Source organism: Mycena indigotica (assembly GCF_014461135.1).
Source record: "Mycena indigotica strain 171206Taipei chromosome Unknown Mind.scaff0002, whole genome shotgun sequence".
Lineage (NCBI taxonomy): Eukaryota > Fungi > Basidiomycota > Agaricomycetes > Agaricales > Mycenaceae > Mycena > Mycena indigotica.
In genome coordinates, this window is record NW_023503001.1 from 14,013 (window position 1) to 127,514 (window position 113,502).

At 52.9% G+C, this 113,502-nt stretch overlaps 13 protein-coding genes across 13 annotated transcripts; 6 read left to right on the forward strand and 7 right to left on the reverse strand.

Moving 5' to 3' along the window:
* Positions 1 to 30,864: 30,864 nt before the first annotated feature.
* On the forward strand, positions 30,865 to 31,884 carry MIND_00178500 (uncharacterized protein; the record flags this gene model as incomplete). The annotated part of the gene is made up of 3 exons (XM_037358700.1): positions 30,865 to 30,986; positions 31,037 to 31,776; positions 31,841 to 31,884. 3 exons carry the CDS (start codon positions 30,865 to 30,867, stop codon positions 31,882 to 31,884), a joined length of 906 nt encoding a protein of 301 aa, XP_037223795.1.
* Positions 31,885 to 33,530: 1,646 nt separating this feature from the next.
* MIND_00178600 (uncharacterized protein) lies at positions 33,531 to 34,647 on the forward strand (the record flags this gene model as incomplete). Its single annotated transcript, XM_037358701.1, has 3 exons — positions 33,531 to 33,925; positions 33,974 to 34,109; positions 34,162 to 34,647. 3 exons carry the CDS (start codon positions 33,531 to 33,533, stop codon positions 34,645 to 34,647), a joined length of 1,017 nt encoding a protein of 338 aa, XP_037223796.1.
* Positions 33,596 to 34,035, reverse strand: MIND_00178700 (uncharacterized protein; the record flags this gene model as incomplete). Its single annotated transcript, XM_037358702.1, has 2 exons — positions 33,596 to 33,799; positions 33,859 to 34,035. 2 exons carry the CDS (start codon positions 34,033 to 34,035, stop codon positions 33,596 to 33,598), a joined length of 381 nt encoding a protein of 126 aa, XP_037223797.1.
* Positions 34,648 to 35,155: 508 nt separating the features above from the next.
* Positions 35,156 to 36,961, reverse strand: MIND_00178800 (F-box domain-containing protein; the record flags this gene model as incomplete). The annotated part of the gene is made up of 1 exon (XM_037358703.1): positions 35,156 to 36,961. The coding sequence occupies exon 1, from the start codon at positions 36,908 to 36,910 to the stop codon at positions 35,156 to 35,158; it is 1,755 nt and encodes a 584-aa protein (XP_037223798.1). The 5' UTR covers positions 36,911 to 36,961.
* Positions 36,962 to 38,465: 1,504 nt separating this feature from the next.
* On the reverse strand, positions 38,466 to 39,895 carry MIND_00178900 (uncharacterized protein; the record flags this gene model as incomplete). The annotated part of the gene is made up of 2 exons (XM_037358704.1): positions 38,466 to 39,616; positions 39,661 to 39,895. The coding sequence occupies 2 exons, from the start codon at positions 39,893 to 39,895 to the stop codon at positions 38,466 to 38,468; spliced, it is 1,386 nt and encodes a 461-aa protein (XP_037223799.1).
* A 9,545-nt stretch (positions 39,896 to 49,440) lies between these two features.
* On the reverse strand, positions 49,441 to 51,964 carry MIND_00179000 (GH16 domain-containing protein; the record flags this gene model as incomplete). Its single annotated transcript, XM_037358705.1, has 14 exons — positions 49,441 to 49,534; positions 49,590 to 49,759; positions 49,808 to 49,918; positions 49,970 to 50,046; positions 50,098 to 50,227; positions 50,278 to 50,574; positions 50,625 to 50,646; positions 50,699 to 50,741; positions 50,789 to 50,845; positions 50,906 to 51,087; positions 51,132 to 51,244; positions 51,337 to 51,412; positions 51,458 to 51,639; positions 51,689 to 51,964. 14 exons carry the CDS (start codon positions 51,962 to 51,964, stop codon positions 49,441 to 49,443), a joined length of 1,830 nt encoding a protein of 609 aa, XP_037223800.1.
* Positions 51,965 to 53,225: 1,261 nt separating this feature from the next.
* On the reverse strand, positions 53,226 to 55,872 carry MIND_00179100 (Zinc finger/binuclear cluster transcriptional regulator; the record flags this gene model as incomplete). Its single annotated transcript, XM_037358706.1, has 6 exons — positions 53,226 to 54,659; positions 54,712 to 54,872; positions 54,935 to 55,222; positions 55,278 to 55,450; positions 55,503 to 55,672; positions 55,735 to 55,872. The coding sequence occupies 6 exons, from the start codon at positions 55,870 to 55,872 to the stop codon at positions 53,226 to 53,228; spliced, it is 2,364 nt and encodes a 787-aa protein (XP_037223801.1).
* Positions 55,873 to 57,592: 1,720 nt separating this feature from the next.
* MIND_00179200 (uncharacterized protein) lies at positions 57,593 to 58,459 on the reverse strand (the record flags this gene model as incomplete). Its single annotated transcript, XM_037358707.1, has 1 exon — positions 57,593 to 58,459. The coding sequence occupies one exon, from the start codon at positions 58,457 to 58,459 to the stop codon at positions 57,593 to 57,595; it is 867 nt and encodes a 288-aa protein (XP_037223802.1).
* Positions 58,460 to 65,051: 6,592 nt separating this feature from the next.
* Positions 65,052 to 66,878, reverse strand: MIND_00179300 (putative MYND domain protein; the record flags this gene model as incomplete). The annotated part of the gene is made up of 6 exons (XM_037358708.1): positions 66,327 to 66,878; positions 66,071 to 66,268; positions 65,768 to 66,021; positions 65,508 to 65,712; positions 65,390 to 65,459; positions 65,052 to 65,341 (listed from the first exon to the last, which is right to left on the reverse strand). The coding sequence occupies exons 1-6, from the start codon at positions 66,849 to 66,851 to the stop codon at positions 65,052 to 65,054; spliced, it is 1,542 nt and encodes a 513-aa protein (XP_037223803.1). The 5' UTR covers positions 66,852 to 66,878.
* A 75-nt stretch (positions 66,879 to 66,953) lies between these two features.
* On the forward strand, positions 66,954 to 67,326 carry MIND_00179400 (uncharacterized protein; the record flags this gene model as incomplete). The annotated part of the gene is made up of 4 exons (XM_037358709.1): positions 66,954 to 67,016; positions 67,065 to 67,078; positions 67,123 to 67,210; positions 67,262 to 67,326. 4 exons carry the CDS (start codon positions 66,954 to 66,956, stop codon positions 67,319 to 67,321), a joined length of 225 nt encoding a protein of 74 aa, XP_037223804.1. The 3' UTR covers positions 67,322 to 67,326.
* A 6,046-nt stretch (positions 67,327 to 73,372) lies between these two features.
* Positions 73,373 to 75,144, forward strand: MIND_00179500 (uncharacterized protein; the record flags this gene model as incomplete). Its single annotated transcript, XM_037358710.1, has 10 exons — positions 73,373 to 73,415; positions 73,466 to 73,718; positions 73,763 to 73,803; positions 73,857 to 73,999; positions 74,048 to 74,226; positions 74,267 to 74,301; positions 74,353 to 74,387; positions 74,434 to 74,490; positions 74,539 to 74,773; positions 74,837 to 75,144. The coding sequence occupies 10 exons, from the start codon at positions 73,373 to 73,375 to the stop codon at positions 75,142 to 75,144; spliced, it is 1,329 nt and encodes a 442-aa protein (XP_037223805.1).
* Positions 75,145 to 75,875: 731 nt separating this feature from the next.
* MIND_00179600 (uncharacterized protein) lies at positions 75,876 to 81,351 on the forward strand (the record flags this gene model as incomplete). Its single annotated transcript, XM_037358711.1, has 9 exons — positions 75,876 to 75,891; positions 75,937 to 76,081; positions 76,139 to 76,227; positions 76,293 to 76,392; positions 76,440 to 76,465; positions 76,494 to 76,572; positions 76,636 to 77,969; positions 78,469 to 80,375; positions 80,428 to 81,351. The coding sequence occupies 9 exons, from the start codon at positions 75,876 to 75,878 to the stop codon at positions 81,349 to 81,351; spliced, it is 4,620 nt and encodes a 1,539-aa protein (XP_037223806.1).
* Positions 81,352 to 105,338: 23,987 nt separating this feature from the next.
* MIND_00179700 (Fatty acid synthase subunit alpha) lies at positions 105,339 to 108,236 on the forward strand (the record flags this gene model as incomplete). The annotated part of the gene is made up of 8 exons (XM_037358712.1): positions 105,339 to 105,827; positions 105,877 to 105,933; positions 105,975 to 106,521; positions 106,770 to 107,010; positions 107,080 to 107,394; positions 107,442 to 107,464; positions 107,516 to 108,003; positions 108,054 to 108,236. 8 exons carry the CDS (start codon positions 105,339 to 105,341, stop codon positions 108,234 to 108,236), a joined length of 2,343 nt encoding a protein of 780 aa, XP_037223807.1.
* Positions 108,237 to 113,502: the final 5,266 nt, after the last annotated feature.

The window sequence follows — 113,502 nt, forward strand, 5'->3', positions numbered from 1 at the left end:
GCGCGTGCCGAGACGGCCGAGATCGGCCGCTTTCATGCACCCGGCCACCTCTTTGCATAGAATTCCACTCGGGGTCGCTCTCAGGACCCCCTTTGTGGCTGTATGGGACGGGTACCATGCCTAGGACGTACGCGTCACGTTCGCGTGACAGCGAACGACGCGCCGACGCGAGGGGGGGGGCGCGCCTGTCACACGTGTGACAACGCGGAATCGGACCTAACGCGACAACCGCTGCACGTGTCGGCGAGCGTGGGATATCACCAGAAAGGGAATTTGAAGGGGAATCCGAGCGCGCAAACCGCGTGACGAACGAGCCAAGAATGGCCGAGAACGCTCGAGATTACCCCGAAACGAATATGCGGCGTTCTCGGCGACGGACGCGTCATTTCACGCGTTCGAACGCGCGTTTGGGAGGGCGCGTGACCCCCGAGCACGTTGCAAAAAACCGCGAGGCAAAACACGCGCCCGCTGCGAAGGGGTGCCGGTTTTGGTCTTTGCCCCCCAAAACCGGATGGCCCCTGGCTTAGGCGCCAAGTCGGCCCGGGAATTTGATCCCGCGGGTGGAGACGATCAATTTGGAACGTTCCGCGGCGGAATTTGAGCTCCGGGCGGCCCCCTTGTGACCCGGTAGGCCGATTGGCCCGAAACGCGTTCTACCACTTGTAGGCGTCCGTTCGGCGGGTTCTTGGGCTCTACAGGACCGGACGGACGAGCGCGTTCCAGCGCAAAAAACCGCGTGGCGGCGGACGCGTTCGCTCCCGAGATTCGCTCAAATCAGCGAAAGCAGGCTACCAATCTTTGATTGTGGAGCAGAGGAAGGCGGAAATAATGATGGGGGACGTATGGGACGCGTCATGGGAGCGAGATGACGCGTCAGACGCGCTCAAACGAGGCTGAACTTGCCTCCTTTTCCCCCACTTGCCCCGGGGAGTTGGGGTGAATCTTGACGAGTTTTGAACGTATTTCTACGAGAGTGGGCGCGTTGGAAAGCCCTCGACGGCGCGATTCCAACGACCCCTCACGCGACCCGACCGGGCCGGGCCCTGCCGAGATCGGACTTGATTTTGTGTGGCACTTGGCGCCTCGAGTTGTCCACTTGGCGCCTCGAGTGGGGGTCGTTTAAAAGGGCTCGTCGAGAGCTTTCGAACGCTATCCTCCGCTCAGCGACACCCCCTCCGTTCGCGTTTTACGGCGATTTTACTCGAACTTTGCTCTTGCTCCTCCTCCTGCCCCTCTGTCCCTCTGCACAATGGCTGTTTTGGAAAACACCAGAGTCAGAGCTGTCCATTCCTGCATTGCTACCCACTCCCCCACCTGTTCCTGCCCCTGCCATGGCCATTATGTTGGGAGGCTCAACCTTATCCAACCCTACTGGTGCTGCACCTTGCACCTGTTGAGGCTGGTGTGTGGGGAGGCCTTTCCAGACGAATTTGAGCTGTTTGAGCACATGAGGCTCTTTACTATCCGAAATTCCATGCTTGCATCGTATGTTTTCCTTTATTTTTCGCTTTTTTACCCTTTTATTGACTGGTTTAAGGCGCTTTGGCTCCCTGCTTTATGCAAAGTTCCTCTATAGGGCCCAAATCGACAAGCACAAGCGCTGGACCAAGCTCTTGCAAGACTCAGAGTCCCTTGCTGCCATTATTCAACACTACAACAACTATGGTGTTTTGAAGGATATGAAGAAGTTTGTTGAGGATAATCGCGCTGTTATCGTCGCTCTTGACCCTGTTATTGACTGGTACCTTGAAGCTGACTTGCTATGTAATTTTCCGAATTTTTTTGTATGCTTTTATGCCCAAAACCGATTTTTCTATGAATTTATGCGAATTTTGACCCTAACGCGTGATCGCATCACCTCCGAAAAATCAGGATAAATAGTGTCAACTTGGATGAGCCTTTACGAAAAGAGATCACGTGAAACGACCGACTCGTTATTTTTTAACAAGTCGAACAATTCTGAGAACTATTGGCTTGTTGCACTGCAGAGCGGCGGGTTTGGGCAAAGCGGTATACACGGCGCAACTCGGACAGAGTTCTGTGATTTTTGGGTGCATTTTGGTCCGCTTACGACGACTGGTTGCTGCGCCGTGGCGATAATAGCCTGCAGTACTATTCTCAACAAGAAAACTATTTACGGTCAGGCCCGTGTATACCGTATGGCTGCGTGACACATGTCTATGTTCCTCGGACACATATCCCCTAATTTGTAAAATGGGCGGAACCGCAATCGTCGACTGGATTCTGCGTAGTAAGCCAAACAAGAGCTGTAGTGGCGACGCAAGTTGAGTGTGAGCGAGGTGACGTGCGACGTCACCTGTATTGGTGGGTATGTTCTCAGATGCCATATGAACGCCCAGACAGTTTTCTGTCACACTGCGACGCAGTTTGGTCACCAGCAAAGCCTTGTGAGTGGAGCGCACACGATAGAGCAGGCAGGGTTACACTGACACAACGGTGCGCAGTGTCGCCGAATAAAAAATGGAGGGTATCTAGGGATGATATCCGAGGTCTCTTACCCAAAAAGGAAAGAAAAGTGCGCTTGATGCCGGTGAATAAATTGCTGAAATATATTGAAGCGAGGTGGAGAGAGGCGAGCGACGTGACAAGTGGCGTGACATTTGTGGGCGGGAGGGTAGGAATATGTCGGACGAGTATTCCGACCGAATTTTGTCACATTCCGTCAACCCATGGGTCGTACTAGACCCTATCTAAAAGTTTTCTTGTGGCGAAGAGATCAGAGCTTACGGGGCACAAACCGGGTACCGTATGACCTAACCGAAAATGGAGGATGTTCTGGGATGGTATCCGAGTTCACTGACCCAAAAAGGAAAGAAAAGTGCTGGCTTAACGTCACTGAATAAATTGCTGAAATATATTTGAAGCGAGGTGGAGACAGGCGAGCGACGTGACAAGTGACGTGACATTTGTGGGCGGGAGAGCAGGAATATGTCAGACGAGTATTTCTACCAAATCTGGTCACGCTACGTCGACCACTGGTCATACTAGAGCACATATAGTGGTTTTATTTCGGGCGAATGAACTAGGGCTTATAGTGTGAACACGGTGCACAGTAAAACCAAGTAAAAAAATGGAGGGTGTTCTGGGATGGTATCCGAGGTCACCTACCCGAAAAGGAAAGAAAAGTGCGGGCTTGACACCTCTGAATAAATTGCTGAAATATATTCAAGCGAGGTGGAAAGAGGCGAAGAGGGGTAACAACTAATATGAGATTTGTAGGAGGAAAAGTCAGAATATAACGGATGAGAATTCTGACCGAATTTTGTGACGCTTACGTCGACGAATGGCCACGCCTACACCCTATCTAGCTAACCTCGTCAAAGTGGAAGCGACGTCACCGATATTGAGGATTATCTGGCAATTCCGGCTTGAAAGCCATTCCCAACATTGTGTCGATACAGAGGTGAGTATAGATGAAGAAGAGGGTAAGGAAGAAGCGACATGATTTTAGAAGAGGTGGTCGGCTTTCCCAATACTGTGCCAATGTAGAGGTTGGTCAAGGTAAAAGCGACATTCCGATATTGAGGATTGTCTAGCAATCTCGGGTTGAAAGCGATTCCCAACATTGTGTCGATATAGAGGTGTGTATAGATGAAGAATAGGGTAAGGAAGAAGCGGACATGATTTTAGACGAGCTGGAAGAATCTGTTGAGGTGAATGCAACGTTAGGTGGACTGGAGTAGTGGTGACCTTTGGCGAGATGAAGGAGTGACCTCATGGAGAATGTGGAGGGAATCGGACGAGGAAACAGAGTTGGGGTGCAATACTAGTGGAAAGAAGCGCTAGGGTTTTGATATTCAACTTGAAAAGGGAATATCGGCTTGAGTTTGAGGTACCTTTTATCGTAAGAGCGAGTAAATTGACAAAGAATTTGGCTGGAGTACACTGATACTTGCATTGGTAGGAAAGAAGGGAGCATAGGACGCTGGCAACCCTAACAAAGACAAAACACGACATTTCCATAAAAAAGGCCACCCTAAGTAGCAAGACGGACGAAAGATGGGGACGAGTCTGGCTTAATATTGGCTCTGAAAACCTTTCCCAATATTGTAACGATATAGAGGTCTGTGTAGTGGCAAGTCGAGCTCGCTGAATACTAGGTGAGGAGAGAGAAAGGCAGGACTGGCTTTTCCAATTCAGTTTCGATACAGCCAGTGACACTAGGGACTTGAAACCTGAGAACATTCTTCCAAGACCCACCACATCCCGCAATAGGAAAACATGTCGAATCATAGGTCACCAAGAGTAAGTGTTGGATGGAATCGTAGAGAGGTAAGACGTACAATCTGAAACCACTGACAGAACAGCCTGATCCCCCAAGACTACGTCGAACGTCCCTTCAGAATATATTCAGAAAATGTTGTGGTCATACATCGTGCTTACTGTTATAGGTATGTCTTGCGCATATTGATAACCGCTATGATGGGCTTTTACATTGTAAGGAGAAGAACTGAGTTGCCTTTCCTAAAGCCTTTCCCAACATTTTGCCGATACAGAGGAGGTAGGAGGAGCGAGATGAAGGCGTGACCTGATGGAGATGATCTTGGGGTTGATTTTGAGTTCGGTTTGTGCAGAGACGCTTTGGCTGAAGGGTCTTGAAGCCTTTCCCAACGCTGTGTCGATATAGAGGTTTGAGATAACCTTGAGCTAAGCACCTTGTAGCTTGCTGGAATCAAGAGTCTTGTCGCAGGTATCGTGACAAGTATTTGGCATCCAAGGGGTATTCCATTATACGATGCTGAAAGCTGAAGGAAAATGCTTGGTTTGAAAACCTGGGCTTCTTGCCCACTTTGATAATCTGGGTTGATTTTAAGCTCGGTTTAAGCAGAGACACTTGGGTTGATAAGGTGAAGAGTTGGGGATTCAATATTCAGCTTGAAAAGGGAATATCGGCTATGGAAGCCTATCTCTTCAATAGCCGATATTAAAGTCTATATAGCAATCCCGGCTTGAAACCTGAGAACATTCTTCTAAGGGCTACTCTCGCAAAGAGTAAGTAGTATATAGTATCATAGGGAGGTAAGACAGCGAGGTAAGATACGTGTACAATCCGAATCCACTGGGCGAACATGTGCCGATATAGCGCTTTGTGCAGATGGAGACGAGGACGAGTCTGGCTTCTTTGTACTGATTGCCGCTACAGAGGTCTGTGGAGGGATAACACCGAGACTCTACTCAAGGCTAAGCCCTGTGGAGCAAGGGCTAATGGCAACAGATGACCAAATTGACTGGAGCACCGGAATGTTGGAATGAGCGTTGAGGCGACCCTAGTCCTGGCTCAATCCGAATCCACACATTGTGCCGATATAGAGGTTTGTGTGGCAAACCCGGGTTGGCAGAGGAGCGAGATGAAGGCGTGACCTGATGGAGATAATCTTTGGGTTGATGTTTAGCAGAGGTATGCTTGCTGACTTTGGAGCATACTTGGACTTGCGGGATAAGAGGTAAGACAGCGAGGTAAATACGTGTACAATCCGAATCCACTGAATATCCGCAAACACCTTTCCCAACATTGTGTCGATATAGAGGTTTGTATGGTGGCGAGATAAACGCGTGACCCAATGGAGAAGAGTTGAGGTTCGATATTCAACTTGAACAGGGAATATCGGCTTTGAAGCAATATAGGACACCTGAGAACATTCTTCTAATGATTTGGTTAACGGCTACAGATGATCAAATTGACGAAAAATTTGGCTGGAGTACTGAATTGCGCACCCTAGTCTTACGCATATTGATAAAGGAGAGGGAAAGAACTTTCCGAATCCACTGGCAGAACAGATTATATGCAATCTGGAGCGGATGGCGTATATAGGCAGAGATGATGGTAAAGCCTTTGTGGACACTGTGCCGGTATAGAAGTTTAGCCCTATAGGTATCGTGACTAGTATTTGGCGATACTTGACTTGGGAGCATACTTCGACTTGCGAGATTGGGTGTTGGATTGCTGGAAGCTAAAGGGATAATCCTTGGTTTGAAACCCCCAATCTTTGGTGCGAAGAGCAGATGGAGCGGTGTAACCTCAGAGAACATGCTGATATTGAGGTCTGCAAGGCAATAACGCCTTGAAACCTGAGAACATTCTTCTCACAGGTAGACTAGCTCCCGATATTGAGCTGAGCAGTTCAATACCGGATGACATTAATGCCGATATTCTCCGGTCAAGGCGAATATTGGCTATAGTGGTTTCAGTTGAGATTTGGCTGGGACACGGCCATATTTGATGATGCAGCCATTACCATCACTGATCCCAGTGTTGCCATCATGATGCAGCCCTATTCGACCCAATCCCTTCCTAATAAGGAAATTTGCACTGTGATGCAGCCCTTTACATCAGTGATGCGATCGAATGTGGAGCCATATTTGAGATTTAGAAAACTAGGCAGGTGCTGTTTCCACTGACAGCCAATATCATATGAAAAAGCAATAGCCTCGACGTCTTCGTCTTGAACGGTTGCGAGCGCTATAAAGTCCATGTTGGCATACCTTCGGAGTGTGAGTGAACTTCATTTTCGATATGACTACATACGCACCGCTCGCCCTTCTGCAAGTCTCCCATCCCCTGACTCCCGAACAAGCCCATGTCGAGCGCATACACATCCCCCAACGCCGGACACGCGAAGTCCTGTACTGATGCGCGAATCCTTCTGCAATAGGGCCGCGAATGCAACACAAGTACTAATCTGTGCCAATGATAAGTATGGCTAGCAACGCGGAGAAGGAACGGACAACTGACATCCTTCTCGTTCACATACTCCTTGAGATGGGCCTTATACGGCTGCGATTCGACAAAGTATCCCTGCCCATCGATGAGAGACGGGTCGGAATGCGCATTCGCGCGTATTCGATTTTTGAGTCGAAAATTGGCGTCCATGGCGAGAATGAGTTTATACAGGTAGCTGTAAGGATATTGTGTTGTAAATTCGTGCGTGAGGGGAAGTACAAAGCACATACGCATTCTTGGATTTGACATTCCGCCAACCGGTGGGGAGATTACGTCGAGCATCAGGACAGGCCCAACACCGAACCGCAAAGCAGCCGACTTTCCGCTGGACCAAACCATCCTTCTCGTGTGCGCGACACCCATGCGCTTGGCCGTCGTGATGAAGCTGTGCTGACGACTGATCCGCAAAAAGGCCTTGTAGCGATCCTGTTCTAATGTTAGAAACACTTGGCTTGAGTATTGTGACGCACAGGGATTTTGCCGACCTGGGCGGCATCGGTTAATCGCTTCCACAGTCCCGACAAAATCATGTGCATTGATATTGCCGACAACATTGAGGAGGCGAAAGAGCTCGAGAGCCTCTAGCGTCGCACAAGTCTCTGGGTTAACCGTCGTTGCGGGGTACCAGCCGTTTGCCAACAGTTGCTGCACCGGGTCACTGCGGCGTTGGCCATAGTCGCACGCACACAATCGTATCCGTAGGGAAAACACGCCACGGACATCAATGACAACAAGGGTCTTGAGTTGCCCTGGATTATCGCATTCGAAACCGAAGTGTCCCAGCTGGAAGATGAAACCAAGACCTCCAGTTTCGGTGGGGGAGTGCAGAGAGACGTCCATCCAGAAGCTCCCATTCCACTCCTAAGGAGACTGAGCGAAGAACGGGGCCGCAATGACGAGCTCACCTGTACGGTATGCAGAGGCTGACGGGCATGCTGATCAAGCAGACAATGCTCGCATTGAGGAAAGCCGCCACACTGTTTGCAGCGGAAGATACGGCGATTCGGACCGTGCACGCTCTTGCAAAACACACAAGCAAGTTGATTGAGGTAGTCCCCAAGCCCCTCGCGACGAATGAGTTCGTCTAGGAAGAGTGGAGCCCTGTGGAAGCCATGTCGACATTGGATCATCCTAAGTGTTAGTGAGGCAACGTCCAAACCGGATTGTGGAGACCATACCGAGCTTGCGTAGCGGCGCCGCTTCGCCGTTGCCTCTTGCCCAACATCGTCCGGGTCGGGCTCCACGTCGTACGAGGAAATTGTGTCAGCGATGGTCCGAACTTCCTCCAGGCCAGCTGCAGGCACCGGTGTCCACCCATTCAGCCGCTCATCCTGCTCTGTGACTTCTTCCACACGAGGTCGCTTGGAATGTTCGGAATGGCGTATTTGGGTGAGCAAACGATTGCCATCGACAGAAACATGAGTGTGGTGGGTCGCCTTGACGCTGGCGCTCTTCAGTATGAAAGTCTCCAAGGCTATCAAGTCGTGAGCGTCGACCCATGCTATTTTCACGGTAAGGCTGAAAGTTGCGGTGTTGTCTCGTGCTCATGTACTTGGCAGCGATCGAGCGAGGCCACGTCATCGTGTCACAAATTGATCGTCACCGCACCGCCTTCTCGGCACGTGCCCTTCGAGCGAATCACGACAGACAGAATGCGTGAATTGAAGCAGTATGTAGGACAGACAGATTTTAGGTAGGACAGAAAGAAAACGCTCGACGGCGACTTTGAACACTGTTCTTTTTTTAGTTGGTGGGCGCGGATCGCCAGGGTTAGGCAAGATCCTGTCCATCGAGCGCACGGATGTTGACGAATTCGATGTTGACTTTGCTGTTGTCGCGCCAGCCGGGATACCGCTGCTCGACCGCGGTTGCGTGCAAACGATTGAAGGCGGGGCAAGAGACAGGAGCAACAGTTTGTGGGGTGCGACAGATGGGACAAGCCATGCTGACCTCCATGTTCGCGCGGATGCAGACGAAGCAGAAGACGTGATGACACATCGTCCTGAGAAGAAGCGTTAGATGATGTCGACGTTGGAAAGAATGCAGACGTACCTGACAGGATGCGACAAGACCTCGCAGCATATCGAGCATGCCATATCTGCTTGGACCATGCCGTCGGTCGCCGCAGTTTCAGGAGCGCGTTCGGCAGTAACGTATGCATGCTCTTCGATCCAATTCAACGCAAATGACTGGCGTTTTGCGCGGAGGCGTTCAAACTTCGGCGGCGATGCGTGCAAGGATCCGGTCGCGCCGCATAGCACGGCCTTGTGCCTCTTCAGTGGCGTTTTGTGCTGCCGCTGCGTCCTCGGCCGCCAGGCGAGCAATCACATTGGCGCGAGCGGTAAGCGCTGCAGCACGAGCACTCGTTCGTGTTTCGGGACCTTGGTCGGCGGGGACGGCGATCAAGACGGCCAGAGAGGCGCAGAAGCTGCAGACGCTCGCGCAAAGTGGGCCGTCCTACAAGGGAAGATCAGTTATTGTCATACTAGTAAAAACAACAAGGCACTAACTGGTAGTAGTTGACTCCGCCTCGGGCGGGTCGTCGTGCAAATCTCCGTCGATGAGAGTATTCCGCCCAAGTGGCGATGGCCAACTTGCACAGGTGTTGTTCGAAGCGCCTGGAGGTGCGGGAGAAGGACTTCCGTGGGCCAACGCAGGACCCAGCGCCGGCACTGTAAAAAAATGGTCAGTAACAGCACGCAAGACTCAAGAGCCTAGGATAACACACTCGGAGGAGTCGATGGCCGAGTTTTCTCTGTGTCATTGGGCAAGCGAGGAGGCGGAGTCGGAAAGCCGTCAGCATAGATTGGGTTAGCTGCGTTGCGGCCAGGGGTGGTGACCCAGCTCCGAGCAAGGGCCGCAGGAGGGGGCGTTGGGAAGTCGTCTGCGAGAATCGGATTGAGCAGGTTGCGCCCGGGCGTGACGGGTAGCGTGCTGGTGGCAGTAGACATGAGGGAGAGTTGAGGCCTGAGGTTTTTTTTTTCGTCTTGCTTCTTTGGACCGACAGGCTTTTGAGAGCGTTCAGCGTAGAGTTAAAACATGGAGTGAAACATTTCTACCCTGTTGAATACATGGACCATACGCCGCATGGTGTTTTCGCTCCAGCATCCCTAGCCCATGATTGTCAAGAAGATGCCACGTCACAGCACAAGTCACATCACTCCCATGCCTGTTCCCGACCGAACCGACGGCCCACCAAATTTCCCCACAACTCAAATGGCAGATATTCCACGTCGTCAGGCGACACGGCCGCTAGAAAACCACGGTGACACTTGAATTGCATTCAAGTCTGAGACTGAACATTGCTAGATAGTCACAGTATCCAACGCGGCGAGCGCTATTTTAACCACGATTATGTGATATTGAGGGCGTTGAGCGCTCAGGACCATCCCAACCACCCCCCAATCACCATTAGCTACGATGTTTCGTGTAACTTTGCTCACGATAAGAGTGGTTGATCAATTGCGTTGCATAAAAAGACAGCAGATTGAGAACAGGCATCGCACGAGTTGGTAATTTACACATATGTATTAAGCGGAAGTCTCCTCGGACACCTCAGGCCCAGCTCCACCACCAGATGTCTCGACCCCTTCTGCTACCTCAACGCCAACTGGATCGGGGGCTAGGTAAAGCTCTCCGCCATCAAGAGCATGGAGCAGGCTGATATATGCGATGATGATATTGTCGACAAACTCGCGCTCTCCTCGAGTTCGATGTTGCAAAGCGTATACGCCGTTGGATTATCAAGAGGAGGGCCGCGGCGGTTTTGTTTGACGACAGCCAGGCCGCCAAGAACAGGATGTAGGTGGAATTGTCCCCGACGGCGGAGTAGGGTCGGAATGGATTTGTTGGGCTCCGCATGGTTGGTCGAAGGAGGAGAAGGGGAGTCGCGGGGCGAAGAGCTTTCGGCGGGGTCGTTAAACACTTGGTGGGGGCACTCGAGTAAGACGACATATGCTGACCCATATGCCTCATAGACATGATAGCCGCGGAAGCAGAGGGGGCAAATGCCTGGCGGAGTTACAAGTGTGCGGAACTGGAGCCAAGGGAAGGACGGCGGCGCCATATTGGCCATATTCGGCCCAGAAGTACATGGGGCGCTCGTCGGATGGACCGTATTCCACAATGATGACGGTCGGGCTGTCCCGGCCATCCTCGAAGCGAACTGCGACAGGTCCACCAGAGTCAACCACTGCCTCGTTCTGCACAAGCACTATTCAGTCGACATCAATGCGAATTCAAGGCAACGTACGGGGTTTGGATCGCCAGCAAACTCAGCGGCGAAGACGACATTTGGCGAGTCTACGGCCTGGTGGAAAGCAGAAGAGGCAGACATGAGATGACGCGGGGATGTTAGAGGCAAACGATACATACCTTGGCCCCCTTGTCGTATATTTAGGTCGCAGGAGAGAGAGGCGAGCGTGACGTCACTTCAATGACAAATCATGCTTCTTTTTTCCCGTCGTCACCACCACACCCTCCCCTGCCTACCTTAGGCTTAATTTCGAGACGCGCTCGTGCGTGTACATGGGCAGTACATGGGCCTGGCCCGAGAGCCCTTCTAACCAAGCACAGGTCTGCTGACTCACCTGCCATAAGACGTCCTTCCGTCGCCTTTCTTTTCCTTCACCCTCATGTCGCAGCCTTCCATCCGGGTCACCCCTCCGAGGTCCCCTGGTCATGACAAGGACCATTCTATCGACGTCGACGCGCTACGAACTCCTCCTCCACGCCATGGCCACACTGCTTTGGCTCCAATTGATGCTGACGACTTCCCTACACCACCTCGTCGTTCGACTTCCCCAAGTTTGCGCCCGGCGTTCGAGCAAGTAGCTGTGTTTGGAGGAAACGGTAACATCTATTCTCCGCACAGCAGCACTTCCCTTACTCAACGAATTATTAGTGGATTTGCGACGCTCAGCGCAATCGACCACTCTGGCCGAACCCATTCCTCTCAGGTTGACAGCGGGTAGAGCACGGGAACGAGGTGAGTCCAAACCATCTCATTTAATTGGTGAAGTTGTCGACGACCACTTAGCTTTTGCTCCCTCGGGAAGAGATGAAGCGCTTGTCATGTTACGCCACTACCGTCGCCAGATAGACGGCCAGCCACCTTCGCAAGCCAACCGTAGCTCTGGTTCGCAGCGCAGTTCACGCGCAAATGCCCGCGCCGCTGTAGTCACTCCCACAAGCAACGAACTCTCTTCAGAGGCACGCCAATGGGCCTTTGAGCGCGCACAGTACCGCAATGCTGCGGAACGCATGTTCAACAACCGAAACAACCGCTCAACGGGTACTTCTTCGGCTCTCCTTTGGATGCAGCGGCATGGGTATGCCTCCAGCCGGCCAGCGCTGCAGATTTCGGACATCAACCCTGACCTCGCTTGCTCAATTTGCTGCGACATTCTCTCGCATCCTGTTCAGTACGTCCACACTCTCATTTTCAAGGCAAATTGACAGGCGTCCATTCTAGAACGTCGTGCGACCATGTCTTCTGCTATGTCTGTCTTCGCGCAAACATGGAAGTGACGGTCTTGTGTCCCATCTGCCGCACCGAGCAGAAAAAAGCGCCAATTTCCTCGCCTGCCTTCAACCGCCTTCATGCGGGCTGCCGTGGCAGCTCTGCATCCCGAATGGCGCGACAAAAGCAGAGTCAAGATTGACTTCACCAATGTCAAATCTATCGGTGGGCGAGATCTCCCGGTCGCGTAGCATAGTTTCATGTACCTGTGTGCAATTTATGCTTGTTATTGTGCTTCTCTACGCTTGTGTTGCTTGTGCTCGAGAGCCCACCAAAATCACACAACAGTTAGACCCGCGAACGCTGTATTACGAACGTGAGCCCGGAAGTATCACGCGTGACGCTGGTCGACATGATCGCAAAATAGGACGAATATTGGTACTCCTCTGGCCTTGTGACATGGCATTTGCTGCAATTCGGAAATACATCAATCGTACTGCTCTCTCCAATTTTCCTGGATTTTCTTAGATTTTTTCAACGGTCCAAATTGTCGCCTTGCTAGATGATCATTCAACTGCGAAAAACAGGTTGAAACCAAGTATTCATGTAGATGCTAATTGTTATCTTTTTCTATATTTTGGCTGAGTATCATTCGAGAAGCTGTATACTGGCCGTTTGGATCATTTTAACCCTCAGGTTGACCCCAAGACTTATAGAATTGTCCAATAATGTTGAACCGGTTGCCGAATCAGACGCCGATACTCGTAGCCAATGCCCAACATGGTAGATATTAACTGTCCATGGACTGTGAGGGACTTTTGCTTCTGCTTTGCACATGAGATTAATCTTTCGACAGCGGGATTCCAAGGCACAGTATGGTCGGCGCTGAGTTTCATTCGCTAATTGATATAATCACTGCTGACACATCCGAGGTATGTCATCCAGGGTATGTCATCCACGTGACCACGTCCCTTCGTGCGAATTCTCACTATCACCCCTTCTCGCCCTTCGCTTGGACGTTACAATGACTCCACGTCGAGGCACAACGATTGTTGCTCGCCGAAATGCGTCCGCCAAGTATCGTGCTAAGTAGGCTGTTAGCTTCAATGTTGCCACACCTAATTCCTTGGCCAGTCACAAGGAAGAGCTGAATGTCAGCGCATCAGAGCGCATGGCGCGGTGCGTTTTCACTAAAACTCAGATGGTCTGTTGACACAGGGTGTTCCTTGTACAGCCTTCGAGCATACCGACGCGAATGTGGTGGGGTCGATGACCTGGAGGAGGTGAAGGCTGCCAACCGCGAACGCAGTCGGCGATACCGTGAGAGGTAACACAGCCCTTGATGACTGAGCAGTGCTGATGTTCGTCTAGGCATTCTCATGTCATTGCGGAGCGAAAAAGAGAAGCGCGCAACCGGTAAGATGGCGATATATTTTGAAGTCCGCATGGCCAATGAACCTCAACAGAGTCTATATTGCGCAGAAGGGCATGGAGGCATTTGCTGAGCGTGAATACCAGCGTAAACTCCGGCGTATGCAAGTCGAAGAGGATTCGGACCTTCGGGCGGCTGATGCCGAATACTGGGCTTGGCGCCAAGAACGCGATCGGGCCCGCGCGGGCCGCACCGCCGCCTCTTCGAAATCATGAATGCATAAATTTCAGCAAAGTGCACTTTTATTGAGTCGGTATAGCTTATAGCTTATGAGGCATTGTGCACGATAAGGGGAGCTAGTTTACCCTGCGCTGGAACTCGCCGGACTTCAATCTCGTTCTTAGCGCTCGCCAAACGAAAATATGCCACGGCGTCGGCGAACGTCGTTGCCTTGTGATAGCCGTTGACGCTTACTCGGTTGGTGTGAATCCAGGCTTCGAAACTGCATAGTGATGGTTAGCATAGGCATTTAAGCAAGAGATAACACCGACAATGTTGGATAAATGCCAGGTTGCACACCATGAGTAACCACATACCACCAATCCTCAGTGTCACGTCCATCGAGTCGACCAGGTGGGATAAGCTCGTACTCGAGGGGAAGAGACTGGGGCATTTTGTCAAGTGGTAGGGCAAGGCCATGAGACGGGACAGTTGACGTATAGCCTAGGCGTGAATAATAGTTCCACGCGCGCGTGGCTGCTCCGGTGGAGGTATAACCCTGTTGGATAGCACCAGAGAACTTCGTGATCAGTCGCTCGACGCGTTTCCTGGCTCCACCAGTCAGGTTAACAGCACTAAATGCACAAGGGTCAACGCACCATTCACCTGGCGCCTTGATGAAGACTCCAGTCATGTGGCCTCGGAACACAACCCAAGCGGTGATTTTCTTCTTTTCGGTCGGCGCCTGACCAACCTTCATTGTTGCTCCGCCAGGGATACCCTGTGTATGGTGGAGTGCCTCCGACCTGCCATCAACAGATATTGCGTCAAACAAAATCAGCGGAGTTGATACTTACCAACGTGAGGTCATCGTTGGTGGCTTAGAGGGAGAAGAATACGTGTAGATCGCACGTGGCACAGGGGACGTGCAGCTCGGAGGCCCCCGCAGCAGTAGACAGCTCCAGCGCCTCGACCTTGAGGCCTAAACCGGTTAGACATTGATCTTATCTCGAGCAATTAGACTGACTTTCCTCCTTCCGGGTCGTTTCTTGCTGAAGCACCGAATTGGAGGTTACGGCTGCCGGCGACTCCTGCTCCTTCACGGTGATGCCTAAGATGATTAGATCTTGATCTTATCTTAGGTAAATGGACCGACCTTCTTCCTTGACGACGGCAGCCGGAGGCTCATCTTCATCAAGGACAATGCCAAGACGTGCCATGGCCATCTCAATTTTCTCCATACGACGCTCAAGCTGGGCTCGGGACATGGAGGAGAGCGAGCTGGCAGCTGTTGATTGACGATCCATGACGAGTAGTATGCGGTATCGACTCGCAGAAGACCACACTGTTTTATAGTCGGCAGCTGACACATTGTAGATTAGATAGGTATTATCTATTTCGTGTTCTTCTCCGCGTCGCTCAAGTAAGCAGCCCAGCTGATATCCCTTCTCAGCACCGAGAGAAGAAGAAAAAAAGGGACAAACCGGGCGACCATGTGGAACACGCTCGAAACCTCCCCAGCTTCAATGCTGAGCATCTCGACGTTAGAATCCATGACCTGTTGTGCAAGTAAACAGTGCTTGACGACGATCAGCGGTCCCTGGATCGTTCGTGTGCCCTCGGGAAGGAGCCCAGCCACTGCGAGATTAGGGTCGAAGTCGCAGCTGTGGGGTTCGACGACGTCGCGGTCGTGGAAGCAGGCAGTGAGCAGTGTATAAGCTACATTGTCCCGGCCTTCGATCCGAATGCATGGCTTGGGGCACAAGGGACAAGTTAGAGAAGACTTGTCAAAGATTTTGGCCAATGTGGCAACGTTGGAGAGGATAGTGTAGGGATGCGCGCTGTTGCTGATCACGATGCGATGTCCAGTGGCTTCCGTCGGAGGGAAGAACATGGCGGTGTGCTGGCGCATCTAAAAGGTGAGCTATCGTCAACAACTGCTACGGCGGCAACTGGGAGTACAAGTACCTCAGTCGTTGGCTCGGACATTGAGGATGGAGAGTCGTTCAGAGGGTTATGGTACGACAAGGGTCGGGTGGGGCAGAGTGATTCAAAGACCCTGATAAGAAAGTGGTTTCATACAGTTGCACGAAAAATTGGCTTCACGCACCAACACGATTTGCCAAAGCCAGCCACGTCCCGACACTCTTCTTCTGAAGCTCTGCACCAGCACGCCTAATTAGCACGGTCAGTTAACTCGTTAGTGCCTACTGCATACACTCACGTCGTATTGAGATGCCGACTCCACGCTTTATCAAACGCCAGCAGCATGCCGCCCGTCGAAGCAACAAGTGCTGGGCAAAAGGCAAGCGCGAAGACGAAATCCTGCGACCCAGACTCGCGGAGTACATGACCGCGCTCGCTCGGGGATGGCGGGCGGAAAGAGCTTGCCGACAGAGTATTTGCAACGAATATCATGCACGGGTACCGTGGCGTTACGCGGACGACGAGGAACCGGAGACTCTCGGAACGTACGACCCTCATGCCCCGATTGTGGACGAGGTCCTGACACCAGAGGAGAAAAAGAAGAAATGGCTGCGCATCGACCAGCTCAATGCGGTGAGTCACGTCGCCTACGCTGTCACCTGTCACTTCTGACTCGCTTATCTTCCTTCTCTCGCTCACTCTCGCCGGCTTCTCCCTCCCATTGCTCATGTCCCTCGAAAACCTCTCCATCCGACTGCCACTCCTCAGCAAATCAAGAACTGGTTGAAGTACCACGGCAAAAAAATGAGCACAGCATGCACCAAACGCCTCGTCGACCACAAAGCCCCCTTTACTCGCCTTTTCTATCACATGAAGTCCATGCGTCCACCCCCCAAAAAACTCACCGGCTCCCAGCAGTTCTCGCATGAGCACTATGAAGAGCTCGTTAAGCCGGAGCTCGAGCGACATCGCGCAGAACCTCGAGCAAAAACGCGGAGGACCTCTTCCCCCAGCCAAGATCTGCGACCGGTCCGCTGCAGCCACCCGCCTCTTCAATGCTCTTCCAAAAGAGAAGCAAAAGGAGTACACAAGCCGAGCCGAAGCGACTGCCGCACGCGAAAAGGCTGCTTTCAAGCATATGACGGAACTAGCGTATCCTACCGACCCGGCATTCCGTGCACGGTGTGTCTCTCAGGCTTACAGATAGTCATTCAGCGGTACTCAATGTTTTATAGCGCAATCTCCGAATTGCGACAACTTCTTTCGCCCCTTGTCCACGAACTCCATCTTCTGTCTGGCTGGCAAATCCTGTTGGCGGTGGGTGGGCCAGAGCATGGGCGAAACGACATCACGAATGACCCGTTTTCCCTTCAAATGTGCGTTTTAATTGCGCTTTGCATCGTTGTCATGCACTAACCTTATCGTTCCTTTGTATAGCTATACGGCTGGCGGCAACAAGGCGCCGCAGCCTGTATCTTTCGTCGACTTCGACCCTCAAAAGTTCGACCAGTTTAGAGCCCATTTGAAGCAATATTTTCATACATGCTATGGTACGTCAAGAGAACTATGACCAGCGAGCGACCTTTCTTAATTCTACCAGATGCCGAAGATGTTGCATCGTACCAAATTCCCGATGGGCACACCTTCGACGCCCTCACCGAGGAGGCGCTCCAAGTTCTCGAATCTGCGCAGCAGCGAATCGAGCAAGAAGAAACGGGCGGCGATGACGACGACGATGCGTCAATTTCGACAGTGTCGGACATGGAGATGGCCAACGAGGAAGACGATGATCAGCTACCGGCCTCTCTTCCCCTTCCCAAAACCAGTACCCAACAAGCCATCCATCGTCTGCGGAACAAACGCGTTGTCGCCAAGCCTGGTGACCGAGCGCGCATTGAAAGAGAGGAATATCGTCAACGCGAAGAGGTTCGGCGCAAGGAGGCTGCAGCAAAACAAGTGGAGGCAGAAGCAAGACGCGAGAGAGAAGAGCGGGAGCGTGTAGCTTCTGAAGGGGCGGCTATCCTTGCGGCCGCAAAGGACCCTGCTTTCCTGGCTCAAGCATCACGCGATCGACTGCGTAAACGAGCGCTGGCGGAACAAGAAGAAGCACGTCGACGAGCCCGTCTGGAGCTTCACGGTGTTTCGCCAGAAGTCCTTGGCTCGTTGCCCCCGGCTCCGGCCCCGGCCCCGGCCCCGGCCCCCAACACCGACAGCGACACCGACCCCAGCGACGCGATGCCCATTCATCAGGACGATCCACCCTCCGATGTCGATAGTACATCGGCACCTGCGACAACCGACAGCGATACAGATTTCAGCCAGCATACCGATTCGGCCCTTCATTCCGACAGCGACATGGCCTCCAATGACGACGACACCGACAATCGAATGATCATTGACACCCCCCCGGATGTCCTTATGGGTATTGATGATGCCGGGGAGCCTCCATCGCCTACGACCTTACCACTCTTGCACGAGCAAATACCCCTTCCCAATATCGCCGCTCCCACTTCCCCAGTCCCTGCCGTCCCTGAAAATGACGCCGCAGCCACTTCTCCTGTCTCGAATGACACTACTGCCTCCGCCGTTGCCGCCCCATCTCCGGTTGTTGTCACCACATCCGCCTCCTCTGCTGTCGCCGCCCCATCGCCTGTCGTTGGCACTACATCCGTCAATGCTACTCCCCCCTCCTGGCGTCACTGCCAAACCTAAAAACAAGGGCAAAGGCCGGTCGACAGCAACGCAGAAGGCTAAGAGACAGGTCACTGGCAAGGCTCCAGTGGTTAACAGTGTCCCCACTGCCTCCAAACCCCCTCGTCGAAAATCATCTAGGGCGGTCGCGACCGCAAGCGGCTCTGGTACCGCGAGTGGCCCGGTCCCGCCAGTTGATGCCGCAGAGTCTTCTGCAGGCCGGGGTAATGCTGCAGTGGATGCATTTAACATACGCCTCCGTCCGAAGCCCAAGGCAACATTCAAGTCCGAGTTCATATCGAAAAAGAAATAGTTTGCCCACTTTGTATTCGAATACTTCCCATGTCTACATAGTTTTGTTCTACATTCTAAGAACTTTTGAATCTAGCGGCATCGAGTCCAAAGTGCGAGCGGAAAATCCACCAACTCAAAGTTTGAAAGTGAGTTTAGGGCCGGCCAAAGGAAGCAGTTTGAAAATATGAATGGACACTTACGCCACCTTAGGGCCGGCTCGAGAAAACCTTGTCGAAACACGGACAAATAGGTTAGGATTTGGACCCTTGACTAATCGATACTAGGCGGGCAGCCGCCGGGAAAGGTGGGCAGAATGCGGGCAGCAGCGGGCACCACGAAAGTGGCAATCACGACGCGCCGCCGTGCTGAGGCGAAAATGAGGGGCCATGCCTCCTGGTGTTCAGAGTTGGCATGGAAGGCAGCGCTGCGTGGGCGGGGCACCACCTTAGGGCCGGCTCAAGAAAACCTGGTGCGTAGTCAGATAGGCCAGGGTTTGGGCCCTTGACGAACGCGACACCCTTGCTCATGGACATGCAGGCGGGCATACGCCGGGAAAGGCGGGCAGAAGGCGGGCAGAAGGCGGGCAGAAGGCGGGGGCGCTGGGAAAGGCCACGGTGGTAATCTCATGCGTCTTGGTGGGCTCATGCGTCTTGGTGTTCAGAGTGGTACGGAAAGCCGCACTGCGTGGGCAGCGAGCCCCAGCGTCATGCACATTGCTGCAGTGGCGGGCAGGGCGGGATGGCGGGATGGCGGGCGGTGGCGGGATGGCGGGATGGCGGGAGCCTGAGGTGGCGGCAGAAAGTAATGATATAGGCCGGGTAGGTGGGAGGCGACAACGAGCAGGGTAGCTAATATAGGGCAGCGCCCGGGCACTGGCAAGCTGAAACACACAGTGCCCAGGCATTGCTCACTGCCGGACAGACCATTGATGGCAGCGACGTCGGAGATCATCTTTGATCCCATTCATCGCGCTGATGGTCGCAGCCCCCGTGCCGCGGTGCCGATGGCGTAATCTGGGTTGCAAAGCGGGTCTGTGGCACCACCCCAGGCGTGGGTAGACCCATGTCTGATTCAATGCGATTCCATGGCTACAGCCCTGTATCGATTGAATTATATTACAGCTTGGGCTCGGTGGTCCGGAACAGAATAAGAAGCGCGTGACTGATCACAGTCACATTTTTTACGGCTTGCTCTGGACATCAACATGCTCCTCGGCGGACCGCCTCTGCGTCCTCCGCATGCCCGCAATGGCGCTGGAGGCTTTTCCGCCCCTGGCCGGCCATCGTTCCCCCCACTGCCAACACGCGCTTCTCCGCCTCCCGACTCGGATGTCCTTGGCACCGCCGGGTCGGGGGACGCGCGTCGGGCACTTAAGCTTCCCATCATCATGGATACGGCTAGGGAGGATGGTCAATTGGATCGTCACACATGCAAGTGCGTGCCAACGCTGTTCCTCCCGTCGGACATGTCCGCTCAATGCTGACTCCAAGTTTTAAGTAAATCGCAGCCCCGAAACTTCATGTCTTCGCTGACCGCAGATGATGACTAGCACCCCCAGGCCTCTGCATGACAAGAGTCGCGATGGGATGCGCGGGTGCGCTTATGAACTGCTCTCCGTCGAGCTTCTTGCCAACATATTCTAGCTTTAGTCATTCGTTCTGGCTCTGTACATACCGCCTCACTCCGACTTCGCACTTGAGCATGCCTGGAGACTTCCTTCATAGACTGCCAAAACGGATACGAGGACGGCATTGAGCGGCGGACACGGCATTCACGGGGAGATACAGACTCGCGTGCGTTATGCTTCTTGTCTGCAAGCCTTCATTGACTCTTTGACACAGCATACTGTCTACCTACCAGCCCCAGCCCCTGCTATACACGACCCGCTGCATTCCCAGTGTAGCTGTGGCTCGTCCCGACCGCTTCCCCAAGTCAGCCTCGCCGAGACCTCTCCATTTTCACTGCCTCCCGGGCACCAGCGCCGACCCTCCCGTTTTCGCTGTCGGCGCCACATCGTGCTTTCGGGCACATCCCTCGGTGGAGACCACCAAACGGCAGAGTCGGCAGCATGTCTTCTGCTCCATCCAACACATGTGAGCTGGGGCTGCGACAGGGAAGGCAACAATGAGCATGACAAGTTATCTTCAAATTGTAAATTTTTTGTCGGTCTAACTACTACTACAATTGCTGGTCATTAGGGTGCTGTGAGTTATAGGTGTTTCGAAACCGGTTTCGAAACGGTTTCGAAACACCTGTAAGTTTTGAAATCAACCGCTGGGTAGACCTGTTTCGAAACCAGCACGTGATGTCTCCGAAATGCCCGAACGGACCGAGCGCCATGAGTCACCAGGGCAGCCGGTGACAGCTGTCAAAATTTTTACCTTTGCTTCTTCCCATGACGCCGAAGGTCCCATCCCCGCCGAAAATCGGGGCACTTCACTATGCAGAGCCAATACGTCGGCTCGAGAAGCTGCTTCGATCACTTCCCACGTCCATCCCGCTGGGGTCTGACCACACCTTCACCGACTTTACACTTCGCACAGACGCTGTGGTGGAGCTAGGCTGCACACAGAGTGTCGTCAATCAAGACCTTGAGCGCTCATTTGGCGCACACGCGCTGGTGGGAAGGTTATCGAATTCAAGAGCAGAGGACCAGGCTTGGAAGCGGTTGCTGTCGTCCTACGGGAGTATATCACCGGTCCAGCTGGACAGAACCTCATCCTCACGACCTGGGTTGACGACTTGATCACCGCTGCTGAGGCAGCTATCGAAAAGGAGGGGAAAGTGGTGTGTTACAAAGTGTCTCTTTCGTTCTCATACCTGATATTGCTGTCCAGCAACGCGAGCGCAGGGAAACCGGTAAAAAGCGCCAGCGACAGGAGGAGCAGGATGTCGAGGACGCTGAGAAACGGCAAAAGACGGATGCGGTTTTGCAAAAGAAACTGAAGGGGGCCGTTGCAATGGCAGCAGCAGAGGTTACTCAGCAAGGCGCGGTGCGTGGCAGCAGCTCCCTGTATTTCTCTGCTCAATAATACCAGATCAGCTGGGCCTTTGACGATCTCGTAGACACCCCCGTCAAGGAGAAGGGTGGTCGTGGCCGTAACTCCAACCCGCTTCTCGACGACCTCACGATTCGGTGCCAAACAATCTCCCTCAATCCCAAGAACAAAAAACCGTGGCAACGACACCGCTGCGCCGGTCCAGGCTGTAGAGAGAGCTGGGCACATCCGAGAAACGCCCCACGGATCTTCAAACACGCTTCAACCTGCCCAAAACTCAGTGACGAGCAACGCACCCGAGCTACGGACGCGACCATCGACAGTGCTCTATCTACACAGCTGGAAGAAGCGGAGGTCGAGCAAGGTGATGAGACGAAGATGCGGGAGACGACGGACGACCCATACCAACCATTTCGTATCGCTCGGGGTCAAGACAAGAAGAAGGCGCTCAAGCGGTTCCAAAAACGAAGCAATTTATTGCTTCTCGAGTATCTCTGCGTCTCGGGACGCGCTGTTCGACACGTTGACCTCCCCATCTTTCGGAAACTGGCACACCATCTTAATCCCCTCCACGGCTTTCATTCTTCGACTACTATGGCAGTGAATATCCACCGTGAAGCGCTGAAGCGCACGCGGCGCTGACATTAAACGACTGCGGAAGATTGATAACCTGACCCTGTCCTATGACGGGGCAACGTTGTTCGGGCAGTCAGTCTACACTGGGCATGTAACAACTCCCAAGAGCCGCGAGTCCAGCCTGGTGCTCGCCAATGAGGCTTCGGGTCTCTCGCATACGGGAGTGCACATCGAAGGAGTGCTGACAAAGGTACGATATATTTGACTGTACCAACTCTTATAATCGATGTTGGCCAGCTTATCGAAAGTATTGGACCGCTGAAATTCGCTGCTATTGTGTCCGACAATGCAGGCAACACCCGGGTAGCACGCGAGAATATTGCCGTCAAGTATCCAACCATCGTAGCGCTCGCTGACGCCCCGCACCATCTTTCTAACCTCGTCAAGGATATTTGCCGACTCTCGCACTTCGAGGAGGTCAGTTACAGTGTCAGTGTCTCCGATCCACACTAACATTGTGCCAAGGGTATTTCAAAAATGCGCATCATTATAACCTTTTTCTCTTCTTCGACGTATGCGGGGACTCATCTCAAGGCTCTTCGGGTGATACTCGGAGTGAGAAAAGGCTTGGAGGTTGTTGGAAAGACCCGCTTCGGAACGATGTACTGGTCGGCATATGCCTTGCTGCGTAACCTGTCCGGTATTCATGAGCTTGTGCGCCTGGGCATTGTCAAGACTGAAGGAAGTGAAGTATGGCTGTCGATTATCGTTGAAGTATGGCTGTCGATTATCGTAACCATGTGTTAAGCTGACATGTTTACTCAGGAGCAGTCGAGCCTCGCTTTTTTGCGGAGCATCCCGCAGTATAACGCCTTCAAAATCATCATCGAGCAGCTCGTGATGGTTCTTGAGCCAATCGCACGCGCAATTCAATGCCTAGAAAGCTCAACAACGACAGTCGGTGATGTATTCAAGTTCTACGTCGCCATCATGGCAGTTCAGAGCGAGGTTTTCCGGGACAATAGCCACGATATCCCCGAGCCTGTGATTGCGGAGATTCGAGCCATCGTCAATACACGATACGAGCAGCTCATCGGAGGTAACGATATCTATATTTCAGGGTTTTTGCTCGATCCGCGTACGTGCAACCGCTCCATATGTGGATTCTTAACTGAATATTCTAAGAATATATATCAAGCACATTTCTTCGCCGAATTACAGTTACGACACCATTGTCAACCGCTTTGGACCCCACAGCTGCTGTGCAGGCAGTAACCGCTCCAGCGACACCTGTTCCAGGCACTCTACCCGCTGCCGCAGGTACCGGTAGCGGAACCGATCAGGACCTTCGGTCCACAATACCTACCTACGCAATGGTTGGCAAGTACTTGTTCGATCTCCTCAAAAAGCACCTCAAGGCCGACCCAAACCTCCGTAAAACTCGACCCTTTGAACGATATACGACCAACACAGCTATTCTCGATGCGCTTCGCTCGCAATTCGAGGCATATACCCGTCAGTATGCGCCCTTCAATCTCCGCAATCCGATGTGGACACGTGCTTATCTTTACTGGCGGGCCATGCTCAACGACGCAAATGCATCAGTTTTGGCAGTCAGTCTTGATTCCCTTCAACCACCAATGATCTTAACGCGTCCAGTTTGTTGTCATCAAGATTTTCGCTATTATGCCAACGTCGATGCCCGAGGAGCGCACAGTCTCGGTCTTCACGAAGCTTACAACCAAGGACCGGAACCGTCAAGATGCGTCATCTACCGTGGCAATGGCCAAGGTTCGGGAATACGTCTTGCGGCGTGATTCGGAGAAGAAAGAGCCAGTTGCCCCCAAGTTGAACTGGCGGTCGGTGAAGACCTTGTTTGCTGATGGTGACACGCTTCCCCCCTCTGATACACAGCAACCAGAAATTCTGGAGCTAGACTCGGATGAGAGCGAGCAGGAAGACGACTCGGACACGGAGGTGCTCGAGGGGGAGGACGGTCAGTCCGTCTTTGCCTTCGAGAAGGCGTCAGTGGCAGCGGACGTGGCAGCAGCAGCGACTGCAGGTTTGGAAGCTCTCAATCAAGATCATTTAGCTCCAGATGCGGCAGAACTGACACAGAGTCTGTTAGACTCGTCCTTCGAGGCCGAGTCCTTGGCCGACATCTCCCACGCCTTCTTCCGAGACCTATTGAGCGACGAGCCCATCGTTGGGGCAGTTGACGCTGGCATAGCTGGGGATGATGGGGAAGCGAACACACCAGAGCAGATGGAGGTTGACGCACATGAATGTGTCGATGACTTAGAATTCTGAGATATCAATTACTTAATATGGAAATATGGTTTTGAAACAGTTTCGAAACGGCCCTGTTTCGAAACCGGTTTCGAAACAGGTGTGAGCAATTCTAAAAGAATTACTCACAGCACCCTACTGGTCATGTCCTGTATATCGTTTTCGTTTGAGATGATATAGCCACTAGTCATTTCCTTTAGACTGCGACGCGCTTGCCACAGGCAGCCTTGTGCCCCGCTTTCCAATCCGCCACCTGACATTCGCTACATCGGGGCAATCAGGGTACTCTGCCATTCAAGAAACATCACGACATACCTTGAGCAATAGAATATGTCCAAGCCAAGTTTATCCATACAGGGCTTGCAGCGCTTGAAGCTTCGTTGCCGCGCCGTCATTGGCGCAGCTTAGACTAGCGCATCGCGTGGGACCGGTGCCCCAAATGGCTGCCTTGAAGCAAGCGATAACCTCGGCGTTCTGACCACAAAAGGTAAGCGGACGTAGAAATGGCGCAACACGAGATGCTCACCGGACCGCGCAATTTCTTGGGCTGGCGCAGTCCCATTCCCAACACATTCCACTCCCTGAAGCTGCGCGGATTGACCACCAGCCTGTTAGACTTGACATAGGACTCCTGGTCGGTCCCATGCAACACTCGATGCATTTCCCGGGCCATAACCTCCCATCGTGCAGCGCTCGCGGCATTTCCATAGAATGCACAGAGCTGGAAAGCGTCATGTGCGCATCCGGATATTTCCGATGTATAGCCCTCCGCGCAAATAGCGAGCATATTGCGCTCGATGTCCTGGAGGATGCTCAGTGCGGCGCTACTTGTTACCATACGCTGCGGCAGCTCCTCGCTATACCGCACAAACTCCTTTACGCGCTTCAGTGACTGGAGGCGTTCTGAACGAGGGCGCCGACAGCCCGGACAAAGACAGTCAAATTCGTATTCTGTGTGCAGAAGTTCGACGGGATCGCGGATGTGCGTGACGGGCTGGATATACGACACAGTGATTTCTTCGTTTTCAGCAATATCTTCTGCCGCGTAGACAACTGAAGATATTTGTCAGTGGTAAATTAAAGTGGACAATGGAGAGCAACACACCTTCCACTCCCAACTCTTCAACCCACGTATACAGTGCATTTGGACGAGCGAGCGGCGAATAGCACGTATGATTCATCCGGCTCACCGTCTCAAAGAGCCCCTGACGCCTCATCGTCTGCCCCACAACACGGAACCAGATGGCGCAAGCGACCAACGATAGGACCGTGCCGCTCACCCGCAGGAAAAGAAAGGAAGAACTCTTTGTCGCCTGAGGAGAGTGCTTCGAAGTCCAGGGGCCGGCGGAGCATGGCGTTCTGCCAGCGAGGCACTCGAATGCGTGGCTTCTCGGCGACAATGCGAGTGCCGCGTCGAATGTGCTGCAGCGCGATGACGCCCCTTGCCTTTGCCTGGGATGTCGACGACAGCAATGCGAGGGTAGGCTGGAGAAGAGGCGCTCATGGGAGTCAGAGGCAAGGAGCGAATGGAGCCAGTGTGGCCGGGCGTGGAATCGAGGTGTCAAGTAGGCTTTTGTATTCCCATAGGCAGGCAGACCCTGCGAGGCGATAAGTTGTGGCAGTCCCCAGGCGAGAAAGGGGTGTAGGCCACTGTGTCCATATCCGCCGCAGATCAACCAGCACCACCGCACGACGTGTCATCCCCACGCTGAGGTACCACCCATCGTCGAGGCAGGGATCGAAACGTGCGGGCATTAATCGGGTGATGCTGGGGGCCGACAACGCCACGCGGAAGTGTTCAACGCAGCGACTCGGACTGAGAACAATAGAGTCAAGAGGCGTCAAGCAAGCTTGCATTCCCAGCGGCGGACTCTGTCCCAGCTTCTCGTGAGTGTCCTCCAAGCCGAAATCGAACCGAAGTACTGGAACATGCTCGACGCTGTTGCCAACTTCCACTGCACAGTTGCCGGCGGCGCAATACATACGGGGCGCAGGATTGGATTTGAGAGTTTCATTATACTAGGGCGGTTGTGCGCCTAAGAAGTCGGCCTTCAAGTTTCAAGTTATGACTCATGAGCACACGGAAGCAGTGGTCAACGCACCTAATATGCTTCCTAGTGTGTTTCCGTTATGCTTCGGAGCACCCGTCTGCACGAACGGGCTTCCCCTCAGCCGCTCAATCCACCTCCATGCTTAAAGCCACCGGCGGCTTCGTCGCTCTCAGCTGGGTATAAGTAGCGCGTAGATGAGGGCAGATGGACGTCGGGAAGAAGAAGAGTTTGACGTGAGAGTGTGCACGTGTGATCCACGTTGGTCCGTGCGCCACGCGTCAATCACGGGCCGACTGCCTTCTTTTCTCCCACTTCCCCCACTGGTCCCTAACCCGACTTGCTGTCTTTCGCCCTGCTGAGGCCGATACACAGTATCACCCGCCGTGGGGCCTCCCAGAAGCAGCCCGCGGCCTCCTCTCGGAGTTCACCTGCAAAACCTAGCCCTGTGGGGTGCCATTCGCAGGGCTAGGAACAATGGCTGGGGTTATAGCGGTGCGTGCCCGCTTCTCGCATTCCTTGCTCTGATTGCTGTTCTTTAACCAGATAGACGTGTCACTGTATTACTACTGGAATTAACGGAGGAACTGGGCGAGCCGCCACTTGCACAATCAGGCATTTCCGACGAGTCAGAATCTCAGAGAAGGTCGGTTGGAGAACTTCACTGGCTGTGAGTGCAAGCTCAAAATACATCAAACAAATCACTTGAAAGTCGGGACATTCAATCAACGAGGCTATGAACGACAAAATACACTGATCGACTGGCGACCCAAATCATATGTTCTTTCCCCAACCCTGCAAATGCGGCACCTTCTCGATGTTCTCCACTGTCTTTGGATCATCACTCACGGCCTCCGCCAGCCGCGCGAACACCTTGCGCTGCAGCGCTATATTCTGCACCGCCGACCCATTCATACCAGCCTGCACGTCGAGCTGGCGTGCCAACTCTGCACGCGCGTTGAGCCCCGATTGGAGGCGAAGCAACTTGAGAAGGTCGACAATGGGACGAGTCCCAGTCAAGCCTGACTCCCTCGTTTGCACGGCGCTTGGCGTAAAGCCTCAGTTAGAGCGGTGCGGACAGCCTGTGCCGCGTCGGTTGGTGTAACCGGAGAAATAGATGCCGTGGCAGCCAGACCTGGGGAAGAGGAGGGAGTTAGGCGGCTCCCCACGTCAGAGCCAGAAATTGTCTGTTGTGGAGTGGGAATACGGGCTGCGGGCTGTCCACCGGCCGCTATTCCTGGCTTGAGAAGATATAGGACATTGCCCCGTCGGCGCACTGCCGCTTGGAACGCTGCGATAAGCTCCATGTTCTGCGCCTGACTATCGAGATGACGCAGCAGTACACGCGTCCTTTTTACATCCGATGGTTCACAAACGATGTCAGAGTGGACGGTTTGCAAGTGGCCGACGAGATCTTGGACGATGTCGTCAATGCTCGGGGCAAGTGCATGCGTGATTTGCGTGCGGGAATAAGGAGCGACGAAGGTGTCAGCGAACCAGTCAATCCTGGAGGCAGTAAGCAAAAGTAGGACGAATAATGAGAGCACTGACCTTGGCGACTCGGACATAACTGTCTCCGACATAGACAACTTCTGACTCTGAAATGGCGAGGAGCAGGAGAGAGAGAGCAAGAGTGGGGGAGGAAGATGAGGGTGAGAGGCTAGTACCACCAGTAGGCTCTACATGCTGCTGTCGCGTGTTAGTGATATGAATAGGCAAGACATAATGATAGACGCCAAAGATTTAAAACCATTGTGCCGTCCGGCTTGAACACTGGCATGGCGAATCAAATTGAAGATGCAATGACAGGACTATTAAAACACGATTACTCAAACGCGTGCCAGTACAGTCCCGCTCTGCATCGTCATTGGTGCGGCATACTCGTCATAGGCAGTATTGTATGATCGTGCAGAACCTTCCGCTTTTTCCTGCGTGCCGGAGCCAGCGGTTAGAGGCCGGTCTGCGAGACCGCCGACAGACATTGTCCACACGCCCTGCTGACCATGTGATGATGCGCGCACGATCAAGACAAGCAGCATGACTGAGTAGCCCATCACTGAGTACTATTAGTCCAGACAGTGAGAGCCGAACTCGAAATGTAGCACTTACAAAGTATCCAGTTAATGAAACCAACGGCCGCTATTCCACGCGAGTCACTACAAACAGCATTGACGAAGCTCAGCACAGCTTCATCAGCGTTGGGCGGAATTGGCACAGAGCACAATGGGCCGAGGCCAGACTTGCCGAAAGATTGCAGAACACTCAGTGTAAGACCGCCCGTTGAAAGCCATAACGTAGACAGTGCAAAACATAGAGTGATTTCCACTGTGGCAGCAACAACAGACCCCCACACCAGTCTGCGCAAGGTCAGCAGCTGCTTATGAGTAAGGCGTGGAGGAATACAACGCACGTGGGAACAGTGCTGACGATGGTGAGCACGCCAGCTGAGATTGCCAACCCAGCATGTGCCAAGGATCTATGAACAAGGCGCTCTGTCTCATCTGTGAGCGCAGCTCCAAGGCCCAGCGCAACGATTCCAAGAGCAGCGGCGGCACCTTGAGAACAAACCTGCATCAGCGTTGAATTGGGTGAGCAGGAGACGCACAGAGGACAACAAGCCGGGCTATCCGGAGCCAAGCCATGGAGAAAGAAGGGCGATAAGGACACGCAATCGTTGAGGCCTCTCTTATAGCCCACTCGGCCAGCTATCTTCTTGTGATCGTGTATCTATCACGACCACAGCCCGACATCAATTGTTGAGATCGTGGGCGGGGACCTACCACTAAGACAGTTGAAACCAGGATTTGTCTTGTGTGGAACTCCAATCACATAATTAGATCGGGAAGCGGGGACACAACAGTAAGACAATCTATATGCATTGATGATCAGTAGTTGCTCCACCAGTAGCAGTACATGAAGTCCGATTTAAGGAGAAGTTCGGCGACGTAGTGCGGCGCCGCGCTCGGGAGGCTGGGACTGCAGGCAGGAGAAAAATAGTTGCCAGTAATAGGCTGTGCGTGGCATCTGCGACCGCTTGTGAGCGATGGTGTAGCACAGCCCGGAGGGCGACCATAATAAACGCACCTTCTCGGACAATGCTCTGGTGGAGCTTCCCGGGGCCTCGCTAGCTGTTCCAATCCAGCCGTCAAAAACACCAGCCTGAGTGAGCAGCCGTGTGGGCAAAGGACGAAGCCGACCAGTTACCAGACCGTCTTGCAAGGTGACAAGCTGCTAAACCGCTGGATGCACGCAGCGTTGGATGTAGCGCAGCTGTGCGTAAGGGCGTGAGCGGCTCATCCGGCCCTGACTTCGGGAACTGGGAAAAGGCCTCACCCTGATCGAGCCCACCACACTGCCCGGAAGGAAGAGATTTGAATTCCTGTTGCCTCGGGACAGGAAAATACAGTGCTCACTGCTTGAAGCGTTGTCAAAGAGGACAATTGTCGACGCCAGCGTCCATCAGACTACACCGAGTGCGCATGAGCACAAGTCGAGAGATGTCAGTGGCGTAGACGTATCTTGTTTCGCGTTGCTCCCCTGCCCACTTTCCGCACTCCACCTTCTATTTCCACAGCATGCAGCGTGAGATCCCAGCGCTGGGGGAGAATGAGTAGATAATATGCAACTCTTTGTGAGCGACGCAGCCACAGAGACCACATACCATTCGCTACAGGAGCGCCAGCAGGGCAGCGGAGGTGACAGCGTGTCGATTCCCGAGTCGTCGCCAATTTTCCAGTCCCACTCATAGAATACACGTCGTACGCGCATCAGCTGTGGCACAATCGATTCGGGTGTTCTCCGCGTCGCTGCAGAACGACATGAAAGTGGAAGGCAAAAAAGAAGCGGGAGGCTGTGCAGCATCGTGATCCGAGGCTGTTGTCATGCGTATCACGTCAGCTTTCTCTTCTTGGCTTTCGCCACCATCTCCGTTTGCCTGCTCGAACTCCCTTGCATCCATGCGCTGGCGCAAGAGAGACTATTACTGTGCAAAATCTGGCTGATCATCGACCTACATCATCACCACTCTTGCGTTGTGCTGCGGAGGTTGGTCTAAGGACTAAGCGCCAGAACGACTAGCGACATCTAGGATAACTTCTGGGATGGTCTCGTTCTCCCATCTCGTTCCTGCAATGGCTTATCATCAGCAGCTCAAGCTGCGGCCGACTCACAACATGACACTGGATGGTCCGATGGGCTATCTGTCATGATCATGCAATGACGTGGCGCCACTCTTGTCTTCTCCCCTCATGTCGACGGGTTCGCAAACATTCCCACCGGAGCTGGAGCGCGAGATATTCGACACAGCGGCCATTCTCCATCAACCCACGATCCCAAAACTGCTCCGCGTTGCCCACAGAGTTTACACCTGGTGCGTTGTTTCTGCGGCACCACGTTGAGTCTTATGTTCCGTAAACCCAGGCTAGTGCCGGTATTGTACCGTCAGATGAACCTTCAATATGACCGACAGCTTCAAGGGTTCCTTGGCGTCGCTCAAACGTGTCCGGCCCTGTTGCAGCATGTTCGCGAGATTGTGCTGCCGACTGGATACCCACCCGAAACCACAGCAAAGGTCTTTGACGGTCTCCGTTTCTGCCACAAACTGGGGGGACTGGCAATGCTCCACAGTCACCTGATCCGCGAGGTTGTGGCAAACGGGCTTGCTCTCCCTCCCCGCTTGAGCACCCACCTTGAAGACCTCTTCCAACAGGACACTGCGGAGCATGGTGCGCCGCCCCAAATTCAAGTTGGAACACACCATCTAGAGACGCTGCTCGCCTTCCGCTTTGTCACCCACCTCGATTGGTTCGATGACCTGACAGCGTATAAGAGCGACGACGATGAAGAACACGCACGGCAATTCATCATCCAGTTGCCTGCCCTGACACACCTCGCCGTCGTGCCGTTCTCTGCGGAGAACTACGTGGACGACCTCGCAGCACGCCTCCCGCGGCTGCACGTGCTCGTCATTGTCTGGAGTCTCTCTGGGTACTTGCGCAGGCGATCCAACGACCCGGTGTTCCGTATTGCGTTCCGCGACAGCCGTGTCGTATGCTCCGTGTATGACAAGTGGTATGAGGGCATGACCAACGGGTATCTGCCCACTTTCTGGGATCTGGCGGAGGAGCTGGTGGAAGGGAAGGCAAATGGCACGGTGTCTGGTGCGTCTTTATATCTTGCCATCGAAGGTCACTCTGGCACGCTTCAAGTTAACATTGTTCTCAGAAACTGAATTTTGGGCTCGGCCTCGGGAAGGTCATATTGGATAGTAAATATTGTAGGGCTTTCGTATCCTTAATTTCCACTATTTCAATACTGAATGAACAATATTAAACCAAGTCTCATCGTTGGATTTCAGTGCTAGTACGAGATTATCAGCACTGAAACCGTATTCTTAACAGGCTGGCGCGTTAAGAATACGGTCTCTTTCGAGAATGATGACTGCTATAAACAAGATCTCGACGATGCGCGCTGTGTATTTTGGATACGGCACGAACAAAATATAGATTCAATCATGAACCATATGACAGGCCCAACTATACAGCTTTGAAGCTCCAAATTTGCTCTTGTCGCCCAGTATAAGTCTCGAAGGTGACCTAAAACTGAGTTAGTCTGGGAAATGACCCTTCATTGGAGAGAATCTCGCCGGAGAGATCGTGCTTCCTTCCTGCACTGCCCAGGCAGTAAGCGCGGTTCCTTGACTTGCGATCTTAATGCTGAGACATCATCAGATAGCGAACACATGGAGAGGAGTTTGACATACGCGCCAGCGGTCGTATTCACGCAGTCCAGCTCGAAGGCGCTGGAGAATGTCCCCGCAGTGGGCTGGTAAAACTGGGCGGATGCGTTGGTGGAGGCGCCGCCGTAGGTGAGATAGACGGTGTCCTTCGACGACGCCGCAGGCTGGATGAAGAGAACGGAGGTTGGCGAAATGGGGATAGGGTCCCACTAGTACCGAAATATCAGCGGACATTGAGGAAGGGCCCTCGGAGAAACCGCACTTGTTGGTTCAATGTCGGCGGGGAGTTGATAGTCTGCGCAATGACGAGGTTGACGCCGAAGGCCCGGTCCAAGACATAGCCCTGGAAGTTCATGATGTAAAGCACAGCAGCGGTGTAGCAGATCGGCGCCATTTCGCGGAGAGCGAGGGTTGTGGAGAACTCAGGAGGGGCTTTGTGCGACGTCGACAAAGCCCTGTGCGACGAAGCCTTTTGAGGTGGCAGGCGAACAAAGAAGCATCAGGTCGAGGCACGGACCTGAGTTGATGTTGAAGCCTCGCGCAATAGAGAACGAAGACAGGCAATACGTGGATGCCCTGGTGATATGCCCTGGAACAGAGTTAGGGCTCCGATACCAGCGGACGTTTGTAGCATGGTTCAGCAGCACACACCTAACACACCTAAAGACAAACGACGATGGGCAAGAGGCCATTGGTGCTGATCGATACAGATCCATAGAGAGTGGACTTTGCTCGAGGAGCGCCTTCGCGCCGCGCGACTGGCCATCCGCCCGTCAAGCGCTGACCCGTCGATTCGGAGGGGTATTAATCAATGGGTTAATTGAAATCGCCGACCCCGGCCCTTGACGCTAAAATTACTGATTAGATATACGCTAATCCCGCAAAGCTGTTATACTTCGAGTGAAGAGCTCGGCTTCGGGAGCAGCGAGCGGTGTGAATTCAATCGGTTATTTATAACCTCGGTCAAGTACCACTTACATATCATCATTAGTCTGGTCCGTTCCCGATCTAAAAGCAATGCGCGGGTTACCAACGCGGCGGAGGTTGCGAGCCTAGGTTCCACAGCATTGCCAATCGAGGCAGCGAAGCTGTACAAGATGACGCGTCGGTGGAGCAGGGCACTAACGTGTCATTCTTATAAGCGCTAAGCATTCAACAGGGAGCGAAGCACTCACGATGTATCTCAAACTCGACCTGCTGACGACCGTGCGCAAGCTGCGCCGCGCGACGATTGATTCTGTTCAAGTCCGGCCTGGCGAAAGCTCGGGTGGAGAGAGTTCATCATCTGGGGAGAGTTCGTCAGGCGAGAGCTCGGCTGGAGAAGGCTCTTCGTCTTCCGGGGAGAGCTCGTCGTCCGGAAAGGATTCATCCAGCGGAGGCAAAAGTGGATCGAGGGGCTCGAGTGGCTCCTCTGGTAGCGCCGACATCCCTTCAGGAAATACAACCTCGATTGGCAGCTCAGCATCGACATCGAGCTCTGGGGGTGGAAAGCAAGTTGTCATACCTTCTGGGCAACTATTCGCAGGCAGAAGCGCCGGCGGAGGGACACGAGCGGAGGTATTCGGCACGAAGTGAGCATCTTGGAGCGGATGTTGGTACCGAAGCTTGATGAATCGTAGGGAATATGGAAGCGGGTATCCGGGAATCGCTTCCCGGGGAGTCGAGGGGCGGGGGTTCCCATTCTTCTTCTGGCCGCTTTCGTGGGGAACGGGAGGCGGCTATGGCGCCGATGCAGCCTACATGCATACTAACGAGGTCAGCTGTCTTGCTTTCAGAAGCGACCAATGCTCACCGCTGACCATCCAAGTACGGCGACCCGACCAACTCCTCTCGCCCTGGCGGCCCAATTGGATATCACGCCTTCCAGTCGACCACCGCCAACGCGACAGCCTTCCACCTCATCGCAGATGGCGCTACCGTCAGCGCCCTCACGCCCAGCATCGCTGCCCAATGCTCCGTCAACCTGCATACCACCAGCACCACCGAGCCGCCCACCCCCTTCAACGCATCGGCGCTCTTCCCGGAGCAGGTCGTCCAGTACTATCGCGCCTCCTCTGTTGCCCTAACGCTTGACGGGTACAACAACTCGGCAGTGTTCGCCGCGGAGAACACCACGGCAGACACGTCTCTTCCAGGCGGGACAGATATGGCGCTGCTGGACTGCTTGAATGCGACGATTGGGAAGGGGGTGCCGTTGGTGAATGGTGGAGTGAATATCGGTCCGGAAGCTACACTGGTCCTGTCATGGCTGTGGCTGGTCGCAATTGTGGCAAGAGCAATCGGAGTTGTATGAAACTTCTAGCATTAGATCAGCAAACTGTGAAAATCCAGCGCGCGAGACCTCTGAGACGCCTGACTTGAGGAAGCCATAGAAACTGGTGCACTGGAACGGAATCCCCCAGTGCAGATTAATATTCGTCGCTGGGGAACTTGAATGCACCGGTACCTTGGAAACAAAACTTCGTCAGCCGCCGACATGGTGGTCAAGAAAGAACCTAGCACGAAAAAAATTGACAGCTGTCATGAGTGTGATTGATCTAGCCAACAGCGATGCGCGTTCGACTCTCGAGCCTGTCCATATAAACAATCGTTTTCACCTCCTCATAAGATAATTTTCGGTAGCAAGCTATAGTACTAGGTCTGATGGTACTGTATATCTAAGTAACCCATTGTAGCGCAACCTGAAAATATCCGAGTGACTGAGTCTTGATTTGCAAAAGATAACAACGTCTTACATGATTACAAAATCTATCTCAAGAAATACAAGACTAACAAAAAGCAAACACCCTCTTCGCAATATCCTACAGCTCGTCCAACCACTCATATCCCTCGCCATGCACGAAGCCATCCGGGCCCGGCACTCCAACGACCCACAGCGGATCGTGCTCAGTCCCTTCCAGCGCGCTATATCCAATCGCAGGCGGCAGCGGCTGCTGCGAAATGCGGAGCGTCAGCTCAGTACAGTCCGCGAGCTCCTGCCGAATATCCAGCTGGGGCGCCCTGACAAGGTAGCAGTTGAACTCCGCCAGCCGCGTCACAGCCGACTCAGCAAGAAGATCGAGCGTGCGTGCGCGGAGGAGGCGCACGATCAGCGCGTCGGGCACGTGCAGCACGCGCGTGAGCTCAAGGTGGCGGAGGGCCGGGCAGAGCGGGGCGGCGTCCGGCTCCGGGCCGGGAACGAGCCGGGCAAGGAAGGCGGGGTCGGGTTGCGCGAAGACGAAGCCGAACGCCGGGTCCGCGGTGAGCGTCGACTCGCCAATGAGGCGGAGGCGCTCAAGCGCAGGAACCAGGCGGAGGGCGGCAACCAGCTCGTCGGTGGAGAGGAAATCAAGCGTGAGCACGAGACAACGGAGGTGGTCCATGTGATGCAAAAAGCCCGCCCCGCCATGGGCGATCTTCAGCGTGTGCAGGACCGGGGCGTGGAGATGCGTGATGGCGTCGGTGATGGTCGGGGCATCGAACATGCCGAGATCCAGCATGGTCAATTTCGAGAGGACAACGCTGTTGAGAGGGGCCGGCTGGAGCGGGTATCCTCTGACGCCTACGGTCAGCTTCTCTAACGCCGTACACTGCTGGAGCCATGGGAATGGGAACTCGATTGTTTCAACTTCGTCCCCGGAAGGTGAGACGTAGCTGGCCTGGATGTTGATAGACACAAGGTTGTGCCACTGGACGTTGGTGGGAAATGCCGGGAAGTTTCCTTGAATGACGAGGCGTCGCAAGCTGGCCGTCTCGAGGAGCGGGAGCGATACTCCGCGACCAAAGTTGATCAACTGGAGTGTATGAAGCTGAGGTACATCGATCGCCTGCAATCCCGCCAGAGCGCCTTCATCGGATGTGTCCCGTATCCACAAGCGCATGTTGTGCCAGCGGGACGCCACGGCAACAAGCGCGGCAAGGAATGGCGATGACTCGCGGGTCACCCGAGCGCCATCATCCGAATCTGGGACGTCAACAGCACTGTCATCTATTACCTCCACCACAGGCCACCCGTCCGAGGTTTGACGTCCCAGCTGCAGCGTGATCTCCAGCGGCGCTTTCACTCCTCGGTCAAGCCATCTCGTAAGGCTGGTAAGTGCCTGGGCCTGGGCCCAACTAGGACTGCTTTGCGCCTCCGGCCCCCAGGACGGACTCGAATCCGGCTGCGGCACAACAATGTGGATGGACGACCACAGCTGTGGTGTCGCTAGAGCCAGGTCGCGCCAGTATCTACACACCCGCGCCAGCAGCAGCGGGCCTTCGCTCGGATGCATCGATGCACTCCTGCTTCCCGGGAGCGTCTGCACGAAAATGAGCCGCAAGATGTCTTCCGGCATGCGCCGCAGCGGGGACAACAGTGCCTTGTGGGCCGCAACGAAGCCGCCCAGTCGATCGCGTTTATCGATGGCATCGTCAAGCAGGAGTTGCAGGCGTGCGACATTGGCATCGAGCTCGAGGAGTGTGGCGTCGTGTGGCTCAACAAAGCTGCGGATTGAATCGCATTCGGCATCGGTGGGAACGGCGTTGGTATTGAGAATGTGGTGAAAGGGGGAATTAACAGTGTCCATATCACCCATTAGAGCAACTGTAAGCGTGGAAGAGGCCCTTGGAGAGGAATCGAGATGGTGGACAAGAGCAAGATTGATGTCAGCCGTGTCCCCACGTGCACAATGACGTACTGTAGATGCTTCGCATGATCTCTTCAGCTTTCTTCCAGATCTCTCGGACTGACATTCGAACGCGCTGGAACTTCATGGAATGGAGGACAACCCACTGACAAACAGTATAAAAGCTGCACTTCATCCTCACTCATCCCGCAGCAACATCCTGAGCTCACCCCTCCAGCGCGACCCTCCCTCCTACCCTCTTCACCTAATAGCATCCACCAGCGACGACCGCGCTGACGACGAGCACCGGCCTCGCGCCAACGAATACCGCCCACTTCTCTGCTCGCTGTCGATATCGTTTGCGGCGCAGAACAAACTGACATCGAGCGCCACACCGTAAAGGCGTCTCCGCTTGTTTGGACATCCCGATATCGCGCCAGACGACGGGCAATCAAGCCGCCATGGGCTAAAACTAGTCCGCCGCCTCCGCCCCGACTCCATAAACATGTCGTCCGGCGGCTATAGATCCTCCCAGTCGCGTAGAAGAGCCGGCCGTCGAGCGTGATGTGGGGTTGGCCAGCAAGCGGAGACCATTCCGGTGCTAGCATTGAGCGCCACTGACTCGCCCGCCATGAACGAGATAAAACAGCGAGGGAGCAAGTGACGGGTGAGCTCACGTTAAATGTGTGTCGAATGTGAAGGTAGTCCGAGTCGTCGCATGGGAAGTCGTTAGGGCGAGTCACGAAGGGAGGGTCTCGCTGGGGAGTGTGGGCCGTTGTAGTCTTGCAAAGGCAGTACGGGCACGGACCTTTGGGTAAATGAGTAAATGTATCAAATACGACCGTCTTCAAGTAGTATGCCTCGTTCTCGATTGAAGCATATCATGGTAGTGGTCGTTCGTCTGGGGCATTAAGAGAAGGGAAGCGCAGAACGGATGGCGATCGAGCTAGTATGAGCGGCTTCACATTCAATAACTGTAGAAGCGGGAAGCGGGAAAGCCAGTCACGCACCTGATTGGCCCGAATACCGTTCTCTGCCCTTCCATCCGCGGCCCCTCAAAGTGAACCCAATGTTCAACGTCACTCAGCGTGAAGAATAGCACCCCCTGCAGCCTGGGTCTTGCGACTTGCTTAGCTGCGATTTAGTTAGCGCAGTATAAGCTAGGCACTGGAGTAACACGCAACATTATTACTGCGCCGCTTGAGCGCAATCAAGCCGGCCTTAGAGCATGGGACGTCTCTGCCTCCTCCGAGTCGCGGTTCGCAGGTGCCTGTGCGGGCGAGGACGCGAGTCCGCCATGGAGGGAAAAGACAAGGCGCGGATGGCGTAAGCGGATGACGCGAGCGCCACGTGGACACGGCGCCAAGCCAAACAACCCCTCCGCGCACGAATGTCGCTGGCGCTCGCTCGCTGTCGACCACGGTCCCAAGGGCATGTCACGCAAGAGACTTCTATTTTTCTAACTTCTAGGATACACAAATACACGAAACAGAGTAATACACCGATTTCTCACCTACAGTTCTGCTCAAATCCTCCCGTTATATGCTCTGGTCAGCTCCCTCCTCGGGGGACTCGGCGCCGCCTTCGCAAGACCGCGTTTCATCACATCCTCAGGCGATATTACGAACTCGCGCTCCTCCGGAAGCGCGGGCAGCGGTTTCGCGCGTCCATATGTGGCGGCGAGGCCGGGCCGGGGCGGCGGCATGTATGTCGTCCGGAGCGGCTGACCGGGCGATGCCGGGCCATCATAATATGTGTCCCGCCCCGAAAGGTCGATCTCGTCCCAGTAATTTGACGGCGCACCAGACTCTGCGTCGCCGTCAAGGGTGAGCACACGGATGGGCTTCGAGCGAATATCCTGGACCGGCTGCAACCAGCTCGCGGGCTGGGCAGCAGGCTGTGGAAGACGCGGCTCGGGCGTGTGGAAGCGGAGGCTGGCGAAGTCCAGGCGTAGGACATGCCTGACGACGAACACATACTTCACGCGCATTGCCGCGCTGAGCCCGAGGATAAGAAATGCCATAATCGCGGCAACCGGCCCGCCCGCCCCGGCCCATCGGGCAAGCTCAATAGCATGGACTAGAGTTGTGTTTCCGGTCCAGTCTTCGGCTGACAACAGTGCGATTCCCGGAACAGGCGTATGGGTCAACGATCTGGCAGCCAACGAAGGAGTGGTGATGGCGCTCAGAACCACGGAGGCGAAGGAGAACGGGAGGATCACAATGGGGAGGAGAATCATGCGTGGGAGAACGGAGCGGTCGGTGGGAGAGACAATCGCCTTGCGGAGGTCATGGCGCCGAACGAACCCGATGATGACGGCCGCGATTGCAAAGGCCCAGGTTACCACATCCAAGGCAGCGACCACTCCAAAGGCAATGATGTAGGTCTCTGTGGAGCTGCTCGGTGAGCTGACGCAGCCAACGCCCTCGAGAATCGTGAAGCGGCGACCAGTAGGGATGCTCGTCGCGAGCTGCAGCAGGATGAATGGCGCGATCGGGACAACGCAAATGAGCGCATCGATAATCCGCCCACGGCGAATTTGACTGGCCGTCTCGGCGCCGAGGAAACCGCCGTTCCCCTTCCAGATACCAAGCAGCATGGATGTGTAAATGCGGTTGGTGACGGCGAGCAGGGCACAAGGCACACCGATGGTCGTGGCCATGCGAATCCGTATCACTACAATGTATTAGTATTGCCACAACCGCGAAGATAGCACGCACGAATGTCGCAGAAGCTCGCGCGGGACGGACTGGGAGGCGCCATACCACCGGTTGTCGTGGCCAGCAGCTCGGTCAGACACGACATCGAAATGTAGCAGAGTAAGAAGCGAGCGGGGAGGAGGAAACGGCGAGTGGGCATGTCGAGCGCGAAAACGCAAACGAGAGTAAGGAGGAGGCCGATGACAGCGAAGGCGCAGAAGACGGCAAGGGCGATAGTGGTGGGGGCGGAAGACATAGTTGTTTATCTTGAGGAGACTGAAGGATGGTGGGTGGCACGAGACCACGAGAAGGCAAACCGGGCCTTGGATTCGAGAGAGTGGCACTGGGTGGTGGGGCTGTAATGAGCAAGGACAGTGGTAATGGTGTGCGTCGTGCGAGGGTCACGGTGGGTTTATAAATGCTTGGGACAAGTCAAAGCGCGGACTTGCATTGTCTGTTGATGCATCAAAGCAACTAACTGCGTCACACGTGCCATTCTGCCATGAATAGCAGTGCTGTAGCAGTCGCTTGCGAAATATCGGGACGAGGAGAAGCCCACTAGTAAGTACTCCATCAGTTTGAGCGAAGGGTCGACCAGTATGCAAATGCTGACGGACCTACAGTGCATGGAACCGGACTGATACGCGTGAATACGTCATACTGTCGACCAGACAACCCTGTTGAAAGGCAGCAAGATTTTGTCACCAGCCAGCTCCGTGAACGTCACCAGTCTGGGATACTTAGTAGATGGTAACGCAGGCGCGTCAAGGTTGTCTGTGCGTTGCGTAAAGCCAAACTGTGGAAAGAAAAGCAGCGTTCCCCGATACAGCTGCGAGAAACGGATATGCGAGCGCATTGAAGGAGCTAATGCACAATTGCGCTGGCGTTGCCTGCGAGACAATGTCCTGCTGCGAAGAATATCAGCGACAGGGTGAGCAAAACATAGCACTAGAATACCACACCTCAAGCTCGAGATAAATCAGTCGATCGATCCGAAATGCGAGTATATACGCCTTTCCCACTCGATGCCTTCAAATTGGCAACCGATTCATGCCTGCATGCCCCTGGTCCCCCAGTTTATCGTCTGAGCAGCCGGTTTGAGCAGTTGCCTGCGACACAACCTGCGCTGCAGCTGTAAATGCATTTCAAAGACGAGAACCCAATCGAGCCCCCAACCTCCAAGCAGAGCCCGACATTAACATACTCAGGTCCAGTCCAGCAATGATTTCGCAGGGAATGCATTGGGAATGCATGTCAAGATAACGTTTGTGATGCTGGAAAGTCGTATGAGCGCTATGATTACATTGCCCAATAAGAAGGAAAGAACCGACCCCGGTAACCACCTGAAACTCTTGCGTGAACGCACGTTCCTCGGTTTATAGCATGCATACCCCCCAAGCTCCTCTCAACCCTTCCAGTGCATAGCACTCAGTGTATCTCCATCCCCCCAAAATGTGTGGAAACTCTCGTCGACCTCTCCATCGTCCGCCAGCGTCGCTCCTGGCCGACAAGCACGTCCAAACGAAATGCTGGTCAACGAGGGCCTTCCAGGCCCAATACGCGGGAAGCAGCAATTGATTAGGTTGGCAGGCCATGTCCATGAGCACTAGATAGGGTTTGTAGAGCGCCAGGCGGTGTGGATGGAAAGATACAATGTCGTCTTTTGCGAAGAAGCTTGTGACCATCACGTGCGGATGTGACACTTGGAAGAAAGTCGATAGGATCGTATATAGCAGTCGAGTTTCGCATGGGCAAAGCCCTGGAAGTGAAACGCGGGTGTCTTAGGGGTACCTTTCGGCGGCTGCTATCATGCACTTGAGGTCCGCAAGCGGGCAAGATGGGAGTCTGTCGATGTGGTGCCCTTCCGCACTTGTGCGAGCGGGATTCTACTGCGAGAAGTAGCGGGGCGAGCTCAGCCTCAGCAGCGGCTGGAGCTAAACCATATTGAGGAGGTGGTGAGTATTTTCGTGGCATGTATGGTGGTCTTGGACGCATATGCACCAAACACATGGATATTCCATTGAGACGGCATGGCAGAGAGCGATGATATAACGGGCAGTTTTGAAGACGGTGACATTGCAGGAGTAGATAGCAGTATACAAAGCAAGTAAATGCCGACAGAGTAAAAGGGTCTACGGAAGGTATCAGCATGCACAAAAACGAGCGAAGCCACTCACAACCCGCCATGCCTGTTCGGGCCACAATGTATCCTTCTGTCTCTTTTATAAGCCTCTATCTGTTCAATGGGTTCCCTCGGTCGTCCAGCACGACTCGATCTCCAAGATTTGCGTGCGTGTCAGCGTGCAAGCCATAACGAAGCCAGAATAGTCGATAGTGCATCCAGAGCTGTGGCAGATGCGCGTGCGCGAAAAGCTGCTAGACATGGACAGAAACGAGATAGGTAGGGGAGCATCGCGAGATGGGAGGATAGAGAGGATCGTGGATGGTGCAGAGCCTCGTATTATCGTTGGCGGGTGCAAGCAGCGAGGTCCGTACTCTAGAATGGGCAACACAGTCGTCTGCCGTATCGTCAAAGCCTATTGTTTTTTGACCATTAGTCGCTAAAATCTGGACCCAGAAACTTCTGCTTACATTTTACCGTCTCCCCGATTCCGCCGGCGGATTTTCTTTAGAAGGACTCCACGATGCAGCTGGGCTTGCGCGAAGTTCATCGGGAGTATATGATTGAGAGAAAGAGCAAGCCTGCGTAAACCGCAAAGTTCGAAAATTTTCGTTGGTGGTCGAATCCCCCCTCGAATTCCACCCTTCCCCCAGTGCCCCAAACCATCATGAAAACCCTCCTTAGTGAGGCATTAGATTCATCCCTCGCACGAAAAACACTCCATAACTCCCGAATATCTCCCCAACGCCAGCCGCGGCCCATTCTGGCAGGGAAAGCAGTGAAAACAAAATCGCGATTGACGAAGCCGTTGTCGACGGAATCGAGGGACAGGAAGCTTTGAATACTTGGCTGAGTCTATTCCAAAGAGCGAGATACACTCGATAGAGACCGCCGTTCGCCCTTTCGAAAGATATGTGGCGACTTTTGACGGAGAAAGGCGATGGAGAAGAGGTGTGGATGGGGGAGCAGAATGGCGATGGATGCGTCGGGAGGGTGTTGATGCGGAATGGGGGAAAGTGTTTTTCATGCCCAGGAGATGATATCGAGACTAAATCTCGTGCTTGCGCCTTGAGCAAGCGACAATCCACCGATTTGTGCCAGACAAGGGCAGCATTCACAACTCGTGAGGAGTCTGACAAGACAAATGCTCTTCTACAAGCGTAATGTCGGGAATGAGTTCCGGGATGAATCCTGAGAAAAGAATAACATAACTCACCAAGTACTGCGTCTGTCCAGGGCCCAAAAACCGAAGCCCATTTGCGTGAACGCACCAACCCCTCCAAACACCCAGCAAAACCTTCTACAATCCATCATTCGATGCCCCCAGTTGACCTGAAGCAGGTTAAATTCCGCGTATATCTCTCCCTCGACTTCGAGAACCTATTCTGTCCATCGAGCACATCCAGACGAAAAGCGAGCCAACGAAGGCTTTACCGGCCCAATTCACGGGCAGCAGCAATTGATTATGACGAGGAGATATATTTCCAAGCGCGAGATCTGGTTCATAAGCCGCCAGCCGGTGTGGATGAAGAGACACAACATCGTCTTTTTCGAAAGACAGTGTGACGATCACGTGCTTCTGTGACACCGCGAAGAAGACGTGGATATCGTGGTGGAATCGTATGCTGCAAGTCGATTCTGAAGAGGAAGTCCGGCAGCGTGTGTTGGGGGGATTATGGGAGTGTATTTCAGGAGCCGTTCACGAGTTATCATGAACAGTAGGTTCCCGGGCAAGTGGTTTTCTGCAATCGGGCCAACGCAGCAACGCTGGCGTTTCACGGGTTGTGAGCGAGAGACAGCAGGCGAAGCACAAGCTATGAAGGAGGAGATAGGCACACGCCAAAACGTTTGCAGGTTATCTTGTATCCTTGTGAGGAAGCCACGGGAAAACTGGAACGAGGTGATTGAGATGATTGTGGTGGTCTCTTTCTGCACGTTCGCAGACAAGAGCTATTGTGCTGGCGTTTCGCGGGCTGCTAGCGAAAGTAACGACCACCTCTCCATTCAAGTCCATTGGGAGTAGCGGAGACGCATGCTATTGAGCAAGAGCTTGGTATGCGTGAAAATGTTCGCGGTGTATTGTCGTAGTAATCATCGAAAGGCAGCAGCTCGAAGCAGAGAAGGTGAAAGTGGCGATGGGGGAGCGTGGCGATGGGGGAACGTGCAAGACAGAAACGTTGTGTTTTTTCGCGGAAGCCTTCGGGATGGTGTGTTCCCGAAGGGTATAGCATGCCGTACAACGGAAGCGGGCAAGGAAGGAACAGCGCAGGCGAGCACGAGTAAAACGGCGCTTTGGGGCATGTCCACACAAGGTAGCGTGGTCTGCGAAAGCATGTAAGCGCACGTAGAGGAATCAAGTGGTAGAGCGCTCACTCACAAACCGCTTGTCCTACACCACTATCGCCTTATCCCCGTTCCTCTCTTTTTTTCAATCAACCAAAACATAGTCCACGGAAGCTTTCGTCTGGTGGATGTGCAGGCATAGCGAGCCGCCCGACATGAGCTGAGAAGCGGTGAGAACGGCGAGGGTAATCGTCGTCGCCAGGGAGGTCGATTAGGATTGCAGAGGGCTGGTCTTCGGGAGCGTTCTAAGCGCGTTGGAAGCGCTGAGGTGGGCCCTCGAGTTTTATCAGGGGCGGGGAGTCCCTGGCGCTGTGCAGAAGTTGGAGAGATGTAATGGGAGGGAAGCTAAGCACACCGTTTTCACACAATCTTGCCTCTCCTCCTCCTGCGAATCCCTTTCCCTGCACTCTTCCTCTTCCGGTCTCTGCACATTCCCTCCTTCGACCCTCTGCGTTTGCCGTATCCAGAATATCTCAGCGAATACATGTCGTGGATTCGGGTGGTGAGAGTGTAAGGCAAGAGGTGACAGATTCGCCAGATCAACCCACCCGCTATCAAACGTAAAAATGATGGGAACGAGGGCAACAACGACAGATGTCACCCAAAATGGACGCCCGGCCGGTGATGCATCCCGAAACGGTCAATTATCCCGGACCTCCAGCGTCGCACTCATTCAAGAGCAACGTACACTACGTATTACAGTCAATAACAAGCTAGTCATAGCCTATGTATGTATACCTATGCGCTGTGGTATCTTTGGTCTTGTTGTGTCTCTCTCTCTGTTTTTATTACGGCTAATTCGTGGAAGAAGACTGGCTGGTATACTATTTACACGCGAGTGTGCATGATTTGAGCAACTTAGTAGGTGATGGGAGCCGACGAGAGGCGGTACTACAACCACCAGGAGAGCAAATGGGCGCACGGAAGGCGTTGTTGACGCTCGAGGTTCGTACTCAAGCCAGGAAGCTGTCGGTGATGGACCGCCATTGACCGGTGATGATACCTTCCGCATTTGGGGGGGGTCTGTGCACGTGTTGTAGCGGGTGGGCAGATCTGATGAATCTGTCACCTCTTGGTGTAAGGCAAGATGAGAATGAGCGTGACATCTCTCCGATCGACCACCACCTGCCCGCTACCCACCGCTTCGATGGCTTAAATCGTTGCGCGCTTGCGGCAAAAACTCTTTGACGCCTTCACCGAGCTCAAAAAACACATCTGGAGCAACATACCAACGAATCCTGCTCCGCTGGACGAAACTTTGAAACTTAGAAGTGCATGCAACAACTACGACAAGCTGGTAATCACTCTCAACTGCCACCCTACGGAGACGGACAACCTATGTCCAACTGCCAAAGTGACATGCAACGACATCTTGATGAAGGCCGCGAACGTCCAACGAGCGAAAGCTGCGAAACTAAGTAATCAGCAGCTCAAAATGGATCGTCTCAAACTTGCGCGAAGTCGTTCACCACCGCCAGCTGACTTCACCTTACCCATTCCGAGCTCCAATCTGTCGCATCTCGAACCCCACCACGGTGTGAAGCCGCAAACGTTTTTGCGAGTACCCGGTCATCTCATGTGCCTCGCCTGTTACCACCAGGGAATTGTCGCCTCATCGAATGGCCACGTCCTTCGCTCGCCGCCCGTGAAGCGCCAGCGTTGCTCATGACACTCATTAACCCGATTGCGCGAAGTGCCAGAAACCACTTGCCCGAATTTACTGCTCATGATAACTGATGAACAGCTCCGGTACAAGGCTGTTGAGAAAGCATCCTTTCCAGTCAGACTGCTCCAGAGTTACGAATTCTTCTTGTGGTTGAACTTACGATGGAAGAATCAATGACGGTTTCGCTAGCAATGCTGACGGCGTTGTGGTTTATCTCAATTTTCAAGTGGCTTGGACGACCTCCTTCGTTACATCAAGGAAAAGTGGACACGAAACGGCGAAGAAGGGAATGACCACCATATAACATCTATCGGACTATAAATTTCTAATAAAACACGTACCACATCCTCTATCCGCACCCTCCCGACTCATCCATTGCCATTCTGGCCCCTCATCCACGTCTCTTCCCCATTCCCTTCTGAGCCTTCTCGTCACATAGTGCAAGAGTCGGCACATACATATATGATATCTTTCGAAAGGGCGAACGGCCGTCTCTATCGAGTGTACCTTGTTCTTCGGGATACACCCAGCCAACTATCCAGAACTTCTTGTCCTCCAATTCTTTGGAGAAGGGCTTGCCAGTCAATCGCGATTTCGTTTTCACTGCTTTGGGCCGCGGCTGGCGCCGGGGATATATGAAGTGCTTCTCGTGCGAGATATGAGTCTAATCCGGCACCAAGGACGGTTCTGAAAATGGTTTGAGGCACTGGGGAAGAGGGGAGTCGACCACCAACAGACTTTTTCATGTCTCGCTTGAGCCTGCTTTGCGCATATCAACAGCGCGACTCCGAGGATTGTCACGAGCGGACGGGGAGGGTCCGACGAATCAGTAAGCAGTCTCTCTCTCTCTGCATCTTGCGCATGTCGACTGACATACGGCCTCCGGACAATACGCTCGCGACAATGTATTTCGGGAATCGGCTGACGGAGGGGTGCAGAGGGGAAGGAGGGTAGAATAATGAGAATGGTAAAATGATGAATTACGACGGCCACGATTACAGCAATTGCCAAGACTATCACGATAGGTACGAGTGTTGGTCTTCAGTTCTTCACCAAGAATATGGCCGATAAAAATTCCATGATCAACAGCTCCCATCGTATGCGAGTGAGAGGACAGAGCTGGGTATATAGTTGACCCTGCTGCAACTCTGGCTGGTATATAAATCCCTCTGCGACCGAGATAAAGGAGCTTACCTAGCACTACCGCCGCTCCGCCTAAGACGCGAAAGGCTCTGCTCCAACACAGTGACCCCTCGAAACGTCCTCCAGAACCTTTCTCAGCGCAGTGTTTTCCATATTCGAATCGCCCGAGACGGTCTACATCCACCACCCAGCTCGTCGTCTTGCACCAATGCCCATTCTGCCCCACGAGCGCCTCCACACAAAACACCTCCCAACGAGGGCGTTCCTGCGCGAATTCGAGGGCAGCAAGATTTGCGTGTCGTGGGATGGACCATATGCAGCATGGGATACAGCTGGTTTATTGCCTGACGGCGGGGATGAAGAGATACCAAGTCGTTTTTCGAGGGACAGCGTGTGACGATCACGTGGATTGTGTGACGCGAAATATGGAGTCCGTGGAGAAGATTGGGTCCAGCGGTCGAGTGCGGAACAGGAGCTGCGAGGAAGCTGTGGGAAGGTTGTAAGAATGGTCTCCAGAAGTTTAAGCGATGGTATGCCGGGTCGGAGACCAACCAGGGGCTTTGCCAGAACTGTGCGATTTCGCCAGTCAAAAGTCGAAGATGGCGGACGGGTGCGGCAGGAATCGTGAATAGTCACTGCTGAGGAGTATGACGGCTAATGTCGTTGAGTCGTTATACTATGAATGTAATGAAAGGCGAGGAGGCGAGTAGGTGACACCGTTTGGCGGTGGTGAAACTGGGGTTGGAGAGAAAGCGACAGGCAAAGCGGTGGACCCCTCGAAGTGTTTTCCAAAACCATCCTCATCGCAGCTTTTGAAGCATTTGAGTCGCCCGAGAAGGTTCGTATCGGCCACCCAGCTCCTCGTCTCGCGCTAATGCCCATTCTGTCTCACGAGCGCCTCCACCCAAAACACCTTCCAACGAAAGCCTTCCTGCGCGAATTCGAGGGCAGCAAGTTTTGGGTGTCGTGGGAGACACCCTATGCAGCACGGGATGGAGCAGGTTTGTGGCCTGGTGGCGTGGATGAAGAGCTGCCATGTCGTTTTTCGGAGAGCATGTGACGATCACGTGGATCGGCAAAAGAGACGCGGAGAAAATTAGGCCAAAGCCTAAAGGTCGAGTGCGGGGGGAGGGATTCTAAGAAATGAGGAGCAACTGCGGGAAGGTGGTAGGAGCGGCCTTCAGCAGCTCGAAGGATGGTATGACTGGTTGGAGACGAACCCGTAGCCTCGCCAGAACTGGGCCATTTTCCAGTCAAAAGTCGAGGATGGCGGACGAGAGTGCGGCAGGAACGGTGAAGAGTCACTACTGAGGAGTATAACGGAGAATGTCTTGGAGTCGTTGATGAAAGGCGAGTTCAAGCGAGTCATTTGGGGGTGGTGAAAAGTATTCAGAAAAAAAGCGGCAGGCAAAACGGTGGACGGCATTGTAGGGATGCGAAACATGATTGAGTTTGGGAGTCGTATACACAGAACGAAGGGGATTCGATTTCAAGGGAGGGGTGGGTGGACATGAGGGAAACGAAGTCGTCGAAAGAAGGAGAGGCAAGAGCAAGCTGTCCCGGGAAAGCGGTGAGCGACAGCCGAGCGAGCAGAACACAGAGCCACTCACGACCATGTCGGGCCCAGATTGTGCTGCTCCAATACAAAATGCCTCTTTCGCTCTACCATCTTCGCCACCATCCACCTCTGTCCTTTTGCGAAACGGGACTGGCGTGGGGTTGGCCGTCTTTCAGCGTGCCCAACATGCACGGAAAGTATGCAAGAATGCCACGCAGATGGCCAAAGGCAGTGGGCAATGGGGATGATACAGTTACCCTAACCAGACATGATGGCGGGGTTGTTTGTAGAGTCTAGTAGTAAGCTCTCAGTTTGCATTAAGGGCCGCGGGGTATATGACCTGTGCGGCTGGTTGGGGCGGATTCAGGACCTAGTAGAAGTGGAATCTGCGCACCTGTTCTCTACCCTCCAGACTCCCCCACACATTACCCGCCCTCTTTTCAGCTTTGCGTCGCGAATCCCCCGCTTCTCGAGTCTCACTCAATCAGCCCGCTTCCGCTGGCATATCCATCGCGCTGGCCGAGTAAGTGGCGTGTGTCGGAATGGGTGCACCCATGATGACGGCAAAAGGCAAGATGGGTATTGACGTGACATTCGTCATTCGTCGACGGACACCACCACTAACGGCAACCACACTCACCTGCAACCTCTTTGCCCGAACCCGCTGTCGCGTTTGAATAGTTATTATTGTTCACAGATGATTTTTCTAAAAACGATTGGAGTCGTAATCTTGCTGGACGATGTAAAAATACCAGAGACTTGTCGAGATTCTGAAATTGGCGCTGCACACTACTGCATCCGATTCTGTACAGAATGCGCAAGATGTAACGTGGACTCTCATATATAATAAACGGCGTCCTTGCGAGAACTTCTAGGATTCAAAAAAAAGGTCCATTCGCGCAGTGTGTTTTTTGTTCATCTAATTAGAGTCCAGTACCAGTACATACAACCATAAAAGCCCGAATATTATTAGCATTGTTCCAGCAGCTTGTTCCTAGGGATCGGCTGCTTAAAGTCGTCCTTCCAGGTCGTTAAATTCGGGTTCGTGTATGCTTCCAGGTATCTGTCATCTATTCAGCCCAGCACAGAAGGCGCAAGAACAGAGACGGCGGACGTACGTGTTGATATAGTTGCTCGTTGGGCGGCTCGCAGGGTCACACCCAACGTTTATGCGGTCGGGGTGCTGATAGACGCGGATCCAGTCGATGCGCATCACCGCGGGGAAGGTAAGGTGTTCCATGTCGACAAACCCGAAGGAGGTCGAGATGCCCAGGTTCGCGATGATGTACTGAACGGGGAGTAAGTAGGGCGCTCTCCACTTGCCAGCGGAACAGACCATAGGTTCCTCGGATATTGGGCGTGCGGAAATGCTGACACGCGGGTCTTCGGCAAGACCGCCCGAGTTGAACGTCCATGCAACTTTGTTGTCGCTGATCCAGGTGATGTACTACGCCACGTTGAACAACCGGGTAGCGCGGAAGATATGGCGACAACTCACCGCCTTGTCATAACCGGGGACGTATTCAAACCCTTGGGTGGCGAAGCACTGGCTTTTGAGCTGATAACATTGTTGGTCTGGCGTGCCGTCAATTCTGGGCTACAGTATATCTTCCAATGGACACGTACTGGTGGCTGTCACGACGGAGCAAGGCTGCTGATAAACTCCGCCCGAGTAGTCGTTCTGGTGGGAGAGCTTATAGTCGGTGATGACCATGTTGTCGGTGGTATTGTACCACGCATAGAGAGCGTTAAAGGGCTGCAGAAGCGGTCAGTCCTCTAGATCAATATGCAGAGAGTTATGCCCACCGCGAACTGCGCAGACTGCGACACGTCTCCGGTACGAGCAGTCTCTGGGCCACCGATCTGGCCCTCGAAGATATCGATTTCCGGAGCCGAGCGGCCCACGTAGGAGCCATCCCTGTGCATAGGCCCAGGGTGGCTCTCCCCCGGACAAGTGCATCGACTCAGTCGTTGGCCAGGTTGGAACGACAGCGGTGTATTCGTACCGTGTCCATCGTCAAGCGCTGCGAGCGGGCCCTTGCCATCGGGGGTTGTTTGATTCGGTAGCGCACCGACATCACACGCGTCATAGGAGTACGGCCACTACGCAACATCAGTTAAGCCGATAGAACTACAAACAATTGCCAACGCACCATTCCATCCAACGTCGCACCACTACATTAAGCTTGATCAGCGAAGAGTAGAGGTAGACGAGCATGCGACGCACTAGCCAGCCCTACCAAGATTGCCCAGGGTCCATAACGCAGGCCCTGATCTCATCGTCAACAGTCGTTGGGGAGAAACGACGGGAACTCACAGAGTCCGAAGACATTTGTCGTTCCAGGCATCATGACGTCTGCCACGATGAGCCCACCTATACAGGTCATAATTTCAATATACAACGCGAAAACGAGAGGAAAGCTAGCGCTCGCACCAGTGAAGCAGAATTTGTTCCACGTGCTCAGCATGGCGCCCATGAATTCGTGGCCGTGATTCGTCTTGGGGTCCTTCACGCGTGAAAGTGTAAGCTCAAGCGCTCCATCACGAGTGGTGACCGCCCCAGGATCGTACCACTCCATGTTGCCCGTGGCCCAGTAATGTAGGTCGAGAGCTTCCCTGTTTCGCCGTCAGTTAAAATAACATGAGAGACGGTAGCGCACCAATAAGGATCGTCTCCCGGGTAGAAGGTGCGGCCCTCCTGCTCGAATTCGTCGCTGAAGACGAGTTGCAGGACCTGTGATGGATCATTGTATGAATGTACTTGGTAGAACTCCTACGACACATCAGCAACAGACGAAGAAAATGATAGCGACGAGCCTTGGGAGTGTTTAGATCGATGAGTCCAAAGTTACCCATGCTTGCGACCTGTCCAGTGGAGTTGACCAGCAGCGCCGCTTGTTCTCGCGCGGTCGTGAAGTAACTGGCTAGTGGGTATCCAACGCTACACAATAGTTAGCAATGGGTTCAAGAATGGAAAGGCATTTACAATAGACCCGTACATGCTAACATCAATACCATGAGACACCCGACATTGGAAATTCCGCGGGCGGTGAAGAGGTCGTTCATTTGGCGGTAATCCGAGGCATATCTTGGATCGTGCAAAACATCATCTGGCTCAGGCCCGCTAACGGGGATTCCCCACACGGCAGGATCTGCGTCAAAATGAAACTTCGACTGTTAGCCTGGAGAGCAATGCATTGCATGACGAAATGCGCACCTTCTCTGACAGTGATAGTACTGCGCTGCTCGTCGGGCTGGCTCGGGAGAGCGAAGGGTAAGGCCCGACCACCGCAGATGTGCTAGATGCATACGAATGGACGCGAAAGGAGCGCGGTGGTCGAAAGGGCGAGCTGGCGGTAGGCGACCCAGGAGTAGGCCTGAGATGAGGGTTTGGAAGTGGGGGAAAGTTGCCGTCCACCCAGTCACTATCCGGTGAAGGCGGGCTTGGGCTACCAGCAGGCACGTGGGTGTATGGGACGACAGGTCTGGCCATGAGTCGTTTTGTGTCGACAACAGTGCGCGGCTGTGGCGTTGCGGCGTGTTGCCGCGAGAACGTTTAGGAAGGAGAGACGGGTCCAAAAAAAGGCGCGCTGCTAGGTGAAAGCCTATAAGTATATGAGTGGTCCTTCACTGCCGCTGCGCGTTTGAGTACTGTAGCATTTTATTCAGTTCGTATGTCACGTGTCACAGTAGCTATAAAATTCGAAATTTTTTCGTATGTCATACCATTTTGCTCAAAATCCTCTCCCAAAAAGGCAATTTATGACATTTCCGGGCGCCTCCGGCGCCAAGAGTTTCCTAATTAGGAAATAATTCGAATTGATATTTTCGTATTGAATGTCACACCACTTTTGGCATTCGAATTGAATAAAATACAACAGTAATCTGAAATGTGCGCAATAGATCAGGTTCAAACGCACCGAGTCCATGACAAATCGTTGGAGTCATCTATTTGCGGACCTTGTTGACCGGCGCTGTACTCGAAGTCGGGATCGGGATACGTCTATCCGTTCAGCAGTTGATATACTCTCCCAGTACGACGGTTCTCTGAGTTCGCTTTCCGAGCAGTGCCGGCCGCCATGGATGGTCAGGTCGAGCTCGGTGACTCCCCTGTCACGCCATACGTGGCAGTTCCCACGACGACCCAGATATCGGTGATCGTCGCCATTGCCTCATGGCGCGTGTCGGGGATTTACGAGCGAGCGATCGCCATGAAAATAGGGCCTTAACCTAGTGCTCAAGATCACCCTTCGTTCCGAAACTCGACGGGGTGGACTCGGACAGCCCCGCCGGCCCTGATTCTATTTTAATGGATCCGGAGGCTCGAGGCAACATTAATTTAGTCAGAGTGCGGATTGTGAACTAGCAGCACATCAACATGTGCCGCACTAAGATGTGGATGTAATAGCTACTTACTTACTGGTACGGGTACTTGGTACTTGGACGAGTGATAATACGACAAAAAAGACAGAAAGAAGAGGGAAACAAAGGAGTAGAGGTAGAACGACACAATATCAAGAGCGAGGCGTAATAGACGAGAATGGAAAAAAGAGACAGCGAACTGGTAGGTAACAAGGCAGGCAGGCTAGGTACTAGTATTACAGGCGACAATCAAGTCGTGCAGAGGGGAGGGACTGGCCAAAAATACATGTAGGTGTGGGGAAGAACAAACGTCAATGGATGAAAAATGGATGGGGCATTATCGGAGGGTGGACTAAGGTGGTGGTGTTGATACACAATGGCGGGTATATCTTCTAGTTGATGACGAATCCTAGCGCAGTCGGGGAAGCCGGCGCGCTCAGCCTCCGCGCGCGACGCTGGGGTGGGAGCTGTCTCTCTCCAGCATACGACGACGGCACGCCCAACAACTCTGGCGTTGGAGTCTCCATGCCCAATCCACCGGGCAAGGTCATCCCCATGTCCCTCCTCCGTTTCGAATGGACCGGCTCCAGCGTCTGACTGGGAAGCCGCTTGAACGACGGACGACCACTGTTACTTCCTCCACTTCCGGTGGTACTTCCCCCATCGTCTCCGTCGTCTTCGCGAGAACCTTCATCAGACGAGGGTGTGTTTGGGAACGGGGAAGCAGGGTTGGAGCCGGTAGACGAAGATGAAGTACCAGGAGGGGGAACATTGTAGGAGAAGCTGTGGTTTTGGCCCTGTCCAAACGCGCCGGCCAACGAATTCGACGACTCGCGGGACATGGCATTGAAGTCGAAACTCTGCTGCGTTGGCTGGCTCGACGAGGGCTGTGGCTGGGAAGATTGTCGTGTCGGTGGCGAAGCGGATCCGTGACTGGTAAGAGGCCTCTGCTTGACCGGCTTCCTCAAGACCAACTCGGGCGCCTTCCTTGCCAAGACAGCAGCCTCGTAGCTCCGTAAATCGTCCGCATTGTGCATTGTACGTGGCGGCTGGTGTTGCTGAGATACTGGAGGAGCGTGTTGCTGGTGATGGTGGACAGGGAAAACGGGTGGGGCATCCATCTCGCCCTCTGGAGTTTTGACGCTCGGAAGACTGGAAACGCGATATCGCCTTGGGGGTGGGCCACTCGTACCGAGCAAACCGCCAGCAGCGTTGGCCGCATTGCTGGCACTAGCACTGGGCGTCTCCATTCCCAACCCGCCGTTCACATTCGCCAATGGGTCGGTCGTGTTTTGTCCCGGACTGGGACCAGTCAACGGCGTCCGCATATAAGCCTTCCAAAACTCTCTGAGCTCCCTTGTCTCTGCTTCGCGGGTCCCTGGAGTTTGAGCTGGATGGCCATGTCCATGACCAGAAGACGACCCAGCGGAGCCCGGTGGGGGAGGTCCATAAGACGATTGGTGAGGGTGAGGGGCCTGGAATGTCAAAGCGGGCGGCGCCGGAATAAGAGGAAGTTGGAGCGGGAGCGGTAAACCCAGTCGGTGTTTGTCGTTTTGGGTGGGAGTGGCCTGAAGACCGGGAATATGAGCATGGGGCGCAACGGGGCTTTGACTCGTGGTAGAGAAGAAGGGAACTCCATCAGCCGCAAGACCGGCGAGGACATTGGGGTCATCGAGCGACATAAGGCCAAACGCGCTTGAAAATTCCGAGCGATGACCATGATGTGGTCCATCTGGAGGTCGGGCATGAGAATGGGGATGGTGCATGTCGAGCGAAGCTTGTCGACCATTGGCCCCGGGTAGATGTGGGTGGTACCCGCCATAATCCTGAGCGTCATCATTAGCGTCATCACCCGAAATAACAGAGATGGAGGCGTACGCTTAAGCCAGCGCTGCTCGCAGGCCTGCTACCTGCACTAACACTGCCAGAATGCTCGCTGGAGGCATCCAATGCATCATACCGGTCATAGTCGTAGCTGTCGTAAGCTTCTCGGTCTCTATATTCCCCAAAGTGGTGTGGATGGGAAAAGTGTGGTAATCCTGGAGAGAATGGATAACGTGAGCGACATCGTACGATCGAAGCGGAAGCAGAGAAGATGCACCTTCTCGAGATCCGGCGGACAATGAGAAGGGAGGACTACTCGTCGTCGGGCTCGCATTGGTCGGTGGTGCATAGGCGAAACCAGCCCCAGAAGCCGCCTGCTGAGCGTAGAGGAACTGGCCAGGGCCCTGTCCAGCGCCAGCTAAGCCATGCATGTCGAGCGAGTAGCCCATGGAGGACGCAGACGGGTGGGCAGCGGCCAAAGAAGAGGGATGACCTGGTCCAACCGGCGCCGTTTGGCGGTGAAACTTGACGAAAGTACAGCGGGTTTTGCGAGTAACACATTTGGCTAGCAAAGAGACGCTGATTCATTGCTGGATTGCGAAGAAGAGACAACGACATACCGCAAGGATTACTTCCATCGCAAGGCAGGCTACTCTGGACACACTGGTCGCATGCTTGCTTGCTGGTCGTAGCGCGGGCAGCCGCCGTAGTCCCCTTCCGTCTACCCGAAGAAGCACCACCAGCCTTTGAAGCGCCTGCGTGGCACTTATTTACGTGTCGAGAGAGAAGGTCACTAGTAGACAGGAACCCTCAACGAGAGAAAGGAAGGGACAATGGTGACGCACCTTCGGGCAAACTGGTCGCCACAGTGAACGCATTTGTACGGTCTGTCGCCGGTGTCTGAAGATAGACGCTCGTCGTCAGCATAGGGAGTTGGAGACGAGATAAAGAGAAAGTAAGTGTGGAATGGAAAGGAGACAAGGTAAGGATAGGTAAGGGAGGCAGCAAAGTCAAGCTAGGGATGCGTTGCTAGGCAAGGAGAGGAGACGACTCCACTGCTCCACCCAAGCGCCACACGTTTCGCAAGGCCAAACGAACAGGGAACTGGCGGGGTAGCAAAGGCAAAAGCCACTCACGAGAACGCATGTGCCGCGCGACATGCTGCGGGCGGGTGAACGTCGCCTGGCAAACGGGGCATTTGTGGTCTCCGCCCATCCTGTTTTCTCGTGCGTGCAAATATGTCTATCCAGCGGTGGGGTCGGTAGCGTAATTGGTTTCGAGGCGGAAAGTGGAGAGGTGGAGTCGGGTGGGGTGGGGCGTAGATGGGATTGTTGCTTGGTGCTAGTCGTTTTCGCTTCGCTTCTTTTCGTGGGTCGCAGGGATCGTAACCGAGGCGCTTATAGCCTCGTCGTCGTGGTCGGCCGTGCGCTCGTCGAGTGTAGAGAGCGGATCAGCGCGAGCGAGAGCTGGGTTGTTGGTGGTGTGGAGCGAAAAAGCAATTAAAGAGGCAATTGGCTCGGTTCCCGTCACCCTCTTTGCCTACGTCATCGCTTTGGTCGTATTTGCATGCTGTGCCCCACATACGTCACCCCCTTACTTTCCTACCTTTCCTCCCCTTACTTTCACGGCGCTGCTCTGAGCTGCTCCCGTAGACTCGCCAAACCCTCTTCGTCGATACACCTACCGTCTTTTCCATCCTTCTCTCGCTCACAAGACTGTCGGACTATTCTTCTCCCATCGATGACGTCAAATAATTCAATGACCTAAATTTCAGCAATTTCCGAGTTTGTCTGACGATTTGATCGGGCTGGGCTTGCCGTGTGTCGCGACGTCACCGAACCGAGCAAACAGCCGGGCGCCCGACTGCAAAAGGACGACAATGAGGGCGACCGCAAAAGCTGGCGAGATGGCGCTGCGCACTGTGGGAGGGAACTACTCCGGAAAATATCCTCCTGCCGCAAGTAGCAAAATCAAGACTAGATCGCGGGACGCTGTGGCGTCGGACTTCGGAACACATGTTGCTCGATCGCTTCCTAGTCTCACACAAAATTGCTCACAGAATTGAATCCCGAAGCCGGTCCGGTGGCGCTTCGCACGGCCAAAACTCGCTCATTCTGCTCCGTATTAACGTTGCTCCACCTCTACCTTATGGAAGTGACCACCAACGAGCGCCTCAGTGACCTTTCGCTTTCAGCAATTGCCAGCGACGTCCTTCAGCGCGCGACGAGCTGACCCGAATTATAGATACCGAGCAGCTTCTCGTGCATGAAGCACGTCGCAAGTGATAAGCGTCGTCGTCAAGGCAATGATGTGCGCTGGGCAGAAATATCGTACGACCCAGGATTTTTTCTCTCCTCCTAGTCTGCCTGGTTTTGCGTTGCCCAGACCAGAGTGCTCCGGGTCTTGAGTAGGTACCGAATCACTAGGTTGCTGGTAGGCAAAAAGAACACTAGACCGACAGCGACTTTCGCGCCAAGCATTGCCGCCTGTGATCATCCATTGCAAGGCCGCGGGATTGTCGCGCCTCAATTATCGCGGAGCCACCCGGACGTCTAGCCCGGAGCGTACATCAAAATCGAAGCAGTTGATACATAGTGAATTCCGTCAGCGCCGTGCCATCCGCGACAGCGAAGGGGTTTGGAGTTGTTGACGGACAATTGCAACATGTCAATGAAGTCCTTTGCAACGACTGATACCTGGGTCGCGCTGTCGAGAACTTAATCTGCCAAGTAACTAACTGTAAGTATAAGTAAAAATAAATCGACAGTTCAATGTCGCTTCTGACAGAACTTCAAATTAATCAGTGTGGAAGTAGGGGAGGTCTTCACAAGGACTGCCAATATTTCTTGAGAAAAGATGTAAATTCAATGAAGCAAGGAATAAATCAATAAAAAGTAATGGTCCATCCTCAGGCTCAAAATCTTGTCCACTGCGACTAGTACTTGATCGTGATCTTCGCATTCGTCGCCCCATCCGTGTTGACCGTCGTGGACAGCCCGTCCGCCGCATCGTTCGCCGTCGCCCACTTTACGCTCGGCGCGTTCCCATTCTGCAGCGTCAAGTTGATCGCCGAAAACACCGTCGAGCCCGCGGGGTAGTCGCTTGCGGCCTTGAGCGCGTACGCCTCGAGGGTCTCCGTCGCCCACGTGAGCTGCGCGGCGTTCTTCACGTTGAGAATTGTGTTGTCCACATTCGTGAAACGCGTGGCGTAGTTGTAGTTCGTGCCAGAGATGCCGGTGAGCGTGATCACGCCGTTCAGCGCCATCCCGGCGCTGACCCTGATCGGAGTCGTGTGGAACACGTTGGAGCCGACGAGGTACCACGACGCCACGGCCCAGAACGCGCCGCCGCCGGCCGCGCTCGGGCCGTACTGCAGCACGGGCTGGATGATCGCGTCGAACGAACTCGGCTCGATCGAGTTGAACAGGAAAATCGTCTGCCCGTTCTGCGTCTTCGGCACGGGCGGCACCGTCCACGTCGTCGTGAAGTGCTTGATGGGCGACGCGCCCTGGTTGAGCCAGCTGGCGTAGGTGATCCACCCCGTCTTGAGCGCGCGTTCGGCGACCCGGACCGGCGTCGGCCCGGGCGTGGCGCCGACGGGGACTTGCTTGAGCACGGTCCCGTTGGCGTGCAGGATGTGCACGAAGTTGTCGACGTGCGCGAGGCTGCCGCCGGTGGGGACTAGATGAACGTCTTCCGCAAGCTTGGGGCCACCCGGCACGATTACCGTGGTGGTCGGTGCAGAGAGCACGGCGAAGGGCAAGAGCGCGGCCCCGATAACGAAAGCGAATGTGGAGCGCATTACTAGTGTGCAAATTAGTTTAGTTAACGTTGCAAGAACATAACAGCGGATCTACTGACTTTGTAGCCGGAAAGTACTAGTGTTGGAGTTGAGGACACTGAGGATAGGTTCTCCGCATTCTATCTTTTATACGAACAGCAGTAACAGCTCCGAATTAGGCAGCACAAAGATTCACGACGTTGCTACGCTGGGTGCAGTCTCGTGGTATCCAACGGGAATCGAAAGGCGGGACCTATGGCTATGTGCACCGGTCAGTGGCCACCAACATCACTTGAAGCCAAATGAGACGGTACCGCTAGAGAGTCCCGCTGTCTGATAGACTCGTTTGCTTGGGCTGAAAATACGCCGAAACTCGTATGTGGCGGTTAGATCCGCGGTGGTGGGAGATGTAATGAGACGATCAACTCACGAACTGGACAGCGTCCGTGCACGAAGCATGCTGCATGGCGGGCGTTGTCCACCGCAAACGGACATCCTGTGTGATGCCTTCGCGGGACATACAGTTACCCGCCGTGGTTTGAATCGACGGGGAAGGAAGGAGGGCGGCTTCGATTGTCACGGTGCTCTACGAAGCAATGTCGGCCTTTGAGGAAGAGGACAAATGAGTCGAAGTCAATCTGGACTACTTAGTAGTTTGTTGGTAGAAAATGGCCGACTGTCGACGGTAAAGGCTTGAATATTGCTGTCGGATGTCCAGAGCCCGATATTAAGAGCTACGCGCTATGACTATGGGCGCGTATTGAGGGGTTTTTGCGCATGCCTGCCTAAAAGTCAACGGTCAACGGGGTCAACCTTGACAAGACAAGGGTGACTGTCTTCAAAAACTTGACAAAAATGCGCTGATATGGGTGAGCCTGCTTATCGTCTCGGGCAAACGCGCCAGAGGTCCGGGCAAAGAGTGTGCAGGCGAGTGCCGTTGCCGGTAGTGGTGGTGGTGTTCGTCCGTCGACGAATGTCACGCCGACACTCATCCTGCCTTTCGCCGTCACCATCATCGCCATTCCGACACACCGCTTACTCGGCCAGCGCGCTGGACATGCCAACAGAAGCGGGCCGATAGGAGGGTGGGGGCTGGCGACGCGTAGCTCGAAAGCGGGCCGAAATGGGTGGAGGGAATAGGTGCGCAGATTCTGCTTCTCTCGGGTTCTGAATCCGCCCTGACCAGCCAGCCGCACAGGTCATATACTCCCGCGGTCCTTAACTAAAACTGAGAGCTTACAGCGAGTCTACAACCGCAAGGTCTTGTCCGGTCACCGCCCTGCAGGTACCTATTTCGTCCTCCTCGCCAACTGCTTTTCAGCTATCTGTGTGGCATTCGGTGCATACTTTCGGTGCATGTTGGACACGCTGACAGACGGTAAACGCCACGCTGGTCCCGTTTCGCAGAAGGACAGAGGTGGGTAAGATAGCGCAGAGCAAGAGGCACAATCTTGGGTACAATTGGCCCGACACAAGTCGTGAGTGGCTCTGCGTTTTGCTCGCTTGGCTGTCGCTCACCGCTTTCCCCGCACAGCTTGCCCCTACCTCTCCTTCTTCGACGACTTCGCTTCCCTCATAGCGCTGCCTTGAAATCGAATACCCTTCGTTCTGTGTCTATGCCTCCCAAACTCAATCATCTTTAAATGCATTTCACCGCCCGCCAAATGACTCGCTTGACTCGCCTTCCTTTGCATTCGCAACGACTTCACGACGTTCTCCGTTGTACTCCTCGGTAGTGACTATTCACGATTCCCGTACGCCATCCTCGACTTCATTGTCAGGGTTAGCACTTCAAGTTTTGACTCGCGAAATGGCCCAGTGCTGGCAAAGCCCCTGGTTAGTCTCTACCCCGCCATACCATCTTTCAAGCTGCTGGAAGCCACTCCTACCATCTTCCCACAGCTTCTCCTCATCTCCTCCCCCGCACTCGACCTTTGGCCCTCATTTTCTCCGCGTTTCTTTTTTGTCGTGTAACACCGATCCACGTGACCGTCACACGTAGTCCCGCGAAAAACGACATGGTACCTCCTCATCCACGGCAACAGGCCACAAAGCGGCTGTATCCCGTGCTGCATAGTGTGCCTCCCACAACACTCAAATCTTGCTGCCCTCGAATTCGCGCGGGAAGGCCCTCGTCGGGAGCTTGAGTGGAGGCGATTGTCGGGCAGAATGGGCATTGGCGCCAGACGACGAGCTGAGAGGCGGATGTAGACCTTCTCGGGCGACTCAAATGCATCAAACGCTGCGCGGAGGACGGTTCTGGAGGACGTTTCGAGGGGTCCACCGCTTTGCCTGTCGCTTTCTCTCCAACTCTAGTTTCACCACCCTCAAACGATGTCGCCTAACTCGCCTCCCCGCCTTTTATTGCATTCGTATCATAACGACTCAACGAAAATTTCCGTCATACTCCTCGGTAGCGACTATTCACCGCTCCTGCCGCACTCTCGTCCGCCATCCTACTTTTGACTGACGAAATGATCCAGTTCTGGCACGGCTACTCGTTAGTCTCCAACCCCGCCATACCATCCTTGAATTCCTTCAAGCTGCTGATGGCCGTGTTGACAATATTGCCGCAGCTTCTCCTCATTTCCTCCCCCGGACTCGACCTCTGGACCTCATTTTCTCCACATCCGTTTTCCTGTCACGTGATCATCACCTCGAAAAACGACATGGTATCTCTTCACCCCCGCCGCCAGGAGCTAAACTGACTGTATCTCGTGTTAGATGGGGTGCCTCCCACGACACTCAATTCTTGCGGCCTCGGATTCGCGCGGGAAGGCCTTCGTTGAGCGGTGTTTTGGGTGTGGGCCAGAATTGGGCAGAATGGGCATTGGTGCGAGACGACGAGCTGGGTGGTAGATGTAGACCGTCTTCGGTGACTCTAATATGGAAAGCGCTGCAAGCAGGATGGCTTTGGAAGACGTTTCGAGTGTTAGAGCAGAGTCATTCGAAGCAGCGGTAGTGCTCGGTAAGCTCCTTCATCTTCTCCGCAAACGTCATCGTACTTAGTCCTTATCCCAGCTACATATAATCGCTTGCAGGAGGGTCAACTCTATGCGCGGCTCTGTCTCTCTAATACGATGTTGTTGATCATCGGACTTTCATTGCGCTATGTTCTTGGTGAAGAATTGAGAAGAAACACTGAGCGACAAAGAACAGCAATGTGGCAATTGCGGCCGGGGCACATACTGCAGGGAAGCCTTCCTCTTCGACGTGTGAAACAGCCCCCGAATGCGGCGAACTCCACTCAACGCGCGTGCCAGCTTACGATCGCCCAAGCAGCTGTCGTATCGGGATACGTGAACGGATACGTGGGGGGCAGCTCCGAGCACAGAGCCGCAAGCAAATACTGCCGCCGAATGTTTGTGAGCCCATGAAGAAGTAATCGCGGATCATCGGGCAAGAATGCCGATTTAAGTATTGTCATTGGCCACTCTCTATTGTATTTCGTTGCTAAGAGGCTCGACTATATTATGTCCTGCTAGAGATATTATCAGAACGGCGTGAGAGGCACGAAAGGAACAATGTACCTTGTCGACCTTGCAGTGGCTTTGCCGTTGTCTCCGCGAACGGCCCGTATAGTATGCACATGCGATATTGTTTAGCTCTGTCAATCTTCGACTATTAGTCGCAGAAATCTGGGTCCAGAAACTTCCGCTTACAGTTTAACTCCCGTCTACCGTCTCTCCGATTCCGCTGGGGGCTTTTCCTTCGAAAGACTCCACAATGCAGCTGGACTTGCGCGAAGCTCGCGAGGGGGTATGTGCTGGAGAGAAAGCCTGCGTAGACCGCAAAGCTCAAGCGAGATATGAAAATTTTCGTTGCTCGTCGAATGCCCCCCTCGAAATCCACGCTTCGACCAGTGCCCCCAAACCATCATGAAAACCGTCCTTGGTGCAGCATTGGCTTCATATGTCGCACAAGAGACACTCCATAAGCCCCGAATATCTCTCCGGCGCCAGCCGCGGCCCATTCTGGCGGGGAAAGTAGTCAAAACGAAATCGCGATTGACGTTGCCGTTGTCGACGGAATTGGAAGAAATCAAGTTTCGGATAGTGAGCTGAGTGTATCCCGAAGAGCAAGATTAACTCGATGGAGACCTTCGTTCGCCCTTTCAAAAGTTATGTGGCGAGTTTTGACGGCGTGACAAGAGGGATTGGGAAAAGGGGTGGATGAGGGAGCAGAATGGCAATAGATGCCTCGGGAGGGGTTGATGCAAGATGGGTAAAGTGCTTTGTATGCCCAAGAGATGATATCGAGACCATCTCTTGTGCTCCCTCCTAGCGCGAGCGACAAGCCACCAATTTGCGTCGGAGAAGCGCAACATTCGCTATTCGTGGGGAGTCTGACGAGACAAACGCTTTTCTGTGATCCTGGTAACGGATATGAGTTCGGGAATGAGTTATGAGCAAAGAATGACACAACTCGCTAAGTACTGCATCTGTTCAGCGCCCGAAACCCAAAAACCCTTTGCGTAAACGCACCAACCCCTCCAAACACCCGCCAAAACCTTCTGTAATCCATCATTTGGGGCCCCCAGTTGACCTGAAGCAGATCAAATTCCGCGTATATGTCTCCCTCGAATCCCAGAACCCGTTTTGCCCATCGAGCACATTCAGACGAAAAGCGAGCCAACGAAGGCTTTACCGGCCCAATTCACGGGCAGCAGTAATTGATTATGACGGGGAGATATATCTCCAAGCGCCAGATCGGGTTCATAAGTCGCCAGCCGGTGTGGACGAAGAGACACAACATCGTCTTTTGCGAAAGACGGTGTGACGATCACGTGCCGTTGTGACAGCGCGAAGAAGACGTGGATATCGTGGTGGAATCGTATCGCGCAAGTCGATCGTGAGGAGGAGGCCCGGCAGCATATGTTGAGGAAATTATGGGAGCGTATTTCAGGGGCCGCTCATAAGTTATCATGAACAGTAGGTTCCCGGGCAAGTGGTTTTGTGCAATCGGGCCAACGCTGGCGTTTCACGGGCTGTGAGCAAAAGACGGTTCCCTATTGGGAGCAGGCGAAGCGCATGGTATGAAGGATGAGATAGGCATACGCCAAAACGTTTGCGGGCCTGATATCGTGATGGGCTTTGAAAGGTGGCAGGTTGGAATGGGGAGGGTGAAGGGGGATGGCGGTGGTGAAAACGTATTCGCGCAACTTTGAGACGGTGTGGTCGTGAGAGTGTGAGTGTCGCATGATTTCCAGTGGGAGTGGTCGAGGAAGCAACAGCGCAGGTTACAGGAATAAAGCGTTGTATTTTTTGGCGGAAGTGCACACAGAGTACAACAGTGTGCCGTCTGCGGAAGGGCGTGAGTGCAGGCAAAACAGGCGAGGCGTAGAGCAGCGACTCACAAACTGCTTGTCCTACACCTTGGTGGCCTTGTCCCTCTTCTTCCAAAGTGTTTCTTTTTCAGACAGTACATTATAGTCCACTGTAGCTTTCGTTGGGGGAGTTGCGTGCAAGAAGAGCTGTCGCTATCAGCTGAGCAGCGGTCAGAAGGGCATAGGGTAATCGTCGCCAGGGAGAACAGACAGGTCGTTGGGGACTGGGGTTGCGTAGCGCCAGCTGTCGGGAGGGTCCTAGGCCGCATTAGGTGTGCCGTCTAGTTTTTATGAAAGCGGGGAGTGCCCCTCGTGCCTGCGAATTAGATAAATGAAAAGTGAGGGGAGCTGAGCACACACCGTTTTCACCCAATCTAACCTCTCACCCTCCTCCAATTCCCTTGCCCCGTACTCCTCCGCACTCGGCACGTTTCCTCCTTCTCCTTCGAGCCTCTGCAGTTGCCGTACCCAGAAGTACTCAGCAAATACATGTCGTGGATTCGGGTGATGAGAGTGTAAGGCAGGATGGCAATGCGCGTGACATCACTCCGATCCACCACCACCTGCTCGCTGCTGCTTGTTTCACTCCACCACTGCAGGATGGCTGAAATCGTTCCTCGCTCGCGGCACAAGCCCTGTGATGTCTTCACCAAGCTCGAAAAACGCATCTGGAAGCCCGGCCAAACTTAGACGCAGTCGCATGGCACAACCACTATGATCTGGTACTCTCAACTACTACCCCTACCGAGACGGACAACCCATTCCCCAAGTGCCACAGCGACATGCAACGACATCTCTCGATAAAGGCCGCGAGCGTCCATAGAGTCAAACTAGTCAGCAACTCAAACTACTAGTAGAGAATTCACTTCAATTCAGAACTATTGAACTTGAATGCCGAAATCTGTACTTACTGCTCCTGGAGTCGTCAAAAGACACTTTCGCACTTGGACTTTTTAACTCATGGTCTGCGCTTGAACTGATGGCCAAGGAAATAATCATGCAGAACGCAGGGCTCATCGCCCAGAAATGATATCGGTGCTCAATGCATATGGTACATCCAGTCTCCTCTGGTGTGTGTGTTCCTGTCTCGACTGTGACTCCGCGCGTTGACCGTGACGCTGCTATGAGTCGAAGACCCCTTCTTCTCCGTTAATCTCGAGCTGAACGGCGAACTGGAAAAAGTTATACACTGGCAGATAGATGAAAGTATTCCACGAGATGTAGATTGTGAACACGCTAATCTTATCACAGTATCGAATGTGACTCATTCCTATGATTAACCGTCAGTTATGTGAGATTCAAAACCCGTAGCATTCGCTCAATTCGGTACTTCTGCTCTTCGATTTTCTCCTCCTGCGTGGGGGGAGGGAAGTCCCGCGCTGCCTCCGCAACTTGCTCCCATCCCGCCCACGGCGCGATCTCATACTCCCGAACGAACTGCGCTATCACGGTGTCGAACGGGACGTCAAGGCCTTCGTCTCTCTGCGCCTGGTGCAACACAGTCATCATCTTGGCAACAGCGGCGGGTGATCCGGTGGCCATGGCGCGTCTGCGTGCCACGAAGAACTGTACTTTTGCTGTGGAACCTGCTGAGCTGGAAATCACTGCATTGGAAAGCGGCGCACCGTCGATTGTGCTATGGGCAAGAAAAATTGGCCGCGAAATGAAAGTGGCGCCATCAGCTTGCACGTCGCACTGTAATCATGGTCTTGAGCAAGGGAGAGTGCAAATTTTCCAACGAACCAGATAAGCAGCCCCAAAATAGCAATCATTGGCTAATTGTGCGATTTGACGGCGAAGCGTCAGGGAGCGGACGAATCCTGGTGCAGCAGGAGGACAGCCAATGAATTCGATTGGTGCAGGAGCAACGGGTGATACCGCTGCTAGATCAAAATGTTCGAGGCCACAGGATCGTTTGTGTGTTTTCCAATCCCGCTTTTGACATTGGCTATACCAGGGCTTCGTCACTTCTGGAAAGTGCGCGGATACTGAGGACGACTCACACGGAACAATACCAAACATGACCGCACCGGCTGCAACGCTTCAAACTGGACTGGGTTGATATCGTGTGGCACGCCGTGCACCGAGCGTCTGCCTTGGCATTCTCGCGCCGAGTCTCCCGTTCTTCCTCTTTGGTGAGCAGGTAATATCCGTCTCTCTTCAGGCTTGCGTTGACCTGTTTCATTCTCTGCTTCTCCTCGGCGCTTCGATGAACGGCATTCCGTGTTCTGGGGAACTCTTCTCGTGGATGGCCGAGCTAATCACCGTTAGCGTCCGCCCGGCCAGCTTGCAAAGGGAACACAGACATGTGTCTTGAATATGAAAATTAACGCCCACACAATGTACATGTTGCGGAATACTTTCAGTTGTTGGCATCCCAGTTTGAGGCCGTCCGGCGCATGAGCAGCGGTACGATACTCATTGTCACCATAAGGATGCTCGAAGAAGTAGAGTTCTTTCAGTTTGCCGGTTCCCTCTGGATCAACGGAGAGGAATGCATTCATCTTAAAAGGGCCGTTTCAGCGTTAAATCATAAATGCGAGGCGAGACGCAAATACGCACAAGTGAGATGAGGTTGTACTTCCCATCACCAGCAAGCCCCGAAACCGTCATCTCTGGGCATCCAGACCTGCTCTCTGCGCAGGTTCGCACGACGTAGCATGACGCTCTATACAGGCCTTCCATCACAATTGTTTCCTTCGCTGTCCGTTCCAGCGCGGTCCAGGAGTCAACGAATCCAAGCCTATATATCTCTATTGACGACTCCAGAAGCAGCAATTCGGCGTTGAAGAGCTCTTGATTGTGCTGTTTGAGTCGCTGATTAGTCTCGCTCACAGTGCGGACGCTCGTGGCCTTTATCAAGATATCGTTGCATGGCACTTGGGGCATGGGTCGTCCTTCCCGGTAGGGGTGATATTTCAGGGTGATTACCAGCTCGTAGTAGTTGTTCCATGCCACTATGTCCAAGTTTTTGTCCGGCGCGTTCTGCGCAGGATGATTCGCTTGGATCTCGCTCCAGATGTGCTTTTCGAGATCGGTGAAGTCGTCCCAGGGCTTGTGCCGCAAGCGAGCAACGATTGCAGCCATCCTGCAGTGGTGGAGAGAAACAAGCAGTAGTGAGCAGTCAATCGGAGTGATGTCACGCGCATTCTCATCCTGCCTTCCGCTCTCATCACCTGAATCCACGACATGTATTCGCTGAGTACTTCTGGGTACGGCAACCGCAGAGGCTCGAAGGAGGAAATGTGCAGAGTGCGGAGGAGTACGGGGCAAGGGATTCGGAGGATGGGGAGAGGTTAGATTGCGCAAAAACGGTGTGCTCAGCTCCCCTCACCTTTCATTCCTCCAACCTTTGCAGGAACGAAGGGCGATTATCAAACTGGACGGCACACTTAACGCGGCATCGGACCCTCCCGACAGCTGGCGCTATGCAACCCCAACAACCTGTGTGTCCTCCCTGGCAACGATTACCCTATGCCCTTCTGACCGCTCCTCAGCTGGTGACGACAGCTCTTCTTGCACGCAACTCCCCCAACGAAAGCTACAGTGGACTATAAGGTAATGTTCGAAAAAGAGACACTTTGGAAGGAAGAAGGACAAGGCGACCAAAGTGTAGGACAAGTAGCTTGTGAGTGGTTGCTCTACGCCTCGCTTGTTTTGCCTGCACTCACGTCCTTCCGCAGACGTCAAACTGTTGTACTCTGTGTGCACTTCCTCAACAAATACAACGATTTATTCTTGTCACCTGCGCTGCTCCTTCCTCGACCACTCCCGCTGACAGTCCCAATCTCACGACCATACCGTCCCAAGCCTGTGCGAATTCGTTTTCACCACCGCCAGCCCACTTCACACTCCGGATCCCCCATTCCAAGCTGCCGCCTTTCTAAGCCCACCACGATATTAGGCCGCAAACCTTTTGGCGCGTGCCGATTGCCTCCTTCATTCCAGCTGCTTCGCCTGTTCTCAACAGGGAACCGTCTTTTGCTCACAGCCCGTGAAACGGCCCGGGCGTTGGCCCGATTGCTCAAAACGACTTGCCCGGGAACCTACTGTTCATGATAACTCATGAGCGGCTCCTGAAATACGCTCCCATAATTCCCTCAACACACTCTGCCGGGCTTCCTCTTCACAATCGACTTGCGGGATACGATTCCACCACGATATCCCCGTCTTCTTCGCGGTGTCACAGCGGCACGTGATTGTCACACCGTCTTTCGAAAAAGACGATGTTGTGTCTCTTCATCCACACCGGCTGGCGGCTTATGAACCCGATCTCGCGCTTGGAAATATATCTCCCCGCCATAATCAATTATCGCTGCTTGTGTATTGGGTCGGTAAAGCGTTTGCTGGCTCGCTTTTCGTCTGGAGGTGCTCGATGGACAGAATGGGTTCTCGGAGTCGAGGGAGAGATATACGCGGAATTCGACCTGTTCCAAGTCAACTGGGGGCATCGAATGATGGATTAAAGAAGGTTTTGGGGGGTGTTTGGAGGGGTTGGTGCGTTGACGCAAATGGTTTTCGGTTTTTGGGTTCAACAGATAGAGTACTTGGTGAGTTGTGTTATTCTTTTCTCAGACCTAATTCCCGAACTCATATCCGGTACCAGGATTACAGAAAAGTGTTTGTCTCGTCAGAATGTCCACGAATAGCGAATGCTGCCCTTCTCCGGCGCAAATTGGTGGGGCCTAGTTCTGGCAAAGCCACTACTTAGCCCAGCCATGCCATCCTTTAAGCTGCTAGAGGCCGTTCTTACCACCTTCCCGCAACTTCTCCCTCATTTTCTCTCTTGCACCTCTGGCCGTAATTTTCTCGACATCCCTTTTTCGTGTCCCACTGATTCACGTTATCGGCACACGCTGTCCCGCGAAAAACGACATAGTACCTCTCCACCCCCGCCAGCGGGCCGCAAAGCGGCTGTATCCCATGCTGCATATAGTGCCCCTAATGACACACAAATCTTGCTGTTCTTGAAATTCGAGCCGGAAGGCTGTCGTTGGAGTTGTTTTGAATGGAGGTAATTGTCGGGCAGGATGGGCATTGGCGCGAGACGAGGAGCTGGGTGGCCGACCGTCTTAGGGGACTGAGATACATCACGCGCTGCGATGAAGATGGTTTTCGAACACGTTTCGAGGGGGCTCCACCGCTTTGCCTGTCGCTTTCTCTCTAAATCCATTTTCACCCCGCCAAATGACTCCCTTGAACTCGTCTTCCATTGCATTCATATCTAAACGACTCGACGACATTCTTTATCATGCTCCTCGGTAGTGACTATCCACCGTTCCTGCCGCACTCTCGTCCGCCCTCCTACTTTTGACTGGCGAAATGGCCCAGTTCTGGCAAAGCCACTGGTTAGTCTCCACCCAGCCATACCATCCGTTAAGCTACCAGAGGCCATCCTCACGACCTTTCCGCGGCTTCTCCTCATTTCCTCCCCCGCACTCGACCTCGGGACCTAATTTTTCTCCCCTTCTCTTTTCGTGTCCAAATCCACGTGATCGTCACCCGCCGTCCCGCGAAAAACGAGATGGTACCTCTTCACCCCCGCCACCAGGCTATAAGCCAGCTGTATCCCGTGCTGCAAAGGGTGTCTCCCACGCCACTCAATTCTTGCTGCCCTCGAATTCGCCCAGGAAGGCTCTCGTTGGAGCCGTTTTGGGTGGAGGCGCTCGTGGGGTAGAATGGGCACTGGCGCGAAACGAGGAGCTTGCTGGCGCACATGGACCGTCTCTAGTGACTCAAATACGACATGCGCTGCGCGGAGGAAGGTTTTGGAGGATATTTCAATTTTCGAGTGTTGGAGCAGAGTTATTATTTGGAGCGGCGGTAGTGCTGGGTAAGCTCCTTCACCTTATCCGCAAAGGTCATCGTGCTTAGTCCTTATCACAGCTACATATAATCGCTTGCAGCAAGGTCTACTATATATATGCCCGGCTCTGTCTCTCTCATACGATGCTGTTGATCATGGAACTTTCATTGCGCTATATTCTCGGTGGAGAATTGAGCGATCGCAGACTCGTAACTATCGTAGCAGTCGTGGCAAGCGCCGTAATCGTTACTGTTGTAGTCCATTATCCTGCCCTCCTTCCTCTGTATACCTCAGCCGAAATACATCACTGCAAGCGTCTTGTTTTGAGGCGGTATGTCAGTGAACATGCTGGCCAAGACTAAGAGTCGGATATACCGATTCATCCCCACCTCCCGGTCCGCCCGTGACGATGCTCTCGCTGTTGACATGCGCAAACATGCAGCTGTACGGTGCCGACTCCGGCGCCGGCCGCCGCAAGACCGCCGTGATCTGCACATACGCCAACTCCGAGCGCGTGGGCGGCTGGACGATCAGGTCGAACGTGCTGGGGGCTGTGACCGAGGTGGCGAGGAGCACGAGCCTGAGTACGGCGCTGCTCTCCGTGCGCAGCGTGCCGTCCGCCTGCGTCCCCGTGAGGATTCCGAGCCGGCTCCACATCGGCCTGTCCTCCTCCGATTGGTGGAGATGAGGGACAGGAGATCGTCAAACTCCACACATGTGAAGATGGCTTCGAGGACTTCGTTGGGCAGGCGGAGGAGAAATGACATGGCAGGCGCCGCAGAGGGACCGTCGGAGGGACGGGCTTTTTGACTGCGTTCAACCTATTGTGTTGTTGTCGTAAGAATACTTACCTCTCGCATTGGGGGTCGCAACAACTTGAACACGAAAGACGAGCAAGAATGCGACAAAAAATAGAGGGTTACGAGGACGACAATGAAGCTGGAGAAGCAACGCCAGAAGTTGCGTGTCCTCTGAACTATCAGATGAACAAAACAAAAAGAGGAGACACACTGAGCGACAAAGAACAGCAATGTGCTATGGGAGACAATTGCGGCGGGGGCAGGTATCGATACACACTCTTCCTCTTCGACGTGTGAAACAGCTGTCAGCTCATCCCCCGAACGCGGCGAACTCCACTCAGCGTTCGAGCCAGCTGAAGATCGCCCAAGCAGCTGTCGTATCGGGATACGTCAACGGATACGTGGGGAGCAGCTCCGAGCTCTGAGTCGCAAGCAAATACTGTTGTCGAAGATTTATGGGCCCATGGTGGGAAGATGAAAAAAGCAGTTCCGGATCACCGGGCAAGAAGGCCGATTTATTGTCATTGGCAACTCTCTATTGTACTTCGTTGCTAAAAGGACATGACATATTATCAGAACGGCGTGAGAGGCACAAAAGGAACAATGTGCCTAGTGGATTTACCGTTGTCTCCGCGAACAGCCCGTATAAGATGCCTATGCGATATTGTCTAGCTCTGTCGATCTTCGACTATTAGACGCAGAAATCTGGGTCCAGAGGCTTCCGCTTACATTCTGACCCCCCGGCTACCGTCTCCCCGATTCTGCTGGCGGTTTTTCCTTCGAAGGACTCGACGAGGCAGCTGGAGTTGCGCGAAGTTCATCGGGAGTATATGATGGAGGGGAAGAGCAAGCCTGCATAGACCGCAAAGCTCAAGCGAGATATGAAAAATTTCGTTGGTAGTCGAATCCCCCCCCTCGAAATCCATCCTTCCACCAGTGCCCCAAACCGGCTTGAAAACTGTCCTTCGTGCAGCAGTAGCTTCATGTCTCGTACGAGAAGTACTCCATAAGCCCGACAATCCACCAATTCGCGCCTGTGCAGGGCAGCATTCATGACTCGTGAGTAGTCTGACTAGACAAACGCTTTTCTGTAATCCTGGTACCAGATATGAGTTCGGTAATTAGGTCTGAGAAAAGAATAACACAACTCACCAAGTACTGCATCAGTTCAGGGCCCAAAAAACGAAGACCGTTCGCGTTAACGCACCAACCCCTCAAAACACCCACCAAAACCTGCTGTAATCCATCATTCAATGCCCCCAGTTGACCTGGGATAGGTTAAATTCCGCGTATATCTCTCCCTCGACTCCGAGAACCCATTCTGCCCATCGAGCACATCCAGACGAAAAGCGAGCCAACGAATGCTTTACTGGCCCAATTCGCGGGAAGCAGCAATTGATTATGACGGGGAAATACATCTCCAAGCGCCAAATCTGGTCCATAAGGCGCCAGCCGGTGTGGATGGAGAGACACAACATCGCCTTTTTCGCAAGGCCCTGTGACGATCACGTGCCGCTGTGACACCGCGAAGAAGACGTGAATATCGTGGTTGAATCGTATTCCGCAAGTCGATTGTGAGGAGGAGGCTCGGCAGTGCGTGTTGGGGTAATTATGGGAGTGTATTCCAGGAGCCGTTCACGAGTTATTTATCATGAACAGTGGGTTCCCGGGCAAGTTGTTTTGTGCAATCGTTCCCTATTGGAAGCAGGCGAAGCACATGGTATGAAGGATGAGTGGCCTAATATCGTAATGGGGGAGTGTGAAGTAAAACGAATTCGCGCAAGCTTGAGACGGTATGGTCGTGACATTGGGAGTGTCGCATGATTTCCGGTGGGAGTCGATGAAGGAGCAGCCCAGGTTACAGGAATAAAGCGTTGTATTTTTTTCGGGGAGGTGCCCACAGAGTAAGTACACCAGTGTGACGTCTGCGGAAAGGCGTGAGTGCAGGCAAAACAAACGAAGCGTAAAGCACTGAGCAGCCACTCACAAACTGCTTGCCCCACACCTTGGTCGCCTTATCCTGTTTCTTCTAGTGTCTCTTTTTCACACATTGCATTGTAGTCAACTGTAGGTTTCGTTGGGGGAGTTGCGTGCAAGGAGAGCCGTCGTTATCAGCTGAGGAGCGGTCAGAAGGGCGTAGGTTAATTGTCGCCAGGAAGGCCGCAGAAGTAGTTGGGGTTGCGTAGCGCTAGCTGTCGGGAGGGTCCCAGGCCGCGTCAAGTGTGTCGTATAGTTTGATGGCAGCGGGGGACTGCCCTTCGTTGCTGCAAAAGTTGGAGGAATGAAAGGTGAGGGGAGCTGAGCACACCGTTTTTGCGCAATCTAACCTCTCACCCTCCTCCGAATCCCTTGCCCCGTAATCCTCCGCACTCTAGACATTTCCTCCTTCGAGCCTCTGCGGTTGCCGTACCCAGGAGTACTCGGCGAATCCATGTCGTGGATTCGGGTGATGAGAGTGTAAGGCAAGATGGGAATGAGCATGACATCACTCCGATCAACCACCACCTGCTCGCTACGGCTTGTTTCTCCCCACCACTGCAGGATGCTTGACATCGTTGCTCGCTTGCGGCACAAGCCCTGGGACACCTTCACCGATCTCGGAAAACACATCTGGAGCGAGACTCAAGCGAATCATCCTACGCAGAACGCGTGGGACAAAAACTTGGACATAGTAGCATGGAACAACTACTACGAGCTGAAACGTCCGCACTGTGAGCGAGAGTAATCAGCGACTCAAAAATCACGACCATGACTGCATGGTCAAAATGACCACGTTGTCGAGGCTACGAACAGGTCTGTCACCGTGGAAAAGAGTATCTGTTGATACACAAACTGACCAGACACAAGCGGGGGAATTTTCGAGGATAACGGTGGATCAGCGGGGAAGAGGACATCGCGAAAGAGAAGAGAGATCAGGTGATGACTAATCCCTCTCGAAACTTGTTTCTTGAACGCGATGACACAACTGCTGGGCTATCTTTCTTCACTCTGGACTCTTCGCTATGCTACCTAACGGCCCAGTCACTCCCGTCGGTCCGCTGGATGGTCAGTTGACGATGGTTGCCGGTGTCGTCACCGGCTTCAAGTTTCGCCAGATATAACCCAGGCCTTCGTTTCACGCGCTCTCCATACTGCTTTCATGTCAGACCCGCCCATAGATGTCTTCATCTTGGCTATAATGGCTCTCTTTCGCGTTATTGCTCTCGCAAACGGACAGAATCTCGCAGCGTTTCCTGTACTCGTCAACGCGACATCGCTCTTAAATTTGGCCACGCTCCCGTTCTGCGGTTCACTGAATTCCAGCACGTTTGCTGAGCTCAATACGGGTATCGACCTCAATGCAATCCGGTACGTCGTGCCTGCTGCTCACGCTCAAACCGATACTTCGACAGCACTGTTGTTACCTTTGGAGATTCATGGACTTCGACGGGCTGTGTGCTCCAACGTTGAGCATTGGTCAACAGTCGCTGACCAAACGTCTTCTAGCAAATGGAACGATACCATTCCCGCCGATTCTCCACCCGCCATTGCCTTCTGCTGGTTCCCGGACCTCCCAGAATCGTCGAGCAAGCAACGGCTTCATGTGGAACGAGCGACTTGCTATGGACCTCAACGCAAAGCTGCTCGATGTGCGTCTTCTTATTTTTCCCCTGGATAGCCTCTCACCGTATATTCAGTATGCCTGGGGCGGTGCGGTCATCGACAATTTCGCGTATAATACGACAACACCGCTCAACAAGACAGCAGTTCAGCGCTCGGATTTCGTTTCGCAAACCAAGTTATTCTTCTTGCAAGGGAAGTTCTTGGATTTGTTGTCGCCCGCTTCAACGTTGTATTCGGTCGCCTTTGGTATCAAGTAAGTCCTCCTATTCTTTTCGAGCTCGTATGCTGAGCAGAGGCTTTGATAGCGATGATGGCCAGTACAAACTAGGTAAGATCATCTGGAATACCTTGTGTGCTAATCAACATTTCCTGTTCTCAGCGGGCGGGGATATCGATTTGGCCATTAACACCTATGTCCCTATTTCTCTTCCTTATTATCATTCAACTCATTGTGGGGCAGACAACGAAACTCGCAGAACTGCAAAGTAACGGGGCTCGAAACATCCTCATTCATGGCGTAGGTCTTATACCTGTCGTCATACTCCCCACTACAACCAATAATCAGATGTACACGTCCCATCCGGAGACGGACCTCCTCCAAGCCGCGATCTTCGACTACCTCCGCTCCGCACACAGCACGAACGGAACCGACTTCGCGTTTGTCGACCTGCATACCCTTTTCGCCGCTATCTCCACTGCGCCGGCGGACTTTGGGTACACGGGAAACGCAACGTGTTTGGTAAGCCCGAATACAATTGTCGGCGGATGCGTGGATCCAGAAAGGACTGTTTTCTATATTCGTAAGTTGTCCTCGTTTTCTGTTCAACCGATGTAGAAAACGGCTCACAAGTTCTCCTTTGCAGCGGGTCATCCGTCCATGCAGACGCACGGGTTGATAAACGACTATACCCAGCGCGTGCTGAACGGGGTGTGTGGTTGCGTAGGCGCTTCGTGCAGGAAGGAAAGTTTCATGGACCCGAACTTGGGAGCATCAGCATGTTGTGGCTTGAAACTCGATACTCCTTGTGTTGTTCTAGCGCCAAAATTTGCTCTCCATATGTCCGTCCTCATGTCGGCGGTCACATTCAAGTTCGCGCAGGCCTATATACTTCGTCTGGGTGTACCACACAGAAACGGGACGTGGTGGAAGCTTGACGTTGAAACTGTGTAGCTTGATACATGAGGCGGCAAGGGGGACGCTTATAATTATTATTCGACCAGATTCCTTGATGGCGGGCCGGACGAGCTCCAGCCAGGGTAAATACAGGATGCGCCTATTACTATTCTTTTTGTGCCTGAATGCAGCGCCACAATGGTGCCTTGACGGTCTAGACACGGAGTGAGCGAAAAAAACCCGCATAATTAAGGTTGTCGTTGTTGGATAGTGTCGTCGGCCGAGCGTCTTGCTTCCGAAATAATTTAGCAGCGCGTTGATAGAGTCGGATAGACAGGAGATAGGGAGGCCCTTCTCGCGCTTGACGGCGGAAAACAGGATGAGTTTGATGCGGAAATGTTCGGTGTGGGTGGTGTCTTGGACAGACTGGGGCGATAGCAGACTAATAAGTAAGGTCGACCTTTCGTCAGGATTGATTTGAAGCAGATCGCCTTGCCGATTGGTGGTCATGAAGGGGAAGGCCAGCGAGGGCTTGGCAAGACCGAAAAGAACCTCGCCACCATGCGACGGATGAAACTGCGTCATATCTTGATGCCAGGGACCGTCAGTTTTTACGTCGATGGCGAAAAGGACGATAGTTTGGAGAGCAAGAGCTAAAGCGGGCGGAATCGAGCGCTTGCCTAGATTTGGCGCCGATACCGCCCGCTTCTTCCAGTCCCAGGAATAGAACCCAGCACGCATGGGCGGAAAGGTCTGTGAAAAAAGTGAAGGGTGTCAATGATGTCATGATGAATGGTCACGAAGGTGACGATCACGCTGCCACCCACGCAGACTGAGAAAATCTACAAGGTGACCTTGCCCTTGTGCTCTCATCGTCATTGCTCGGTCGCGGGCGCTTTCTGCGTTCTGCCTCTCTTTCTCCCCCTCCGACAGCGGACGCAGCCGCATTACATCCCCTTCCCCTCCACGCGGCCGACTCGTGTCGCCGTAACCAGTACGTATTCGAAGCTCCCGCTGGCCAGGCCTTCTTCCTCACACTCACTACCGGCAGCTTTTCCGTTTTGCGACCCGTCGCCAGCGAGGTTGCTAGCGAGGACAACGACGACGACGAGACAGCGCCTTGGCACTTTCGGTCGATCGGTGCGTTGTCAAATTCCACCCATCGTCCCTTCCCTTCTGCCCCCGTCCTCATTTGTCCTTCTTAGGCTGTCTAGAACGTCCAACCCTTCCTTGCAAAGTGTTTTGCCAGTGTCAAGCCATCTTCCCGGCCTTCCGAACGTGTTTTTTCCTCCCCTCCATCTCCAGGTGTGTCCACCGGCACTTCCTTGTCCGGCAGGCTAACCTGTGTACAGCGACCTCTCCATTAGCCAGCGACTAGGTCAGCGCGTCAGAAATGCCGCTTCTAGGTGGTCTCTTCGCGCGAAACTCTAATGGAAGTGGCGCCACCAGCAAGTCCAAAAGCCCAAGCGACCTCTCTCCCTCCGCGTGCGTGTCGTGCCTTATTCTCTTCTTTCGCCCCCTCCCTGCCATGCTAATGCTTTGCTGCAGCTCATATTCCCACTCGGCAAGCATCAGCAGTGTCCAGCTCGGCAGCAACCTCTCCCCTCCACCATCTTCGCAGCCATCTCCAACAAGCGAATACGTCTCATTCGCCCCAGGCCCGTCGTCTCCCAACGGCAGAAGCTTGGCATATGCGGGCGAGCCCCAGAAAGACAAACGCGGGCTGGGCTTTTTTGGGCGAAAACGAAGCGCGACTCCTTTATTGGCTGTCGACACTGGCGAGCCCTTTGAGGGACCCCCGCGACCCGCCTATCTCGGACGACTGAGCACGTCGTCCGATATTCCGCCCTCCTCAGCTTCAGCATCAACCTCCCCTAACTCCCTCCGCCCACCTCAAAACCTCTACACATCTTCTACCCGAAGCCTTCCCCCTCCAGTAACCACTGCTGGCGCCTCTCCTTACGCCCATCAAACGCCCTCCCGAACGCGTGATCGAGACCGCCAGTATTCTCTATCGCCTCTTGCTCCCCAAATCAGCCCGACAAGAAGTACTGCTTCTGGTCTCACAGCCGCGTCAGGGAAGACGAGCAAAACGAGCAAGAGTACGGGCGCGAAAAGCGGCCGCAAGTTTGCGTTCTGGGCGAGGGGGAAGGACAAGGACGTCGAGCCATTACCACCCTCACCCGCCAAACCCTCCGACTTCAATCTTCGAGCCTTCCGACATGTCCGCGAGGAGCCTGTAGGGAAGAATCAGCTTACGGCGACGAATCTGACAAGCTTGAGTCAGCAGATCGAGCGAGAAGGACAGGCTAGCGGGCTGGGGAGTGCTTATGAGCACGAGCATCTACCTCCTGCCCGACCGCGACCGCGGGGAGGCAGCGATGCCAGTGCGAGTAGCTCGCGCATTAGCGTTGCGGCCTTCCGAGAGGTTCAGGCGAGGAGAAGCGCTGCTGGGAGTCCTGTTATGGGCGAGAGTAGTGCGAGAGCGCCAAGTCCGGGTCCATATGGTCGACAGCCGCAATCAACACAACGACCTACGCCGACTCCCGTCCAAAAGGCCGCCAAGAAGACGTCTTCTCCACCGGTCCCTTCCCCAACGACGAAGCCGAAGCCGTATACGACTGTTCATCAAAGGGCGCCAAATGCGCAGGTGAATCAGTGGGATTCAGATGAAGATGAGGAGGAATCATCTCCAGGCGACTCCAGCGACGACCCGCGTAAACCACAGCCTTCGCGGCAGCAACAGCAGCAACAGCGCGGGCTTGGACAAGCCAGATCGCAGTCTTCGTTGGGTGTTTATGGGCAGAGTGGGAACACGGAAAAGAAGATGGGTGGGAGTACCGGAAACCTCGTGGCCAGCGCGAGTGGTGGCAATGTGACTTGTGCGTGGTCTCTCTCCTTGTACTTTTTCGCGGTTTGCTGACTTCGAGTCTTTTCACCTCTTCCACTTCTACTCTCGGCATTCGACTTGGTCTGCGACTCCCCTACTCTATATCACATTTTGAATTCGACATTACCTCCTCCGCATATCCCTTTCCCTTGATATTTTCTCCCATTTTCTCCACATACTCTATATCGCGCCTTCGCCTTTAACCTGCTTTTCGACTTTCCTTCTGTTTTCTTGCCGTCTCCTGACTCTGTTTCTCACAATACGTTGCCTTCACCTCTCTACTTTACTCATCGCCACCTCCATCGCGTTTTTGCACTGGACTTTCTTTTTCGTACTCCGTTCACCTTCCATATCACACTTCTTGGGACTTTTATTGTCGACATCTACCATCACGTTTCGATATTGCCCAACCACCATTAACGGACACCCATACCGTCGCCATCTGGCACAAATCTCGATGCTTCTGCCTTCCTTTGGATTCTGCCGAATAGCCAAGCGGCTTTCGCTCACGCAAGAGCCGAGTCTTCCCGGGCAACGACCACCTCGCGGCCAACCTCCACCTTCCATGGCCAATAGCCGCTCAACGCAAAACATGCGCGGACAAACACTTCCTACGCCCGCCTCCCCTCCTTCCACCAAACCAGCACCTCCACTCAAAGCAACCTCCGTTCCTAATCCTTCCCCACACACCCGTCGGCCGACAAATCCTGACGATTCTGACTCAGACGAATCCACAAGTGAAGAGTCTTCCGACGACGACGCGCCTTTGGCGACCCTTGTTGCGCCGCGCCGCCCTGGCTCGTCATTGTCGATGGCCTCAAACGGGAGCAACCCCAACCTGAAGCCAAAACCTCTAATCGATATAAACGAGATAACCGGCTCGCGGCCGGTCCTCGCCGGCCAGAAGAAGACGGACGACGGGTTTACTGGTGCGGGTATGCTCGCTGTGAGCTCGAAAGCCAGCTCGAGTTCACAACTCCCGAGCCCGGTGTTAACCAGCAGGTCGCCGCCGCCACCGAGCAGCGGAAGGGGTGGATTTGTGCAGTTCCCTAGCCCGCCGGGGTCGCCGGTTCGGGAGACACCGCCGCCGGTAACTGTCAAGGCCGTCGCTGCGCCGAGACGGAGCCCGATTAGGAAGGAGACCGGCGGGTCTGTGGCGAGTGTCAGCTTGGGTGGGCAGGACAAACGGGAGGGGCTGGCGGACCGGTTGAAGGCTGTTTCCGCCACGAGTGCTTCAGGATCGACTTCACAGTCGTCGTTGGCGAGCACGAGTACAAGACCGACACTTTCGCCGCCCAATGCGGGCTCGCCGCCGAGTTCGTTCTCGAGTATGACCGCGAGGAAGGCTTTCCATCGGCGCTCGTCGAGCGATATCGTGTCTGCTTCGGGCCGCTCTCCGAATTGGCTGGACGATGCGGGGAGTAAGAGTGCGGAACCCGACGATGCTTTGGGGCGGGACTTGGCTGATATGCTTGGTGGCGGGGGGCTGGCGTTCTTGCTGGGCGAGGAGACTGCGCCGCCGTCGCAGTCAGTCAAGAATGTGGCGGAGAAGGACAGGGAGCATGAAGGCGACATTGTGCCGATTGTGATCAAGCAAAGGTCGCCTTTGCCGGGCTTCAGCGTTACGAGCAGGCCAGCCAACCGCTCGGTGGATTTGGGGTCTGCGTCTGCAACGGGAGGAAGGCAGAGGAGCAGCACTTTGATTCCCTCGACTTCGACTTCTGCGACTGCTTCTTCGACAGCCAACTCGACAAATACTTTGACTTCGAGCAGCTCGACAAACGCGTTACCAAAGTCTACTCCAGCTGGGAACGCGAGGCAACGGAGCAGCACGCTTATGACCACGCCCGCGACGACCTCAAATCCCCGTTCCGCCCCTCCGACTTCTACTTCCTTCCCTCGCCAAACCCCCTCCCAACCAATCCCTTCTTCACGATCATCACCACCTATCATTGCACAACCGACTCCTTCACCCTCACCACCCTCCCTGCTTGGCCGACCACCACAACGGCCTTTTGCGGGCAACGGCGGTATACGCGGCAACTCACCCGCAAGCTCGACAGGCACAAACGGCACGGGCAACTCGAGCAGAAGCAGCGGCGCCCTTGGCCCGCTTACACCGAGAGACGGGAGCGAGGTTGGTAGCGCGATGAGCAGCGGGAACAGCGGGAGCGGGAGCGCGCCATATACCGCCCGGGGGACAAGAACGAACCAGAAGGAGGAGAAAGTGAGGGACGACTGGAGCGGGGGCGCGAGCGGGCTGTTGCCGGCGCATGTGCAGAAGGCGAAGCAAAGGAGGAGCGTCAGCTTTGACTTTGACGAGAGCAATGTTGTCGTGCTGAATGACGAGGAGCGGAGGAAGGAGAGGAGAAGAAGCGAGGCGAAAGCTGCGATTGAGGTGTGTCTGAAGTCAATCTTTTTTCAATTTCTGTGTGGCTGATTTCGGATAGCTGGGGAATATCGTTAATGGCCCCGGGCCTGTGCCGGACGACGACGAAGAGGACGACTTGCCGATTAACCAGATCCGCAACGCCAACCCGATGATGCAGCAAATGCAGATGCCGATGGGAATGCAAATGCAAATGCCCATGGGAGGCTGGCCGCAAATGCAGATGCCCATGCAAATGCCTATGCAAATGCCTATGCAAATGCAGATGCCAATGCAGGTCCCCATGATGCCCAACGCCGGCCAGTTCATGATGCCCCCGCCGTCCGACCCGAGCATGATGGCGGCCCACCAACAAGCGATGCTATATGCGAAGCAGGCGTACCAAATGGCGGTTGCGCAACAGGCCATGGCGGCCGCGGGCGAGGAGTGGGAGCGCGGGTCGACTATGACGGGGATGCGGGGCAGCGTTTATGCGGGCAGCCAAATCGGGGGTGCTGGTGGGGGCGGAGCTGGTGGAGGAGGAGGCGGACTGTCTCCGTTTGGCATGGGCCTGGCGATGCTCAACGCACAGAACGGGCAGGGCCAGATGTTCCCCTCTGGCGCGAGAAGTCTCGTGGGCGGCGGGGCAAGGAGCGACTATGGCGGGATGGGTGGTGGCGGGGGCGGTAACTGGAACTCGTCGCGGAGCGTTTATGGAGAAGCTTTCGGGCCGTCGACGGAGCGGTATCAGCAGACCCCGACGTCGTCAAGGTCGATGAGCAGCGGGAATCTCGCGGGGATGGCGAAGACGCCGGGTCAGTCGCAGTCGCCGGCCGGCGCGGGCCGGGAGTCGGGCTACTTCGCCGGCGCGTTACCGGCGTCGAATTCGCGGCCGGGCCTGAGCGCGGCGAGGCAACGGACAGCGAGCAGCCCGTCGAAACCTGGCGGGGCTGTGGGCGGACAACGGAGAGGGGGCCCGCCGTCAAGCTGGCGCGCGGGAATGTGAAGACACCCACTACGACTATTACTCTGGACGGAATAACCAAAAAAACGTGTGTATACTATATAGCTATCGGCCCGGAACGCTCTCTCTTTCTAGTAGTATTTCTCTCTTTTTTTATTATGCCTACGTTACCCTTTCTACTTTTACTCTACTCCGTTCTCAGCTCATCTCATTTCATTATCGCACACATCCACACAGACAACAGACAACAGACATACACACATCATGATACCTGCTCGCTATCTACTACGCAATACAAGCTAGAAATGAAGAAGGAATAAGAAAAGCTACTGTCGTGTAGACTACCGCTGAGACTGAGCTGTCGAGGGAGAACTACAAGTTGAACGCGGGTAAAAAGGGAATCCACCTGTACTTCTTTATTACTGACCCGCTCTCGAGACGATCGAGAGGCTGCCAACCGAATATGGAAAGATGTCCGCCAGCCCAAGGAGAGGCGGGCTTCTGAGAAGGCTTGAGCTAGCAAGTAAGTATACATGTGCTCGGCTCTCACTGGCAAAGGCACCACAATTTGATCAAGTTCGACTGAGTCAACAAGTGGCTGCATAACGTCAAAAAATCTCATCGAGAGAGAGTATAAACAAGATATAATGTTGCGTTTCTGACCTCACTGGTATTTCATGTGCTCGTCGTTCAAGTTCCTTGCTGCGGTACGATTGTTGCAAGGTCGCTGCATTCGGCCTTAAATCCCTCGATCGAACTAACATTGAGCAGGCGACTTCACAAGCATGTCCCAAACGAGCAAAGCACACACCGCGTCAATCCCCTGCCCACGACGGTAAGCAACATGTCATAATAATTTCCATTGATAATGTTGCACAACTTGCACCAGGCACAGAGAGACGGCCTCGAGATCCCGTTCGAGAATCGACACCGTGATAGCGCAGTTCGTCCGGGAGTATCAGATCGCGCCGTGGCTGGGATGGGAGCAAGTTGCGGAGGCAGCGCGGAACTTCCCTCCCACGGCGGAGGAGGAGCAAATCGAAGAGCAGAAGTACCAATTTGAGCGAATACTACGGGTTTTGAATCTCACATAACTGGACGGTTGATAGGAATGAGTCACATTCGATACTGTGATAATATTAGCGTGTTCACAATGTACATCTTGTGGAATACTTTCATCTGGGCCACCATAAATTGGCGATTCACCGCATCTGGCGCTTCTTTTGGCGCTGCATCACCGCATAATTCCCGCACTTGGCGCTGCATTACGGCATATTGGCGCACCCATCAGATTGATGTCAAGTACTTCTTGTTTCCACTCCACCATCACTAGCACGATCCACGCGGTTGAAAGCGAGGCGAAAGCAGGCCCCCTTGCTGTTCACACTTCCGCGCCGCCCCACTTCGCAGATAGAAGCAGTTCTGTCTCAGTTCCCGCCCAGTGCAGGGCACGCAATCGCGCCGCATTGTTTTCGACGTCACTACGCCAACTTGAACATCCAAACTTCGCTCCAACCTGCAGTGCTGTCTGGGCTCCTATCCTCAACAAGAGTCGCAACCACCACCTGATGTCGGTGGCCCGTCGCTCGACCTCGCCGCCGGCCGCCAACGCCGTCAGGAACGCCACGAAGCGACCGTAAGGAATCCGGGCGCCATGCTGGCCCTAGCGGAATCTGCTCTGCAGTTCAATCCACGGATCGCGCAAGCATCCGCTGCATCAATACCTCCACATCTAGCGGCACACAGTCGGACTCCATACCGACATCCCACCTTGTCCGAGTCGTCGTTGGCGAACTCGAAGGGCAGCGGCGTCACTCACATGCACACACCACTGGTAGAGTAACGAGGTGCGTGTGTGCTCCTTGTGGAGGCTATGTGGGCTGAAATTGTAGTGTGCCAATCGTTGCACGCGCCATTGGTGGTCGGAGGCGGACCGCCGCGCCGCTTGCCGATTAAAATGGCGGCATGTAGTATGTGTGTGTGTTGTGGTTGCTCAGAGCTGACTTGTTAGTCTAGGTTTCCGTTGCCGCCCCAACTTGAACCCCGCCCGCCATCTGCGCTGCCTTTATGTGTCGTCGAAGGCAGTCCATGCGCGTCGCAGATGATTTCCCAGGCTTTCGGCACCGTTGGACTCGACTTGAAGAGCGACAACGTACTGATGGTGCGTGGCAGTCGTCGTGTATGCTCAGTTGCTCACCGTCCGCCAGTAGGATCACAAGTGGGGGGGCCATTGCTTCGCTGTTTGTGCGATGACGCGATGACTGGCCAAGTGGTCACGGTGGGCCTTTGCCGTTACCCGTTTTGCCGCATCCCACCCTTGTAGCTCCAGTCGCACATTGACAGTGCGTCTCGGCAATCTGGTGGGTGCGGGAGCTAGCCGGTGAGTCAGCACCTTGCCAATCGCCAACGACGTCGATGGCTGACTGGGTTCCGCAGAGGTTTCTCGAGAAGCCCCTATCGTCTTGCAAGAGGGTGGCCGTCTTATAAGACGGGCTCCAGGTTCGCCCGCCTCCAACGTGTGTATGTGCTTGTTGTGGTTGCTCACAGGGGTGTCCGCTGACTCGTTTTTCTAGTCGTTCGTTGCTGTTACGTGCGTACAGTCTAGTATTCAGGTGCTACTGGCAATGGTGAGTCTCGGTTTCTGTTTGTGCTTGGTGCATTCTCACCGTTTAGCCGTATGCGGACGCTGAAAGCGTGCGAGCATAGCGGCCGCTTTCAACGTCAAGCGCCAGTTACATTCTGCAACGAACTACTGGTACTGGCAGTCTGGGTGGCGCGGCACTGCTCCAGGACGCGTGGAGGTGGGATGGACATTCGGGAGTTTGCAGGGACTGGACCGGCACGCGCCGGGGCATTCCAGTACCCCAGGTCCGAGGATGTGATAGCGTGAGCTGTCGTTGGGCCGCTTTTAGACAAATGACTGTTAATGAGCATGATACTGCTCGTGGGATCTGGATCCGGGCTGCTGCCTCGAAGGCTCCTCGCATGAAGTTAGAAGTCGGGGTATCTACCAAAAAATTTCACAATAGTATCCACTGTCAGTGATCACTTGCAGTATTCACGTTCCAGTAAAGCCAAGTTAGCGCCGCGCACCGCCAGAATGTTGGCGCTGCGCCATGGAATGTTGGCGCAGCAACATTTAATACTGGCGCTGCAGCCACGTTATTTTGGCGCTGCAGTTCCGTCGCACTGGTGCTGCTGTGACGCTACATTGGCGCTGCACGTCACGCACTTGACGCTGCATGTTACACATTTGGCATTGCAGGGTGACATGTAAGTCACACTTTGGCGCTGCAGCGTGACAATGTATGAAGTCCAAAAAAATTAGGGTTGGAATAAATAAGCTCCCAAGATCCCTACTGTACCCATACATATAGCCCATTTGAATTTCCACTTAAATTTTCAGCCCTTTGCACAGAAAATAAAATCTAAGTCAACTCCAAACACCGGGTATTGACTGATTATGAGAAGATTTTCTACCAAATTCTCAATAAAACAGCTTATATCACTAGCACTCATGTATATATTCATCTCCGGCGCTTCCATAAGGCAAAATAACACCAATCTCAAGAGCTGTCCAGTAGTTTCTGTTCTATCATTTAGACTATCAATTCATATTGATGTGTGTGAACACCAATGTGTCACGACTTTGGCGCTTCAGATGTCACAGCATGGCGCTTCCAGCGTGACAAATTGGCGCTTCCAGCGGTGAAGCGCTAATTTCTGGTGGCCCCTTTCATCTCCCTGTGAATTTGAGGCTATCCGGTGATATATACTATACTCCTTGTCGCGATAACCGTTCAGCTCAGGATTAGCGGAGAAGAAGAGGTCCTCGACTCATGTCAGCGTTACGGTCAACGCGCGGAGTCAAGACAGGAACACACACCAGAGGAGACTGGATTTACTATATGCATTGAGCACCGATATCATTTCTGGGCAATGAGCCCTGCTTTATTTCCTTGGCCATCAGTTCCAGCGCGGACCAAGAGTTGAAAATCGCAAGTGCGAAAGTCTCTTTTGACGACTCCAGGAGCAGCAAGTATGGTTTTCGGCATTCAAGAATTTTGAATCGTCAACTAGTAGAAGTTTGAGTTGCTGATTAGTTTCGCTCTCCGAATGCTCGCGGCCTTTATTAAGATGTCATTGCATGTCGCTGTGGCACTTGGGGCATGGGTTGTCCGTCCCGGTAGGGGTGGTAGTTGAGAGCACCAGCTCATCTTAGTTGTTCCAAGTACGTTTAAGTTTTGTCAGGTTTCCAGATGTGTTTTTCGAGATCGTTGAAGGCGTCCTAGGGCTTGTGCCGCAGGCGAGCAACGATTTCAGCCATCCTGCAGTGATGGAGTGAAACAAGCAGTCGCGGGCAGGTGATGAGAATGTAAGAGAACGATACAGAATGGGGCATCAAACGCCGTGGAATGGCATCAGACGGCGTTTGATGGGGTGGTTTGATTTGGAGACGAAAGAAGGGATGGCGGAGTGTAAGGGAAGTTGTGGGGTTTGTAAAAAAAGAGTTCAAATGATTGGGAAAAACCATATAAGGTTTTTCTGACAAACTGCTATGTAGCTTCATGTCTAAAAATAAGAACATGCTCCTTATGAAATGGAAAACCACACAAGGTTTTCCCGTCACATGGACGAAAAACTATCTAAACTTTTTTTTTACTTGTATGGTGTCATGGTATTTGTATCAGGTCTTTTTTTTCACTCACAAAAGCCACTTAGGTAGGTGTGAGTCCAAGTAAATGAGAAGACACAGAACAGGCAACAGAATAAATTAACCACTTACCCTACAGTCAGGGGCACAAGAGGGCGGAAGCTGGCGGGAGAGACTACTTTGGCATTTTCAGAGCTTTATTAAGCTTGTAGAAAAGAAAACCCCTCTATGGTTTTCTAGGTTTTTTCTAGAGTCTAAGTTCTAGAGCTCTAGTGAAAAACCCTTCCATGGTCTTGCAGGTTTTAATTCAGGACTTCAAATTAAGCTTCAAAGCTCTGAGTGAAAAAAACCCTTTTATGGTTATCTAGGTTTTGTAATTTTTCAATACAAAAAAACCTTCATAGTTTTCCAGATTTTTTATGGATTTTAAGCTTCAGAGCTCTAGTGAAAAACCTTTCAATAGTTTTTCTAGGTTTCAGTACTTCAAGCTTTAGGTTTTTAAGTAAAAAAAAACCTTCTATGGTTTGCCAGGTTTTAGCATCTTAAACGCTTTCATAGATTTTAAGCTTCAGAGATTTATATGGTTTTCCATTTTTTTAGAAAAAAAATAACCTTTGCATGATTTATTCAAGTCTTAACAAACCATAGAACAAGAGAATATCATCCATTAGGGTTATGAGCAGCCCTGATTCTAGCAAAATATAGAGGACTGATGTGTGAAAAGATCTGAGCTCCACTTGTAAATTTTGGGAGAAAAGTGCCAGCTCGTATAGTAGGGAGAAGTGGTAACATTCTAAAAGATGTAAGAAAAACAACTCTACGTTTCAGTTGATTGACTACAAGTTACAAGGTAAACCAATTTAACCAACAGCAAAGGAAACTCTCTATAAGATCAACCGGACAAGATTGCCAGGCCCATTCCGAGCACATTCAACCTGTTGCCACTTATTTTGGCAAACAAGACCTCATCCTGGTTGCAGAAGCATAATCCAGAGATCAATTGGGAAACCAAGGAGGTCAAGATGACATGGTGCTCCCACGGCTGCTTCACCTGCTGGGGAAGAGTGCATTGAACAGACTGAGCTGTGATGACTCTGGTTACTTCAGAAGCAACTCTGCTCTGACCTGTTCCCCTTGGTCTGCACTATAGCTGGTTCACCTCCCTCTATGGGCAACATATGGGCCCTGTCCGGGCAAGCCATAGGCCATCAATAATGATGTTGCAGGACTAGCAGCACTACTAGGGATTAATGATGATAGCTTCCAATAGCAGGTGTCATGGATAAGACATGGCCCGTCCGCTCTGGCGGTGACGACCCGTGCTGCGTGTTGCGGGAACATGCGCCCCAGTAGGAGAAATGCACATGTGGAAAGCACATGACCGAGACCGAGAACAATGTGTCGAGCTGTTGCCGAGCCCAACTCGATACCAGGAGACTGGGGAGGAGTGCTAGAAGGTTAGGAGTAGCGCCTGGCCTGTAAGGTATGTATGATCATCCCCTCTGCGGCCAGAAATGAGGGCAAGGAGGAGCAGGAGAGGCCAGGGTGTCCGATCACCCCTTTGCAGGCCCACGTATATAATGCGCGATAGCGTACCATGTACTCTATTGCTTAGATTGTCTGAAGAACTACTTCTCTCCGTGCAAGGAGGAACCACTGACTTATCAGGCCTGACACAACCCGACTACTGACAGCAACAAGGGACCAAGTTAACAGGCCCTTTTGGTTTCGATCTACCCGCTTGCCCTACTTGCAGGCCCAACAGTCCGTCTGTTCTGTTCGCACATTCTTAGGAGAAGACCTTGCATGGCTTGACCAGCAGTCTGACAGCAGGCAAGTAGTAATGTCATATTCCTGGTGTCATCATATATCTGATCAGCCCAGGCACTGGCTTTGTCAGCCTTCTCTAGTTTTTTCCCACTACCACTACCTACCTACTGTCTCGGCCTATACCAACAGGCGCGCACCATAGCAATGTTAACTACTGGTTGCTCAGCTTTGCTCTCTGCTATCTGCACTGTGCAGCATCATGAAAGCCTTCCTGCCACCACTATGCTTCTGCTTGCAACAACAGGCACAGTCTGGCAACGCAAACTAACGATACCAGAGCCTGTTTGGCACTCATACAATACACTCCATACTGCGCCATGGCGCTCAGTTACTCAGGTTTCCACTGCATACACTGCAATACTTTCTTAATGGCCATTAATGGTTTTTGTCTCAACAATTGCCTGCAGCTTCAAACTACGCTCAGTTACTCAGGTTTCCACTGCATACACTGCAATACTTTCTTAATGGCCATTAATGGTTTTTGTCTCAACAATTGCCTGCAGCTTCAAACTACTTATGCTTTATCTTCTTACTTGCAAGAAAAAACCCTGCTATGGTTTTGAGGTATTGAGGCATTGCCTAGGAGAAAAGTCTTGTATGGGTATGTAGAGAAAAACCCTGCTATGGTTTTTAGATATTGAGAAGAAAAGGGTATACAAGGAAAAACCCTGCTATAGTTTTGAGGCATTGAGGCATTGCCTAGGAGAAAAGCCTTGTATGGATATGCAGACAAAAACCCTACTATAGGCTGGTCGTAGCCAGGGTGTCCATTGAAGGGGTCATCTTGCACGAGCTCAAGCTTAATGACAGAGAAGACTGGGTGGAGCTATTGAACGGGGACAAATGGGAGAGAAAGAACTAGATAAATTGTAACTGTTAGAGCTACTTAAATACAATCTGAGCACTATAGTCATAAGTACAACACATGAGTAAGTAAGAGTAAATATGAGAGGGGCGCGTTGTGAGCGCCAGCGAATGTGTAAGTACTGCCATGCTGGGCAGTTCATTGTCCATGTATCGCGTGCAGACGTGTCAGGACGCATCAGGGCGCCCGCTTGGTGCGGTGCGAGTTTGCCGTGTCCAACACTCCCCCCTCAAACTGCACGCAGTCCCATCGCGGTGGCGAAATGTTTTGCCTTGATGCTCGGAAGGGCCTTGGTAAAACAGTCGGCTACCATGTCCGCCGTGGGACAATAAACAAGTCGGATCGTGCCATTTTCGAGCACGTATCGGATGAAGTGATACCGAATGTCGATATGCTTAGTTCGCGCATGGAACTGGCTGATATCAGAATGTGTGAGGGCGATTGATGACTGGTTGTCGCCATAGAGTGTGATGGGGTGTTCAAGAGGGCGGAATAACTCGCTGATGAGCGAGCGCAACCAAATGGCCTCCTTCGAGGCATGAGTTAGGGTGACATACTCGGCCTCTGTGGTCGAGAGAGTGACGAGTTCTTGTTTCTTTGAGCTCCAGGAAACCGCGCCACCATCTATGATGAACGCGTAACCAGAGATGGCATGTCGATCTTCTTGGGACATGCTGTCCGCGTCAGAGTAGCCTTCGAGCCCAGTTCTGCCAGCGCCGTAAGTTAAGCGCAAAGATTTGGTACCCACTAGGTAGCGGAACACCCGCTTGACTGCTTCCCAGTGAGCCGGGCCAGGATTGTCAAGGAATTTCGACAGCAATCCCACGGCAAAGGCAATATCGGGCCGTGTACCGACAGCGGCCCACATGAGCGAGCCCACCGCCTCGCGGTACGGGACACACTTCATAGCTGCAATGTCAGCAATGCTGACAGCGCGATAGTTGTTGCCCAGTTGGAGGTTCGGATCCATGGGCATTACGACGGGTTTGGCGTCCGAGAAGTTGAAACATTGGTAAGATTGCTGGGAGAGTGAGATGGTGCGGGCTTCACGGTCGCAGCGGATTTTGATACCCAGCAGCCAGCTGATAGGCCCTAGGTCAGTGATTTTGAATTTGGCGCTGATGCGCACCTTATATTCGCGCAGAAGAGTAGGGGAAGTGGAGGTGATGGTAGAGTCGTCGACGTGTATAGCCAAGATAGTGAGCTCGTTGTTGTTGCGAGCATAAAAGACAGTGCAGTCGAATGCACACTGTGTAAACTCTAGCTCTGATAGCCAACGTGATAATGTCTCGTACCATTTTCGTCCTCCCTGCTTCAAGCCATAAAGCACCTTGGCAAGTTTCAAGACGTGTGTTGCGCGGTCGGCAAATTCGTGGCCTGGAGGTTGCTCCATGAAAATCTCTTCATTAGCATCCAGCTCTCCATTGAGGTAGGCGCTGTGGAAGTCGAACATGTCGATATCCCAGTTATTTCGGGCGGCAATGGCGAGAATGAGTCGGATGGAGGCAATTTTAGCGGTTGGCGCAAATGTTTCGTAGTAATCAACACCATGTACCTGTGTGAATCCGCGAGCAACCAAACGAGCCTTATATTTTTTGATCTCACCGGCGGCATTCTTCTTGATTCGAAGAACCCACTTGCAATCGACAACATTGCGGCTAGGTGGTCGTGGGACGACAGACCAAGTGCCGGCGGCCTTGAGTGCTTCTAACTCCGTGTTGATTGCCGCTTGCCAATGCGGCCAGTCGGATCGGCCTCTTGCCTCCTCCCACGATGGGTCCAAAGCCTCAGCAGTCGACGCGGCAGCAGTGAGGTGGTGCTCCAGCACATCCACCATCTCCCAGTCGTCAGAGAGCTTGGCGCTAGCTGCCACATCGGGTGGGTTGTCAGCTCTTCCCTGCTGGAGATAGTCCTTGCCGCTAATTGGTTGCCTAGTCACTTGCTTTCGCTCTCGCATTCCTCGCTCTCGCGTTCCTCGCTGCAGCCCACCAATCCCACCTTCTTCTGCGCCTCCTTCGCCTTCGAAGTCGGGTCCAAGAGGGTCGGTACGAGCTAGCTGCTGGCGGAGACGAGGGATGGATGGTGATGGCGGCAGGAGGGGTTTTGCCAATGAAAGCGGTGGTGTCAGTGGCGGCGTTGTGCTCTCCACCTTCACCGGGGTTTGTGCCGAAGAGGATGGTGTCGTTTGAGTGGGTTGAGCAGCGGGATTAAGGTGCGTAGTTGTTTTTAAAACACCAGATGACGGCTGATTGCCAGAATCGTCTTCATCCTCCCCCTCAATCCGCAGATCGTCTGGGAAAGGTATGTTGTTGCTGTTTCTGTGGAATTTAATGCTCCTTTCAACTGTGCTTCCCTTCAAGATAAATTCTGTGGCCGCTGCTCGACTCGTCATACCTCCTACCCATCGGCCCTCCTTCGCGTGCACGTCAAGCTTTCCGGCCTTGTCGTCATGTACCCAAACTTGTGCTCCAAACTCAGGGAGCTTCGACAAATTGGGTTTCTTATTGTACACAGCCTCAAACGGTGTTTTTCCGTCTAGCGCGAGTCGACAAACAGTTTTTCAAGTAGACCGCGTGGGTAACTGCCTCGCCCACAAATACTTCGGCAATCCGCTCCCATGTAGCATCGCGTGGACGCGCTCCAAAAGCGTTTCGATTCAACCGCTCCGCGATGCCGTTGTGCTCCGGAGTGTCGTGAACAGTGAATCCGTGTTTGATGCCTTGTTTTGCAAGGTGCCGGTCAAATTCTTCACTTCAGAACTCTCCTCCGCAATCGGAGTGGAGTTTCCGAATCTTGACACCAAACTGGGTCAAGAGCCAAGCTTCGTAAGCTTGGTAGGAGCCGAACGTCTCGGCTTTGGTGCGCTGGAGATAAATGCGGGACCAGCGGGTATGTGCATCCGTAAAACTTGAATAGTACTCACGCCGATTGATTATTTCTAGGGTTGAGCACGGGTCCGGGTCCGGGTCTCAGAAGGCCGACCCTGACCCTGACCCTGACTAACCCTGACCCTTCCGGGTACGGGTCTAACCGGGTCCGGGTTGACCCACGGGTTGGAGACATGGAAGTAGAAGATGTATTTGGGACAATAATTTCAATATAAGATACATTTTGCTGTATGATTTGGCTCAGATATAGCATATGGAGCCTATTCCTCAATATTTCAAGCATATTTAATACAGTTCACTCATATGTCACATGTCACATGAGTGACATAAGTGACATATGATTTTTTTTTGTCTCTTAAAAACTCACAAGAATCAAGTTTAGATAGGGAATTGTTAAATCACAACAGCTCATTGGACCCTCCGGGTTGACCCTGAAAGGGTCCGGGTTTGGCCGGGTTTAGAAATTGCCATACCCTGACCCTGACCCTGACAGACCCTACCCTGAAACCCTACGGGTCGACCCTGACCCATGCTCTACCCTAATTATTTCGATAGGTGAAGGCCCTCCAGACGTCAGAATAGACGACCTGGCCCATGTACACGGTTGGCTCCTCCTTCCGCTCCTTCCCAATCGGCTTGCGGGACATTTTCCCGTACGTGCACGACTCGCACAAGTTGATCTTCGACTTCGGGTCGATCTTGATGCCCGCGACATGCCCATCTGACACGAGCCGTTTCGCAGCGTCTGGTGCAACATGGCCAAGACGGCGGTGGAGCTCCTCGATGGATACTGTCTCCTCGACAGTAGCAGCGGCAGCAGTAACTGTCTCCCAGTTGAATGGGGACTGTACTCGGTATGTACCCTTCATTTTGTTGACAATTCCGACTAGCTTCTGATATTCGCTGAAAATTTTACAGAAATTCTTGTGGAAAAGGACCGCATAGCCTGCGTCGGTAATCTTGCTGACAGATATCAAGGTCAGCCCGATTTTTTGGTGCGTACAAAACTCCACGTAGCAAGATTTTAGTCTTGACGCCTTTTCCGTTAGGCAGCCAGACGTGCATATCGCCTTGGCCTATTGCCAAGAACGAGCCGTTGTCAGCGGCGGTGATCGAGCGTGGAGGGATGGAGATATAGTTGAGAAGGCGGTGTCGATACAGGGTAATGTGGGCTGATGCACCCGAGTCATATAGCTCGGTCATCGTGTCTTCAGGCCCGTCTTCATTTGCGAGCATTGCCATGCTGGATGTTGAGGTAAGTGGGTCATCCTCGATGTTATCAAGCCATTCGCTGATAGTCATTTCGAGATAATCAGCAATCTCTGATATGCCTGCGTTGCTGTCCCATTCCACATGGTCAGCAATATCAGGTGAGTTGGATGAGCACTTATCCGCTTCTCCCATCTCTGATATTTCACAGGACGCATTTGACAAGTTCTCAAACTCTTCTCTCATGCTGCTCTCCTCATCCCACTTGCTAGCGGACGAGTTCGACACTGATTGAAGCTCTGGCATGTCGCCGCAATCGCTCTCGTTGTTGCCTAGTACTGCATTTTAACCAGTTCCGGTGTCTTGAAGCCTTTGTCTGAGCCGTCCACAGACTGTTCTTCGTCATAATCCAACAGCCATGGGCTTATTGTGCCATTGCGCGTTGCCCCTGCTGCCGCAACCATGTCTCCAAAGACGTCCTGTTCTGCCTGGAACAGCCAAACATTCTGTTCGACATGTGCTGTCCACGCGCGATCGTCGACTTGCGTCATCCACACACCGCCGATGTCATTCGCGGCATTGGCATCCTCGTTCGCCTTCCCCTTCCCTCGACCTCTCCCCCCTTGGCCCTTTTTCCCTCCACCAGGTGCCCAACAGTCCGCTTTAACACACCCTTTAACATGCCCCTTCTTGTAGCAGTTGTAGCACTCAATGTTGGACTTGGCCTTCTTGCCATTCCCGCACCCGCCAGCTGCGAACGCGACATCTGAGTCACTCTTCTTGGACTTCGACTTGAGTGCGCGCCTGTCGTATTCTTGTGACAGCGCGCTGATGAGGGTGTCGGGATAGAGTGCTTCCAAGCACTGATGATGTGGCCGTGAGGGTGGAAAGGTATGGGTCGTAGGAGGCGGGTAGCGACCCCAGGATGATGGCAGCAAAATTGTCGTCACCTGGGTCGGCTCCCATGCTGATCAGGTCGACGCGCAGCGCCTGCAGCTTTGAAAGGTGAGCTCTAACATCTCCGTTATCTGCGCAACGCACATCTTGAAGTTTGTGGCGCAGATCAACCGTAACCATCTTCGACTTGGTTTTGAACTCGTTGACAACCTTCTTCCATAGGCCCGAGGCCTTCGACTCACCCATGACCCACAAAAACAAGGAGTCGGGGATTGTTGCAGCAATAGCCTGCTTGATGATGGCCTCGCCTGAGGTAAATATTGCTGCGGCCTTGACATAGGCCTCATACACGGCAACTTCGTCCGGTTTTGATGCTGAAGTGGTGGGAGTAACAGGTGAGGGAGCAGCATGGGTGGCGAGGAGATGGTCTGCGAGTCCAGCGGCTGCTGCGGTATAGGCAAAGCGGTTCTTGTAAACCTCCCAGTTGGAGCCTGTGGCTTCACACTTGGGTAGCCGCACGAAGAATTCGGCGGCCTTGGCGTTGGGGGCGTTCACGGCGGACATGGCGATGATAGTCAAGATATGATGGGTGGTAGTGGTATTTTGGGTGTAAGTTAGTTACGGCCGGGGCCCATAACCTGTTGAACGGGGACAAATGGGAGAGAAAGAACTAGATAAATTGTAACTGTTAGAGCTACTTAAATACAATCTGAGCACTATAGTCATAAGTACAACACATGAGTAAGTAAGAGTAAATATGAGAGGGGCGCGTTGTGAGCGCCAGCGAATGTGTAAGTACTGCCATGCTGGGCAGTTCATTGTCCATGTATCGCGTGCAGACGTGTCAGGACGCGTCAGGGCGCCCGCTTGGCGTGGTGCGAGTTTGCCGCATCCAACAGGAGCTTCAAATAGTGCGGAGGGAGGTCAAGCTTGTAGGCACCTGTGCTGATCTCTGTGAGCACCTTGAATAGTCCAAGATAGTGGTGGGAGAACTTCTCCAAGGGCAAGTTGTCTTGATGTCTATAAGGGCAACCCTGGAGACTCCGACGAAAGCCTAGCAGGGGAGGATCCAAAGCGTAAATAAAAGCTACGGAAATACACGGAGGGACCAACATAGCAGGGGGAGGATCCAAAGAGAAGTTTCCCCCAAGGGTCCGCCTGCTAGGGCGCCAACTATATACTGGTCGTCTGTAACTGCCAACATAGAGCGCAGAAGGCCTGAGCGGTGTTGCAGGCTCTGTCCCAAGGTGATCATTGGGAGGGTCTTGACAGATCAGTGATTGTGCAGGCGAAGGAGGCCAAGGACGAGGGTTGGGGTAGGTCGGAGCGTCCGAGAGGGCACTGGTTGGATGCACCTCGGATACAGGACAGTCCGAAGGAGGCCAAAGCGGGGGGGGGGGTCCCCTGACAATGGCTGACATCACCTCCCTTTGAATGTGGCGTCCTGATGCATGATATGACAGAAGGGTAGCAAGTCAAAAGTTGTTGAGGCGATGTGCTGTGGTCTACCTAGGTATCTCTGATAGAAGTCTGCGACTTTGTCGCAAAGACGCAGTCGAACCAAACCCACAAGTCATGTAAAGTGTTATAGCCTTTCCACCTGACAAAGTAGTTAAGTCGTTTATACCTTATCCTGGCGTCCAAGATTTCCTTGACTTCCCACTTGGGGACTCTGTCCTCTAGGTCGGGGGGCGGTTCGTCGTAACCAGGTCATCCACTGCGAGTACCTTGAATGGTCCAAGGCGCTTATGCGAGAACTTCTCGGAGGGCCGAGTCGTACTAATGTCAGAGGCATCAAGCCAAACCTTGTTGCCAACTTGGATACTCGGGGCATCCAGTTGCTTCCGATTGTAGTACCATTTATACTCATCCTTGGCTTTAACGAGCGCGGCCTTTGCTTCGGAGACACCGTTCGCTATCTGATCACGAAACTTGTTTACTGACTCCAGCTCAGAGCGGGTGCCTGGTTCGAAACCCATTCGGGGGAGCCGACCAGTGTCTGTTATGAAAGGTACCTGTTGAGTAGAGGAGTGAACATGATTGTTATAGGTGAAGATCCAAATATACTGCTCTAGCTCCTGGTTAATGCGTTCGGTTTGTCCGTCAGTCTGCGGGTGGTAAGCCGTGGGACGTGGCAGGTTTGACATCAATTAAGCACCAGAGTTCACGCGTGAAGTCAGCAATGAAGTCAGCAATGAACTGTGAACCGTGATCCGAAATGTACTTCTCAGGGGTTCTATGGTGCCTCCAGACGTTCCAATAGTACAACCGGGCAGCTCTGACTGCGTCCACCGTTGTATGGCACTCGGTGAAGTGAGCGTGTTTGCCAAGAGCGTTGACAACTACCATGACAGTATCATACCCATGAGCCTCGGGGAGCTCGACAATAAAGTCTACCGTGACAGTGTGCCACTGTTCGGGGGGACTTTGGTCGGGGGGACTTTGGTCGGGTGTAGCTCCCCATGTGGTAACCTTTGGAGGGCCTTAGTGTCAGGGGAACCCCTTTCGCCCTCGGAGACATGTCCGATTCCAGTCCGACTCCAGTTCTGACTCCAGTCCGGCCCTCCATCTCCATCTCGCCCGCATAATCGCCGATCCATCAATGCCCTACTGATGGTCGCCCTGGGACCTCACCTGCGACACCACCCAAGCCTTCTGTGCCCGACAGCGACAGCTACAGACAAGTCAGCTCCCTAGCAGGCGGACCCTTAGAGTTTCTTCTCTTTGGATCCTCCCCTGCTAGGTCAGCTTCATTTGTATTCGCTTACCAATGTTCACACTTTGCATCCTCCCCTGCTAGGATCTTGATCTTGGGCCTCTGGGATTGCCCTTACACTGAGCTGTGTGTGGTACAGGTAGTTTTTCTTTCCTGATTTGTAAGTAAAAATGCCTCAATATCCAGAAAAAAAACCATAGCAGGGTTTTTACCCACATAAGGCTTTTCTCAGACATTTTGCGTGTGGTAGTAGGCCTTTAATATCTGAAAAACCATAGCAGGCTTTTTTACATATACAATAGGTTTTTCTCTTGAGCTGTATAATATCTTAATATTTAGAAAGACAAAAAAAACTATAGCAGGGTTTTTGCTTTTTATACTAAGGTTTTATCTCCTGACCTTGTATGTAGAAATGCTGCCATATTTGAAAAAAAATATAGCAGGGTTTTTGTAGGCCTTTAATACTTGGAAAACCATAAGATATTTTTTTTACTTGTACAATACTGTATGTGGTAATACCTTAACACTCAAAAAAGACTATGGCAGGGTTTTTGCCTATATAACCACACAAGGCTTTTCTTGTACCTTTATATAAAAACCATAGCAGGCTTTTTTACATATACAATAATCATACAAGGCTTTTCTCCTATTTTTTTCCTGACCTGTGAGTAAAAAAAAGACCATAGCAGGGTTTTTGCACACATACAAGGCTTTTCTCATACCTTTGTGTGTGGTGGTAGGCCTTTAATATCTGGAAAACCATAGCAGGCTTTTTTTGCATGTATAATAACCATATCAGGCTTTTCTTCTGAGCTGTGTGGGGTACAGGTTTTTTTTCCTGAACCTGTGGATAAAAAGAAAACCATAACAGAGTTTTTGTGTACACACAGGGTCAGAAGACAAAAACCCACAAATGGATAGAGGAAGGTGTGAGGAAGATGTAAGGAAGATGCGATGGATCCGGTGGGCGACTACAAAAGCGCAGTCAAACTACTGGAATACTTAAGTGATCAATTGTGGCTCGCTCATGTTGTCAATGGGAGAAGGTAGTGGGAGGACTTAATAGCGGAGCAGTGCCTCAGTCATAATGATAGGTAGACGGAATATATGTTATTCAGAACAGCACAAAAAAGATAGCTGGGGACACACGTAAGTATCAAGAAAGAAAACTAAGTCCAGTGGACACATCCGCTGAATACCGTAAATGCTACTCCCACCTAGTTTGCAAATCCTCGAGCGGTATCATATGCAGTTGCAGACCGCTAGCGGCTAACTCACCCACACGCCACTCATTTCGTAAATACACCATTTCGTCCAGGAAAAAATTGCAATGTACCATGGTCATCTCTCGGATAATCGGTTTGAATTTGGCCAGCCACGCATTAGCCTGTTCACAGGCGGACGAATTAAAAATCCATCGGTCGCCATCCTGCAATTCGGGGAACGTTACAGGGGAGCAGTTCTGGGTGCAAAAATGATGAGATGGCTTGTGTTTAGTTCTGGCATGGAAAACATCGGTTGGAAGACCGGTCAAAGCAAGCCTGGCATCCATGGGATCTTGAGAGGCGGCCAAATGCTGAAGAAGTAAACAACTGTTGTCGAAAAAGAGAAATGACGGGAGGGATCCTGGGTAGTCCGGTGGGAAAGTAACGTGGATAAATTCCTTCAAGCCATCAGCTTGGACGAAAAAATAAGAATTCACACAAAGACCTTGACTCCTGAAATGCCCTCAGAGCCGAAGAAGGTGGCTCGTGAACGGATTATCCCACAGCATGCCACGATAAATTGTTCATTGTGCGTCCAACGACGGCTCAATCTACCAGTAACCTTGGTCTGGTCCGGTTGAAGGGCCTCGATATCATCTTCCTCGTGGAGTTCATCGAGATAGTCCATTTCACAACGTACTTCTTCGACTTGGCTCGGAGGTCGAAGGTTTTGCCAGGCGCGTAATGCAAATATAGCACGACCTCTGGAGCGCTTGTCGGCCTCGTACTGACGATGTGATGGGATAGAACAAGTTCTCCAGTTCAACTCCACGTCATTGCTGCAACCATTGATTGCACAGATTCGATGCAAATGATCGTGAACTGGACAAAATCTGTGACGTTGGTTTACCAATGGAATTTTGCAGTCGTGCACGCTGCAACAGGGATGTCCAATCATGATGCCGTCTATGACGGCCGCAGTAAGTCTTTTATTTCCTGATTAATTCTCAATCAACAACATCAGAAGAGGACTGTGCGAATCTACAGACCTGAGTCGACTATTTTCATGCAAGCGTAACACGCATGAGCCCATTGGATCTGACCATTCCCCACCATCATTTCATTTCTGACTTGCAGCGCTCCGTCTAAACGCTTCACCTGGTCACCATCCTCGGGAAGGAGGAGTTGGAACCCCCGAACTTTTGCATGTCGCCAAAGGGCGTGAAGATAGAAAGCATCCCAAATTGTAGTTTTCCCGCAAGGACTTGCAAGTACTAGTCGTTCCCGAGAAATTGCGATTATAGATATGAGCGGCTGCTTCCGCGGAAACACTAGAACACGTCAGGACTATCGCTGCGCTATAGCTGGGAGTACGAACTGCGCAAACATCATTTCACTCTCCCACCATTCCACCAATTTCCGCTCGACGACATCGTGTTTATTGACAAGAATGTAGTCAGAAACGTCCGCATCATAGTGGCGAAGTGCGATAGCCAGATAAATCCCGTTCTTTATGGGGAACTCGAAAATTATGGTGATATGTTGTAGAGCAACCTGGCAATCAGTGAAAGTTATAAGTAGGATGACTGAAAGCTACCTCGACAGTACGCTGTCACTATTTTGATAGGAAGGATACCTCGTTGGAGAGTAAAAAGTGTGCCAAGGTAATGCTTGGTGACTTGAAGCGATGAATTCTTGCATCCACTGGTTGAACAATATTCAGGTGGTTCCAGACTCTCTCCAACTACAAGAGTCAGCGTTAGATACTCTGAGACGAGGTGGCTTTGGACCTACTAATGCCAAAAGTCGCTGCGCGGAGAAGTAACGACGGAGAAATGGTGCGGTGCATCTCCAGATCTGGAAGCACATCTTGAAGCGCCTGCCAGCACTGAGAAACAATTGAAGGTGGTATCTGGAGGACGTCTGCAAAGAAAGCCACGAATGGAGTGGGGAGGATTGGCAGGTGTTTTCTACTTCCAAGTCGGAGAGTACGATTGGCTTGTATGCAATGCATGAAAGCCGCCGACAAGGTGAGAAAGGTGTGAAATTGACTTATAGACACCAGCCTTAGCAGCACGGGGAAGGAAGCCAGACGAGAAGTTAAGACTCCCAGTGGAACCATGTCAATCGACCACGAATGTGACACCACCGTGACTTTTCCAGATTACTCATTCAGATTCTCCTTGCACGTCAAGAAGTCGGTCAACAAACCGGGTCGAGCTCCTAAGAATCACATGTGATGATAACTGTGCACGAAAACGTACTTATGACCACAGCCCGTAACAGATACCGAAGCTGCTCTCATATTCTGCATAAAATCCCGCGACTGGCGCCAAATCAGAGAACTTGAAGTATTCTTGCCTCTCGCCTTCAAGTCAGTCGAGTTTGCCTTGTGAGCATCAACGAACGCGTCACCCAGGTCCCGGCTTGACCTGTACCGACTTGGTCTCTCCGTTGGCGGTGACTCCTCAATCCTGAGAGCAACTTCACCAGTCGTGGTACGCTCGCGGAAACGGGAACCGGATTGCCAACCGCCGAGGGATCCGGATCTAGTCAAGGATCTAGTCGTGCCTCGCGAAATATGGAACCACAAGGCCCAATCAAGAAAATCACTGCTATCAGCCGAAAAATAATTCTGAGTCGAGTCGCAGGAACGCAGTTGTTGACGGCGCAAGCTCCTGTATATTTTTGCTCAAATTGGCACGCTCAAAAACAACAAGCCGACACCAATGCAAGATTAGGAGCGTGCTAACAAGGGACCTGGGGAAAGGGAACACGGGCATCTAAGACCAAGAAGGGGCAGGTCAACGTCAAGAACATCGCGGTCAACGTCAAGAACATCGCGGTCAGCGCTATATGTGCAGGTTCTCGTGCTTGCCTATCTTGTATCGGAGCCTCACTAACTATGTCCTAGTCCGGAATTGGAACGTACTTCATCCCGGGTCTCTCCCGTTTTTAATGTGGGAGAAAAGAGACTGGCCATTGTTTTGTGTGTCACATCCCGGGTTATAGTTGTTGACAGCTTTATGCAGCTATCTCAATCAGCGTGGAATGAACATCGGTACACTTTTGGATCCACACAACTTCCTGGAGCTGGATGTATCTTTCCCATGCCCAACTACCACAAGGCGACGAAATATGTCTGTGGTTGGTAATATACATTGTCTGATTGTGCAATGAACATTCCTTCCTCTTCGTCCTCTGGAAAACCAAAGTGGTTAGTTCCGAGAGTCAGAAAAGTTTGGGATTCTCACGCAGGTCAGGGCAGCAGAAAGTAGTAAATGGACCAGCGATTTGGTGACTTGGACAAAAGAGGAACACAAGGTGGTTAATCCCAAGGCTTCTGGTTTTCTTTTTTGTTTCTTCTCACTGGAGCATTTGAATAGCATTTTCGACAAGTTCAAGTTGAAGTTGATCCCTTCCTTCACTAAGCGCAAGCAAGCCCCAGATGGCTTGATCACTGCAACAAACCTCATCCTCTGCAACTCCTTCCCTCCTTCATCCAACTGTTTCGCGATCAATGACGCTCCTGGCAGAGTCTCGTGCTGCTTGCTTTGACCCCGCTTTCGGTAGCAACAGCAAGATCTTGTCCTTGACGTACATGATTTTGGTCGGGTGGTCCGGCTTCACCTGATTTTATGTTCCGTCGAAGAGCTCCTCTTATTTTTGGTCTCTGTACAGGGTCGGTAGACTTTTAGCTTGAGTTTGACTGTTCTTTGTTCAGGAGATATTCTCAACGTTTATTTTCTGCCATCAAATTTTGTGATGGTTACCAGTGATGGCCCGTGACTCGTGACTCGTGACGCATGACGGACGCCCGACTCACACAGCGACCTTCATTGGGCCCCTTGTGGGCTTTGGCCCTCGGCTCATGAACCGACACATTGTAGATGCGCGGACAGCGCAGCACTTGCACCGCTATAGAGGCCAGCCCTGTGTATGCGGCCCGCTCTAAAACTGATCCTTTTCAGAGATGGCAACCTGTATGAAACAAGCTGTTCTTTTCGATCCTTCGGCTGTCTCCTCTCATGAGCGCAATCTTCTTTCTTTCGCATACCACCAGGCTATTAAGCGTCTTCAAAAGGAGCTCGAGACGCTGCGATCGCTCGAAATGCCCCAAGAAAACCAAAACGCGTGGAAAGAACGTCTTCAAGAAGAGATGGCCGATATATGCCTCGAAATCATTACATTACTCGAAGAGACCCTTATGCCGGTCGTCCAATCTCGTGGATCCACAGACGAAGAGGCAGTCTTCTATTTCAAAATGTGGGAAGTCTTAGACGGTGGAGGTTTTGCATCGCTGATGGAGAACAGGTTAGGTGACTTCAATCGATATCTTGCGGAGGCTACCATGGGGGAGCAACGCTCTATCTATGCCACCAGTTCGGTCTCGGCTTATCATGCGGGACTTGGTGCCGCCACCCGTTTGCATCCTGCGCATCCGATCCGTCTAGGCCTCTCCTTAAATCTTGCGGTGTTCCATTTCAAGACACTCTCTTTGCAACATGTCGGCCATGTGGTTCTCCGACGAGCCATATCTGCGGCTGTGGAATACGCGGGCCATCTGGACGGAGAGTCCCTCAAACTTGTGGCTGCACTTCAAGGTGAAGATGAAGATCCAAAGGCTAGGTTTGTTCTTTACGCTCTCGTTCGTGTCTCTGTGCTGATTTCTTCGCTTCCGTCCCAGAACTCATAGTGGTAGTACCGATGTGGGGCAAATCAATGATCTGATGTTTCAGGTTAGCTGATCGTGAGTGGTTTCACCTGCTCTGGAATTGCTGGACTGAGTGATTTGAGGCACGAGGAGGAGTCGCACCGCCAACTTTTTTCCAACCTTGAAAAGGGTAGCTCTGTGGCCTGCGGCTGTAAGTTATCATACATGAACCAAGTATGCGTTACGAGTTTCGTGTGCGGCTACAAAGATAGTCAATTGGCAAAGTCTGAGCAAATGTAGGCTCGCTTATGCCAGCACCCAACGGCTACTTAAAATCAAAGGACAAGCACGATGATCCGCCAGAGGGGCTGGAACATGCTCACCCGCGGCTGGGTGACAAGAGCGTTTTGGCGGTCGGGTCCTGTACAAGTGAACTTTTTCTCTAAAATTTCCATTTTTCTTGGACCATTAGATAGCCCTCGACTCATGATGTTTTTATTTTTGCCCGAATGTAAAAATCGGACGAAAGAGTTCCCATCCGGCAGATCACAAGACTGTTACCGTCACGCTTTTGACAGCTCGGTCCATGCTCGGTCCGAGCTTGGGCCAACTGGAGTTCCCACCACTTATCTAGCTATGTGCTTTTAAGGCATATTTGGTGGAGGTCTCAAACATTGTCGACAACTCAAAGTCTTTTAGCACTCGTCACCCACTTACTGACGACAGGGTTCTAATCCTCCCCCCCGAGACAGACAGTGTTTTCACCGTTGCAAGGGCCAGATTCAACCCCCTGGGAGTTCATGGACGGTCTCACAAGGGTTGCACAACCCTTCGAGGCTCGTCAGCCTCGCGAGGGTCCTAGGGCACGCTTTCAAACCTCGAACACTTGTTGTGGCAGAAGTAAATCTTCAAGAAACAGACATCAAGGTGACGGGTGTGAAGTGAATCGTAGTTTTGGGGGAGTAACAAACAAAACCAAAATGTAGGAGTACTGTGAATATATTTGTCTTGTCTTGTCGGAGGGAGCAAAACGGAGGGAGGAGGAAGAGTAATGCCGAGAGACCAGGGAGGAGACCGATAGAGAGGATCGGTCGGGTGGGGATATAAGCACGAATTTGAATGAACAACGCGTCGAGGACAAGAAATGAGGCCCTCGCTCCGAGTCGCTCCCATGTCCTACTCGCTCACGCATGCACGCGATCACGCCAATTGCACCAACTTTCTGGAGTCATTTAATGTTTGAGTAACTATCATTCCTTTCCACTACGATAGCGGCTGAACGTCTGGGCCCATCCATCCTCCCACGTGCTGGTCAATTTCCACTACTCGATCGCAGTACTTGATGATTGCCCGTGTTACGGTCTCTGCATTACTCATGAGAATACACATTGCTCCGTTAGAAACTCAGGTACACTGACCTAAGAAATACTCTGAGGATGTACCTGGCTTGCATCGAGTCCTTGAGTTGCGTAAAATCCAGGAACACCAAATACACCGGCTTTCAGGTCCCAGCACCTTGTACAGAAAGACACAAGGCCGTTTATCCAGAATGCAGCGTTCACAGGCTGCACGCTACCTGGAGTTTCAGTGCGCTTGGCAACATGAGACGAGAACTTCATACCTGGGCCGTGTGGTGGCTTTGGATTTTGGACTGGACCTTATGTCTGAGTGCTTCAGCGAAAGGTTCTTGTTGATTGGCTATGAACCAAATACGCCAATTTTCAACATCTGGGGGAGGGGTTATCGTCCGTTGCAGCGCATACGCATGAGCCTCAGTCGTTCTCTGGACTTTCTTGGGTCTTGCATTTGACCCTACTATGGTTGCAGACGGCGCCAAAGGAGTATGTGGAGCCAACGCCTATGCATTGCTTGTAAATTTTTCGCTTGACCCACCATTGAATATACACACTAAGGGCCCATCAGTGGGAGTGGATGAAACCCGTTTCAAATCTTGTTGGAGCAGATGCATTTGTTCTCTGAGAGTTTCATTCTGCAAAAAGAGGGTAAGTAGACCCAAAATTCTGAACTGGATAAGTTTACCTCTTGGTGGAGTTGATAAATTCGGTCCTGGGTTTCAGTATGCCATTGCAATACCACCTTAGCGTCCTGCGTGATGCGGGAATCCGGGGGTGAGACGTTACCAATATAGGGAGAAGCCGTAGCTTCCAATGGCGTCCGCAATAAATGTAAATTCGTGGGGAATATATGCCCAGTGTAAAGGACAGCTTGACGTGCGTCCTCCACTTCATCAAGAAGAGATATTGAAAGCAGGTCCATTGCCGCTTGGTGTAGTGGGTTAACTAGTGTGAGAGGTCGGTCATCTTGAAGAATTGGCCGCAAAAGAGCAAGCAATGCCGGGAGGGCGACCCCAATAAGCTCAGTTTTACTCGCCTCAGAGGCCGACCATCGTCGAATATCTTCTTGGGCATAGGTAGTTGCATCAGGAGATTCCGGCCGAGGAAGGGGTATAAGGGAGGCAGCCACTAGATGCATCCAAGTCCTCAGTGACGGAAGCAGGAACCTATGTAATGCAGTGCCAAGTCGGCGGGCTGGAAGGGGGGAGACTGGACAATAGAAAGTCCAAGGGAGCCGTCAACTTCTGGTGGAAAAATGACTGGTGTGAGACTAATGAGAAGATAGGACCGCGTACTTTCCTGCCGTAGGACTGTCGGGTCTGAAAGAGTGAGATTAAGAGTGTGATTAAGAGTGTGATTCACGAGTCACAACAACGAGAACTCTTGCTCACCTCCGTCATTGCGTCGCGCCATCACGACCCACTCAAACCCCATCGCTGCTGCCAACGCCGACTTCCCCGTCATCCTCCAATGGACTGGTGGTCGCGCTGAGGACTTCCATCAGCCCATTCTCCAAACTTACCGCGCAATCCGCCAACAACCCAATATCTCTCTCGTTGGTGGCAGTGGCTTCGGTGCCGCGGAGGATGTTTGGCCATACTTGACTGGTGAATGGGTCGTCAAGTACGAAGTTCAACCGATGCATTTTGATGGATTCCTTTTTGTCAACTAGTCACGTCATGGTGGCGAGCCAATTCACAAGGTTGCAACTCGTGGTGTCAAATTGTGGAAGGAGTTCGACGACACCGTTTTCAAGATGCCGAAGGAGAAGCGTGCCGCTTGGTTGTTGGAGCGACGGGACGAGATTATCGGCAAGCTGAATCGCGACTTCAGCAAGCCGTGGTTTGGTTGGAAGAAGGATGGCAGTGTCGCAAAGGAGCTCGGCGACATGACTTACGAGGAAACCGTTTTGCGTATGGTGCGCCTGATGTTCGTTGCTCACGAACAGCGCTGGATTGATGTCTCGTTGCGCAACTTAACCGGCGATTGGCTTCGTCGTGTTGAAGAGCGTTTCGCGGGTGTCAACGGTGGTGGACAGAAGCCTTCTCTGCTTCAGTCTTACAAGTCCCTGGAAGACCCCCTGCCTTTCATCAAGTCCTTCTTGAATGAGTATCCGATCGCCACTAAGCAGCTCCTTGCTGCAGAAGACTCCGCCTACCTCCTCGCCATCTCCCAACGTCCCGGTCACAAGCCTGTTCCCTTCATTCCTGTTCTCGATGCCACTTTCGAAGTCTGGTTCAAGAAGGTTCGTTTGACTGTCCCTATCTTCTACTATGACTGATTTTTCTCCGTAGGACTCTCTTTGGGCTGCTGAAGACATCGAGGCTGTCTTCGACCAAGACCCCCAGCGCGTTTGCATCCTTCAGGGCCCCATGGCTGTTAAACATTAAAGGTCAAGGACGAGCCGATCAAGGATATGTTGGGCAACATTCATGCCGAACTCATTCAACGTCTTCTTGCTTCCAAGACAACGGCGACGAAAGCAAAGTTCCCACCATCGACTACCTCGCTGCCCATCCCATTCCTCCTCTTTTCCGTCGTCCCGTGCATTAAACGCACCCAAGAGAGGCAAGCGGTCGACGCGCTTGCCTGTTACCTCGGTTCGGCTCAGAACCTTGGGCGGTCAAGAGCTGAGCCGGTTGCGCGCTTTGACCCCTTCGACGACCATCGCGTTCAAGGCACTTCTTACATCGACAACCCCATCAAGCGACTTCTTGCGCCACGAACAGGCCAGAAGATTGTTGTCTGCTATGAGAATGGCGCTCCCGTTTCGGTCCCCCTCTATGCTCGTTCTTACGGCGAGCACAAGGAGTTGTTCAAGGCCGTTGAAATCAAGTACTCCCCGACAACGAAACTCATCGACATCACCATTTTCGAAGATCGTCGCGATGTGTCCGTTCCGCTCTCCCTCCAATTCGAGTACAAGCCGTCGATGGGAGGTAACTTGACTCCGTACCACCATCATGGGCGGTTTCCCACACCCCAGTGGGCAAGCTCGGATGCCAGAGACGGCCCCCGCAAGGTGGCTCTCACCACGAGAGTCACCCGGGGAGCCGCCGCTGCCCGAGAGCCATGCAAGGGCGGACCTCCCAGCGTCGTCATCGTTACGCCACCCGATCAAAGAAGCGGGAAAGCTCCCACGGGGCCAAGGGCTTGCTTCCGCCCACCTCCTCACCTACCCGCTGAGCGAAATGCGAGCCACTGAAGCCCCGCGCCGAGCGGGCCAGCCGCCACACGCACAGCCGGCCCGGGAAGCCGGTCATCGAGGTCGTTTCCGCCTTCCTCTACCGTGGTCGCTTTACCGACTACGAGAACACTTTCGAGACGACGGAGGAACCTGACTACGTTGTCAAGCTCGAAACGGATGCTGCTGTTGGTGTTCTGCAATCGAAGGAATGGTTCGAGTGGATCGACGAGTCGAAGCCGCTGTTGGCTGGAACGAGCTTGATCTTCCGTGTCCAGTCTTAAGTCACATTTAAGGACAAGACCTCATACAGCAATGTCACCGTTACCGGTCAAGTCTTCGTCCGCAACCAGCTGAAGGAGCTCATTCCTGTTGGCTCAATCGACTTCGAGCCAGATGACGGCCGTGGTAACCCGGTCGTTGCTTACATTCAACGACATGGTGTCGCGCAAGGTCTCTCGACGCCTCTCCCCAACGAGGGCTACACATTGAACTCGACCCCAATTTCGTTCCACGCTCCACTTACCAACGAGCCTTACTCGAAGGTCTCAGGTGACTTCAATCCCATCCACATCAACCCGTACTTCTCCGACTATGCCTCCCTCCCTGCCACGATCACCCATGGATTGTGGTCCAGCGGCCACTCGTCGCTATGTCGAGACTGTTGTTGCCAAGGGACACCCTGAACGCGTTCTCTCGTAAGTTTTTTATGTCTAATTTCTTTCCCTTTCTAACTTAATTTTACTCAGCTACGACGTCTCGTTCGTTGGCATGGTCATTCCTGGTGACGAACTCAGTGTCAAAATTCGCCACGTTGGCATGCGGGATGGAAGCATCGTCGTCAACATTGCCACTTCTATGTAACTCTCGTGGCGAGAAGGTGCTAGGGGGCTCGGCCGAGGTTTCGCAACCCACCACGGTCAACGTTTTCACGGGTCAAGGTTCGCAAGAGCAGGGCATGGGCATGGACTTGTACAATTCATTGCCTGCTGCTCGTGCCGTCTGGGATGGAGCCGACACCCACTTGCTTGCAGTCTATGGCTTCTCGATCGTCGAGATCGTCAAGGACAACCCGAAGGAGAAGACCATCCACTTTGGTGGTATCAAGGGTCAAGCTATTCGTCGTCGCTACATGGACATGACCTACGACACGATGGACAAGGACGGGAACGTCAAGACCCGCTCTTCTCGGACATTGATGTTCGCACGCCCAAGTATACCTTCAGCCACCCGCAAGGTCTGCTTTTCGCAACCCAGTTCGCTCAAATCGCGCTTGTTGTCACCGAGGAGAAGGCCGCTTTCGAGGACATGCGCATGAAGGGCTTTGTTCAGAAAGACTGCGCTTTCGCTGGCCACAGTCTTGGAGAGTATTCTGCCCTGGCCTCAATTGCCGATGTCCTCCACATCTCCGCCCTCGTCGATGTCGTCTTCTACCGTGGTATTACCATGCGGCGGCGCTGTCGAGCGTGACGCGCACAACCGCTCCAACTACGCGATGTGTGCTGTTAACCCGAGTCGTATCTCCAAGACTTTCACTGATGCGGCGTTGCGAGAGGTTGTTGATACTATTTCGACTTTGACAGGTACTTTGCTTGAGATCGTCAACTTCAACGTCGAGGTTTGTTTCATTATGTTCTTCGATTCCTATGCTCATCATTCGTAGGGTCAGCAATATGTCTGCGCTGGAGAACTTGTCGCTCTGCAAACGATGACGAATATGCTCAACTACTTGAAGATTCAGAAGATCGACATCTCCAAGGGTATGTTGGTCATATCCGTTACATTCGACTTAACTCATTGTGTTTGTTCAGCTGACGGAGCCGTTCACCGTCGAAAAGGTCAAGGAGATGCTGGGAGACATCGTCAAGGAATGCTTCGGTCGTGCCCAAGACCAGCATAAGGCGGAGGGCCACATCAAGCTCGGCGTTGCTTCGCCACAATCCCCCTCCCGGTATCGATGTGCCGTTCCACTCACAGTACCTCTGGGCTGGTGTTTTGCCCTTCCGAGCTTGTATGCGTTTTTCGTTTTCATTTTCACTTTGCTAAATCATTCTTTTCCGACTTGTCGAAGAAGATCACCGTTACCCAGCTTGATCTCGACATGCTCATGGGCAAATACATCCCCAATCTCATCGCTATCCCCTTCGCTATGACCAAGGAGTATGCGCAAATCATTTACTACCAGACTTCTTCCCCACGTCTCGATAAAGTTCTCAAGAAGTGGGACCAGGAGAACTGGTCAAGTGCCGAGCAACGTCAGAAGCTCGCCTACATCATCCTTGTTGAGCTCCTCGCTTACCAATTCGCGTCCCCTGTCCGTTGGATTCAGACTCAGGATCGCCTTTTCACCGAATTTGCCTTGAGCGTTTGATTGAACTTGGACCCTCTCCCACTTTGACCGGAATGGCCACTCGTACTGTTCAACGCTCAGTGCTGGACATGTTCCTTGGGTCTTGTCATTGTCATCCTTCGCTTCCTTTCGGGACACTTATCTTATTCAAAACCCTTGGTCGTTTATTCAATTTCGGACACATAACTGTCTTCGCCTGCAGCGATTTTGTCCCGGTTCGTCTGCAAAATCAACACGTCAAGTGTGGTCTACGCCTTTACTCGTGGGGCGGATCGCCTCTTTTTACTGGGACAGGATGGTACAATGGCATGGTTTCCATTCGTCCTCCTCAAGAGACAATTTGTTCTCGGCCCGTTCTTCTGGCCCTCCGCACCTTCAAGCTGTCATCACTCTCGTCAACTCATTGTCAGACGACCCAATCCACTCCGTCCGTTGCCTGTGGAGGTGGAGGCTGCCCGTCATAGTCTGGTTCCAGTATGGGATAAAATGTCCACACTTGACCGCTTTTTTACTGTACTCACTCCTCTGCCCTTTTACTTAGTACTCCGTACTTAGTCTCATCCTCTAAGGATCTCATGCCCTACCTCCTTAATCCCTCATTTGAGATACTCTGTTTCTTATGGTTCGAAATCATCTCCAGTGTTGCGCGCACGAAACAGGTCACGGATTTGTATGGAGAAACACCGCTGTGGCTGCTTTCCGCTTATGTAGCTGATTTCAGGGCAGGAGTACTAAGATGATGTTCTTATGGTCCGTGGTCTCGCAGGCGTCGTAATTTATTTGGTATTGGGTATTTGGTTCGGCCCACGGTAATCGTGGCTGTGTGTCCACGTTCAATCGATGTGACAGAAAGTTGAGTTGAGGGTCACAGCTTTTTGTTTCCTTCGGTTTCCATGGGCCGCAAACCTAAACCGAGTTACATTGAACTCTGGGACCCTCGTGTCGCTCGAGATGTTGAAGATCGCACGGAAATATGGACCAAGCCGCTTTATGCTCAGGCCTTGCTTGCCGCCCTGCATCAACCGATACCCCAGGCGAAGATTACACGGCAAAACCTCGTGCGAGAGATTGCAAGCTCTCCTGCTGAAGTATGTACAGCTTCTCTTTGGAACGTTGACTTAAGATTCAGGTGAACTTGGTGGCGGAATATCTTTCGCGCGCGACAGGTCTGGATTTCAACCGACTGGAGCTCAGTTGGGTTCCAAGGCTCCTCGAGGATTTTGTCGATTATCAGTTCCTTCGCTACTCACAGTGCTTTGGACGTCGGCCAACGCCTTCGGACGATGCTACAGCTCTTCAGCGTCTTGTAGAAATCCGAACCTATTTCTTCAAACTAATTCCTCCTTTGGTGCGAGTCCAGCTTTTACCACTGTCTCTGAAACTGAGGGAAATTTCCGCAGCCGACATCTGCTCCTCAAATGTCGATCATGGAGGAGGTGCTGGCTCCCTACGGCCATAATTACAATTTCGGCTCAGGCTCCACTTTTGTTATTCCTCTCCCTCCCAACACGTCCGACTCCTCTCTAGAGCTTTCCGATTCGGCCAGCGATTCGGCAAGTGATTACGATTCAGACAGCCAAAATGACTCAGATTCCGACGGCTCTTGGTACGCGGAAGACTCGGAGGACTCAGAAAGGAGTGATGATGAGGTCGATGCCGAGGAGATGGAAAATTTGGAGGATCGATTCATAGAAACAGAGGCTTCGGATGCGAGTGGCAGCGATGTTGACTTGTTCGCTGTGACCCAGCGCATCCAAGGTCTTTTTTACCGGGTTTGTGAAACTGCCCTTTGGCACTTCTCAGCTGATTTGTGTCGGCAGAAAAGCGCCTGGCCTAGTTCTCAGGACCTTTTTGAGCAGGTTAAACTCGTGAGAGATGACGGCATTAAGCTTCGCCGAATTCCTGCTCGGATCTATCGGAGCCCCGAGTGGAAAAAGAAGGTTCAAGTGAGCTTTTCTTATCTCTCAAGTATCTCTACTGAACTTTCACAGCAATCAGGGCTTCAGCGGGTCCTATTCGACTTTTGCCGCAATGACAACTTGCTCGAATTCCAGTATCAAAACGCTCTTATGCCTTCTTTTTGGAAGTACAGATGGAAACTTGCGTATCAACTGATTCTCTGTAAATGGTTTCCTCCTCCTCCTTCTCCTCCTTCTCCTTCGATACCGGAAGCCCCTAAAGTTTTAATGGTGAGAATCTTGTGAACGGCAAGGTTATCACTGATCAAGATAGAAATACACCATTGGAGAGCAACCTGGTTTCCGAGTCCTACATAGTAAACAAATCGAAACTCCTTACGCCAACGTATTCGTTCCGGCATTCCTATCTTATTGGGGCCGGACCCGGCAAATGCACCCTTGGGCTTATGACCCCATGGCTGCCTTTTGTCTCGTGTCGCATTCTTCGTTCAGTTTTAACTGGAAAGAATGGATTCAGCCTCATCTGTCTGGTCTCGGTTACCCTGTATGTGACTCTCTTGTTGTTATTTGATCCTTCTCATGCACCTCAAGGAATCCCTCGGTTGGGATGTCAACTCGCTCTATCGGGCTCTTTGGAGATTCATCCTCCCTCAGAAATCGGATGATTCTTGCATTCCTAGTGACCCTGCTCTCGGGTTGGCTCCCGCTGCCCAACGCCTTCTTCCCACACTGGACCCTCGGCTTCGGACTATTATTACCGAGACGGCCTGGCAGCAACAGATACGACATATTGCCGATAGACAGCTCTTTGCGAAAAAATCCACCTCTAAACCGTCGAAAAGCGTCAAGTCTCCCGAAACTATGGCTGCAGACCCAGTACAATCCGATCGGCCTCCTTCTGATCGGCCTCCTTCTGATCGGCCACCTTCTGAATCTAGTACATCCAAAAAGCGAAAGCGGCGTAATTCCGAAGCGCAGCATATAGAGGAAACTGAAAAGATCAAGCGACTTAGCGTCGAGTTCAAAGTCGACGAATCTGTCAAGCCTACGTGGTACACCGATGATGGCTGCGGCGAATGCTCCATGATCCCTGATCAGGAGCAGCGTTGTGCGAGGCTCGTTCAAGTTTTTGTCAATCCAAACGCTGCCCACTACAAGGATTACGCTCTCACTGATGCTCCCGTTGGATCCAGATTGAAGCCGAAACCGCCCAAGGTGTGACCACTCTCCCGCAGTATATATTTTTTCACCCCTGTTGGAAGGGAAAGCCTCGTGCGGAGCAGCAATACGTTACAAGCGAGGAGCTAGGTCTTCGCTTTATTCGCTCCAGACCTGGTGTCCAGGCACGCTGTGGGCGTGATATCGTCAGGTTCTGGTGTGAAGTGGAACCTGGCCTCATCCGTCTGGTGAGTTGAATGCACGCACTGTTATTGCGCTAAAAGTTATCCCTAGGTTGGTGGGGTTAGATTCAAAGCATTCTCGGAAGAAGTTCTTGACATTTTGCTGGAATCTCACCGTCTCGTCAAAGTCCAAGGTCTTCGTCGACGAGAAGCACTATCTCGGTGGTCTCACCTCGGGGCCATGACCGGTATGGGTTATCGACAGCCCAATGGCGGTGCCCCATTCGATATATACAATGCGTATGTACATCATAGCGGCGATTCCATCCTGGATATCAAAGCTGTGATGCGACAAGGGCTTGTTTGTCTTCACTTTCTCTTTGGGCCTTCGAACTAATCAAATTCCCAAGACAATTGACCTCCTTGTGCTGGCTGCGAAATCCATATTCTCTGGAGTTGAAACTCAATATCTGGGTATTGCCAAGGAGGCTGAACTTGGGCGATTTGGGCGATTTGGACTCACGGGGTATCACTGCACAAATTTCGTCAGTTGCGTGCATTGCGACTCTGACATTACAGGCCATGTGCTCCATCCCTGCATGCAACTCATTCGGGAGAGATGTGAAGATCGCGATTACAATTTTTGCCTACGTCGAATATGGCATTGCCTTATCTACTGAGCCTAATGCTGTCTGGTAAACTGGTCACTCCATTTATTCTTGGATGGGCTCAAAGAACCAATAGGCTGTTTGATGGCTGTTCTTGGCATGCGACCATCTTACCCAGTGTGGAATCAGTTTCTCCTCGTGACACAGCCCAAGTCCCAGCAACTGCTGACGGTACATCTGGTCCAGCCTGCGAATCTGAACCTGGAGCCCATCAATCTGTATCTGGAGCCCACCAATCTAGAGCCCGCGGATCTGGAGCCCAGCCGAGAAGTGGTAGCGCTGTCAATAGGGGTTCGAGGGTCCCTCCTGGTATGGGTCAGCGGCGGCAGCAGTCGGAGGCGCAGTTTCTGAGGGTAATCACGCCGTCTAACAATCGACGCAATGTTAACAGGGCCAGACGTTGTCGTCGGGCGCGTGCGAATTTTCAGCGTTTGCGGGCGGCGGCACAAGGCTGATTCA